Here is a 142,619-nt window from a genome sequence, read left to right as displayed (position 1 = left end):
GTGCCAGCCCCTGCCATTGCCGGCATGGCCCAGGCCGGTGACCTCACGGGGCGCGGGCGCCCAGGCCCTGGCCTCCGCCAGATGGCACTGCTCCGGCGGTCCTTGGCGCCGCCCGGCGGGCGCGGCTCTCGGGGCGGGGCCGGGACACCCGGCGGCCCGCAGGCAAGCGCTCGGGCTCCCGCTGGGTTTGGCTTGGGCGGCGGGTCCGGGCCTGTCCCGGCAGCCGGCAGCCTCGGGGCTCCGGCCGCTGCCTGGAGGGCTCTGACCCCTCCACCACGCCGTTGCCCAGGGCGTGGGCGCTTTTGCGCACTCCAGGGGTACGCGGGTCAGAAACCTGGGCACCATTCTGGAGAGCGATGCCATCCTCGCACCCGCACCAGGCAGCCACGGGGTCTGGTCGGCCGTTCTGCCCTGCCCAGAACCCTTCCCGGAACCCTGCCCTCTCTCAGATCCGCCAGCTTAAGTAAAGGAATAGACTTGGAAATCTACAGCTAGCTCTGACCTTGAGGAACAATCTTCCCTTGCTCCAGTTTACCTTCAGATTAGATAGAAATGGTAATGCCACCTCAAAAGATTGTTGGGAGGACTAAATGAATCATCTTTTTAATCATTAAGCAAGTAGCCAATACATACCAGGTATTTGAACCATTCTCTTTGTGTTGCTGGAATATAATCACTGACCCAGACTTTTCTTTTCTTTTAAGATTTATTTGTTTATGATAGACACAGAGAGAGGCAGAGACACAGGCAGAGGGAGAAGCAGGCTCCATGCAGGAACCGGACGCGGGACTTGATCCCAGGACTCCAGGATCACCCTCTGGGCCAAAGGCAGGCGCTAAACCACTGAGCTACCCAGGGATCCCCTGACCCAGACTTTTCAATGGCTTCTGACTGCTCTCAAGATCCAGTCCAAACCTTTAGCTTAGGCTACAAGGAACTTTCAGTCTCATTTCCTGTCATCTGCCATCTCTTCCTCCCCCACAGCTTTGGCGGTTTTATCATAGACTTCTTTGTGTCTTGACCTGAATACCTTTTCCCATTTTCTCCCCTCACATTTGAGTCCCATCTCAAAAGCCCACCTGTCATAATCCCCAATAATCCCAAAGTTTTAAGATGCCCAGAACTGGCATTATAAGAGACAAAATGGAAAGACTAAGAAACAATGTGTCACAATTATGAATATGTTTGAGCACTCTGTGCTAAGGAGATAATTGAGCTGGGATATTAAGAGAAGAGGATCAGGGAGGGAGGGAGGAACAAAGAAAAAGAGTTTCCTCCACCCTCTAGCCCAACAGGTGTCCAGGCCCTGAAGAGACACCCTCACCCCTATCCCCAGAAACCAGGGTCACGTCTCTGGACAGAACCGGTTTATAGGTTCTTGGAAGCTATTGTTGCACACCTATTTAAGTAGCTTTTCCAGATGTGGGAAAGGATGCCACATGAGTCACCTGCCCATTGGCATCTGACCCCCTGAAAACAGGAGGCAAGCACATGTGAGACCAGATCTGGGACCATGTGCGCTGATAGAGGTCTGAATTGACAGTCTCTGTGGGTAATCTGGACCCTAGCAGATCCATGTAAACAACCTGATATGCCCATGCTTATGCCGTGTCCTTCAGCACTTCTCACCAATCAGGTCATCCCAAGCATCCAGTGAACTGAGGTAAGGGACACAGAGTATTAAACTCCTCCCCAACCATCCGAGTCTTTCCTCAGTACTTACAAGTAGATGTTCCAGACATTGGGCTGGGCAATGCCCAGTAGATGGGACAGACAGAATGATGTCATTCTTGGCCCAGAATGATGTCATCATTCTCACAGTCTAATGACAGAGATGAGTCAACCATCAGGACAAGATGTGACCTGTGGTGTGAGAGGATGACATGAACTAGGGACAATGTAGTGCAGTGCTTAGAGGCCTACACTGGCCTCAGATGATACTGTGAAAGTGCTTAGTGCTAAACATGACACATGAGTAATAAAAAAATAGGTACTTAAGAGGCTGTGTTGAAGATGCAGAAGTTTAGTGTCTAGCTTATCCTCTCAGCCTTCTGCAGGCTTCTGAACAAATATGAACTACCCCTGTTAAATCTCTGTAGTCATTCACAGCATGCCTGAGTAGAGATGAGCATCCTCCTCTCCTCCTTATAGCTTGGGCTCATCACCTGAACAGAGGACAATAGAAGGTGGCAGACAATGGGAGAAAGGTCGATGAAGGGGCTACACCTCTAGAGGAGGTAGCTCAGACCTTTTGGGTGCCAGGGAACACCAAAGGGCCCACTGGATGGAAGGCTGCTCCTTGGAGGCTTGTTTTGGAAGTCCATTTGCATAAGAACGAGAAAGCATCGATTATCTGAATCAAAAATAGAGAAGTGCCCTCCTTGGTACTGCCTGGTGATGTCCCCAACTCTCCAGATCATCAAACACACAACTGCTGATGCCAAAGAGTAACAAAAAAGGGACTATATTAGTGCTTGGGTCTTCTTTCTTGCCTTTCTTTTGACCCAAACTTTTAGATCTGCTGAGGTTTCTTTTTTTTTTTTTTTAAGATTTTATTTATTTATTCATGACAGACACAGAGAGAGAGAGAGAGAGAGAGAGGCAGAGACACAAGCAGAGGAAGAAGCAGGCTTCATGCAGGGAGTCCCACGTGGGACTCGATCCCCAGGTCTCCAGGATCATGCCCTGGGCCAAAGGCGGCGCTAAACTGCTGAGCCATTCGGGCTGCCCTCTGCTGAGGTTTCTTATTCTGGAGTTCACTGGACCACAAGAAGACAGGAATCCATCCAGGGGCTAAATATAAAGCCAGTCCATCAGCTCCCATCCCTACCCAAGTTTTGCCAAACTCAGGCTTTACTTTCTCATTACAGGATAAATATATGCTCTTTTGCAAATAAATTAGAAACCACAGATAAGCAACAAACAGAGCTACTTCATATAAATTTTATCATTTTCCTCAAAAATATGAAAAGTTAAACAAAACATACTCTGAAAGTTTGTTCCTATCACTAAAACCTTCTCCTGCTGCACAATTTGTAATTGCTATAGACTGTGGTGTTGGAGAGATATGTGTATGTGTGTGTGTGTGGCCAATTACCCATCATCAGGCACAGAGCTTGTTTCTGCTCATAAATAACACTGAGAGGACCATCCTTATAACAAAATCCTTGTGAGGCTCCTTAGTTATTTCAAGGTACATTTCTTGGTGTGGATTTGCTGGGTCAAAGGGAGCCCCCTCCCCTTTTTTTTACTATATTGCCAAAATACAGATGGGCCTATTTAGTGTCAGACTTTAGGGGTCAAGTTAGGAGATAAAGCTGCTGGGAAGTAGAGAGAGGTGGACAGCCTGGGTTTGTAGCTATTCCTAGGGAGTCCTGGGATGTGAAGCTAGAAAATAATAATGGAACCAGTTAGCTCTCATACTCCAGCTGCCCTATATGCTATTCCAGTTCCCCCCAGCCAGGGCCTCCCAAGGGATCTATAGGAGGGGAGGGAAATCTATCCCTGGGGAGTGAGGGATTAGGGCCAGTGGTGCTAAATTAAACCGCTGCGCCACCCAGGGATCCCGTGGTGCTAAATTAATAACCTAAACCTTTCTGCTTTTCCTTGGGATTCAATTTTAGGCATTGTGCTAGATGATTTACAGACATTATATGATTCAATTCTCACCAAAGCCTGAGGAGATAGGTATTATCTTTATTTCCAGTGTGTGGATAAGGACCCTGAGGCACAGAGGAGTCGAGTGGTTTGATTAAGGCCATAGAGCTAGCAGGCGGTAGAGCAAGAGTGCTGAAGACAAGAAGCTTCCCCGACCCTCAGCCCTGTTGGTGGGCCTCCTGGAATGGACCGAAATTTGGCCACCCTGGGAAGGAGGAACTTGCTGAAAGAGGACTTGAAGCTTTGGCCTAGGCCACCTCTCAACCTTCTCTAGGAGCTGATCCTGCAATGAGGGAGTCTTACACATAGCCCCATCTGGCACTGGCTACCTTTGACCTCTAGGTGGATTGGCTAGCTCCAGAAAGGATGGAAGGGTAGCTCAATTGGAAGGGATTGAGGAATTAATCCCTTTGTGTCCTAGGAGGGTCTTGAATAATTGGAGAGACAATGATTGATGATGGGGGTATTAAAAATCCTAGTGCGTGGACCAGAGGTGAGAACGGGGCCTGGGAAAAACTCCTGATACAAGGAGGTCACGGGAAGATGAACTACCAGCAGGAGGGGAAGATGGACAGGTTTGGAAGTGACAGCTAGCTTGGAGGTAGAGAGCACTGGTTTCAGAGTCCCAGCTTGGGCTTTCAGTGCCATCTTTGGTTGCCTTGTCACTTTGAGCAGTTAAGGACTCTAAGCCTTCTCTTTCTTGTCTGTAAGAGTATCTTCTGCCCAAGACAGTTGTGAGGGGTTTGGTGCCTAAAAAGTACTCAATAAATGCTAGGCATTTTTATTACCAAATGTTGAAGATCTGATACTGTGTGTGGTAAGGAGCCATAGTTATGCAGTACTTGGCCACCTCTGAAGGCCCAGCTTAGAGACTCCCTGGGGTAGAGAATCAAAGGAGGCCTGAGGATCCTTAATGTGAAATCCCCTTAGGAGGCTCCAAGCTCCTGTATCCTAGCCAGGAAGACCTTTATGATGATTATTAAATCCTAGACAGAGGCCCAATTCCAAACTTACTGTCTCCTTCTCTGGAAAGGGTCAATAGTCTCCCTGGGGCCTTCACAGGGGAAATTTTATATTTGGGTAGAAATTTTAGATCTGGGTAGAAATAGGAGAGAAAACCACACTCTGAAGCTGAGCCAGGTGAGAATCCCCCCTCCAGCCCTCTACCTCTGGAGGCCAGCAGAGAGCACCTGGGTCTCCAGAAGTAGGTGCAGGGCCAAGAAAGAGTGACCAGTGCCCCTACTTCCATTCCCTATGCTGCTTTCTCTCCCCCACAGTTTGATAGACTGTGCCTGGAACCAGTGGAAAAAGCAAAAGTTACAGATGCCTTAAAAATGCATCCCCTAAAAAAAAAAAAAAGAATGCCCTGACTGCAGAACTCAAGTGAGTAAGCAGAACAGGTTGTAGAAACCACTGAAATTAGACTGCAAAAGGGACTTTGTTTCCCTCCCAGCATCCATGTTAAGTTAGAGGAGGGTGTGGTTCACCAAGGGGACCCCATGCACATGCACACATGCCTAACTTCCTGTCTGGCTTTAGTGTCAGCAGCAGGCCACACTGATCTTGCTCTAGCCATCCTATGAGTGTGACAAGCCTTAGCTCAGCCACCCATTCCCAGGAGCCTGGCAATATTTGAAGGGACCTGGCACTCCAAAGGGCAATCTGGTTGCAGACTGCCATTTACAAGATGATGAAAAGGTCTTTGGGGGAAGACAGGAAGAGCTAGCACAGAACAGATGCTTGCTTTTGAACCATGAAAGCTAGTGCTGCAGAAGTAGAGGCCACAGCTATTTCTCCCTGACTCCCAGGCCTTTGTGTAGGCTTTCTCTCCACCTGGAAAAGGCAGCCTCTCTTAACCCAGGCCAGGTTACCTCCTACCTGTAATGTAGGTTTCAAATGAGATGTCTTCCCTTCGAAGACTCTTCTGAAACCCACAAACTGGATTAGGACCCCTCCGTTGTGCTGCATAGGTCCCCTGTGCCTATCCCTATCAAAGTCTTCATTTCTTCATCTGGAAACTGTTAACTCATCTGTAAAATAAAAGTAGTGTTTACTTCAAAGGGTAGTTGGGAGGATTTAAAGGACACAAAGCTTAGAGTCAGGTGCAGTAAAAAAAAATTACTGGTTTTGCTGTTGCTCTAGAGTTTACCCAAAGGATTATAATCTCTTATGTACTTGTCTCAGGATTATAGTTTTCTATATATCACGGTCCCACTTAACCACAAGCATCTTACGTAAGTCTGGTTCATTGTATCCCAAGATCCAGGCACAATGCTTGCAACACATTCATAGAACAAGTATTTATTGACCCATCACCTCATATGTTCCAGGCTTAGCTCAGGGTTCTTCTTTTTTTTTTTTTTAATCTCTCTCTCTCTCTTTTTTTATTGGAGTTCAAGTTGCCAACATATAGCATAACACCCAGTGCTCATCCCATCAAGTGCCCCCCTCAGTGCCCGTTACCCAATCACCCCATTCCCCCGCCCACCTCCCTTTCCATCACCCCTTGTTTGTTTCCCAAAGTTAGGAGTCTCTCATGTTCTGTCTCCCTCTCTGATATTTCCCACTCATTTTTTATGCTCAGGGGTTCTTAAATGCTCAGAAACTATTTGTTGAAAGAATGACAGAACACTGAGATACCCTTGAAAAAAATTATACTCCATTTCAGTGGGGTGGCAGGATTTGGAATCTCCACTCTACTTCTTTAAAGGGGGGGGCGGGGACAGGGGCTCCAGGGGCCCCACCCTGCCAAGCTTCAGCCTTCAGACTGATGGTGGTGACTATTGGATAATCCACTTCCATCATTAAGGCCTGAAAGAAGGGATGCCTCCCAGGTTTTACCTTTTCCCCCTCAAAGTGAAAATTTCTTTCATATGTTTTTATTATGAAAGTCACATGTTATAGTAAATGAGTCAATTGATACAGAAACCTATGAGCTGAAAATTAAAGCTCGCTTCCCCAATTCTACCTTCTCAGGAATAACCACTATAACAAATGGTATGTCTCTGTCTAAACACATTTTTAAGAGTTATTTATTTATTTGAGGATTGGGGGACTAAAAGAGGCAGATGGAGAGAGAGTCTCAAGCAGCCTCCCTGCTGAGTGTGTCTGTCCAAACTTTTTACAATAACTATTGGATGGCTAAATATACATACGGCATGACATAGTGGTTAAGAATACAGGCTGACTTTGACAATCAACCCTTAATATGAACCTTAGTTTTCTCAAATACAAGATGAAGATAGTAATAAATAATAATTGTTACTTAAAATGTTTTTACATAAGGAGTGCCTGGGTGGCTCAGTGGGTTAGGTATCTGCCTTCAACTCAGGTGACCATCCCAGAGTCCTGGGATTGAGCCCCACGTGGGGCTCCCTGCACAGCTGGGAGTCTGCTTCTCCTTCTGTCCCCCCACCTCTCATTGCTTGTGCTATCTCTCTCTCTCTCTCTCTTTCTCTCTAGCCCTGGTTTCTGTCAAATGAATAAATAAAATAATTTTTAAAATGTTTGTATGTAAGTGGACTCATACTACACATAAGGTTCTATACGTTCACTGTTTTATTTTTTTTTAAAGATTTTATTTATTTATTCATAGAGATGCAGGGAGAGAGAGAGAGAGAGGCAGAGACACAAGCAGGCTCCATGCAGAGAGCCCGACGTGGGACTCGATCCCGGGTCTCCAGATCATGCCCTGGGCTGCAGGCGGCGCTAAACCGCTGCGCCACCAGGGCTGCCCTCGTTCACTGTTTTAAACTTTATTTTTGAAATACTTGTAGAGTCACAGGAAGTAGCAGAAATGGTATAGAAAGTTCCAATGTGCCCTTCTAGTACAATATCAAAACCAGGAAATTGACGCGGCTATAATGTTAATGTCATTTTATTCTTTGTGCAGATTCCTTTTTTTAAAAAAAAAAAATTTAATTGGAGTTCAATTTGCCAACATATAGCATAACACCCAGTGCTCATCCCACCAAGTGCCCCCCTCAGTGCACATCACCCAGTCACCCCAACCATCTGCCCACTTCCCCTTCCACTACCCCTTGTTCATTTCTCAGAGTTAGGTGTCTCTCATGTTTTGTCACCCTCACTGATATTTTCACTCATTTTCTCTCCTTTCCCTTTATTCCCTTTCACTAATTGTTTTTCCTTTCACTAATTTTTATATTTGTGCAGATTCCTGCAACTACCTTTGCAATCAAGATACAGAGCTATTCCACTACAACAGAGATCTTCTTCATGGCACCTCTTCATAGTCATATCCACCACCCTCCACCCCAATATCTCTAACCCCTGGGGATCCCTGGGTGGCTCCGTGGTTTAGTGCCTGCCTTCGGCCCAGGGTGTGGTCTGGAGTCCTGGGATGGAGTCCCACATCGGGCTCCCTGCATGGAACCTGCTTCTCCCTCTGCCTAGCTCTCTGTATCTCTCATGAATAAATAAATAAAATCTTTTTAAAAATCAAAATAAAAACGTTATATAAATGGAATCATATAGTATGTGACCTCTAAGATTGGCTTTTCTCACTCAGCATAATGTCCTTGAGATCCATCTAACTTGTTTGTATCAACATTTGTTCCTTTTTATTTCTGTGTCGTAGTCCATTCTATAACATACTTAATTTTTCTTTTTCTCGAATATCAACATTTTGCAATCTCTAATTGATTGAGACATAGATCATAGATGGATGCTAACTTTTTAGAAAGAGGCAACCAAACACTATGTGCTTTCTGTTAGAAGTACACCACACCAGGGCAGCCCCGGTGGCGCAGCAGTTTAGCGCCGCCTGCAGCCTGGGGTGTGATCCTGGAGACCTGGGATCAAGTCCCATGTCAGGCTCCTTGCATGGAGCCTGCTTCTCCCTCTGCCTGTGTCTCTGCCTCTCTCTCTCTCTGTGTATTTCTCATGAATGAATAAATAAATACATGAATCTTTAAAAAAAAAAGTACACCACACCAATTATGAAGTAGTCTTTTTTTTTAAGATTTTATTTTTAAGTAATCTCTGCACCCAACGTGGGGCTCAAACTCACAACCACAAGATCAAGAGTTGCATGCTCTACCAACTGAGCCAGCCAGGCACCCCAATCTTGCCATCAAAGCTCTACATTCAATTATAAAGTAACAGGGAGTAGAAAGGAAAACATGTCAAAACTATCCCTTGTGAAGGCAACCAGGAAAATCCAGGTTTTTTTAAATTTTTTTTATTTTAATTTATTTATTTATGATAGTCACAGAGAGAGAGAGAGAGAGAGAGAGAGAGAGGCAGAGACATAGGCAGAGGGAGAAGCAGGCTCCCTGCACCGGGAACCCGATATGGGATTCGATCCCGGGTCTCCAGGATCACGTCCTGAGCCAAAGGCAGGCGCCAAACCGCTGCGCCACCCAGGGATCCCCAGATTTTTTTTTTTTAAGATTTTATTTATTTATGCATGAGGGATCCCTGGGTGGCGCAGCGGTTTGGCGCCTGCCTTTGGCCCAGGGCGCGATCCTGGAGACTCGGGATCGAATCCCACGTCGGGCTCCCAGTGCATGGAGCCTGTTTCTCCCTCTGCCTATGTCTCTGCCTCTCTCTCCCTCTCTCTGTGTGACTATCATAAATAAATAAAAATAAAATAAAATAAAATAAAAGATTTTATTTATTTATGCATGAGAGACACAGAGAGAGGCAGAGACATAGGCAGAGGGAGAAGCAGGCTCCCCTCGAGGACCCCGATGCGGGACTTGATCCCAGTATGCCAGGATCATGCCCTGAGCCGAAGGCAGACACTACCACTAAGCCACTTAGGTATCCCAGGAAAATCCAGATTGTGAGAAACTTCATGACAAACATCACAGTTTCTTCAGCAAATAAATTGCAAGTAAACACATTCTCTCTCTCTCACACACACACACACACACACATAAATACGTAGATGGAGGAAACTTATAAATCAATGTATTTTTAAGAATCCATACAAAAAAGGGATGCCTGGGTGACAAAATTGAAAATTTGAACACTGACTAGATATTTGAGGTTATTAAAGATTTATTTATTACTATTTTTTAATATTGGGGTGATTTTTTTTTAAATTTTTATTTATTTATGATAGTCACAGAGAGAGAGAGAGAGAGAGAGAGGCGCAGAGACATAGGCAGAGGGAGAAGCAGGCTCCATGTACCGGGAGCCCGATGTGGGACTCGATCCCGGGTCTCCAGAATCGCGCCCTGGGCCAAAGGCAGGCGCCAAACCGCTGCGCCACCCAGGGATCCCCAGATTTTTTTTTTAAGATTTTATTTATTTATGCATGAGAGACACAGAGAGAGGCAGAGACATAGGCAGAGGGAGAAGCAGGCTCCCCTCGAGGACCCCGATGCGGGACTTGATCCCAGTATGCCAGGATCATGCCCTGAGCCGAAGGCAGACACTACCACTAAGCCACTTAGGTATCCCAGGAAAATCCAGATTGTGAGAAACTTCATGACAAACATCACAGTTTCTTCAGCAAATAAATTGCAAGTAAACACATTCTCTCTCTCACACACACACACACACACACATAAATACGTAGATGGAGGAAACTTATAAATCAATGTATTTTTAAGAATCCATACAAAAAAGGGATGCCTGGGTGACAAAACTGAAAATTTGAACACTGACTAGATATTTGAGGTTATTAAAGATTTATTTATTACTATTTTTTAATATTGGGGTGATTTTTTTAAAGTCTTTTTATTTATTTGACAGAGAGAGAGAGAAAGAGAACAAGCAGGGGGAGTGGCAGGCAGAGGGAAAGGAAGAAGAAGGCTCCTTGCTCAATGCGGGACTCCATCCCAGCACCCTGAGATCATGACCTGAGCTGAAGGCAAACACTTAACCAACCGAGCCAGACAGTGCCTGTGTGGTGATTTTTTTTTTTATTAGAGTTTTTCTTTCAGAGATACATACTGAAATACTTACAGATGAAATGATGTCTTGGGGGCAGCCCCGGTGGCGCAGCGTTTTAGCGCCGCCTGCAGCCCGGGGTGTGATCCTGGAGACCCCGGTATCGAGTCCCACATCGGGCTCCTTGAATGGAGCCTGCTTCTCCCTCTGCCTGTGTCTCTGCCTCTCTCTCTGTGTGGTGTGGTGTGTGTGGTGTGTGTGTGTGTGTTCTCATGAATAAATAAATAAATCTTAAAAAAAAAGAAATGATGTCATGGATTTGCTTCAAAATAATACAAGAAATAAGTGAGAGTACAAATGAAACAAGACTTCATATGCCATAGTAATTGTTGAAGCTGGGTAATGAATGCATGAGGGCTCATTATAACCTGTTTTCTACCTCTGTGTTGAAAATTTTCCATAACAATAAAAACATATATCAATAAACATATTCCCATATCAATACATGAAGACCTACATCATGCTCTTTAAGAGCTGCATAGTCTTCCATATTTATTTAATCAATTATCTGTTAGAGAATATTTGAATTGTCTCCAGATATTCAAGATACTAAACAATATCTCAGGAAATATCCTTGTACAGAAGTCTCTGCCCAAGTAACTGACTATTTCCTTAGAATAAATTCCTAGAAGTAAAAGTGGTAGGTCGAAGGATGTGCATGTTTTAGATTTTTGTATATACGGAGAGATTGTTCTCTAGAAAAAACCTTGAGGTTACCTATTTCTTGACACTTCCAATAATATGTTGGCAATTACCAATTCTTTTTTTCTTCTTTTTTTTTTAAATTTACTGTAATATACCTTATACATCATCAAATTCACTCATTTCATGGGTACAATTCAATGATTTTTAGTAAGTTTATAGAATTTGCATACATCCCAAAAACTAATTTTAGAATTCTTTTTTTTTTAAAGATTTTTTTTAAAGATTTTATTTATTCATTCATGAGAGACACAGAAAGAGAAAGGCAGAGGGAGAAGCAGGATCCATGCAGGGAGCCCAATGCGGGACTCCATCCTGGGACTCCAGGATCATGTCCTGAGCTGAAGGCAGACACTCTACTGAGCCACCCAGACATCCCTTTTTTATTTTTTTTTATTTTTATTTTTTTGTAGGAAAAAATGTTTTTTTTACATGGGAAGAAACAATATAAATTCAAAACTTAAAGATAAGGATTAGCTCTATCACTCATCTCTTTAAAAAGTTTATATGAATATCCAGTCAAAACCAACAGGGCATCTCCCTTGAAATGTTATCTATACGAATTTCCAAGTAGACCACAGGACTGCATACTGTCTTGGAATCAGACATCCCTTTTTTAAAAAGATTTTATTTATTCATGAAAGACATAGAGAGAGGGGCAGAGACACAAAAAGAGAGAGAAGTAGGCTCCATGCAAGGAGCCCGATGTGGACTCGATCCCAGGACTTGGGGATCACGCCCTGAGCCAAAGGCAGACGCTCAACCACTGAGCCACTCAGGCATCCCACAGAATGCATTTATGATCCCATCCCCTAGTCACTCCTTAATCACACTCCAGCCCTCCGTAACAATGAATCTTCCTGTCTCTGTAGATTTCCCTTTTCTAGATATGTCACATGGATGGAATAATGTGTTCTTTAGTGTCTGGTTTCTTTGGCTGAACATAATGTTTTTGAAGTTCATTCATGTTGTAGCGTGTATCAGTATTTTGTTCCTTTTTATTGCTACATAGTATTCCATTGTATAGATACACCACATTTTGTTTATGCATTCATCAGTCAATTGATAAACAACACAAAGTTTCCACTTTTTGGCTCTGGTGAATAACACTGCTATGAACATTCACAGGTCAAGCCTGTGTGGACTTACAGTTTCATTTCTCCTGGGTAGATTGCTGGAGGTAGAATTGCTATGTCCTGTGAAAATTCTGTTTAACATTTTGAGAAACTAACCAACTGTTTCCCAGAGCAATTGTACCATTTTAAATTCCTACCAGCAGTGTACGACGATTCTAGTTTCTCCACATTGTCACCAATCCTTATTATTGTTATGTTAATATTATTATCATCATCATCATTATTATTATTAGAGGGATGCCTGGCTGGCTCAGCTGGTAGAGTATGCTACTTTTAATTGGGGTCATAAGTTCAAGCCTCACAGTGGGCATGGAGCCCTCTTAAACAAAGAGGGTGCCTGGGTGGCTCAGTCACTTAAGTGTCTGCCTTCGGCTCAGGTTATGATCCCAGGGTCTAGGAATGAACCCTGTGTCAGCAATCTGCTCAGCAGGAAGCCTGCTTCTCCCTTTCCCTCTCCTTGCCTTTCCCCCTCCTTGTGCTCTCTCTGTCAAATAAATAAAATATTAAATATAGGGATCCCTGGGTGGCGCAGCAGTTTGGCGCCTGCCTTTGGCCCGGGGCGCAATCCTGGAGACCCGGAATCAAATCCCACGTCAGGCTCCCAGTGCATGGAGCCTGCTTCTCCCTCTGCCTGTGTCTCTGCCTCTCTCTCTCTCTCTGTGTGTGTGTGACTATCATAAATTAAAAAAAAATAAAATAAAATATTAAATATATATATATATAAAATCATTATTATTATTATAGTCATCCTAGTAGGTGGTATCTCATTGTGGTCTTGATTTACATTTCCCTGATGGTTAATAATGTTCAACATCTTTTCATGTGCTCATTGGCTATTTGTATTATCTTCTTTGGAAAAAATATTCAAGTCTTTCATTCATTTAAAAAATTGTATTATTTATCTTTAATCCTTTTATTCTTTGCCAGTGTGTGAGGTGAAAAATTGTTTCCATTTACATTTATTTAATCACCATTGAATTTGACAACTTTTCACATATTTATTGGTCAACTGTATTTTTTTATTTGTGAATTTTCAGTGCTTATAAGAGCTCCTTTTACATGAAAAAAGATTAATTCTTTTTTATACATGTTAAAAAGTTTCCCAGATTTTTATCTGGCTACAGCAACTGTGTGTGCCATCTTCATATGAATAACCCAAATGGCTCAGGGTAATTAGGTAATAGACAGTCACTTGATCCTGCCAAAGAATACCTAGAATTTGATCCTAAAGCTCAGCTGATCTCCTCATGATGTTCACCATCCTCTATCCTCTAGCCATGCTGAAGCAACCTCACCGAAGCCACTGTCCCTTAATCATGGTATCTAATCCTGCTCCTGAATGATCCTGTGCCAAGAGACACAAAGATAATCAAACTTTTTTTTTAAATTTTTTTTTATTTATTTATGATAGTCACAGAGAGAGAGAGAGAGAGAGAGAGAGAGAGAGGTGCAGAAACATAGGCAGAGGGAGAAGCAGGCTCCATGCACCGGGAGCCCGACGTGGGATTCGATCCCGGGTCTCCAGGATCATGCCCTGAGCCAAAGGCAGGCGCCAAACCGCTGTGCCACCCAGGGATCCCGATAATCAAACTTTTACTCCTGACTCACCCTCCTTCTCTTCTAACATCAAGAACCTGAATAATCTCATTTATTGAATACTTACCAAGTATGCCAGACACTTTGCTTTGGCACCTCATGCAGATCATTATCTCTGTATTGTTACTTTCCTCAGGTAACAGATGAGGAAATGAAGCTGAGAGAGTCTTAGTAACACACCAAGGCCACAGAGCTAGAGTTGTGTGGCTGGATTGGACCCGGTCCATCTGACTCCAGAAACTGCTTTTGCCCACTGAGTTACGTTTCTGCAGTTTTTTGTGTGTGTGTTTTTAAGTTTTTGTTGTTGTTTTTAAGATTTTATTTATTCATGAGAGACACACAGGGAGAGAGAGGGAGAGACACAGCCAGAGGGAGAAGCAGGCTCCATGCGGGGAGCCCGATGTAGGCCTCCATCCTGGATTCTGGGATCACTGCCCAAGGCAGACGCAGACGCTCAACCGCTGAACCACCCAAGTGTCCTCCCCGCCTTTTCTGATGTTCATCTCTTTGGCTATTCAAATTCCTTGGAGGCCAGCGATCCATCTAAATCCACGTGGTTCTGGAATTGCAGGGGGACTGGTTGCAGGGGGAGGATGCTGTTTGCGTGGGTCGCAGGCCCCACCCCTCCGGAGAGCGACCCTGGGACAAGACCCAGCCAAACGCTGCAGGGAGGGGCCCTGCTGCTTTCTCCTGCGCCGCCGCGGGCGCTTCTCAAACCCAGCCTCGCCTATCAGGGCCCCCCTGCCTGACTGTCCAATGGTTTACTTTTCCTGGAACGAGGATCTTTCCAAAGGAATGCTTCTAGGGCGTCGGTAACAATAGACATTTCAAATGTGATAACGTTCACGCGGAGCTTCCACTGCTAAATCCCAGTTCTTTCCCCAGAGGAGTGCTAATGTTGCAAGGTTGTGAGACCATGGCATTGAAGTTTTGTCTGCTTTCTTGTTTAAACAAGATGGAAAAAAATAAATAAAAATAAATAAAAATAAATAAAAAATAAACAAGATGGATTTCGGGCCGCCCAGGTGGCTCAGCGGTTTAGCGCCCCCTTCAGCCGGGGGCGTGATCTGGAGACCCGGGATCAAGTCCCACATTGTGTTCCCTGCATGGAGCCTGCTTCTCCCTCTGCCTGTGTCTCTGCCTCTCTCTCTCTCTCATAAATAAATAAATAAAAATCTTAAAAAAAAATAAACAAGATGGATTTCAACCAAAAAGTGCAATTTCCTTAGTGTAAACTGGAGGGCCATCTGCAACACCATCATCTGGACTGGGCACCACTGGCTGGAAGCCTCTGTTCTTTACCCACTGAGCCGGAAAGGAGGCAGCACCCATGGGGTGGTTTAGGAAACCCCATGGAAGACAATTTTTTTCTATTTTTGCTGTTGTTAATAATAAGATCATGCTTATTTTAAAATGTAAATAATGTATGAGTCTGTAAAGCAAAAATCAAAGAATCTTCCCTCACTTTACCCATGCAATTACCCAGGGATAACTAAATTAGCACTGTTAAAAATTCGGTCTTCATCTGTCTAGATCTTTTTCCTAAAGTTTACTTATCTAAGTAATCTCTACACCCAACATGTGGCTCAAACTCACAACCAGCAGTCAGATTTTTAAATTGTTTAATCTTTCTCTTCGAATAATACCAAATAATAAGAAGTAAGAAAGGGATACCTGGGTGGCTCAGTAAGTTAAGTGTCTGCCTTCAGCTCAGGTCATGATCTCAGGATCCTGGGATGAGCCCCAGGTTGGGCTCCCTGTGGAGCCTGCTTCTGTCCCTGCCCCTCTTCCCTGCTCCTGCACTCTCTCTCTCTCTTGCTCTCTCTCTCTCCTCTCTTGCTCTCTGTCTCAAATCAGTAAACAAAATCTTCTAAAAAATAAATAATAAGTAAGAATTGGTGGACATGTATATGCATAGCCTTCCATTCAAGGGTTCTTTATCTTTCCACCTTCCCTCCAGGATTCAGAGGGAGTTTAGGGGACTGTCTGTAGACTGAATGATCAGGCTGTTTGTTATTCAGGTTGAAAGCCCCCAAGATTGCTGCCTATTAAATGTGAGTTGACCCTGCAGGAAGCCATTCACCATTTGTTGATGCACTTTCATCCCCGCCACAGGATCCACAGGAAAGAGCAGTGATTGAGGGTTCTGGGAACCCAAAACAGGCCACCAATCCCAGCTTCCCAGGGACTGAACTGGTAGATTTCTCTCAAGGGAAGAAGATTGACTGAGGCCAGTCTTCTATGATACTGCTTTTCCCAGGAAAATTATCATATCATCATCATAGGTAACATTTGACAAACACTTCCTTCAGGCCAGGAGCTTTATATATACCTTTTAATCTCATAATCCCATGAAGATGCTAATATTTACCCCATTTTACTGACAAGAAAAAAAACAAGTTTCAAGAGTTCAAGTAACTTGTGTAAACTCACGCTATAAATAAATAGCAGAATAGAGCTTGAATCCACTGATGGCAAAGCCCTAGTTCTAAATCACCACCTCACTGTAGCACACTACCTCTCAGTACCACTGATCTCAGAAAAGGAAGAAGCACAAGAGTGCACAACCAACTCCTTTTTTCAGACTATTTCACCAGGAGGAAGTCCTCATTTGCATAATGGTATTTTCCTCCATGGACAGAGTAGGGACAGTATTTCTCATTCCTACTGAGATTTTGAACCCCTCTACACCTGGTTTAGACTGTAGTTCTGTGACATAAAGTCTTGGAATACCATTGAGTGTTTTTGTTTCTTGTTTATTTAAGGGAGTTACTGTCTTACTCAATAACTTGTGAGGTTTCCTTGAGCTAATCATTTTTTAAAAATTTTTATTTATTTATGATAGTCACAGAGAGAGAGAGAGAGAGAGAGAGAGACAGGCAGAGGGAGAAGAAGGCTCCATGCACCAGGAGTCCGATGTGGGATTCGATCCCAGGTCTCCAGGATCGCGCCCTGGGCCAAAGGCAGGCGCTAAACCGCTGTGCCACCCAGGGATCCCATGAGCTGCTCATTAATCAGCCAGTTATTCATGAATTCATTCAACAAGTGTCTTGGATATGCCAAGCACTGGGGATAAAAAGAGGAACAGGGACGCCTGAGTGGCTCAGTGGTTTGGCACCTGCCTTTGGCTCAGGGCGTGATCCTGGATTCTAGATTCTCGGGTTCAAGTCCCACATTGGGCTCCTTGCATGGAGCCTGCTTCTCCCTCTGCCTGTGTCTCTGCCTCTCTCTCTCTCTCATATGAATAAAAAATAAATAAAAAAATAAAAAATCTTTAACCAACTAACTAAATAAATAAAGAACAAAAAAGACAATATTTTTACTCTCCAAAACTGACAGCCTGTCGAAGGAGACAGTTGTCCAACAATTACAATAAAGTGTGATGAATCTCTGATGGTAGAACTCTATAATCTAACGACACATAACCTAGTCTGGAGTGACTGGTCAGGAAAGCTTCCTGAAAGATGACTTTTGGGCTAAAACTAGGCTGCCAACAAACATAAGAAAGTGTTATGGGAGGCAGGGCAAAGCTAGTGTTGTTTCTTTAGTTAGCAAAACCTATGAAGTAGGGCATAGATATGGGGCCAGATCTCAACAACAAGATAAACCCTGGTAGCAGAAAACATCCTAAAACATACGTAACAAGAGAGAGTGGCCTTATGAAAAGAGTGTAAAATTGAATACAGCTGCTATGGTAGGCCACTGTTTTGATTTTTGACCTTTAGGAAATGGGCTACTTGAAACACACAAAGCCTAGCTTTCCAAGGAAATGGATTTGCCTCTAACAGATACCTCTAACAGCCTTGAATGGTGGTATTTATCTCAAAAAGTTTGGAATGTTTGGGAAATGTTATGTTTTAAAACTACACCTTAGGGATCCCTGGGTGGCGCAGCGGTTTGGCGCCTGCCTTTGGCCCGGGGCGCGATCCTGGAGACCCGGGATCGAATCCCACGTCGGGCTCCCGGTGCATGGAGCCTGCTTCTCCCTCTGCCTGTGTCTCTGCCTCTCTCTCTCTCTGTGACTATCATGAATAAAAAAAATAAATAAATAAAATTCTTTAAAAAAAATAAAAAATAAAACTACACCTTAGAAAACATCACAAGGGACACCCGGGTGGTTCAGTGGTTGAGCGTCTACCTTTGGCTCAGGGCATGATCCTGGAGTTCTGGGATTGAGTTCCACATTGGGCTCCCTGGGTGGAGCCTGCTTCTCCCTCTGCCTATGTCTCTGCCTCTCTCTGTGTCTCTCATGAATAAGTAAATAAAATCTTAAAGAAAAAGAAAGAAAGAGAGAGAAAATATCACAAAAAGGGATCATACTGATGTAGCTATCAAATCAATTCCTGTTTACCTAGTACTACTTCCCTATTCTATTTTTTTTAAAGGTCTTATTTATTTATTCATAGACACACACACACACACACACACACACACACACAGGCAAAGACACAGGCAGAGGGAGAAGCGGGCTCCATACAGGGAGCCTGACATGGACTAGATCCAGGGTCTCCAGGATCACACCCTGGGCTGAAGGCGGCGCTAAACCGCTGCACCACTGGGGCTGCCCTTCCCCAGTCATTCTAATAAGACACAAGAAACTCACCTATAAGGGCTGATATATAAAAATAAGGAGTTGCCAAATTGTTTGGGCTGTACTCTTTACTCAGCACATAACAATCAGCCTCTCTGGGAACCTTTTGCCAGGGGAAAGCTTTAAATACTATAATGTTCATACTATTGGGTAAACAGCCAAGAGGTGAGATCAAACGCACTGTGCTCACAATTTTAGTAGGATAATGGAGGGTAAACTGAAGGCTCTAAGATCAACGTGGGGTGAGTTGGAGGAAAAAGGAAAAATCATCCCAAGAATAAATCTATTCTATACAAAGATCTAGAAATTCTGCAAACTCTTTTAAAAAAAATTCAATATTGGGATGCTTGGGTGGTGGCTCAGGGGTTGAACATCTGCCGGAGTTCTGGGATCGAGTCCCCCATTGGGCTCCTTGCATGGAGCCTGCTTCTCCCTCTGCCTATGTCTCTGCCTCTCTGTGTCTCTCATAAATAAATAAATAAATAAAATATTTAAAAATAAAATAAAATATTCAATATTGTTTTATAATATACATAACGTGTGTATATATACAAATACATAAAATTTACATATAATGAAATGCACAGATCTTTAATGTTCAGGTCCAGAGGTTCCAGAGGTTCTGACAATTGTGTGTATACACCTGCGTAACCTCACCCAAAACAATACATAGAACATTTCCATTATCCCAGAACATTTCCTTGATTTCTTTCTTGACAAATCACTTCCCTAATGGCAACCACTTTCTTTACTTCAAACACTAAAAATTAGTTTTTTCTGTTTCTGGACTTCATATAAATAAAATTGTACAGTTCATACTCTTTTGCATCTTCTTTTGCTTAACAATTGTTTTGAGATTCTTTCATATTGTTGAGTGTATCAGTAGTTCATCTTTTTTGTTGTAGAATTTTGTTGTATGAATGTCATAAATTGTTATCCCGTTCTCCTATTGATGGACATTTAGACTGTCTCCACCTTTGGACTATGTATAAATGAGGCTATTATGAACATTTGTGTACAAGGCTTTTTTTGGACATATGATTTCATTTTTCTTGGGCATATACGTAAGAGTAGAATTGCTGGATCATATGATAGACGTATGTTTTATAAGAAATTACCAGACAGTTCTCAAAAACTGTATAATTTATAATCTTACCTGTAATATATGAGAGTTCCAACTGTTGTACTTCCTTGCCACCACTTACTATCATCAATGTTCTTGGATTTAGCCATTCCAGTGAGTATGGAATGGTATCTCATTATGATTTGAATTTGCATTTCCCTGATGACTAGTAAATTTCAAGGTTTTTGAAAATAACCCCTGGTCAAAGGGGAAATCAGAAACTATTTTAAAGTGGCACATGGGTGGCTCAGTCGATTAGCATCTGCCTTTGGCTGGGGTTGTGATCTCGGGGTCTGGGATCAAGTCCAGAGTAGAGTTCCCTGCAGGGAGCCTGCTTCTCCCTCTGCGTATGTCTCTGAGTCTCTCTCTGAGTCTTTCATGAATAAATGAATAAAATCTTTTAAAAAAAAGAAGCTAGAAGAACAAATTATATTAAAAATACTTAGAAGAAAAAAATAAAAATAAGAGCAAAAAACAATATAATAGAAAATAGAAAAAACACAAGGTCAAAGGTAATTCTTTGGAAGGATTAATAAAACTGATAACTTCCCAGCAAGATTTATCAAGAAAAAAGGGAAAACACAAATCACCAACATTAGGCATACAAAAAGGGACATCTTTGTAGATGCTACAGATAGTAAGATGAACAATAAGATACTATGAGTATCTTTAATTTATTCTAATAAATTGCACAACATAAGTGAAATGGACAAATCCCTTGAATTTGGGGTCTGTAAAAAGAAAAGGGGTTGTCGAGATCCCTGGGTGGTGCAGCGGTTTGGCGCCTGCCTTTGGCCCAGGGCGTGATCCTGGAGACCCGGGATCAAATCCCATGTCAGGCTCCCGGTGCATGGAGCCTGCTTCTCCCTCTGCCTGTGTCTCTGCCTCTCTCTCTCTGTATGACTATCATAAATAAATAAAAAATTTTTTAAAAAAAGAAAAGGGGTTGTCTGTAAAAAGAAAACTGAGGGCAACCCGGGTGGCTCAATGGTTTAGCGCCGCCTTCAGTACAGGGCATGATCCTGGAGACTTGGGATCAAGTCCCACGTCTGGCTCCCTGCATGGAACCTGCTGTGTCTCTTCCTCTCTCTCTGTGTCTCTCAAGAATAAATAAATAAAATCTTAAAAAAAAAAGTGAAAAAAGTCCTCCCAAATCCTTTAAAAAAAAAAAGACAAAACTGAAACTAGGAAATTCAAGTATCACAATGGACACAAGAAAAAAAATCTAAATAGCCCATACTTTTTTAAAAAATGAATTTATTATCAAACCCTTTTTGTGAAAAAAACTCCAGGGCCAGATGGCTTCACAAGTGAATACTTCCAAATATTTATCTAAGGAAGAAGAAAATAACAATCCTACAAAGTCTTTCAAAACAAGAGGGAACACTCCCCAGTTTATTTCATGAGGCCAGAAAAACTTTGATATGAAAACATGTTAAAGATACTACAAAGTCAACAAAACTAAAAGACAATCTACAGAATGGGAGAAGATATTTGCAAATGACATATCAGATAAAGGGCTAGTTTCCAAGATCTATAAAGAACTTATTAAACTCAACAGCAAAGAAACAAACAATCCAATCATAAAATGGACAAAAGACATGAACAGAAATTTCACCAAAGAAGACACATAGCCAACAAGCACATGAGAAAATGCTCCACATCACTGGCAATCAGGGAAATATAAATCAAAACTACAATGAGATACCACCTCACGCCAGTGAGAATGGTGAAAATTAACAAGACAGGAAAAAACAAATATTGGAGAGGATGTGGAGAAAGGGGAACCCTCTTGCACTGTTGGTAGGAATGTGAACTGGTACAGATACTCTGGAAAACTGGAGGTTCCTCAAAGAGTTAAAAATAGAACTACCCATGGGCAGCCCCGCTGGCCCAGCGGTTTAGTGCCGCCTTCGGCCCAGGGCGTGCTTGATCCTGGAGACCCAGATCTAGTCCCACAGGGAGCCTGCTTTTCCCTCTGCCTGTGTCTCTGCCTCTCTGTGACTCTCATGAGTAAATAAATAAAATCTAAAAAAAAAAAAAAAAAAATAGAGCTACCCTACGACCCAGCAATTGCACTGCTGGGGATTTACCCTAAAGATACAAATGCAGTGAAAGACCGACCAAAAGGAATATTACTCAGCCATCAGAAATGACAAATACCCACCATTTGCTTCGACGTGGATGGAACTGGAGGGTATTATGCTGAGTGAAGTAAGTCAATTGGAGAAGGACACACATTATATGGTCTCATTCATTTGGGGAATATAAAAAATAGTGAAAGGGAATAAAGGGGAAAGGAGAGAAAATGAGTGAAAACATCATTGAGGGAGACAGAACATGAGAGACCCCTAACTCTGGGAAACGAACAAAGGGTAGTGGAAAGGGAGGTGGGCGGGGGGTTGGGGTGACTGGGTGATGGACACTGCGGGGGGCACTTGACGGGCTGAGCACTGGGTGTTATCATATATATTGGCAAATCAAACTCTAATAAAAAAATATACAAAAAAGATACTACAGAAAAGAAAATTATAAACTGATATTCCTTATGAACATACATGCAAAAATCTCTGAAGAAGCACTCTTAGAATTGTACAAAAGATTAACTACAGAACATCCATTATAGTAATATTTTTAATGGTAAAAAGTGGAAATAACTCTGGAAACAGTAATGTTCCCCGAAACATGACCAGTTAAATAAATATGGTCCGTTTACATGATAGAATATGTGACCATTAAAATATAGTAGAAATGTGTATTGACACAGGAAATTTTACTATATATTGTTTATTTTAAAAGTAGATTTTCAAGGGGCACCTGGATGGCTCAGTGTGTTAAGCATTTGACTCTTGGTTTCTGCTCAGGTCATAATCTCATAGTTGTGGGATCAAGGCCTGTGTTGGGCTCTGCACTCAGCAGGGAATCTGCTGGAAATCATCTCTCCCTCTCTCTATGCCCCTCTGCTCCTCCCCACTACTCACTCACTTATGCTCTCTCTCTCTCTCTAAAATAAATTTTTTTCTTTCTTTCTCTTTCTTTCTTTCTTTCTTTCTTTCTTTCTTTCTTTCTTTTCTTTTCTTTCTTTTTTCTTCTTTCTTTCTTCCTTTCCTTTCCTTTCCTTTCCTTTCCTTTCCTTTCCTTTCCTTCCTTCCTTTTCTTTTCTTTCTTGACCCTATTTTTTTTTAAAGATTTGTTTATTCATTCATAAGACACAGAGAGAGAGAGAGGCAGAGACACAGGCAGAGGGAGAAGCAGGCTCCACTCAGGGAGCCCAATGCGGGACTCGATCCCAAGACCCCAGGATCACGCCCTGGGCCGAAGGCAGACACTTAAACTGCTGAGCCACCCAGGGATCCCTCCCCCCAATTATATGCTTTTAAAAAAATAATGTGTATATTTTAAATTAACTATTTTTCAATAAAAATGTAATTGAAAAGAACAAAAATAAAATCTACAAAAGTAATTATCAAAGATTTCAGATGTTCTCACCAAAAAAAAAAAAGCAAGGCAATGGATATGTTTATTATTTTGACTGTAATAATAATTTCACTATATTTATATATTTTGTTTTTTAATATTTTTAATTTTTTAAAAGATTTATTTTAGAGAGAGAGAGAGAGCATGTACATGCACACAAGCAGGGGGAGGGGCAGAGGGAGAGGAGAGAAAGAATCACTCACATGGAGCCCAACACAGGGCTCGATTCCACGACTCTGAGATCATGACCAGAGCTGAAATCAAGAGTTGGACACCTAACTGACAGAGCCACTCAAGCGGCACTAATATTTTATTTTATTTTTTTAAAAGATTTATTTATTTATTTATGATAGACATAGGGAGAGAGAAAGAGAGAGAGAGAGAGAGAGAGAGAGAGAGAGAGAGGCAGAGACACAGGAGGAGGGAGAAGCAGGCTCCATGCGGGAGCCCGATGTGGGACTCGATCCTGGGACTCGATCCTGGGACTCCAGGATCGCGCCCTGGGCCAAAGGCAGGTGCTAAACCACTGAGCCACCCAGGGATCCCCCCTAATTTTTTATTTTAAAGTAATCTCTATACCCAACACAGGGCTCAAAGTTATAACCCCAGGACTAAGAGTTGCATACTCCCCAAGCCAACCAGGTGCCTCCATATTTGTTTCAAACCATCATGTTGTAGATCTTAAATATATGCAATTTTTTTTAAAAAAGTATATTACCAAATAGTATTACGGCATGATTTTTTTTTAGATTTATTTGAGTGAGAGAGAGCGAGTGCGCACCAGCACAAGGGGGGGGGGGCAGAGGAAGAGGGAGAAGCAGTCTCCCCACTAAGCAGGGAGCCTGATGTGGGACCCGATCCCAGAACCCTGGGATCATGACCTGAGCTGAAGGCAGACCCCCAACCAACTGAGCCACCAAGGTGCCCCTGATTCTACTTTTTTTCAAAGAAAAATAGGTATTTATTTATAAGGAAAAAAGACTTAGGCATAAACCATGTCAAAAGTGGTTAAGCATTAAATGATGAGAGTATGGTTGACTTTTATTTCCTTCATTTTGCTTATCTGTATTTCTTGTAACAAATATTGTTTTTCTAACACACACACAAAAAATGAACTGTTGAAGAAAAGATTTTAAAAATAGGATCAATGGGCATTTTTGTACTTCTTCCATCACAGTTCTTAGGAAGAAAAGATTTGGGAATGTGGAATGTTCCTCCTCACTTCCAAGCTCAAATATACCCACCCTGGACGACTAGATGCAGCTTTTCCCTCCTTTGACTTGCTGTGCCCATGTTAGCCCTCCCTACTGGTCCAACCTTTACTCCCTAAGAGAGGCAGTGTACGTTTTGCCCCTGATCTACTGTGTAACATTTGGCAGGATCCTTCCCTTAGGAGCTCCAGTTTCTCCTCTCGAAATTCAGGTTAGAAATCAATGATCTCCAAGATCCCTTCCAGACATAGGAAAGAATAGTTTTAGAATCAGATAAGCCTTGGGATGAAGTTGAGAATGTGAGCATCACTCACCAGGAAAATAATCCTTAACTATTATTCTCCATTGTCTCCAGCCAGGCTAAGTACCTCCCAGCCTAGGCTTGAACCTATATCTCACTGGTCGTGGTGTAGGGCTCTACACACACTAGTTACTCGGGGAATTCACATTTGTCTCATCCTCCTAAAAAGCAGGCTAGCTCCTGACGGCGATCTGAACCACATGGTTAGTTTTAACTCCTGGAGCACACAGTACACCGTTTTTTTCTGAGGTTAATTGGTGCAGTGCTTGTTTGTAACAATTCACCAAGCAAAGCAAGGCCTACCTAAGAGATCTTGCAGTTGTCATGCTGCTGGGTGGGGCTTTGGCTAGAAAGGCCAAGGGCGGGCAGCCCAGGTGGCGCAGCGGTTCAGCGCCGCCTTCAGCCCAGGGCGTGATCCTGGAGACCCAGGATGAGTCCCGCGTCTAGCTCCCCGCATGGAGCCTGCTTCTCCCTCCGCCTGTGTCTCTGCCTCTTGTCTCTCATGAATAAATAAATAAAAATTTTAAAAAGAAAGAAAGGCCAGAGGCGGGCTGAAAAAAAAAAAAAAAAAGACACATCCCCAACAGGTGCCCAGGCTGTTACCACGAGGCTTTGAAGTCCCGGCTTTGCCTCTGTAGAGCTGTGTGACCTTGGACAAGTCCCTTCCTCCTACAGGAACGTTGTAGTGGGCCTGTACCCCCCTCCCGGGTCAGTCTGTGCTATGGCGCTGACCAAGTGGATCCGGAAAACATTCGCCTTTTTAAACGTTTATGAACACGCGCGTAGGGCACCGGAGGCAAGGGACTCAAGGTTGCCGTCGCGCGAGCATCTACCACCCGCTCCATAAATCTCGCGAGACTGCTCCCCTGCGCTTCGCGGCGTCATCCTCTCGGCGGCCGTGGCGGCGAAGGCGACCGCGCGTAAGCCACTAACAGGGGCGGCCCGTATCCTTCCGCCGCCGGCGCGGTCCGGCCCTCCCTCCCCTCGCCCGCCAATCCCCGGGCCTCCCGACCTGCCCCTCGGCCTGGACCCACCCCGCGCTCCGGCGGCCCCACCCCGGCGGCGCCGCCCGCCCGCCCGTCCGCCCGCGAGTCCCTCCGTCCACCTGCAGCAGGCAGTCCCTCCTCTGGCTGTTCCACTGAGCGGCGCCGGCCGAGCCCGAGGCTTGGGCTCTTGCTCCCCGGCGGAGGGATCCACGGCGGCTGAGGAGGCGGCGCTGAGAATAGGTGGAAGAGGCAGCTACGGCGGCGGCGGCAGCGGCGGCGGCGGCGGCGGCGGCTCGGGCGGCAGCGCATAAAGGGGCCGCCGCCGGGTGATGCGGTGACCGCTGCGGCAGGCTCAGGAGCCAAGTGGGCCTCGGCCCGCAGTCGGTCCTGCCAGACTCGCGCTCCCGAACTCCCCATCTTCTCCGGCCGACCCGCGGTCACTGAGGCGGCCTCGCGCCCCCTCGCCCCTTCCCCGTCCCTCCCCTGTCCCCGTCCCCGCCCCGGGGGCCACCGCCACCCGTCTCCCACGATGGCTTTGAAGAGAATCCACAAGGTAAGCGGCCGGAGGTCGGCTGAGGGTTCCGGCCGCTGGGCGGGCTCGCTGAGCAGGCTGCGGCCTGCACTTCCCGCCGTCGCCTCCGCCTGGCTCGCGGCCTCTTCGGACCCGGCTGCCGGCGGCGATGGTCCTGCCGGGCGCCCTTCACACCCCACTCCCAGTGATGGCGCCGGTAGAGGCCCCGGTACGCAGCCCGCGCTCAGGCCGGAGGTTCGCCAGCCGGCTCAGCGTGCCTCCCTGGCCTCCTTTCTAGGCCCCGCGTGGTATGGAGTCCCAGGGCCTCTGCCCGGCTTGGGACTGCTGCGCTAGAGGGCCATTGTCCGGCCATGCCGGGAGGGGGAGCTGGGCTGGGGCGCTGAGCTGTCCCATTGACAGAGGTCGAAAGGGCTCCTCGCCCCACGTCTGCCCGTGTCCCCCGACTCCCGCCTCCCGCCCACCTGCCCTGGTTCCCTCCTCGGAGCCGCCTGAGCTTGGAGCCCACGTCTCAGGCACACGGAGGAAGCCTTTTTGTCCGATCCACAAGTATTCCTTGAGTTTACTTACCTCTTGGCGGCCGCGCACTTCGGTCCACTCCACTCGTCCAGAAACTTAAAAGAGTAGGAAGTTCAGAAGGAAAACAAAACAAAACAAACATGACTCTTGAGGGAGGAGGGAAGTAGAAAAAGGTTTTGTTCTTTGAGGTTGCCAAGGGTAGTCTGAAATTAAACTTTTATAGGAATGCATCTAATAGAAAAACTTAAATTTGCAAGGATAGAAGTAGAAACCTGAACATTGAAAACCACTGAAGGAATTATACAAAGTTTCCCTTTACTGTCTCTTTATACGGTGGATTTTAACGTGTAAATTACGTGATATGTTCAGGGAGACCCTTTGAATTTGGAAGGAATTTTGCTCAATTTTTTCTATTCGAAAGGGTATCTTTGCCCTTTAAGATGAAAGGTTAGTTATTTGTATGAAGGTTTTCCGTATACTGATTCTACCTTATGGGCCTGGCTTTAAATTTAGAGTACCCCCAATATTGTAACACTCCTGGAGCCTCTTACTATCCTGTCTTTTTCTTAAAAGTGAGAAGTACTAATGATGATTTTTGTTTGGTGTTTTACTTAGCTCCTTGGAGAAGCTCTGTTAAACCTTTAACCACTTATAAATAGATCCCGGGATTATCCATCGGGAGGAATGGGATGGAGATGTACCGGGAAGAGAACAAATATTCATCTTGCCCTAAACTCAGGGCAAATGCAGACTGTTGGACAATTAAAACACCTCAGTTTGCAGTGGATTTTCACTTCATTCATGCTCAAAGACCTTTAACGTGGAATTAATCCTAATGGTTACCGTAAATTAGGTTAGATCCTTACTAGCTTGTTTGGATTTCTTTGATTTCTAACAAATGAAGAAAGACAGAGTTCAGAGTAAATCCTGCATTAAAATGAAGCAGGTTATTTGTTAAAAGGAGCTTGCAATTTAACCAAAGATTTCTTAAAGAACTATTTAAGGGACAGGAGCATACTGAGGAATCATCATCCAAATAAAAATGTATATACATTTTTAAGGCTTTTTTTTTTTTTTAAGATTTATTTATTTATTTGTGAGAGACACAGACTGAGAGAGAGAGGCAGAGACACAGGCAGAGGGAGAAGAGGCTCCTCACAGGGAGCCTGATGCGGGTCTCTATCCGGGATCCTGGGATCACTACCTGAGCCGAAAAAAGGCACCCAACTGCAGAGCCACCCAGGCGTCCGTGTATTTTTAAGGCTTTTAGTAGTTTTTATAGGGTCTCAATGGGTTATCAATTTGAGATTGTAACTGTAGAAGACTGCTCTTTTTTTTTTTTTAAACTCCTCTCTCCATGTTCTTACTCTAAAACCTGAAGAGGAGTATGTATGATAATTTGCAGATCAATAAATATACCTTTTAATCTCTATGTTAATTGATATGTATTCTATTTTTTCAGAGAAAGGAACTCAAAACATGTACTTTAATCTCATATACTTGCCCCAGTAATTAGTTTCTTTTGAGTTGCTACATATTCTCTAGATTTTCTCTAAAATATCTTATAAAAATTTCAATAAGATCAAGTTTAGGCAATGATACTTTGAACTTTTAAAACTCAGTAATTAGCCTTTTTTCCTCCTGTTTTATAACTTAGGGCCCTCCTCAAAGTATGGCTCAACTTCTGAGACTGCCGGGGAATAGAAAAATAAAATTTATTTTGGTATGCTAGTCAGTAAGATTGTGAAAACAAAATGGAGATTTTTTCCCCCCAATTTTTTGTATAATAGCAATTTTAAGTTGAAGTCAGACTTACTTAGGTATGGGTAAGACTAGTTCTTACTATCTTCTTGGCCCTAGTAATGTATCTACAGTGGAATCCCCAAAAAAACTTACTTGGCTTATGTAATTGATCTTGAACCTTTTCAACTATCATCCTCTGAAAATATAGTTCTACTTAAAAATACTCTGTTAATGTTAGGTATAATGAGCTGCTGCATCTGGGTTCTAATAAACTTTTGCTGAGAACAAATGCATTTGACAATGTGGCATCTTTAGAACTCAGTGTCTTGAGGGAAAGAGTGTTCTGTGAATTTGACAGTCCTTTAAATGCATTGTCTTTTTGGCAGAAGCTTTTGATGGACTTTATTTTGATAACACACTTTAAGGTCTCCTGACTTAACAGAGTGTTCCAAAGAAGGTCATTATGAACATCCAGTATAGTTCTGTGCAGGGATTAGGACCCTCTGGGCTTGTTTATATCTACACCACATGGTCCTAGCCTGCTGTGTTTTGAGGTTTTCTGCTGACTTTATAGGTCTTTAGCTTTGATTTTGATGCTTTGAGTGTCTGCCTCTTGCAGCACCACCCCCAGCCCTTTTCCAGTTGGCTGCATCTCATCTGTTGTGGGCTGGGAAACTAGATCACGGAGCTTATTAAAATTATGTCTAAAATAAGATCCAGTAGGCTCTGAGTGATGACTTCATGTGTTCTGTGAACTGTGTGGTCTCTGACTGATCAGAGACCTTTTTTATTTCCTGTTTTTCTTTTGTTATACAGATGCCGGAGGCTTTGAGGTACTCTTAAAGTGCCATAATATTGAAGTACAGGGTTAATTTCTTTATTCTTTGGAAGGATAAAAGATTGACTGTCTTGATTCTTTGAGGAGTTGAAGACAAATCAAAGTTAGTATACTAAAACCTGTTTTCTTAACAGTAATATTTTAGCGGTATCCTGATATTTATAGTTAACATTTGGTATACATGGTTTTAATGCCAAGATCCTCACTTGATTTATTGGTTCTATTATAAAGATTTTTATAGCTAGCTTCTTCCAAGACCCTTCAAAAGATACCCACTTTCCACCAAAGGAAAAAAAAAAACCACCTCTGTAAGATAAAGATTTCAAACTCCAATAGCTCTAAAAGTGAGCAAAGAGTTGGGGGGAACTAGACATTACATACGCTATCAGAAGAGGGCAGCTGCTACCCTGCTCTCTCCAAATGTTACTATTACCAGGATCTGTGGGCCCAGTGTTGCCAGATCTTCCCTTTTATTCCCCTTTAAAAGGAAAGCCGCAAATCCAGATTTTTGGCAACCAATTCAAATTAAAAACAATAACACATTTCTGGTAGGTTGGTAGGCACTAGTTTAATTTGTGAATTAAAAAGTTGAGGTTCAGTAAGCAATCAGGAGTATAAGGATTAAATCATTTAAACCATATATGCTATCTTATTTTAAAGTTTCAAATATTAAAAAAAAAGTTTCAAATATTTTTTGCTTTATGTAGGTGGTCAAGATTAAGTAGTTTTTTTGTAAATGTTAATTAACTTCCTTGCTAAGGTTTTACATAGTTGTGTGTGAGGCATAGGGAAAGCCAATTTAGTAGATGGATTGATCCCACAGAAGTTTGTGTCTTACTGTTCATTACATTCTTTTTCATGTTGTGAATCATCTATCTGTAGACTATATACTTTCAAAATGTTTTAAGATTGGGAGATTACAAAAGGATGATTCTTACCTTTGTAACACTATAATAGTACTAAATTTAAAAAATAATTATTTTAGGAGTGCCTTGGTGGCTCAGTCAGTTAAGCATCTGACTTCAGCTCAGATCATGATCCCTGGGTCCTGGGATCCAGGTCAGTGGGGAGTCTCCTTGGCCCTCACCCCACCCATGTACTCTCTCTCAAATAAAGTCTTTTAAAAAATAATTATTTTAAAATACTGTACTGTGTGATACCATATACTAGTGTTACCCTGTCAGAATGGCAAAATATTATCAAATTGTTCTGTGGAGTACTGTGAACTTTAATAAATGGTTGACTGAAAATGGCTGTTTGGATTAGATCTATCTCAGAAAGCACATATACCTTCTTACTCCAAAAGATAAGGCTCTTGAAATCTCTAGGAAGATTTTTTTTTTTAATTTATCATTAGGAAATGTTTTTTGCTTTACATAGTTTCATTGGATTGAGAAACTTTCTTTGGATCTTCCAGATTGCTATTTATTGATTTAAAGAACCATCACTGAAGGATAATTAATCTAGGTTTGATTAAATTAATTGAAAGGATAGTTAATCTAGGTTTGCTTTAAACTCTGTGTGTATTACTGTACTGCTGAATGACAAAGAGGAAGTTTTGACAAAGTCCAATTCTGGATATTTTAGTCCAGAGAGAGGACTGCTAAAATATCCTAGGCAGTTCCCAGGATAGGAATACCTGACTCATGCCTGATGGTGCCAGGAACCTCTGCATGCTTCATCCCAGAAATGCAGGAGCACACTTGTTTTTTCTGTAGAAACAGAGTTTTTGTGGTAAAGTTCCCAGGCTAACCTTCAAAATCATATTTAACTATGACAAAGGAAAATAAAGTACCATTAGTTTTTCTATCTACAGAATCAAGTGAGATTTCAATTAATAGAATCATAAAATGTTAGAACTGCAACACATCTCAGAGCTACTATCTAAAAAGGCCATTTGACTTTCTAGGGCTGGATTAAGAACCTGTTTTTTTTTTTTTTTTTCCATGTACCATTATACAGCTGTTAGGTATGTAAATCCAAAGGATGCGGTCTTTTTCTTTTGTTCAATTGGGTTATGCAGACTGTTACTGGGAACCAGAAGATCTTTTCCTCAACATCTCTTTTTATTGTTGAAGAGGTATGTATGAACTCCCTTAAAACTATATACAAAGTTGGGATGTTCTGTCCTCCATATATCTTTCATCAGAGTTAAATGAGTTATTTATTTATTATTATTATTTTTTAAGATTTTATTTATTCATGAGAGATAGAAGCAGAGACACAGGCAAGGGTGAAGCAGGCTCCATGCAGGGAGCCTGATGTGGGACTCAATCCCCGGACTCCAGGATCACGCCCTGGGCGGAAGGCAGACGCTAAACCGCTGAGCCACCCAGGGATCCCCAAATGGGTTTTTTTAATCTCTGGAAGATTAAGAATCATTGTCTTACATCCTATTTTAATGTCAGTTGGTGACCCAATTACCTGTTCTACAGAGAAAGTAGAATTCGTATACGTGAATTCTTTCAGATTTCCTTTGAGGCCTTTAAAACAAAAACAAAACTCTATAGCTACCATCTTTATAGTACTCATTCAATTTCAGGATTACTGAATCTTCTGAACAACCCTTTGAGAATTCTGTTCTCTCCAGCTAGATGGAAAAACAGACACTTGGAGAAGTAAACAAACTTACCTATGATTATATGGTATAGTAAGAAGAGCCAGGATTCAGATTCATGCAGTCTTGACTCTAGCCAGCCATTGCTCCAAAATTACCATAGTCATCACTCTTTTTCCTTCTTGTCTCTGCAGAAGCTGTACTTTTCCCTTTGTCAAGCTAACTTATGCTTTCCTATTCTTTCTGCCAGGTCATGGCTCTCTAGTAATTGTCTCTGCTCTCCTAGCTCCAGTTTCTTCTAAGTCCCCTCAGCATCCAAGCTTATCCAAGAGTTCCCCATCCTAAAAAAAAAAACAACAACAAAAGCACTTTTTAACTCTCCTAGTCTGCTACTGCTGATCCCTTCCTCTTCTTTATTCCTCCCATTTCTATCATTGCAGTGCCAAAATTCTTAAAAGAATAGTCTATTCACCATTCTGGGACTTAGTAAGGTCACTGGTGATTACTTAATTGCCAAATTCAATGGATACTTCCTCAGCTTTTATTTAATTTATATAAGTTATGTTATCACTCATTTTCCTTAGCTTCTTTTTTTTTTTTAAGATTATTATTTATTTATTCATGAGAGACACACAGAGAGAGGCAGAGACACAGGCAGAGGGAAAAGCAGGCTCCCTGCAGGGGCCCTGATGCGGGACTTGATCCTGGGACTCTGGGATTGCACCTGGAGTGGAAGGCAGGCACTCATCCCCTGAGTCACCCAGGTGTCCCTCCCTTAGCTTCTGATAAATTGATGTCTCTTCCTTTCTCATATCTAGTGTTTCCCAAATTTATTAGAATGCTTTTCAAACTAATACGGTTGATGGATACAAATAAGAGTTTGTGAAACAATGCACACTTGGGTTAAGATTGACAGCGCAAATGGTCCTGGGTGAATTAATTAAAGTATGTAATCAAAATGTAATACCAGAAGCACAAAATTAGGTAAATTATTTAAAAAACAAAATATATTAAGATGAAACATTTTGTTGTGAAGGAGCAAACTAAAAATGGTATTTTTCTTATGTAACAATAGAGACCTTCATCAAAGGTTTCACTAAATATGTTACTGTATGTTGTTTTCATTACAGTATAATATGAAAATTTGTTTCAAATAGGTACACTGTAGCAAAAGATTACAAACTACATATTTGGCATTATTCATGCAGTTAAGCTACTATCAACATTATTGTCACATCTATTTAGGTGACTTAAGAATCAAAGGACTTTGTTTTTCATTTAAAACTTTCTTATTTGGGATGCCTTGGCTCAGTGGTTGAGTGTCTGCCTTTGGCTCGGGGAGTGATTCCAGTCTGGGGATCAAGTCCCGCATTGGGCTCCCTGTGAGGAGCTTGCTTTTCCCTCTGCCTATGTTTCTGCCTCTCTCTGTGTGTCTCATGAAAAAGTAAATAAAATCTTTTAAAAAAATAAATAAGGCTTTCTATTTTAGGGGCACCTGAGTGGCACAGTCGATTAAGTATCAGACTCTTGGCTCAGGTCATGGTCAGTGTGTGAGTGGTGGAGTCTGTCCTGCTTTGGACTCTGTGCTCAGAGCAGAGTCTGCTTAAGTATTTTTCTCTTTCCCCCTCTCTCCCTCCCCCAATGTGTTCTCCCCTCTCTCTCTCTGGAATAAATAAAATCTTTAAAAAATTTTGGGGGTTCCTGGGTGGCTCAGTTGCTTAAGCTGTCTGCCCATGATCCCAGAGTCCCAGGATCAAGCCCTGCACCAGGCTCCCTGCTCAGTGGAGAGTCTGCTTATCCCTCTGACCACCTCCCTCATGCTTGCTTGCTCTCTCAAATCTTTAGGGGGGGAAAAAAAACCCTTTCATGTTCTAGTTATAACTCATGAAGAATGGGTTAGTATAGTCAGAATAGTAAGCTTTGATTAAATCTCAAATACAGGGGTGCCTGGATGGCTTATTCGGTTAAGTGTCTGCCTTCGGTCCAGGTCATGATCTCAGGGTTCTGGGATCGAGCCTCACGTGGGGCTCCCTGCTCAGTGGGCAGCTTGCTTCTTCCTTTCCCTCTGCCCCTCCCTACTCCTGGCATGTGCTTGCTCTCTCAAGTAAATAAAATCTTTTTTAAAAATCTCAAATATAGAGGGACACCTGGGTGGCTTAGCGGTTTAGCACCTGCCTTCAGCCCAGGGCATGATCCTGGAGTCCTGGGATCGAGTCCCACATTGGGCTCCCTGCATGGAGCCTCCTTCTCCCTCTGCCTGTGTCTCTGCCTCTCCCTCTTTGTGTCTCTCATGAATAAATAAATAAAATATTTTTAAAAATAAAAATCTCAAATATAAATTGAATTATGACAAGAAACTGGATAGATCAGTGGAGTTAAATTGATAATACCCATGATTAAATCCTGTTTGTACATCAGGATTGATGTACAACACACCTGTTTGTTTTGTGTTCCAGTTTCTTGAGGCAAATTATTGCTTTAAATCTGTAGAAATATGTAGTATTTCTTAAAAACATGTATTAAAAGTTAGGTAAAATTTAGGACAAAAAATATTGCCACCTTTATTCGTATAATACGTATTAGGTTTCATGAAAAATGCTACTGTAATTCAAGGAGTTCTAATTGGTCCTTCTTAGAATCATTTTCCTTTAGTCTTTGTGCTTTTCCTCTTACAGGGAATGTCCTCTCACCCCACCCCCTCCTCCTGAATTCTTTGTTCATCCTTAGAGACCCAACAGAAATGGCCTTTCTGTGTAGCATGCCCCAGGCATGCAGGCAGTAGGGTTCCACTATAGAACTATTTCTTAGTATGTAGACATGATTGATTATTCTCCTCCTCTGGACTGAGCTCTCCAAGGCAAAGTCCTTGTCATTTACTCCTATTTCTAGTATCTGATGCATAGTAGACATTCAGTTTTTGTCAATAACATTCAGTGCTGACAGCAAGTGATATGATGAAAAAAATAGGATTTTGGAGTAACATACTTATTGAGTCATGCGATAGCCCTGTAGCCTTGAGCAAGTCTCTTCCGTAGTTTCCTTTACTTCAGCTTCCTTGTCTGTAGAATGAGGATGGTGTCATTTACCCTGCAAACACGTGGAGGGTGAGTAGAAAGGAAATAAGGACTACATAAAAGGTAGTTTTTTAAAAAAATTTTTATTTATTTATGATAGTCACAGAGAGAGAGAGAGAGAGGCAGAGACACAGGCAGAGGGAGAAGCAGGCTCCATGCACCGGGAGCCTGACGTGGGATTCGATCCCGGGTCTCCAGGATCGCGCCCTGGGCCAAAGGCAGGCGCCAAACCTGGGGACCCCAAAAGGTAGTTTTTAATATCATCACTGTGACTTAACTGCCACAGTTGCAAAGTTGCAAGTACAATACCTAGATTATTTTTCTTTTTCTTTTTTTTTTAAGATTTTATTTATTCACGAGAGACACAGAAAGAGGCAGAGACACAGGCAGAGAGAGAAGCAGGCTCCTTGCAGGGAGCCCGATGTGAGATTTGATCCCAGGACTCCAGGATCACACCCTGACCCGAAGGCAGATGTGTTTAACCACTGAGCCACCCAGGTGCCCCTAGAATATTTTTTTCCTTTTTTTTTTTTTTAAAGATCTTATTTATTCATTCATGAGAGACACACAGAGCGAGAGAGGCAGAGACACAGGCAGAGGGAGAAGCAGGCTCCATGCAGGGAGCTCGACGTGGGACTCGATCCTGGGTCTATAGGATCACACGCTGGGCCGAAGGCAGCGCTAAACTGCTGAGCCACCGAGGCTGTCCTAGAATATTTTTTTCTTTAACCATTTCAGAGTAAGTTATTAACATGTCTCATCAACCCTAAATACTTTAATGTGTATTTCTTGGAAACAAGGACATTTCTGCCACATAATCACAGTACAACCTTCAAAATTAGTAATTTTTTTTTTAAGATTTATTTATTTCTTCAAGAGAGACAGAGAGAGAGGCAGAGACACAGGTAGAGGGAGAAGCAGGCCTCCCTCCCGCAGGAAGCCTGATGTGGGACTTGATCCTGGGACTCTGGGATCACACCCTGAGCCCAAGGCAGAGGCTCAAGAAGGCAGAGGCTGAACCGCCGAGCCCCTCAGATGTCCCAAAATTAGCATATTTCCATTGAGCTCTTACTGCCATATAATCCTCAAACCCCATTCAGGTTTTGCCAGTTGTTCCAGTAACATACTTTATAGCAAAGAACCCAGTCCAGAGTTACTTGCTGCATTTTGTTATTTATCTATGGTCTCTTTTATTTTTATTTTTTTTAATTTATTTATTTTATGATAGTCACAGAGAGAGAGAGAGAGAGAGAGAGAGGCAGAGAGAGAAGCAGGCTCCATGCACCGGGAGCCCGACGTGGGATTCGATCCGGGGTCTCCAGAATCGTGCCCTGGGCCAAAGGCAGGCGCCAAACCGCTGTGCCACCCATGGATCCCTATGGTCTCTTTTAATTCCTTAGTCTTTTCTTGACTTTATGACCTTAACACTTAAAACGTTAGAGTCCAGTTGCTTTGCAGAGTGTCCCTCATTTTGGATCTGTTTCCTTATGATCAGATTTACGTCGTGGGTCTTTGGCAGGAATGTCAATGAAGTAATGCTGTGTTGCCCTCTTTGCAGACTATCAAGTGGTATGTGATTTTGGTTGGATTCTTTTCATTGCGTCCTGTTGAATGGTATGCAATTTAAATTTGACCCGTTACTGAGAATTTTCATTTCCGCTTGATTAAGATAATGTCTACCAGGGTTCCCTACTATAGAGTTAATTTTTTTTTGTCTTTGTAATGAATAAGTAATTTATTGGTAGATACTTTGAGAATATATACTTAATCCTGTTTGTATAATTTATATATTGCTACAGAAGAAAGTACCCCAAAACTTAGCTACTTAAACATTTATTATGATATAGTTTCTGATGATCAGAAATCTGAAAATGGCTTACAGCTAGGTGATTCTGGCTTGGGGTCATTTTTGAGGTTGCAGCCACACTATTGCCAGAAGTTAAGTTTTCTGTAGGCTAGAGGATCCCATTCCAAGCTCACTACCATGGTTGTTGGCAGATCTTAGTTCCTTGTGAATTATTGGACTAAAGGATTCATTTCCTACCCACATGGGTCTCTCCATAGAGTTGCTTGAGTATGCTTAAGATATGGTTTCCTTGGGCAGCCCGGTGGCACAGCAGTTTAGCACTGCCTGCGGCCCAGGGCGTGATCCTGGAGACCCTGGATCGAGTCCCATGTCAGGCTCTCTGCATGGCGCCTGCTTCTCCCTCTGCCTGTGTCTCTGCCTGCCTCTCTCTCTCTCTCTCTCTCTCTCTCTCTCTCTCTCTCTCCCTCCCTCCCTCTCCCTCTCCCTCTCCCTCTCCCTCTCCCTCTCCCTCTCCCCCTCCCTCCCTCTCTGTGTCTCTATGAATAAATAAATAAAATCTTTAAAAAAAAAAAAAAGATGGTTTCCTTAGAGTGCCCTGAGAGAGAGAGAGCAAGAGAGAACACACACACACAACCACAATATCTTTTATAACCTAATCTCAGAAGTTGCATGCTATTGCTTTTGTCATATTCTGTTGGTTTCACAGACCACTCTTGGTACAAAGTGGAAGAGAGGACTAAGGAGTATGAATATTAGAAGTCAAGAATCATTGGGAGCTATTTTGGAGTCTAGGTTCCACACCCTTATGCAAATTTTTAAGTTACTCGTTTTTAAATGTAAATTTATATGGACTTATGATTTCCTATTTTATTCAGGTGGATTATAACAATTTATTATCATTTATTTTAATACTCAAGGTTTTCTTCTTTTTTTCTCATCGTTCTTCGAGTACTTTGTTTTGGCACCCCAAGGTATCTCTGGCTTTTTCTTTTTTACCCTGCTCTGGCCCTGTAATCACCTATTTTTCCAAGGATTCCTAGTTCTGTTTACTGGAAAATGGTATTTAGAAATCAAGATCTGGAGGCTAGATGTGCTCGTTGCTCTTGGAGTCTCACTGCTTCCAGAGTTTCTCAGTGTGATCAGTGAATGTAGGTAGGGAATATGTGTGTGTGTGTATAGACAGACACACATATATAATACATCTTCATGTGTATGTGACATTCCTGCCAAAGATGCATGACCTAAATTTGATTCTGGGACTCTAGATCGTGACCTGAGCTGACGGCAGACAGCTTCACTGACTGAGCTGCCTAGGCACCCCTGTAGATACCATTCATGCTCTCTTTTTTCCCTTGGGGATGCCCTTAATTGTCCTGACTTGGACATCCTGCACTGGGTCATACCCATCCCCTTATAGATGTTCTCAGAATTAAAAATAAATAAAATAAAGGGCTTCTTATTTGGCAGAAATATTTAGAGAAGAACTAAAGTAATAGTGCCAGTCATGTAGAACATAAAATAGATACAGGATGTTCAGCCTAGTAATTGTAACCGCTTAGCACTTTTTCCAGCTAGGGAATATGGCCCTTCTTTTTGCTTCGGTTTTTTTTTTTTTTTTTTTTTGCTTCAGTTTTATACCATTATTTGATAAGCAGCCATTAGTTCTCATCCACATAAACTGTAGATTTTTGAAAGTGGTGACAGGTACACAGGTAACTAGTGTATAGAACTTGTTTGGCAAATCTTCATCCTCCTGATGTTTTTGCACAACTGCACACAGATACTGTACGGAACATTTTTTATTCCTTTGGCCCAGATGGCATTGTTGAACTTGGTGTCAGTATGCACCTCTGGAGTTCCCATCTTCTTCATGGGAAGTTTCTGGATCTCCTTGCATGCCCAAGGGACTCACTTTGAAATCCATTCCATGGATGCGCTCGTGAATGTTGATGGTATATTCTTAGGTCACTACCTTGTTGGTGGCAGAATGGTCTTCTTGCCACCCTTCTTTACAGGAGCCATCTGCCAGGCCCTAGTTGGAAAGGGAGAGCACAAGGTATTGTGGAGAATATGGTCTTTTCTACAGCTATCTTGGAGTAAACCAAGACCATAATTTTAATTTAGTGTTGTTGTTTTTTTAAGATTTTATTTATTCATTTGAGAGAGAGCAAGCATGAGTGGGGAGAGCGGGAGAGGGAGTAGCAGACTCCCTGCTGAGCAGGGATCCCAACTCAAGGCTTGATCCCATGACGTGAGATCATGACCTGAGCCTAAGGCAGACATTTAACAGACTAAGCCACCCACCCAGGTGCCCCAATTTAATGTTTTCTAAAATAATTTTGATAACTCTGGTATCCTGTATAAATACACTAGTTTCCAGTCTTAGAAATATTTGGAAACAACCATAAATAAATAAATAAAATAAAACTTACCTTTTTTATGTAATGTTTTATACAAAAGTATAAAAGATTTTAGACACTGATATCAACACCTATGTACTTAATATCCAATTTAACATTCAGAAGAACTACCGAATTTAGCAATAGTGTTAAAGTTTATTTAGCAATAGCTTCTTTCTTTTTTAAAATATTTTTTTAGGGGATCCCTGGGTGGCGCAGCGGTTTGGCGCCTGCCTTTGGCTCAGGGCGCGATCCTGGAGACCCGGGATCGAATCCCACGTCAGGCTCCCGGCATGGAGCCTGCTTCTCCCTTTGCCTGTGTCTCTGCCTCTCTCTCTCTCTCTCTCTCTCTCTCTCTCTCTCTCTCTCTCTGTATGACTATCATAAATAAATAAAAATTAAAAAAATAAAATAAAATATTTTTTTAATTAAGTAAACTCTATCCAGCATGGGGCTTACACTCACAATCCTGAAATCAAGGGCAGCCCCGGGGGCTCAGCGGTTTAGCGCCACCTTCAACCCAGGGTGTGATCCTGGAAACCCGGGATTGAGTCCCGTGTCGGGCTCCCTGCACGGAGCCTGCTTCTCCCTCTGCCTGTGTCTCTGCCTGCCTCTCTCTCTCTCTCTCTCTCTCTCTCTCTCTCTCTCTCTCTTTCTCTGTGTGTCTCTCATGAATAAGTAAGTAAAATCTTTAAAAAAAAAAAAAATCCTGAAATCAAGAGTTGCACGCTCTATGAACTGAGACAGCCAGGTGCCCCCAAAAGCTTCTCTTTTTAATTTATGAGCTTAGCATTTTTGCATATTGAGAAGTATTGTTTATGTTTTCATAAGGGTGCATTGTTGGTGGTGGTGGGGAATTGCTTGTGGAACCACTCCAATTTCACTTATTTCAATAAGGCAATATCATCAATGAGCTTAGTAGTAGGCCAGTTTAGATTATTTGTATCTTTAAGTATTGTGCTTCACTTTTATTGACTAGAAATAGTAAAATCCACTTTGAAATTATTGAGCTTACCAGCAATATCATAGATATTTGTGAGCTCTTTTTAAAAGTGCATTGCATGATATTTAGTGTATTTATTTCAAGGTTGGTTTGAAACCATTTTCCAAATGTTTAAAATACTGATTAAATTGGTTTAAAACAAAAATTTGAATTCTTTCTCAAAACAAATAGTTATACCCTTTATTTTCATCAACACAGGACAAATCTTGAATAAATAAAATCTGTTTAACATGTACTGGCAATCCCAAAACATGCTTATGCAGTAATTTATTTTTCAGTATACATGTCTTACTTTAGTTCCTCTGTTATTGAACCTATAACTTAATGTGGAAAATAAATTGAATGAGGTCACATGCAACATTAACATAAAGAAATTGTTTCGCTTTGGAACAACTTGAAACTGTGTTTTTTGGCATTTGGGAAGGAGCTATTAGTTTCTCAGCCTAGACTGTGGACATGATTTGATCTGTAATCCTAGAGCCCGGGATAGGGCCACGACTGTGACACTCTTTTTACTTTAATTTATTTTTAAGAAGATTTTATTCATCTATTTGACAGAGAGGAGCACAAGTAAGGGGGAGTGAGAGAGGGAGAAGCAGGCTCCCCGCTGAGCAGGGAGCCCGATAAAGCTCAATCCTAGGACCCTGGGATAATGACCTGAGCTGAAGGCAGTTGCCCAATTGACCGAGCCACGCAGGGTGCCCCCTTTTTTACTTTTATAGTCCGTATTTTCATTGTCTTATAGTTTCCAGTATTGCTGTTAAGTCTAAAACTATTCTGACTCCTGATCCTGCATATTTGGCTAGTTTCCTTTCTGAAAATTTACAGATTTCAATGTTTGTGTTTTCATTCTTAGATATATACCTAGGAGTGAAATTGCAGGGTGATGTGGTAATTCTGTGTTTAACTTTTTTTTTAGGATTAGTTATTTGAGAGAGTGTGTGTGTGCACAAGCATGAGTGAGCAGAGGGAAGAGCAGAGGTGAGGGAGAGGGAGAGAGAAAATCCTCAAGCCGACTCTTATTCTGAGGACAGAGCCCTTCGCGGGTCTCGATCCCAGGACCTTAGCTGAAACCAAGAGTCAGAAGCTCAACCCATTGAACCACCCAGATACCCCCGTGTTTAACTTTTGAGGAATCACCAGGCTGTTTTCTAAACCAAACTGTACTATTTTACATTCCCATCATCAATGTATGAAGGTTCTAATTTCTATACATCATCATCAACACTTGTTACTTTATTTATTTTTTAAGATTTTATTTATTTATTCATGAGAGACATGGGGGAGGGGGGGCAGAGGGAGCCGCAGGCTCCACGTAGGGAGCCTTATGTGGGACTTGATCCCCAGACCCCAGGATCACATCCTGGGCCGAAGGCAGGTGCTAAAGCACTGATCCACCCAGGATCCCCCACTTGTTACTTTATTATTATTATTTAAGGTTATATTAATCTATTGGACAGAAAGAACACAAGTTGGGGGAGTGGCAGGCAGAGGGAGAGGGAGAAGCAAGCCCCCACACACACAGAGTAGGGAGCCTGATATGGGACTTGATCCCATGACCCTGGGATTATGACCTGATCTGAAGGCAGACACTTAACTGACTGAGCCACCCAGGCGCCTGTTACTTTATTATTTTGATTATAGCTTTCCTGATAGGTGTCAGGTGATATATCATTGTGGTTATGATTTGCATTTCTCTTAATTACTGACTAATACTAAGCATTTTTTCACATGCTCATTGGACATATATATATTCTCTTTGGAGAAAAGTGCATTGTTTATACATTTTTAAATTGGCTTGTCTTTATTGTTGACCTATAAGAATTCTTTGTTTATTTTATATATTAAACCATTATCAGTTACGGGATCCCTGGGTGGCGCAGCGGTTTGGCGCTTGCCTTTGGCCCAGGGCGCGATCCTGGAGACCCGGGATCGAATCCCACGTCGGGCTCCCGGTGCATGGAACCTGCTTCTCCCTCTGCCTGTGTCTCTGCCTCTCTCTCTCTCTCACTGTGTGACTATCATAAATAAAAAAAAAAAAAAAAATTTAAACCATTATCAGTTAAATGATTTGCAGGATTTTTCTCCCATTTTGTGGGTTGCCTTTTCACTTTATTCATGGATGTACAGAAGTTTTAAATGATGGAAGTCCAGTTTATCTAATTTTTCTTTTGTTGCTTGTGTTCTTAGTATCATAGCCAGGTAATTGTATCCAAGGATACAGAGATTTGCATTTATGTTTCCTTTAAGAGTTTTATAGTTATAGCTATTACATTTAAATTTTTGCTGTCTTTCAATTTTTTTATCATAAAATTCATATATAAAACTTACCATCTTGGCCGTTCCCCCCACCCCACCCCCCCAGAGAGGGAGAAACCCAAGAGGCTTCATGCCCAGCACAGAGCCTGACATGGGGCTTGGTCTCACAACTCTGAGATAATGACCTGAGCCAAAATCAGGGGTCAGACACTTAACGAACTGAGCCATCAAGGTGCCCCTTAGCCCTTTTTTAAAAATATTTTAAAAATAAAAAAAATAAAAAATAAATAAAAATAAATAAAAGATTTTTTTAAGTAATCTCAACACCTAGTGTGGGACTCGAACTCATGACCTGAAGATCAAGAGTTGTGTGTTCTTCCCACTGACCCAACCAGGTGCCCCACTCCCCACAGCCATTCTCAAATAGACATTTCAGTGGTATTAAGTACGTTGTATTGTTGTACGACCATTACCACCATCCATCTCTGGAACTCTTCACCTTTCAAAACTGAAACTATACCCATTAAACAGTAACTCCCTATCCTTGTTCTCTGTGGCCCCTGGCAACCATCATTCCACTTTTTGCCTTTATGGTTTTTTACTAGGTTCCTCATATAATTGGAATCAGATAGTATTTTTCTTTGTGTGACTTCTTTCTCTTTAGTGCAGTATTGAAGTTCATCCATGTCAGAATATCCTTCCTTTTACGCCTAAATAAAATTCCACATTTTGCTTATCTACTTGTCAGGTGATGGACACTTGGATTGTTTACATGTTTTAACTATTCTGAATAATGCTGTTATGAACATGGATATGCAACTATCTCTTCAAGACTCTGCTTCCAGTTATGTAGGGTTTATACCTAGAACTGGAATTGCCAGATCATATGGTAATTCTATTTTTAATTTTTGGAGAAACTGCCATACTGTTTTCCAAAGTGACTGTACCATTTTATACTCTCACCAACATGAATCCAACCATTCTGTTTCTGTTTTTTGTTTGGGTTTTTTTTTTCTAGTAACCTTCCTGATAGGTATGAGATTGTGGCGTGTGGTCCATTTTTAGTTAATTTTTGTGAAATGGGGTCTAGGTTCATCTTTCACATGTGAATATCCAGTTATAGTGCTATTTGTTGGAAATACTCTTTCCCCCAAGTGAGTTGTTTCTGACAACTGTAAAAAACTAGTTGGTCATAAATCTATGGGTTTATTTCCGAACTTTCTGTTCCATTGATCTATATATATTTCTCTTTTTATGCTGGTATCATACAGTCTTGAATACTGTGGCTTTGTATTAAGTTGTAAAATCCTTAAGTGTGAGGATCCATCTAAATTTATTATCTAAATCCTTCTAAATTTATTATTTTCCATGGTGGTTTTGATTCTTTGGGTGCCCTGCATTATTGTATGAATTTGAGAATTACTTTGTCATTTCTATAAAAAAAAGGGGGGAGACATTTGGAATGTTTATAGAGATTGCATGGAATCTGTAGATCAATTTGGGGGAGTATTTGGATTAGTCCTCTTATATTTTCTTTTTTCCTTCTTTGTTTTTTTATTTCATAGAAGACTTTCTCATTCTCATTAGGTTTAAGGATTTTGCTCTTGTTTCATAGAAGCAATAGCTTCTCTTACCTTTAGGATATTCACGATAGTTTTTCTTTTGTTTTGGCTTTTTCTCCTTGTATGGTCTTTGTTTTCTTTTTTTTTTTTTTTTTTTTGGTCTTTGTTTTCCTTTGCTTTTTTCTATACATTGTTTTGGTGCTTATCTTTCATATTGAAGATGAATGATCAAATGGTTGAATTCTTCATTGTCATTTATATTTATTAGGAGTCGAGTACTAAAAACCTGGTGCAAAGTTCTGAGCTTATAGGGGTGAGGTTTCTCAACTGTGGAATCAGTTTACAGTTTGCTGATTGGGCTATTTCTCTGGATAAACCATTAATATCAGTAAATTGTAAAGCTCTTTATCTTGTTCTGCTGACTTTTTTCCTAGGAATCTTTATAATCTCCTGCCCAGACAGTACATGCCTGGCTTCCAGTTTTCTCAGAACCACTGGGAACAAAGTTTGTGTGTAAATGTTCACTTAGCCTTCCTGTTTTCTGTACATCATCCATCCCCTTGACTGTCCTTATATAATCTCTCAGTCCTGAGTCCTTGTTTTATCTTTTCCAGAGAACAAACGTCTGGCTTGTGGCTTGAGTTGGAGAGGCATTCACTAGAGGAGTTCAGAGTCCAGAAAATGATCTAGACATCACTTTTAATAGTTTTAAGTTTTATTTTATTTTTAATTTTTTTATTTAAGATTTTATTTATTTATTCATGAGGGACACAGAGAGAGAGGCAGAGACATAGGCAGAGGGAGAAGCAGGTTCCCTGCAGGGAGCCAGATGCAGGACTTGTTCCCCAGACCCGGAATCACTTCCTGAATGAAGGTAGACACTCTACCGCTGAGCCACCCAGGCATCCCAGGAAATGTATATATTTTAAATGATGTGCATTTTCAGTGAATACAGATAAACCAACTATATTTTTTAAAAATTTATTCTGCTATGATAGACATTGTTTCCAAGTTTTTGCTGCTACAGACACTGAAGCATCAACAGTGCCATACATGTCTCTTGGTGCTCATAGGTGAAGGTTTCTTTTTATAGTCAGCAGAGTTGTCTGGTTAGAGATTGTGAGCCTTTTCATTTTTGTAAGATATTGCCAAATTGTTTTCCAACGTTTTAATTTTTCTTATTTTTTAAGGATTTATTTATTTGAGAAAGTGAATGAGAGAGAACACAAGCAAGGGGAGCAACAGAGGCAGGGAGAAGCAGGCTCCCCACTAAACAGGGAGCCTGATGCAGGGCTCAATCCCAGGACCCTGGGATAATTGAGCCAAGCCAAAGGCAGTTGCCCAACCAGCTGAGCCACCCAAGTGCCTAGACACCCAACTAACAAGATACAAAGGTTTCTTTCTTTCTTTCTTTCTTTCTTTCTTTCTTTCTTTCTTTCTTTCTTTCTTTCTTTCTTTCTTTCTTTTCTTCTTTCTTCTTTCAGATTTTATTTATTTATTCATGAGAGACACACAGAGAAAGAGGCAGAGACACAGGCAAAGGAAGAAGCAGGCTCCCTGCAGGGAGCCTGATGTGGGACTGGATCCCGGGACTCTAGGATCATGCCCTGGGCAGAAGGCAGGCGCTAAACTGCTGAGCCACTCAGGGATCCCCGATACAAGAGTTTCTAATTAACTTACTTTCTTTTAAAATTTACTTTATGAATGTAACACATTATAGAGAAATGGACAAAACAGATGTCTGACAAATTTCCAAGTACTCCATCACCCATCATTTTATGTTATTTCTCAATACGTCTTCCATCTTCACTTGATTTTTTTTTAATTTTTTTTTAAATTTTTATTTATTTATGATAGTCACAGAGAGAGAGAGAGGCAGAGACACAGGCAGAGGGAGAAGCAGGCTCCATGCACCGGAAGCCCGACGTGGAACTCGATCCCGGGTCTCCAGGATCGCGCCCTGGGCCAAAGGCAGGCGCCAAACCACTGCGCCACCCAGGGATCCCTCACTTGATTATTTTGAAGCCAATCCTAAATATCCCATCATTATATCTAAATAATTCAGGTAAATTACTAAGAGATAAGGCAATGGTTTTCAACTCTGGGCAGTTTTGCCCACTAAGTAACATTTGGCATTGTTTGTAAACATTTTTGGTTGTCACAACTGAGAGACTACTGGGGGCTACTGGCATCTAGGAGGTAGAGAGGCTAGGGAGCTGATAAACCTTCTACAGTGCATAGGATAGTTCTCAACAACAAAGAATTATCCAGCCCCAAATGTCAACATTTCCAGATTGAAAAACCCTGAGATAAGAACTTTTTAAAATCATGTGTATGATACAGTTATCACATCTCTTTCTCTCTCTTTTTTTTTTTAATTTATTTATGATAGTCACAGAGAGAGAGAGAGAGAGAGGCAGAGACATAGGCAGAGGGAGAAGCAGGCTCCATGCACCGGGAGCCCGACGTGGGATCGATCCCGGGTCTCCAGGATCACGCCCTGGGCCAAAGGCAGGTGCCAAACCGCTGTGCCACCCAGGGATCCCTCTCTTTTTTTAAGATTTTAGGTTCTCTCTACATTCAACATGGGGCTCTAATTTACAACCCTGAGATCAAGAGTCTTATTCTCCACTGACAGCCAACCAACTGTTCCTATTTTTTTTTAATATTTTCTTTATTTATTCATGAGAGACACACACAGAGAGGTAGAGACACAGGCAGAGGGAGAAGCAGGCTCCTCTCAGGGAACTGGACTCTGGGATCTCGCCATGAGCCAAAGACAGATGTTCAACCCTGACCCACCCAGGTGTCCCCCAAGCACTCCTATTGTTATCACATCTAAAATATGAACAGTAATTTCATGAGATCACGTGTCCAGTTTAAAATTTTTCTTTTTTAAATGAAGTGGTTTTTATTTTGTTTTCTTAAATATTTTATATATTTGAGAGAGGGACAGAAAGAGCCATGAACACGAGGAAGACAGAGGGAGAAGGAGAGGGAAAAGCTGACTCCTTACTGAGTGGGGAGCCTGGTGCAGAATATGATCCCAGGATCATGACCTAAGCTAAAGTCAGATACTTAACTGACCCAGCCAGCCAGCTACCCTCAAATGAGGTTTTAATTATTTTTTACATTTGATTTGTTTGAATTATTACATAAAGTCAACTAATTAAATTTGGTTGGTGTCTTTTAAATCTTTAGGTATCCCCTCTTTTTTCTTACATTTATTTGTTGAATACAATAGATCCCTTGTTTTATATACTGTTCCATATTCTCTAGGTATTGCTGATTGTATCCTCCTCTTCCTAAACAGACTTGCAGACAGTCCTGTTTTTAGCTCTACTTCCAGGAGTTGCTTGTACTATCAACTTCTGAGCCTTTGTAAATTTGATTCCTTGGGTTTTTCTTGTAGATTATAATTACAACCTTGGGACTGCCAAGTCACTAAAACTCATCGCTCTTCTCTTTTACTTTCCCAAAATTTTGTTGCTATTGCCTCTTTTTTTTTTAATTTTTATTTATTTATGATAGTCACAGAGAGAGAGAGAGAGGCAGAGACACAGGCAGAGGGAGAAGCAGGCTCCACGCACCGGGAGCCCGACGTGGGATTCGATCCCGGGTCTCCAGGATCGCGCCCTGGGCCAAAGGCAGGCACCAAACCGCTGCGCCACCCAGGGATCCCGTTGTTGCCTCTTCTCCCATTCTTTGTACTAGTGGGTTTAAGCCTTTAAAAAAAAAAAAAAAAAAAAAAAAAAGTTCTTAACTGTAGAGAACAAATAGATTGTGACCAGAGGGATGATGGGTCAGGGAAGGGGTGAAATAGGTGAAGGGGATTAAGAGTATACTTATCTTTTTTTTTTTTTATTAATATGAGTATACTTATCTTTATGAGCACTGAGGAATGTATGGAATTGTTGAATCTATATTATACACCTGAAATGAATATAACACTGTATGGTAACTACCCTGGAATTAACATTAAAAAAAAAATCTGTTGACTCTTATTTTAGTAGGATTTTGGAGAGAGTGAAAGTTGCATGTTCAATCTGTCATTTCGTGTGAAATTTTGAGATGCAGTCAGTGATTCTTACTATATATTTTTCTAAAAACATGCTGTATTGCTAGACCAAAAATCTATATTTCTAGGAATTGTAACTTAAAAGAAACAGGTACTTCAAAAGTCATAAAGTACAGAACTCCTGTAGATCTAATTATTTTTATGTAGCAGATAAAAGTATTGGATATTTGCAGTATTCTGAAAATATCTCGTGATTTTCTTCTAATTGATCTAATATATAACATAAAAGCGGTTGTCTTCTATATTTAGCTAAGATGCCTCACCTATTATTTACCTCATTTGAGGTTTTATTTTATTTTATTTTTTTTTTAAATTTTTATTTATTTATGATAGTCACAGAGAGAGAGAGAGAGGCAGAGACACAGGCAGAGGGAGAAGCAGGCTCCATGTACCGGGAGCCCGACGTGGGATTCGATCCTGGGTCTCCAGGATCGCGCCCTGGGCAAAAGGCAGGCGCCAAACCGCTGCGCCACCCAGGGATCCCTCATTTGAGGTTTTAGATGAGTATATCTATGAAGATTATTGTTTGGTGTTTTAAGGGAACCTGGACAATATATTGGGATGTCAGATCTGGAGGGGAGTGGGATAACTTGAAATAAACTACTTTAATCATAACTTTCTAACCTTAACAATATTTTAAAATACTAAAGATTCTTCTTCTTCTTCTTTTTTTTTTTTTTTTTAAGATTTTATTTACTCATGAGAGACACAGAGAGAAGACATAGGCAGAGGGAGAAGCAGGCTCCCTGTAGGGAGCCCGATGTGGGACTTGATGCTGGAACTCCAGGATCATGCTCTGAGCCAAAGGCGGACACTCAACCGCTGAGCCACCCAGACATGCCCTAAAAATTTTTCTTTTGAGGCAGTAGGTTTTGGTAACAAGGCAGTTGTGGGTTGTTGGGTTATTTCTTTATTTTTGTTTTGTTTTAGTATTTAGCTGAATTAGAAATTTGTGATTATTTTTGCTGGGAAACTACTATGGTAATAATTGTTGGAAGGATCTATTATTCAGAGTCCTATTTTCTCTCTCTTTTTAAGGTTTATTTATTTGAGAGGGAAAGAAAAAGAGAATCACAAGCAGACTCCCTGCTGAGCATGGAGCCCAATGCAGGGCTTGATTTCATGAGCCCAAGATCATGATCTGAGTCAAAATCAGGAGTTTGGACACTTAATCTTAACCTTCTGAGCCACCCAGGTGCCCCAAAGTTAGATTATTTGTGTCCTTCTCTGTCTCCCCTCCCTCATCCCCCTCACCTCCACCATCTTCCTGGTTTCCTAATCTCCGGTTCTGACCCTACCACCCCACCTCAATCCAAACAAGATAGCAAGGAGGAATCCACCTCTTCTTTGTCCTTTATCCTCATGCCTTGCTCATTTGCAATTTATGCTCAGATCTATTTTCTTACCTTCCTCTACTTTGCTCTTCCTACAAAAGGCAAGCTACCTTTCTCAGGCTCCCTTGCCAAGCAGCTCCCAGTCAGGCTAGGGCGGTGGGGATAACAAGACCAAAGGAGAGGTCATTTCTTCCCTCTTGTTACTGACTGCATGTCTTTCATGGTCCAGCTCCCTTTAGGCGGCTACAGCTCCTGGGCTCTGGGGACATGACCTGCCTCTCTGGTCTCTCCAGTTTTAGAGATGGTAGTAGTCCTCCTCTTCCTAATCTCAGGATCTCCATTTTCTATTAGCCCTTTCATTTTTCTAACACTTTCAAAAATAGTTCCCTGTGTTAAATTTCTTCTATGAAACTCACTGGCATGGATTCCACTTTCCTGATTAGAGCTTGACTGACGGAGTCCTCTATATCCAGTTAGTGACCATGCCTTGCCAGTTTTTGTTTCTGTTGCTCTTTATCCCTTTCTCACTGCCCTAATTCAGGCCATCATCTTTCACCTGGACTAATCTAATGTCCCCATTTCTAGTCTTTTGATTTTCAGTCTAGTTCCCTGTGAAGACCTTTTCCACATGCTGCCAAAGCAAGCAGTCACCTTACTGTGACCTTGTTACTAACCTTCTTAAAAACCTCTTTAGTGGCTCTGTATCTCATACAAGAGCTCTGAGCTCCTTGGAATGATGGACAAAGCTTTTCTTACACTCTTTACCCCTACCAGCTGCATCTCCAGCTTCTCTATTCTAATAACACCAAATTGCTTATAACATTGGCTCACACATTCACACATATGTATGCACACAACTCCTCAAACACAAACACCCTGCTTTTTCACCTCCCGTGTTTCTCATTAGTTTTTCCTTCCTACCTGTGTGGCTAACTCTCCTTCAAAACTCAGCTGAAAGATTTCTCTTCCAGAAAACTTCGTGATGATCCAGCCTGGGCTTCTCTGAGCTTGAGCAACATTTTGTGAATACTTTTATAAGTGCAGTTACCATATTTTATTAACATACTCTGCTTATACATCTCTTTTACCCAGATGGAGTGTCTCAAAGGCCTTGACCATGCCTTCTTCATTCGTCAGAGTCCTCTTCTCTGTAGAGACTATATAGGGGTATTTGTCACTTAGCTTTGCTGTGTGTTAAACAGTTCCAAAGTGTAATGCCTTAAAAGAACAACTTATTATTTCTCAGGATTCTGTGGATTGACCAGGCAGTTTTTGTTACATGTATTGTCTGCTAGGATCATTTCTGTGATTGTATTCAGCTGTCACCAGAGTTAGAAAGTTCAAGGCTTCCCCCACATTGTCTGGGAACTTGATACTTACTGTTGGCTTTTGAAATGTACATCCCTGGGGATGCCTAGGTGGCTTAGCCGTTGAGCGTCTGCCTTAGGCTCAGGTTGTGATCCCGGGATCCGGGATCAGGTCCCACATCGGCTCCTTGCGAGGAGCCTGCTTCTCCCTCTGCCTGTGTCTCTGCCTCTCTCTCTCAGTCTGTGTCTCTCATGAATAAATAAATAAATAAATCTTTTTTTAAAAAATGAAATATACATCCCCAGCCCTCAAAGGGTCTTTCCAGCTAGATGGCCTGGACTTCCTATGTAGTGGCTCATAACAAAAGAAGAAAAGCTGTCAGGCCTCTTAAATACTAGATGTAAAACTGACAGTGTCATAAATTGCTCTACTTTTTTGGTCATCCAAGATGTATGGCCAGCCTGCATTCTAGGGGAAGGGAAATGGACACTTTTTTTCTTTCTTTTTAGAGTGAAGGGGAGAATCTCCAGCAGACTTTCTGCTGAGCATGGCACTGGACACAGGGGTGGATCTCAAAACCCTGAGATCATGACCTGAGTAGAAATCAACAGTTGGTCACTTATCCAGCTGAGCCACTTAGGCACCCCCTGATGATTCATTGATAGGAGGAATAGTATGTTCTTATAGGGAAGGAGAAGTTGTTGATAGCCACCTCTGGAGATTATTTACTGCAGGGGAAATTGTAGTAAATGTTGTCTTAATAATGTATTTACTTCTTGGATATGGTCATGTGTTATAGATTTAGTAGAATTTTCTTTTTTGAGATGCGTGGGTGGCTTAGCAGTTAAGCACCTGCCTTCAGCCCAGGGTGTGGTTCTGGGATCAAGTCCCACATTGGGCTCCCTGCATGGAACCTGCTTGTCCCTCTGCCTCAGGATCACTTTTTTTTTTCTTTTTACCAGTTTTATCAAGATGTAATTGACATTAACATTGTATAAGTTTAAAGTATACAGTATTAATTAGATAACACTTACGTATTTAAAAAGATTCCTGCAGTAGTGTTGGCTAACCACCTTCACATTGTCATATAATTACCATTTATTTTTTGTGGTAAAAAGATTTAATGTGGGATCCCTGGGTGGCTCAGCAGTTTAGCACCTGCCTTTGGCCCAGGGCATGATCCTGGAGTCCCGAGATCGAATCCTGTGTCGGGCTCCCTGCGTGGAGCCTGCTCCCTCTGCCTGTGTCTCTGCTTCTCTCTCTCTCTGTATCTCTCATGAATAAGTAAATAAAATCTTTAAAAAAAATTTAACGTATACTCTCTTAGGAAATTTTAAGTATGTAATACAGTACTACTAACTATAATCACCTTGCTGCACATTAGATCTTGTTTATCTTATAATGGGAAGTAGTCTAACCAACATCTTCCCATTTCCTCCATCCTCCCCTCTCCCCCAAGTTTCTTTGTGTAACCTAGTGCTGGGAGACTAAGAAAAGGCATTAAAAAGATAAGAGATAACTAGTATTGATGTACTGGAATCAAACTGTTTCTAGTAGCATTAAAATAATAATTACTGGGCTCTTTTGTGTTTTTTCCACTTTGTGTTAAGTTTTTTCTGTAAGACTTTAAAAGCCTAAAGATCAAGGAGGTGGCTCTCTTCTTGATTGCCTGTCTGTTCTGGAAATTGTTGGATAAAATTTGAATTACAGGAAGAGGGAATTTCATACTGCCAGATTTGTTCCTACCAAAACTCTCACTTAGCTCATGCTCTTGATATCACGTGTATATTAAGAAACTTGAGGCTGCACCTGATATTAATATTACACTGTATATTAACTAGTATTTTTTAAGTATTTATTTATTTATTTTAGAGAGAGAGAGTGGAAGGAGTGGGAGAGAGATCTCCAGCTGACTCCCTGCTGAGTGCAAAGCCCAAAAGGGACTTGCTTGCTTCTTTCTTTCTTTTTTTTTTTTAAGATTTAATTTATTCATGAAAAACAGAGAGAGGCAGAGACATAGACAGAGGGAGAAGCAGGCTCCCTGCAGGAGGCCCTATGTGGGACTCGATCCTTGAACCAGGATCACGCCCTGAGCCAAAGGCAGATGCTCAACTGCTGAGCCACCCAGGGGTCCCAAGGGACTTGATTTAATGACCCTAAGATTATGACCTGAGCTAGAGTGAAGAGTCCCAGGCCCAACTGACTGAGCCACATGGATGTCCTAACTAACTAGAATTTTTTTTTTAGATTTTATTTATTTATTCATGAGAGACAGAGAGAGAAGCAGAGACATAGCAGAGGGAGAAGCATGCTCCCTGCAGAGAACCTGATGTGGAACTCTGGGATCACAACCTGAGCCAAAGGTAGAAGCTCAGGGATCCTTGGGTGGCTCAGCGGTTTAGCGCCTGCCTTCGGCCCAGGGCTTGATCCCAGAGGTCCAGGATTGAGTCCCACTTCGGACTCCCTGTGGGGAGCCTGCTTCTCCCTCTGCCTATGTCTCTGCCTCTTTCTCTTTCTCTCTCTCTCTCTCTCACATGTATAAATAAATAAAATCTTAAAAAAAAAAAAAAAAAAAGGAGAAGCGCAACCCCTGAGCTACCCAGGTGACCCTAACTAGAATTTAAATAAAAACTTTGAAGAAAAAAAACCAACAAGTTAAAGTTGACTAGGCTGTCCTTTTTCTTTTTTCTTTTTTTTTTACTTAATTCATAATGTTTTCATACTTTTCCTATTGTCCAATCAAAGAACTACTGCTTTCCTTGCTACCTCCTCTTAATCTCAAAAATGCTCTCAGAATCCTCAAGTAGCACCACCGTAATGATTATATAGGTTAAACATTCCCTGCAGGTTAATTGGTCAGATTTGCCATATTAAAAACTGCCTATGAGACTTAATGATTTGTCCTTAATATCAGGAAGTATAAAATGTTTTTAAAACAGGTAATACTCATTGGACCCAGACCTTTCCCCAGCCTAACTATAGACTTGAATTTTGTCTGGCCTTTTCCCAACTCATGCTGCTGATGAAGTAGAAATTCTTTTAGAGTGTGAATTTCATCATAGAAAAACAAACTATTCATTTTTTTCTTCCCCCCAAGACACTAATAAATGCCTCTATTACTGTGTAAGAAGATATTTGATTTAGACGGCACCTCAAGTGATTTCAGTGTGGACAAAGAGCTCCTATCTCTAAGCTTACATAAAATGTAATTTTGAAAAGACATTTCTTCAGATATACCTATTCACACTTTTGTTAATACTGTCTGGTGTCTAGTTTTGAAGGTTGGACCATTCCAGAGAGACACAAAAATCTTTTTCTGTTGGTATTTTGAATCATTGTTTTTTTTTTGTTTTTTTTTTGTTTTTTTTTTTTTTTTTTTTTTTTAATCATTGTTCTAAAATACAATCCCAGGCTTGAGATTTGGTTTGGGCATTATTTGTTGTTGTTGTTGTTTTTAGTGAACTGTATTTTCTGTGCCTTGATGATTATATGAGATAGCTTTGCAAATACGTAGCCAGTCTTCTAGCATAGTAAAATTTAATAGTTTAGTTGACTTTGGTCACCTATTTTATGTCAGAGAATGTCAGTCTATACAAAGACTGATTTAACTGGACAAATTCACCATTGAACTCCCTGGATTAGTATTGGAGAACTTGTGAAAGGGAAAAAAACTGTGCTTTGGGATTGAAGAGTAAAGTCTATGAGAAGTGTTACTTTTTTTTATTTTTTAAGATTTTATTTATTAAAAAAAAAAGATTTTATTTATTTCTTCATGAGGGACAGAGAGAGAAAGAGGCAGAGACTCAATACAGGCAGGGGGAGAAGCAGGCTCTCCAGAGGAGCCTGATGTGGGACTCAATCCCGGGCCGCGGGATCATGCCCCGAGTCAAAGGCTGGAGCTCAACCACTGAGCCACCCAGGCATCCTGAGAAGAGTTACTTTTAAATTTCAAGGATTTATTGTTCTAAGTTAACAGTTTATATATATTTCAAAACATCAGAAAACCAAAACTTAACCATATGCTACTTATTAAAAATAATACCTGCAGGTTTTTTAGAGGGTGGAACATAGTTTTACAGGATAGAATTGGACATAAGATGTCATTTTTACCTCTTCTTGAAGTTCCCATTGTCCTGCAACTGAAATTAACACAGAAATATACCAAGATAATTATATTAATATCCATTCATTTCCCTATTTTCTGTAGCATGGGACTTTGGTACATGATTATTTTTATGCAAGAGTGTGGTGGTGACCTTAGACAAAATAAGTTCTTTAAGTTTCTAGTTTGCTACATAGTTGCCAGTTGAGGTGGAATCAGCTAGAGGGTTGTACAAGATTCTGGTTACCTGAATGCTAGGAAAGGAGCTTTTCCTGACATTTCAGTATTTTCTTGGAAGCTTAGTGAGTGGTGGAATCTTTTGGCATAGGTGCTCCACCAGCTGTCTAGCTCATACACTCTTACCATCCACCTGGCTATGTGCCACCCTCATTTTGGAGATAGAGTATTGAAGAGCATGACCACTGCTTCAATAATTGAAAGGAGAGGGAATTTCAAACCCTGATAGGTACCCCGTATAGAGTCTAACCTGCCCTGACAACCTAGCTACCACTGCTTCTCAGCTCTAGGAGTTATTAACAAGGAATAGCTGTTTGCCTGTTTTGCTTTTGGTACCATATGTGCCTACTTGATATTTTTGTCTCCTCTACCTATTACCTAAGTAGTCTTCTAGAACAGTTGTGCTTATATATATTTTTTTTAAAGTATCTTCAACAGACACTTTGTGGGCGCTTCCCATAGACCAGGCATTGTGGAGAGCTGGAGGCCAAATCCTTATTTTTCATTTAATGTTGAGGGGTATTAAATAATCACACAGATGAATATGAACTAGGATGCAAGTGCAATCCCAAAGCATAGTCAGTTTCTGTTTCACAAGTTCTCCAACACTAACCCAGAGAGTTCAAAATGGTGAATTTGTCCAGGTAAATCAGTCTTTCTATAGACTGACAATGTAGTAGAATGTTTCTAGGATCTTGGACTGGTTGAAATTTTTTTTTCAAGTTTTGAAATGAGTAAATGGTAGTTTATAGAGGTAAAATAAAGTCTGGGAAAAGTTCTTGATCTTCAGTAATGAACAAAGAATATTCAATTATAACAATATTTCTAAGTAGTTGCTGCTGAAGAGCTCAAAGAAACTGCTTGTTCTTTGGTATCGTCCAGTCTCACCCAAAAATCCCTGTTCTAGGGATGCCTGGTTGGCTCAGTTGGTTAATTGTCAGCTCAGGTCACAATCTCAGGGTCCTGGGAAAGAGCCTGGTGCCTGACTCCCTGCTCAGCGGGGAGTCTACTTCTTTCTCTCCCTCTGTTTCCCTTCATGTGCACACGTGTGTGCTCTTCCTCTCTCTCAAATAAATAAAATCTTGTAAAAAACACCCAAACTTCTTCTATTCAAGTTCAGTAATTAAATTAATATATTTTATATGTATCACTGTGGACTATCTCCTGACATTATCAGTGACTAAGCCAAATAGACTTTCTCTAGGAAGTTTATGTGCTTTTGTTTATCTTCCCATTGACAGGTGATTGATTCTGCTTGTACTGTGTTAGGCATTCATCCATTCATTCAGGCATTTGAGTGCCTCTTATATTCCAGTCTCTGGGAAATGGAGTAAAGAATATATCTTGTCTCTCACTCAAAGAATTTATAATTAAGGATTAAAGTGGGGACCCCTGGGTGGCTCAGCAGTTGAGCATCTGTCTTTGGCTTGGGACGTGATCTCGGGATCCGGGATCGAGTCCCACATCGGGCTCCCCACGAGGAGCCTGCTTCTCCCTCTGCCTGTGTCTTTGCCTCTCTGTCTCTGTCCCTCATGAATAAATAAAATCTTTATTTAAAAAAAAGGAGTAAAGGTGAGGGTATATGGAAGTTAACTTTTGATAGTTACAGATGAAAAATTGAACATGAGGGCTCAGTAGTTGAGCATCTGCCTTCGGCTCAGGGCATGATCCTGGAGTCCTGGGATCAAGTCCCACATCAGGCTCTCCGTGGGGAACCTGCTTCTCCCTCTGCCTGTGTCTGCCTCTCTATCTGTGTATCTCATGAATAAATAAATAAAATCTTTTAAAAAATGGTCTTTATAGTAGAAGGCAGCATCAGTAACATTTTACAGTGCCAAGAGAATTAAGTCTATCAGATCAGATAATTTGAGATTTTATAATTTGATATTGTCAGAAATTACATATTTCTCTTTTAAACTCATCTAACTATGAGTTGATATCTCCCAATTTTTTAAGATTTATTTATTTATTTATTTATTTATTTATTTATTTTAGATTTTATTTATTTATTTATTTATTTATTTATTTATTTATTTATTCATGAGAGACACACACACAGAGACAGGCAGAGGGAGAAACAGGCTCCACACAGGGAGCACGACGTGGGACTCAATCCTGGGTCTTCAGGATCACGCCCTAGGCTGTAGGCGGCGCTAAACTGCTGAGCCACCAGGGCTGCCCAGATTTATTTATTTATTTATTTATTTATTTATTTATTTATTTATTTATTTATTGAATTTAATTTATTTATGATAGTCACAGAGAGAGAGAGAGAGGCGCAGAGACATAGGCAGAGGGAGAAGCAGGCTCTATGCACCGGGAGCCCGATGTGGGATTTGATCCCGGGTCTCCAGGATGGCGCCCTGGCCCAAAGGCAGGCGCCAAACTGCTGCGCCACCCAGGGATCCCAAGATTTATTTATTTAATAGAGACTGTGCAGGGCTCCATCCCATGACCCTGAACTGAAATCAAGAGTTTTGTGCTTGGGGTGCCTGGGTGGCTCAGTCAGTTGAGTGTCTACCTTCACCTCAGGTCATGATCCTGGGGCCCTGGGATGGAGCCCCATGTCTGGCTTCCTGCCCAGCAGGGAGTCTGCTTCCTCTCTCTTCTCTCTTCCTCTGCCCCTTCCCCAACTCAAGCATGCTCAGTGTCTATCCAATAAACAAATTAAAAAAAAAAAGTGTGCTTAACAGACTGAGCCTCCCAGGTGCCTCAATAATATCTTCAAAGCTTTAAAACTCTGTAATTTAAAAAACTTTTAAGGTGATTGGCTAGCTTAATCTGTACACGTGACTTTTTTTTTTTTAAGATTTATTTGAGAGAGAACAAGAACACATGCATGTTAGTTGTTTCTAATTATTTTGAAATATTAGTTTCAACTGGGCGCCTGGGTGGCTTATTCAGTTAAGTGTCTGCCTTTGGCTCAAGTCATGATCCCAGAGTCCTGGGATCGAGTCCCATATCAAACTTGCTGCTCCTCCGGCAGCCAGAGCCTGCTTCTTTCTCCCTTTCCCTCTGCCTGCCACTTCCCCGGCTTGTGTTCTTTCTCTCTCTGTCAAATAAATAAATAAAGTATTTTTAAAAAAATTAGCTTCAAAAAAAAATTAGCTTCAACCATTATGCTGGACGTAAAAGTAGGTACTAAAAGTTAAATTAACATTTCTGTTGGAACTCTGCTGGTAAGACAAGAGTTGGGTAGGGAGAAGGCAGTGCTATAGTGATGACGGCTTCCCTTCAATGTGTTTTAAAAATGGAACACACCTTGTCTTTCTAAGTCTCAAATCCCTTTCTTGATTCTTCATTTTGTGCTATCATTTTGCACGTTACCTCTCCTTCCCATCTTGTTGTTACTGAGTTTTCTAGCATTGCTCTTTTGTCTCTTTGCTTAATTCATCAAACATAAAGGTAATCAAGATTTAGTGTGCATCATAATTTTGTGGCGGGGAGGGGGGGCTTGTTAAAACACACATTATAGAATATATTCCAGAATTTCTGATTCAGTGGGTCTGGTTGGGTAGCCAAGTTTCTTGTGATGCTCCTGCTGTGCCAAGACCTCATTTTTGAGAACTGGTCTAGGTGTTCTTTCTTTGCATTGCAATCATCTTAAAGGAGCTTCAGGTTAATTTCCTGGGCAGCACAGAAATTCTCAGACATTTTAACTTACACATTTCAAATATTTTAGATCCAGACTAAAGAAGCATGGTATTATAGAACATCACTTCCTTACTCTCCTAATTACTAATATATTTTTCTTGGGTTAGATACTCTCTGTCTTGTTTTCTTATAAAATTGGGAATTGGTCTGGGTGATCTCTTCTGACTTTGAAATTACAATTTTTTGAATCATAATCTGTGCTTAAACCTTCTCTTATCCTTTAAAAATACATATATTTTTTAAAGATTTTATTTATTTATTCATAGACACAGAGAGAGAGAGGCAGAGACACAGGCAGAGGGAGAAGCGGGCTCCATGCAGGGAGCCTGGCGTGGGACTCGATCCCAGGTCTCCAGGATCACAGCCCAGGCTGCAGGTGGCGCCAAAGCGCTGCGCCACCGGGGCTGCCCCCCAAAATATATATTTTATTTATTCGTTTGAGACAGCATGAGCAGCAGGGGGAGGCAGAGAGGAGGGAGAAGCAGATTCCCCCCTGAGCCAGGAGCCTACCTGAGCCAAAGATGCTTAACCAAGTGAGCCACCCAGACGCCCTTCTATGGCTTTTTTTTTTCCTTTTTTTTTTTTTTTGCTTTTTTATTTTTTTTAAAGATTTATTTATTCATTCAGAGAGAGAGACAGGCAGAAAAACAGGCAGAGGGAGAAGAAGCAGGCTCTGTGCAGGGAGCCCGATGTGGGACTCGATCCTTAGTCTCCAGGATCACACCCTGGGTTTCAGGCAGCGCCAAACCGCTGCACCACCGGGGCTGCCCCCTTCTATGGATTTTTAACTACATTTCCTACTACTATCTTTTTTTTGTTTTAGGAATATGATTTCCAATGAAGAGATATGCAGGGATAACAACAGTGCCTTACATTATTCCTGAAGAATATCTATTTTCCAGAGGATTTAAAATGAATCACTATTAAATAAAACAGAACAGTAAAACCTCTGAAAGCCTCAGGTATTTCTGCATTACAGTACTAGAGCAAAAAGGAACCTTCTTAACTCTTTGAGGGGATGGGGTCTTGGAAGGGAGATGTAGATTTTCTTTTCACTTGCAAGTAATCAAGTTAGACTTAGTTGGTTAAAGTTAATATTTCTGTTAGTTATTTTTAAACAACCTTTTCCCAAATCTTAACACTTTTATGAAGCAAAATACAGATGGCATGGAACAGAGATTTGTTTCACCATTTTGGTCTTTACTCTGTGGCATAAGGTGAAAGGAACAAGATGGGAAAATGAAAGGTTACAGTTAATTTCTTAGAAAAATGGCTCCAAAGTCAAGTTTTAAGAATTCTAAATATACTGCTATACAAATCAAAGATCTTTGCTGGTGATAATTAGGATAAAAGAAGATTTATGGCTCAGATGGTTAAGCGTCTGCCTTCCGCTCAAATCATGATTTCTTGGTCCTGGGATTGGGTCCTATGTCAAGATCCCCAGCTCAGCCGGGAATCTACTTCTCTCTCTCCCTCTGCCTTCTCCTCCTGGTCGTGTGTGCATGTGTTCTCTTCTCTGTCTCTCAGATAAATAAATAACAAAAGTCTTTTTAAAAATGCATACAGGGGTACTTGGGTGGCTCTGTTGGTAAAGCATCTACCTTCGGCTCAGGTCATAATCCCAAGGTCCTGGAATCGAGATCAGCATCCAGCTCCCTGCTCAGCGGGGAGTTTGCTTCTCCCTCTCCCTCTGCAGCTCCCTCTGCTTGTGCTCTGTCAAAGAAATAGGTTAAATCTTTTTTTTTTTTAAGATTTTATTTATTTATTCATGAGAGACACAGAGAGAGGCAGAGATACAGGCAGAGGGAGAAGCAGGCTCCATGCAGGGAGCCTGACTTGGGACTCCATCCTGGGTCTCCAGGATCACCCCTAGGCTGAAGGTGGCGCCAAACCACCGAGCCACCTGGGCTGCCCGGTTAAATCTTAAATCATAGAGAATTAAACCTTAAAATAATTAAATTAACTGGTATTAGCTTATGGGGCTGTTTGAACTAAGATGAAAAATAGGAAAGTAACAGAGAAAATTATTTATAACCTTTGATCTTTAAAAATATTAGTTCTGCTATATAACTAGAAATAAGGGGAGTATATAGCATCAAATAATTTTTTAAATTGAGTACTCCAGTAAAATCTGTAGTTTGCTCCTATAATAAGACCTTCATTTTAATATTTTTTAGATTTCAGGGGGTACCTGGGTGGCAGTCAGTTAACTGACTCTTGGTTTCTGCTTAGGTCATGGGGTCGAGCCCCAACTTGGGCTCTGTGCTCTATGTGGAGTCTGCTTAGACTGACTCTATCTTCCTCTCCCCCTGCCTCTTCCCACTTCTCTAAAATAAAGAAATTCTTTACTATTTTTTAGATTTCAAGGAAAGTTAGAATATAAAATCTTTTTGGAAATGAAGTATTATTGGGGTGTGTGGCTGGCGCAGTCACTGGAGCAAGCGACTCTTAATCTCAGGATCATGAGTTCAGGCCTCCAGTTGGGCATGGAGCCTACTTAAAAATCTAAAAAAAGAAAAAAATTGTGTATTTTCTACCTGAACTGTCAAAGTTTCCTCCTCCCACTTTTTCCTAAATTTCTAAACATGCTTCATTTTTCTATTGCTCTTTCTGCAGAAAAGAAGGTTTTCAGTAAACAAATTCCTTGATTTTTGGTTTTGTCTTATCCCTAGTCTCATTCCCAGTAATGTATAATTTTGCTGTATTATATATAAGATGAATTTGTATATTGTTTCTTTTAGAATAAAAAGTCGAAGAAATTAAAGATAGAAACCCAAATGTTAAACAAAAAACTGCCTGATACACGGTACCTGGGTGGCTCAGTTGGTTAAGTGTCTACCTTTGGCTTGGGTCATGATCCTGGTGTCCTGGGATTGAGCCCCGTGTCAGGTTCTTCCCTGCTCAGGGGGGAGCCTGCTTCTCCTTCTCCCTTTGCCCCCCACCTCTGTCCCTGCCTGTGCATGTGCTCGCTCTTTCTCAAGTAAAAATAAAAATCTTAAAAAAAAAAAAAACTACTTGATAGGTTATTTCTTCTGCCAAAAGTAAGTGATCTGTCTAGATCAGTGCCTTTATTAAAATTTAAGATTGAAGGGCAGCCCCGGTAGCCCAGCGGTTTAGTACCCCCTTCAGCCTGGGGTGTGATCCTGGAGACCCGGGATCAAGTCCCACGTCAGGCTCCCTGCATGGAGCCTGCTTCTCCCTCTGCCTGTGTCTCTGCCTCTCTGTCTCTGTCTCTCTCTGTGTGTCATGAATAAATGAATAAAATCTTTAAAAAAAAATTTAAGATTGAATTTCAGTTTCATCCTAATACAAAAATATCAAATTGTGTAACTTCTATATTTATTCAGTCTAACGGGTTTTCACTATTTGATTACCCTCTAGGTGGTTACAACTTTTAATAGCTGTTTTATTTTAATCCAAATTTATCAGATCATGTGATATTTCAATTAATTTTTCAAGAACCTCTAAACTATTTTTCTTAGTGGCTGCATCAATTTATATTATTACCAGCAGTGCACAAGGATTCCCTTTTCTCTGCATCCTCACTAGCACTTGTATGTCTTGTGTTTTTGATAGTAGCCATTCTGACAGATGCGAGGTGATAGCTCATTGTGGTTTTGATTTGCTTTTCCATCATAAGTGATGTTGAGCATCTTATGTGCCTATTGGCCATTTATATATCTTTGTTGGGAAAATATCTGTTCAGGTTCTCTGCCCATTTTTTAATCACACTGTGAGGGGATTGGTGTTGAGTTGTATGAATTCTTTATATATTTTGGATATTAACCCCATATCAGATCAGTCATTTGCAGATATCTTCTTCTATTCAGTAGGTTGCCCTTTTTGTTGTTGATGGTTTCCTTCACTTTTTAGTTTGATATAGTCCCAATTGTTTATTTTTGCTTTTGTTGTCCTTGCCTGAGGATACAGATCCCAAAAAATATTGCTATGACAGATGTCCAGGAATATACTGCCTCTCTTTTCTTTTAGGAGTTTTATGGTTTCAGATCTTATATTTTTAAGTCTCTAATCCATTTTGAGTTTCTTTTTGTGTATGGTGTAAGAAAGGGATCCAGTTTAATTCTTTTGCATGTAGCTGCCAAGTTTTCCATTTATTGAGGAGACTGTCTTTTCTTCATTGTATATCCTTGCCTTCTTTGTTGTAGATTAATTAACCATATAAGCATGAGTTTATTTCTGGGCTTTGAATAGTGTTTTGTTGTTATTTTTAGAGGGCTAGAGGGGGCAGGGAGAAGCAGAGGGAGAATCTTTTTTTTTTTTTTTTTTGCAGAGGGAGAATCTTAAGCAGGCTCCATGCCCAGCACAGAGCCCAATGCAGGAGCTCGATGTTACAGCTCTGAGATCGTGACCTGAGCCAAAATTGAGTGTCAGATGCTTAACTCACTGAGCCACCTAGGCACCCCATGGGCTGTGAATACTTTTTATTGTACTTTTAAAATACCAGATTTTACTGCTATTTAAAGATAGAATCTGAGGTACCTGGCTGGCTAGTTGTTAGAGTACACTACTCTTGATCTCAGGCTCATGAGATTGAGCCCCACATTGGATGTGGAGATTACTTAAAAAAAACTTTTTTAATTAAAAACATAATCTGAAACTGCCCTTTTTTCCCCCCAAATATTTTATTTATTTATTTATTCATGGGAGAGAGAGAGAGAGAGAGAGGGGCAGAGACACAAGCAGAGGGAGAAGCAGGCTCCATGTAGGGAACCCAATATGGGACTTGATCCCGGGTCTCCAGGATCACGCCCTGGGTGGAAGGCAGGCACTAAACTGCTGAACCACCCAGGGATCCCTCTAAAACTACCCTTGTTTTAAATCTCCAATACCAAGCCAAGAGGAAAAGGAATAGGATATGATTTGCTGCCTTGTGGTTTCTTCAGGAATTCCCACCCAATAACAAATCTCAAGTTTGTGGGCTCTTAATGTTAAAGTGACTAAGAAGCTGGCATCTGGTTGTAGAGCATTACTACAGGTAGATCTGTCTCTGATTACAAAATTTTATGGTGGACTTTATTACCTCAGCCTTTTTATTTTTTATTTTTAAGATTTTATTTATTCATGAGAGACACAGAGAGGCAGAGACATAGGCAGGGGAAGAGACACAGGCTCCATGCAGGGAGCCCGATGTAGGATTCGATCCTGGAACTCTAGGATCACGCCTGAGCCAAAGGCAGATGCTTAACTACTGAACCACCCAGGTGTCCCTACTTCAGCCTTTTTAATATATCCAGCCTTTTTTTTTTTTTTAATTTTAGTAGGATTCTTTCCTTTTCTTTCTTTCTTTTTTTATTTTTAAGATTTTATTTATTTATTTATGAGAGACAGAGAGAGGCAGAGACACAGGCAGAGGGAGAAGCAGGCTCCATGCAAGGAGCCCAGCGCTGGACTCCAGGATCACGCCCCAGGCCAAAGGCAGGCGCTAAGCCACTGAGCCACCCAGGGATCCCCCCAGCCTTTTCAATCTATCCTTTTTTAATTTTTTTCAACTACCTTTGGAACCCTGATAGTCCATATCACCTGAAAACATATCAAAATATTGTCAGATGGTCTCATATATTTGAAATATTGATGACTTCCACAACTAACCTAATAGTTTAATGGTATAAAAATTGGCCTTTGGGCAGCCCCGGGGTGGCTGAGTGGTTTAGCGCTGCCTTCAGCCCGGGGTGTGACCCTGGAGACCCAGGATCGAGTCCCGTGTCAGGTTCCCTGTGTGGAGCCTGCTTCTCCTTCTGCCTGTGTCTCTACCTCTTGTGTGTGTGTGTGTGTGTGTGTGTGTGTGTGTGTGTGATGAATAAATAAATAAAATCTTTTTAAAAAATTAAAAAAATAAAAATTGGCCTTGAAGGTCAACTTCTTTTTTTAAAGATTGATTGATTGATTGATTGATTGATTTATGATAGACATAGGGGGAGAGAGAGAGAGAGAGAGGCAGAGACACAGGAGGAGGGAGAAGCAGGCTCCATGCAGGGAGCCCGACGTGGGACTTGATCCCAGGACTCCAGGATCGCGCCCTGGGCCGAAGGCAGGCGCTAAACCTCTGAGCCACCCAGGGATCCCCTGAAAGTCAACTTTTTTGAAAACTAATATGAAAACTAATAAATTTTTTACTTTAAAACCATTTTTGTAGCTCTTTAGTATATAATACATGTTTACTTTCCTTATAGTTATCTACTAAACTCTAAACAAAGCAAAAATGATCCACTTTTTAAACATACATTTGCATTAAAGAATCCAAAATATTGGGTCACCTGGGTGGCTCAGTCATTTAAGCATCTGATTCTTGGTTTCAGTTCAGGAATACATTTTTTTTTTTAATTAAATTTTTCTTTCCTTTTTTTTTTTTTTTTTAAGTTTTACTTGAAGAAATCTCTCCCTCTCTGACTTTGAAACAGTGTTCCTTAAAACAGTGTTCCTTAAAAAGCTTTACTAATGGGTTAGACAATATTGGTATGAGTGAAAATTTTATTAATTGGTAAAAGTTACATTTATGTTGAATATATTTCCTTTATTTCTGTTTTCTTAAGGAATTGAATGACCTGGCACGGGACCCCCCAGCTCAGTGTTCAGCAGGTCCTGTTGGAGATGATAGTAAGTATTTAAAAGGAATGATGGAGTAAAACTGCATAACCATCTGCGTCTGGGAAACTCTAGGACTGATGAACATTTCTCTCTTAAGATTATTTTTTGCATGAAAAGACAATTATGCTGTAGGGAAAATGCAGTGTTTACCCTTACTTTTCCATAAAAGATACAGTTCTGTATGTATCCCATTTATAGTATTCATTTAGAACCTTTGAACCTTTTCTACCACATATTGTCTGTGTAGTTTTTCCAGCCCCTTCCTAAGTATCCTTCAACCCTTCTGGGTATTTTACTGGGGTAAAATATTTGAGGTTTTACTTACAAGTAGCTACTGTCTTTTAAGTAAAATAATACTCAGTATGATAGGGGATAATAGGGAGAGATTTTTGTGTGTGTGTGTCCTTCCAGTGGTTTATATTTATTATTAGTTTATTTAGTATTAGTTTATGTTTGTGAAGACAGGTAGTTTATTTCTTCTCTCTCTCTTATTTTTTAGGTAAGTTTATTTCTAATGTCCAATTTATCTGCTTAATCCTCTATAAAATAATTTACTAGGCCTTATCACACATGTTGGATAATAATGTGTTTTTGTTTCACTTTGTCTCAACAGTTTTTCCTCCTTATACCATCTTCTAGCTTCTTTTAAAAGAAGGATTTTTGGGGCAGCCTGGGTGGCTCAGCGGTTTAGCGCCGCCATCAGCCCAGGGCCTGATCCTGGAGACCCGGGATCGAGTCCCACATCAGGCTCCCTGCATGGAGCCTGCTTCTCCCTCTGCCTGTGTCTCTGTCTCTCTCTCTCTGTGTGTATGTCTCATGAATAAATAAATAAAGTCTTTTTTAAAAATAAATAAAAGAAGGATTTTTTGAACTAGACTGTGCTTTATGACACAAAACTAATTCACACAAAAATGTGTAATAATTAGCAAATAGGAAAAAAACATGCTTGGAAACAATTTTGTAAGAAAAGTATATACGTTAAGACAATAAATAAGAGGTTATACTTGTGTTTAACATTTTTTCCTGATTGTGCTTAAGAATGTTGGTTTTGGTTTGCCAAACTTAAGAATAAAGCAAGGGGAAAAAGAAGGAAAAATAAGATTAAAACAGGGAGGCTAACCATAAGAGACTCTTAACTCTATAGGAAACATACAGAGTTGTTGGTGGGAAGGGGTAGTAATTGGATGATGGGCATTAAGGAGGGCACTTGATGTAATGAGCACTGAGTGTTATATGCAACTGATGAATAATCCGTAAATTCTACCCCTGACTAACAACACACTGTATTTAACTAAATCAAATTTATTTATTTATTTATTTATTCATGAGAGACAGAGAGAGGCAAAGACATAGACAGAGGGAGAAGCAGGCTTCATGCAGGGAGCCGGATGTGTGTGACTTGATCCCGGAACTCCAGGATCATGCCCTGAGTGGAAGACAGACGCCCAACCAGTGAGTCACCCAGGCATCCCACTAAATTGAATTTAAATTTTTTTTTTTTTAAATTTATGATAGTCACACAGAGAGAGAGGCAGAGACACAGGCAGAGGGAGAAGCAGGCTCCATGCACTGGGAGCCCGACGTGGGACTCGATCCCGGGTCTCCAGGATCGCGCCCTGGGCCAAGGCAGGCGCCAAACCACTGATCCCCTAAATAAAAAATATTTTTAAAAAGAATCAAAGCAAGGTCCTTTTGCAGGGATTCCTTTACATATAAAACAGATGGTATAAATTATGAAACTAAGTACATGTGATGAAAAGTGCCATTATCCAGATTTGTCCAGTATGAGTAGCTATAGTATTTGATATCAAACAGGATAGGCCAATTAAATGCACATTGTCTCATTTAAGCCTCACAATAGTTCTTTTAGGCGAGTAGAGTAGAAATTGTAAACTATTTTAGAGAAGAATCTAGTGAGGGACTCGTGGTGGTTTCCAAAGTTGGCTGATGCTCAAGCCTTTTTTTTTTTTTAAGATGTTATTTATTCATTAGAGAATGAATGCATAAGCGGGAACGGTACAGGCAGAGAAGAAGGAGAAGCAGACTCCCCACTGAGCAGAGGACCCCCCCTTCCCCAACTTGGGGCTCAATCTCAGGATCCTGAGATCATGACCTGAATGGAAGGCAGATGCTTAACTGAGCCCCAGGTGCCCCTCACTGTCAAGTTTTCTGATTTTAGTTTTGTCATTTATGGTATCATACAGTCCACCTGCATCATTGCAGTCTTTTAATTGAAAAAGTGGTTTTATTTTAACAAATTATTATTTTTTTAATTTTTATTTATTTATGAGAGAGAGAGGCAGAGACATAGGCAGAGGGAGAAGCAGGCTCCATGCACCGGTAGCCTGACGTAGGATTCGATCCGGGTCTCCAGGATCGTGCCCTGGGCCCAAAGGCAGGCGCTAAACCACTGCACCACCCAGGGATCCCAAAAGTGGTTTTATTTTAGTTAAATTCCTCGAAGTTGAGAGTGGCTGATCTTTCATTAAAAGTGGTTGAAGTTAAAAAAAAAAAAAAAAGTGGTTGAAGTTTGGGGAATAGACCATTTCTGAAGTTCTCTTCCGTGTACTGAAGTAATTTGCCTTTGCTTCACATAGTTGGTATTATCACATTCCTTTCTCAGAAAAGTTGTTATCCTTGAGAGTTAAGTAAAACTCCCCCCAAAGCATAAGCAATACAAAAAAAAAAAATTGGTTTTACATTTTAATGAAGTTTGATTTAGGTATTTAGGTGCTGTAAATGAGATCATCAAGAAAGTGAGGAGACAACAAAAGGAGAAAATTGTGGAGGTCAGCTCTTGGATAAGGAAATTTATTCAAAACATTTTAAAAACTATAATTCAACAATATAAAGATAAATAACCCATTTTTGTTTTTAATAAAGGATCTGCTAAAGAAGATGTACAGTTGGCCAGTAAACACATGGAGAAGATGCTTGGTATCATTAGTCATCAAGAAAATGTAGATCATATCCATAATGAGATACCACTTTATGCCTTCTAGGATGACTGTAATAAAAAATCAAATAAGTGTTGATGAGGTTGTGGAGAAATTGGAATCTTGTACATTGCTGACAGTAATGTAAAATAGTACAACCAATTCAGAAAATTAGTAGTTTCTCAAAAAGTTAAACTTTGAGTTATCATATGACCCAGTGAGCTCACTTGTAGGTATATATCCAAGAAAAATGAAAATATGTCCATGTAAAAACTTCTGCATTAATGTTCATAGAAACAGCAACTGTAATAGCCAAGATGTGAAAACAATCCAAATGCCCACCATCTAATGAAGGGATAAATTGAATGTATGTGCCATACAATGGAATATTATATGTCAATAAAAAGGAGGTGAGTACTGATGTATACCACAGCATAGATGAGCCTTAAAAAGATGCTAAGTGGGCCGCGTAGATGGTTCAGTGGTTGAGGGTCTATGTTCAGCTCAGGGCGTGATCCCGGGTCCAGGGATGGAGTCCTACTTTGGGTTCCCTGCAAGGATTCTGCTTTTCCCTCTACCTATATCTCTGCCTCTCTCTCTCTATCTCTCAAGAATAAATAAATAAAATCTTTTAAAAAGAAAAAAAAAGATACCAAGTAAGAGAAGCCAGATATAAAAGGCCACATATTGTATGGTTCCATTTATATGAAATATCCAGAATAAATCCATAGAGACAGAGGTAGATAATGGTTACATAGAACTAGAGATCTGGGTGCAATGTGGAGTAACTGCATATGGATACGGGGTTTCTTTGGGGGGTGATGAAAATTTCTAAAATTGTGGTGATGGTTGCTCAACTCTGTCCTAAACATCACTGAATTGTACGTTTTCATTGTGACTTATATAGTATATGGATTATCTCTCTATAGCTGTTTTTTAGAAAAAAAAAAGACTTGTATACTCTACCAACTGAGCCAGCCAAGTACCCCTATATTATTTTAAATATATAATATTTAGCTACCCAATTACCCTCTGGTTTATACTTTATATTATCCATCAGGAAGCCTTGACCAAGACTTTTTGACAGTAATTTATCTCAACTGTTCTTAAACACTCCCTAAAGTTTTAAGTATAGTATCAGCAAAGACTATCTAGATGATCAAGTGTAAGGAAGTTAACTGTTCCTAAGGAGATTTTCCTTATTCCCTTAGAAGGTAGGTACTGTTGAAAGTTTAGTAGTAGGTGAGTCAAGATACTTAAATAGGAAGACTAGGAGATAAAGGAGAGTTAATATTTTTAAAACCTGAGCCGAAGACAGATGCTCAACCACTGAGCCACCCAGGCATCCCCAGTATGCAAGTCTTGATCTCGGGGTTGAGAGTTCAAGCCGCACAATGGGTATAGAGATTAATAAAAAGAAGAAGAGGGCACCTACGTGACTCAGTGGTTGAGCATCTGCCTTTGGCTCGGGTTGTGATCCTGGGGTCCTGGGATCAAGTCCCACATCAGGCTTCCCGCAGGGAGCCTGCTTCTCCCTCTGCTTATGTCTGCCTCTCTCTCCATGTCTCCCATGAATAGATAAATAAAATCTTTTAGGGCAGCCTGGATGGCTCAGTGGTTTAGCACCTGCCTTCAGCCCAGGGTGTAATCCTGGAGACCTGGGATCGAGTCTCACGTCGGGCTCCCTGCATGGAGCCTGCTTCTCCCTCTGCCTGTATCTCTGCCTCTCTCTCTCTCTCATGAATAAATAAATAAATAAAATAATTTTTAAAAGCATCTTTTAAATTAAGAAATAAAAAAGATAATATATATTTGATAATGAACTTAATAATACAGTGCTTTATTTTTTAATATCCAGATTTTAATGTGCCATTAAATTTTTTCCCATTTTTCTGCAAGGATCTGGTAAGCAGGAAGATGTATATAGATCCTGGAAGGAAATGTAAGCCAAAGATTTATTGGTCATATAACCTGCTTCATTTTCTTTTGTTTTGAAATCTTGGTGAATTGGACTCTCTGGAGTTCTGAACTTGAATTCATATGTAGGTCTCTTGAGATTCATTCTCAAACTATAACAAATATTATTATTTATTTATTTTTTTTTTATGATAGTCATAGAGAGAGAGAGAGAGAGGCAGAGACACAGGCAGAGGGAGAAGCAGGCTCCATGCACCGGGATGCCCGATGCATGCCCGATGTGGGATTCGATCCTGGGTCTCCAGGATTGCGCCCTGGGCCAAAGGCAGGCGCCAAACCGCTGCGCCACCCAGGGATCCCTCAAACTATAACAAATATTCTTGTTCTCTTTTAGCCTTAACGCTTCATCTTTGAGTATCCTAAAGAGTGATCATTGAGCTGTGAACTTTACATTTAAACTCTCATAAAAAAGGTTGTAGCTTTTAGTTTCTGTAATTCGGCTTTCAGTGTCAAACGAGGGTGGTAATGGGAGTTTTTGTTTGTTTTGTTGGTTTTGGAACTATCAGTACTTTTTCATTCATTACGACAAGTTTTTATTTTTAACAGCTTCTAAGATTGATTTTTTTTTTTTTTTAAGATTTATTTATTTAAGAAGGAGACAGTTGAGAGAGCACAAGCAGGAGGAGAGGCAGAAACAGACTCTCCACTGAGCAGGGATCCCACTGCAGGCTCAATCCCAGGCCCCTGAGATCATGACCTGAGCTTAGGTGGAAGCTTAACCAGCTGAGCCACCCAGGCACTCCTAAGATTGATTCTTAAATGAAAGGTTTTTGAAATATAGATGTTCATATAAAATACAACAATATTTTTTGCTTATGGCCAAATATTTTGCCCACTATTTCTAGAGAGTTCTTTCTTTCTTTCTTTCTTTCTTTCTTTCTTTCTTTCTTCTTTCTTTCTTTCTTTCTTTCTTTCTTTCTTTCTTTCTTTCTTCTTTCTTTCTTTTTCTTTTCTTTTTTTTCTTTCTTTCTCTCTCTCTCTTTTTCTTCTTTCTTTCTTTCTTTCTTTCTTTCTTTCTTTCTTTCTTTCTTTCTTTCTTTCTTTCTCTTTTCTTCTTTCTAGATTTTATTTACTTATTTGTGAGAGACACAGAGAGAGGCAGAGGCAGAGGCAGAGGGAGAAGCAGGCTCCCTGCAGGGAGCCCGATGTGGGATTCAGTCTCAGGACCCCGGGATCACCTCCTGTGCCAAAGGCAGATGCTCAACCACTGAGCCACCCAGGAACCCTGGAGAGTTCTTTCTACTTAGAACCTGTAGTGATTTTTTGTTTTTTTGAATGACTCTTCAACTGCTCTTCAACTGCTAACCAAACCATTATAATTTGAGTCAGGATTAGATATTCTCCCACTACCTTCTTCCCTTCTTTTTTATACTTCCACAAGGACATCTAGGAGTGTAGAAGAGTTCCAGAGGGAGACCTAAGTCAGTGATTCCAGTAGGTATTATATTTAACCAGTGTAGCAGAAATCCTCCATTAAGATTTTAATGGCAGGTCTTCACATGCTTTTGTTAATTAAATTCCATCTTAATGTGTTTTTAGTTTAGTTTGTCTTTCTCTGCCTTGTTGGTGTTGTAGATTCTAGATCTTTTTTTTAATTCATTCATTCATTCATTCATTCATTCATGAGAGACACAGAGAGAGGGGCAGAGACATAGGCAGAGGGAGAAACAGGCTCCCTGCAGGGAGCCTGATGTGGGACTGGATCCCAGGATCCCGGGATCATGCCCTGGGCCAAAGGCAGATGCTCAACAACTGAGCCACCCAGGTGCCCAACTCTAGATCATTTAAAAAAGAGACCTTGATCTTTTATCTGTTAGTGAGGGACTAGTAATTCTAAAGACTTATACATGAATGCTCTCAGAAATTTTTTCTTGCTGTAAAAACAAGTCTTTCCTAATTGGGATATTATCTACTTTGACTTTATAGCCCTGCTCTATACCAGTATTATAAAAGGAATATATTCTATGTTAATGTGTTGGGGAAATGATACAAGTTAAAGAGTTGAATCTTTTGTTCTTTTTTACCTTTTGAGGTAAGAAATGCCTGTTTAAAAGTGAAAACTTGGCCCTTGTCAAGAATTTTGTCTCCCTGATAGGAATTTTCAAAATATTTTAGTCCAAATACTTTCTCACAGTACCTTATCAGTGTTCAAGACCATACTAGTCATTTTCTTTTCTTTCTTCAGTCTCAGACTTGATTTAGATTCCTCATCCTGCCCAGGACTTACCATACTGCCATACCCAGTTATAAATGAACTGGGGTTAGGGATTGATATGTCATTATGTTGTAGATACAATGGAAATATTGCTTCATGGTTATTTTTTTCTTCTTTTTCAGTGTTCCATTGGCAGGCTACAATAATGGGGCCAGTAAGTATTCAGATTGATTTCAGAGTAAGTGTTTATGTAATTCACTCATTTTAATCCCACTTTTCTTGTTATCAACAGAATGACAGTCCCTATCAGGGTGGAGTATTTTTCTTGACAATTCATTTCCCAACAGATTACCCCTTCAAGCCACCTAAGGTAATTGAGATATGGCATTTGTTTTTATGTGCTTTCTATGACATTAATAAATCAGTTTACAAAAAGTTTTCCTATTCCCTATAGGTTGCGTTTACAACAAGAATTTATCATCCAAATATTAACAGTAATGGCAGCATTTGTCTTGATATTCTCCGGTCACAGTGGTCTCCAGCACTAACTATTTCAAAAGGTAATAGAATGGGTATCTGATATTAAGATAAAGCAGCAGTGTTTTTGTCTTATATTTTTTACTTGTTTATTTTTAAAGATGTATATATTTGAGAGAGGGAGCATGCACATGCAAGCAAGGGGAAAAGCAGAGGGGGGAGAGAGGGAATCTCAAGCAGATTCTGCACTGAGCATGGAGCCCAACATGTAGGGCTCCATCTCACAACCCTGAGATCATGACCTGAGGCAAAATCAACAGTCTGATAATCAACCAACTGAGCCACCCAGGTGTCCCTGGTTTTTGTTTTTTTGTTTTGTTGTCTATTTCTTATTTTTTGAAATGATTATTCATATTCCTTTCAAGAAGAGGTAGTAAGTTCCCGTTATTTTTTAGTACACCTTGAGACCATTGGAGGAAATTGGATTTTCAGGCATAGGTGTTCTTTGATGCCTTGACAGCTCTGTCCGTTATGCTGTTCAAGCGTAAGTTGGAAATGGCCACTTGGTATGAATTTCTTCTAGAGCAAAGTTAAAGTAGAGGAAATTAATGTCTCTTCCAACCTTGAGATCTGGGAATGGAAAGGATAAATACTGTTCCAGAAGAGGACATAGCAGTTCTTTTGAAGGAATGCTTGTGGTATAAATACAGACTTTAGTTTAGGTCCTTGAAGAACAAACTATAGGTGAATTCATATTCAAACTCTTTAAGGTTTTACCAGCTCTTGTCTTGAGGTTTCTATCAGAAACAGATTCATTCTCTAAGATGACCAGTTTAATAAAAATTCTATTTGATGATCTTAATCTTTTCAGTATATAGTCCTGTGTGTGTTTGAAAATGTGTATTAAAAATTAGTTACTGGGGGCAGCCCTGGTGGCTCAGCGGTTTAGCGCCGCCTTCAGCCCAGGGCGTGATCCTGGAGACCCAGGATCAAGTCCCACGTCAGGCTCCTGCATGGGGCCTGCTTCTCCCTCTACTTGTGTGTCTGCCCCTCTCTCTCCCTCTGTGTCTCTCATGAATAAATACATAAAATCTTTTTAAAAAATAAAAATTAGTTACTAATTATGCAATGAAATTCCAGTAATTCTAAATAAAGCCTAATTACATGAGTCGGTTGGGGATTTTTTTTTTTTATCCATGTACTAAGTAGCTAACATTTTCTTTTCTTTTTTTTTTTTTAAGATTTTTTTTATTCATTTACTAGAGGGAGAGAGCGTATAAGCAGGGGGCAGAGGCACTGAGCCAGCCAGACACTCCAACAAACAATATGTTGATTTGAAATTGTACTGCCCCTCAACATAATATCCAAATGAAATCACAAGTGGATTAAGAGCTGTCCAAGTAAAAATATAATAATGAAAAAAAGGCTGTACAAATACAAATAAAGAACAAGAAAGAGGCTGCAAATGAGATAACGGGCTAATATGTTTGAAATAGGAAGAACATATATAAAAATCAGTAAGAGAAAAGATCCCAACAGATGAATAGACAGAAAGGAGCAAAATAATGAAGGAAATGAAAATTAAGTTCCCTTCTTTCACCTTTTTAATTTAACAAAAACCTTAGAAAAAGAAAGCCAGGGCAGCCCCAGTGGCGCAGCAGTTTAGTGCAGCCTGCAGCCCAGGGCGTGATCCTGGAGACCCTGGATCGAGTCCCACGTCAGGCTCCCTGCTTGGAGCCTGCTTCTCCCTCTGCCTGTGTCTCTGCTTCTCTCTGTGTGTCTCTATGAATAAATAAATAAAATCTTAAAAAAAAAGAGAAATAAAAAGAAAGCCAAATGCTGGTGAATGAAGTATATTGAAATGGGTACTTATGTATTACAGATAAAGTATAGATCTGTATAGCCCAGTCTGTCAGTATGTATTAAAAGATGAGGTTGGGCAGCCCTGTTGACTCAGGGGTTTAGCACCGCCTCCAACCCCGGGGCGTGATCCGGAAGACCCAGGATCGAGTCCCACGTCGGGCTCCCTGCATGGAGCCTGCTTCTCCCTCTGCCTGTGTCTCTGCTTCTCTCTCTGTGTCTCTATGAATAAATAAATAAAATGTTTGAAAAAAAAAAGATAAGAGATTTAATCATTACTTTCCTTTGACCCAGTAATCCTAGTTTCATTTGTTTATACTAAAAAGACAGCCTCAAATGCTGAAAAAAAGGTTTATGCTGAAATATATTTGTGACAGTATTGTTTTTGAAAATTAGAAATTACAGGAATAGCGTGTATGTGCGTTGAGGAGTGAGAAGGTCTAGTAGCTAAAATTGTTACCATAACTTTTTTTTTCCTTCCCCCTTTTCTGTGCCTAGTGTTGATTTTTTAGTTACTCTAAATCATAAGGGCTATTAGTTTGACTTATGCACCCTCTACCTTAAAAATAATTGCAGTTCCATTTTGTTGAATTTGATTATATCAGTGTATCTAAGTTTAATGTTTTAATGATTCCCTTTTATAAATTGAATGTGTGGGCAAGCAGTTCTGTGAAAGGCCTGAATCCTATATGTGATAATAATTATTCCTTTTTCGAGGGCAGTAGCTTTGACCTGAAATTCTTTCCACTTTGAATGTTTATGTTAGGGATCTAAATATACAGAAAGCTTAAAGGAAGCAATTAAGTGTGCCATAAAGCCACTTGATTACATGTTTTTAGAATTAGAAGTGACAGTGGGTTATGACACTAATGAAAATGAGTGTATAGTGATGAAAAATGTATATGAAGGTAAAAATTTAATCACTTCAGTGAAGAATCTCTCTAGGTTATAGAAATAGGAGTAATTCTCTTTGTATAGAAGGAAGGTATAGTACATTAATAAGCCAAAATAAGTTTTTTAAGAATTAAATTCCCCCAGTAGCACAATAAAATCTTTTTACCAGGTCCAGATACCACCCCACCTTTCTTTCCTGGAAAGAAAGAATAGTTATTTCTTTAAGAAAAAAAAAATTTAAGGTTTTCTTATTGGAATAATTAGAATAGTAAGTAAGAGAATTTGTAATGCAAATTTGTACCAAATTTGCTAATTTGGTAGCATGTCTAATTTTAGGTGAAGATTCAGTTGAACTCTTGCCAATTTGATGGACTGGACAAGTTTCTTTCTATAGTCAATAATTTCATGAACATTCAAAAATCTGTAACTTCCTGTTGTCATTTCCAGGAAATACATGAAATCTTTCCTTATTGCTGTTAGAATGTTCTGTGCTTGAAGAGGGCATCAGGTGATACACCTGACAATGGGAAGAGAAGATGTTTTGGGAATGCCATCTGCCAGAATTGTGGGCAACAGGAATGAAGAGTCAGAAAGCATCTTTCCTGGTGTTTTTTATTTTCCATATACTCTTAAGGCAAGGAAAATAGCTTTTTTGTTAACAAACTGAATGATAAAGGGCATATGAACTTTTACTTCACCCACAGAAGCAAGCCCTTGATCTCTATAGAATAGGTTTGATAGGAAAATGAATAAATTCTTTTCCTGGTGAACTTGATGTTTTGGAGGTAAAGTGGGCTCAGACTCATTGCCTCCTGCTGCAGAATATTAGAAATAAGATAGCTAAGTTCTGTTACATCGTAATAGAAGAATTGGAATTTATTTCAGTATGTCAGAGGCCCCGGATTTAATGTAATGATGAGTGGCCTTGGCCTTCTCTTTGCATTCAATAAGGAATATATAAGTTTATAACAAATGTGAACAGAGGCAATTATACTATTGAGATTTGTCTGCTGTGTTCCAGGTTGTCCCTGAGGAAATGGCTTAGTTGAGATTCTAAAGTGTCACAGAAAAGAATTTGAGACCTTGGTTTGTTGTATCCTGCATAATAAGTGTGGCCAGCCTCAAATGAGGGCAAATACTGGCCTTTATATTCTTAGACTGAATTGTTTTCAACTAAAAATGAAATAAATATATTGTATCTGAATGTAATACCTGTCATTAAGAAAACATTGTTGGATTTCATGGTTGTCATTTTTAGGAGCATTCAGTAGTGTGGTTGTGTTTGGGAATTTGAAAACCATTTATCTCTAAACATGGGTTTCTAAAAACTGAATTTTATGGTCTATGAAAAAAATGTTAGTCTAGGATTTAAAAGACCTGAATTCTTAATTCCACTCTAATTACTCACTAACCAGGGAACATTGGGCAAGTCACTTCATCAGCCTGGGTGAGTGTTCTTAGGGGTTCAAGAGAAATTTTAAATGAATTTTTGTTTATCCTAATTATAAATTTAGGTAGCACTCATAAACCTACTAGGCACTACAATATGAATAAATTCTTAGAATTTTCCCGTGTATTGGCATCTCATGTTTCTTTCAACCCTTTGCTTATAACCTTTACTAATTTATACCTTTTTTTTTTTTTCCCATTACAGTACTCTTGTCCATCTGTTCTCTGTTGTGTGATCCCAATCCAGATGATCCTTTAGTGCCTGAGATTGCTCGGATCTACAAAACAGATAGAGAAAAGTAAGTATGGCCAGAAAGGTACCTGTGGTGATACGGAGATGTTTTTGTGTCTCAAGTTTTAACTCAGGGGTGGGGTGAGTGTGGGTCAGATATTTAAAATGAAGTTGTAACACGCTCAGCTGGGGACAGAAAGAAAGAAGAGTGTTTACATCGAGTATCATTATAAGTTGAGGATGCTGATCTTTTTTTTTTTTTTAAGATTTTATTTATTCATTCATGAGAGACACAGAGAGAGAGAGAGAGAGAGACGCAGAGACACAGGCAGAGGGAGAAGCAGGCTCCGTGCAGGGAGCCCGATGCGGGACTTGATCCCGGGACTCCAGAATCATACCCTGGGCCGAAGGCAGGTGCTAAACCACTGAGCAACCCAGAGATCCCCTGATCTTATTTCTAATTGTTTCAAATGACTCCCACTGTTGAGAAAAACTTCTCTATAGTGTATTTTCTAAGTTGTCTTCAGCTTGGCATTTGACATTATTAAAGCATTTTGCATCAAGAGTCCATCCGTCTTTGGTAGGTATTTGTAAATTAATGAGAAAAGGGAATTGATTTTCTATCATTTGGCATAATCTAAAAAGAAAGGGAGTAAATACAACAAGATATGAAAGCCCCAAATTTCCTTTAAAAATAAATCTTAATGTAGAATCTATATACTTTAGAGTTGTACTATGAATTATTTTTTTTAAAGAATTTATTTATCCATGAGAGACACAGAGAGAGATAGGCAGACATAGGCAGACGGAGAAGCAGCCTCCCCTCAGGGAGCCTGATGTGGGACTTGATCCCTGAACCCCAGGATCACACCCCGAGCCGAAAGCAGAGCTCAACTGCTGAGCCATTCAGGTGTCCCTATACTATGAATTATTGAAGAGTGGTCAGGATATCAAAAAAAAAAAATAACTGAAAGTGTTCTGATTTTTTTATTTTGTGTTTTATTCAGTAAAACTATAGGAGGAAATAGGTGGGAGAAAGTAGATAATTTTCTAAAGTTAAAATATAAACGACTAAGAATTATTTGAATTCTGTTGGAGAGGCTTATAGATAGTATATTTTTATTTTTTATTATTTTTACTTTTTTTTATTTTTTTATTTTTTTTATTTACGATAGTCATACAGAGAGAGAGAGGCAGAGACACAGGCAGAGGGAGAAGCAGGCTCCATGCACCGGGAGCCCGACGTGGGATTCGATCCCGGGTCTCCAGGATCGCCCCCTGGGCCAAAGGCAGGCGCCAAACCGCTGCGCCACCCAGGGATCCCTTATTTTTACTTTTTTAAGTTCTTATTTTTGTAAGTAATTTCTACACCCAACATAGGGCTTGAACTCACAACCCTGATATCAAGAGTCACCTGCTCTGCCAACTGAGTCAGCCGGATGCCCTACACTAGTAAATTTTTTGATGAGAGAACCATTTTGTCCAATATCTAGGTGAGCATGAATGCCTCCCTAAAGGCATTTCCCAGTCATTATAGTGGTAACGTTCACTAAAATTTTCGGCATCCCTTATTTTTATTTTATTTTTTTTAAGGTTTTTTTTTTTTTAAGATTTTATTTATTTATTCACTAGAGACACACAGAGAGAGAGGCAGAGACATAAGCAGAGGGAGAAGCAGACTCCCTGCAGGGAGCCCAATGTGGGACTCAGTCCCAGAACTCCGGGAACACACCCTGAGCCAAAGGCAGATTCTCAACCTCTGAGCCACCCAGGCATCCCTCTGCATCCCTTTTTAAACAGAGAATTATAAAATCTTTTGCTCTGCTTATTTTATTACTAGAATGTTATTCTGAAACAATAAACCCATTCATTAAGCAACTAAATTGTTAAGTTCTGCCAGGACTAATTTTATTGATACAAAGGAAAGTATTATATCATTTTAATCAAGAACCACATAATGTAGAATTATATAGTTTTAAGAACTCCAAAGAGATGAATCAGTGACTGAAGATCTTTCTTAGAAATAGGTCAATCAAATATAGAATAAATGCTAAGATTTCATCCGAATCCTCCACTAGGTAGTATTTATGGGACATTGTTTCAGGTTTTACAGCCTTTTCCCACCATCACTGAATAAATGCTCTTTAGAAGTTTAGAATATGTGCTACTGAAGCGAGCATGTCATTAGAAATTTAGAAAGAGGAGTGCCTGGGTGGCCCAGTAGTTAAGCGTCTCACTCTTGATTTTGGCTCGGGTCATGGTTTCAGGGTTGTGTGATCAAGCCCTGCTTCAGACTCCACCCTCAATGCAAAGTCTGCTTGTCCCTCTCCCTCTGCTCCTTCCCCTGAGAATGTTCTCTCTCTCTCTCAAATAAGTAAATGAATGAATAAACAAAAAGGATTTGCTAGAATAGTACTAGTTATTTCCCTCAAGTTACTAGATTGGATAATGAATGAAATCTGTTGCTGTCTGTCTGACTGACTCCTCACCTGTGTTAAGCCAAGCTTCTCTTTGTGTGTACAGGTACAACAGAATAGCTCGGGAATGGACTCAGAAGTATGCGATGTAATTAAAGAAATTATTGGATAACCTCTACAAATAAAGATAGGGGAACTCTGAAAGAGAAAGTCCTTTTGATTTCCATTTGACTGCTTTCTATGAGCCCACGCCTCATCTTCCCCTGTGCACATGTTTACCTGATACAGCAGTGCTGCGTGTTGTACATACTGGGAACAACAAACTAGAAATACTGTACTTCTGTACCAACATTGCCTCCTAGCAGAGAAGTGTGTGTGTGACAAGCCAGTTCTCCAAGCATAACCTAGGTGTGAGACTAAAAGTTTTCCTTATTGACTTAAATTTGGATAATGGCAAGGTGAGGGGTGGTAGGTATGTTGTATGCTTGGATGGGGAAGAAAAGCTCCACTGACCTGTAGGAGATTGTTTTTAAGTGGAATTCTTTTTAACTCAGAACAGTTATGAAAAGCAAGGTGAAGAACATGAAGCTGTTTCTGTATTCATTTTATTCCGAAGAACCTACGTCTTAGGTGAAAGTTATGACCAACCAGATTAAACTCTACCCACATCCTGTATTTTAAGGTCTAAGTTTAACTGGTCAACATTTAAAATGGATTGGAGCTATTAGTACATAAAGTGTGATGGGCTTTGGTCCCACATCTTTTGCATCTACCCACCCTTCAACCTTTGTCCTTCAGCCCCCTTCTCTCTTCCACATTCTTTGGTTTGTATGTGGTTTCTCAGTTAATATATAGCTAATAGCTCTTATTTTTCTTATGTTTTTAACTGCTTAGGTCTATCTGGATGTAAGGGTGAAAATTCATTTGATGGAAATACTTGTGTATATTTAAAGACCCAATTGCTCCTCTGGAGCTTGTACGTTCAAGAATGATTAATCTGTGTAATAAACTGATTACTACAGTCATTACATATAATTTCGTGTGAATAGGCTTTTTTGATTTTTAGAACTTTGTTTAGCAGAGATTAGTGGTGGGTTTTCCCCACCCCTAATGTTTTAATGAAAATATTTTCATTTTTCCTGGTTGCATTTCAAAATCATGAAACAATTCCAGTTTACATAGTCAAAAGGATATCTTGAAAGTAATTTTACTGAACAAGATAAGGGCATAAGCTGAAAAGCAGTTCCATGAAACTTACGTGTGTAGTATTCCAGGAACATGACTGTTAAACTAAATAAGAAATCTGCTTTATTAATGAAACTAAGCTGCATTTCACCAAAACCTTGTGACATTCCCTTGGTACATAGGACATAAAACAAAGGCATTGCTATTTGGTAAGTTAAGCTTCTGTGATTGTGATTGTAAAAGAGCACCATTGACCGAACCTGGGAAACAGCACAATCTTGTATTGGAGAGTCTACATAATTACTTTGCACTGACATTGAAGGATGTTCATCCAATTTTACATTGTACTGTATGTGGCTTTTTGAAGTCTTCCCTCGACTCTAGTAAATTGTAGTTTGAAACTTGTAAACAACTGTGTTTGCCAGAAACATCGTTCGTGTGAACTAGGCAAGTTACCTTTTCCCCCTCATTCTCCTAATCTAATTGTAAACCAGGCCACCCTGAAGGCCATGGCTGATGCTCTCTAGCCATCAGGTTCTTTCAAATGCATCTTTACACTCTTGCACAAAAATTGAGGAATAAATGTCCACTGCTTTTGGTTTTAAAACTTGTTTAACTTGTCTTATCTCTCAGTGTCATTATCCCTCCATCTCGGAACTAAAGTGTGCAATAATCTGAAACCTCTTAAACTGCTGATTCCCTGTTGGCTACTTGCTGGCATTTCTGGCATTCTTGACCTTGCAAAGAAGGTTTGACTGTTAACAGGTGTGGGGAAAGGAGTTAGAATTGAGCTCTAACCTAAAATTGTTTGACCTATATTCTCAGTGTCATGGGCAGGTAGGAATTCATCAGTTTTAGACTTGCCATTAACTAGACTGGGGACTATAGGTCATAGTTGCACAGATCCTGAAAGCCCATTCTTTGTCATCTTAGAGAGCAGCCAGCTCATTACCATTGACTAGGTCATAATGTAGATACTTACACAGGAGTGCTCTTAAGTATTTATAAGTGCTAAATAAAAGCCATCATACTGGCTTGTAGGTGCCAAATGAAAGTGTTTGAATGGTCATGAACATTAGGCCCTTGAATGCAGTTTGGTTTTGCTTATTTGGATAGAGAGCTTATTTGGTCCCGTCTGCATGCGTATAGCCTTGCCCAGAACAAAGCCTCAGTGAGGGAAGCCACATTCCCCACTCATGAAGAAAAGTGTGTTAGCCCAGGGTGGTTCTCATCTGGGGTCACATTGCTTTTTACAGGAATGTCTGGCTTTATCACATGTGAAAGCTTATTTACAGTAACCTTGATTGATGACCTTGATGAGGCAGCGGTTACTAGATGTATCAATATTGGAATATCAAGTGTATGAATTCCCTTTGCTTCTTAATTCTTATCATGGAGTGCTTGAACAAGTTAGAGTTGCAGCATCACTTTCGGTTACATGATTTCAGATACTTGCATGCTCTGTTATTGGCCAGTGGTCAAAGGTATCATTGTCCTGCTGGTTTCTACACTTTGGATAGCACAGAGACTCAGAAGGAGGGTTCTTGGGTTAGGGAATGACAGGAAGGTCTATAGAGAGAAGGACATGGTGTGGTCAGAGTGAGGGTCCATGTTCTCTGCACCAACCTAGAAATAGAGGCATTCCTTTCCCACTTCCATTGTCTATAATACTTCACTTTTTGAGTCATTCCTCTTTGCCTCAACAGGTTATTTTGAACCCTAGGTAGAAAAATGAATTATTTTCAAATTCAGTTGGAATGCCTATAATCTGTCCCTTGTCTGCAATTAAGGTGAAACTGGCTTTTGTCTCAGATGGCTATATGATACCCCCAATACCCAGTGGTTGTAACAGAATAACTTTAGTTGCTGGGTCTTCTGAATCATGACCATATCTTTCCTTCCTTCTCAGGAATAAGCATCTTTATTACCCCACAGAAAATTGTCAAGTATTAAGGACCCATATCCTTTTAATTCTCTTTGTGAGACACTTTATTTCAAGTGATGGGCTATTTTGATGGGTGTGAGGTTATACAAGGGAAAGCAGATTTTTAATAGAAAATAACTAACTGAAAGGGGACACCTGGGTGATTTAGCAGTTGAGCATCTGCCTTCAGCTTAGGGTGTGATCCCCCAGTCCTGAGATTGAGTCCCACATTGGGCTCCCTGCATGGAGCCTGCTTCTCCCTCTGCCTCTGTCTCTGCCTGCTTCTCTCTCTGTGTCTCTCATGAATAAATCTTAAAAAAAAATAAATAAATAACTGAAGGTAGCAAACTTCCCAAATATACATTCATATATGTCCAAGAAGAGAAAAATAAATTTCCTTTGAGGTGCTTCTGGAGCCCTTTCCTATTTAATTTTTCCTTATGTTGTGTACGTACTTAGGTGAAAGTGGCTTTGAGTTCTCTCTACCCCACAAAACCTGCCTTAAAAGCCCCAGCTGCTAAATAGTTGGTGTTCAGGCTCCTCTGAATGTTTCTAGGCGAATTCCTGGGATGGGCTAGTTCCTGGGACTGGCTGTGCTATTGCTTTGTCATGTTTAATATTCATGAAACAAATACATTCCTCCATTGTTGCCATATTTTACCTTAGTTGATATGACTGGAAAACTCAAAGGTTGGGCTGTCTAAAGCCATTAAGTCCTTGGGCTTCAGTGGCTTTATATATAACATGATCACCAACCAGCATTTGGCCTTTCTTAGTGACTGCTCCTGGGCTGGTTGAATCAGGTAGACAGTTTTTAGTGACAAGTAGTCACTTTGCATCTTTTGAGTTATTTGTGGAGTTGCATCTGATCAGAGACCAAGTATAATCTGCCTCTTAACACATGTAGAACTGTATGAATATCTTAGCACAAAGACAGCCATTTTATAGTTTTTAATTGAGTGGAATTTATTTGTTTTTATCCTCCTGTGTAAGTTGTTATTGGTAGAATGGCCTTTTCCAGGGCTGGGGCTCCTAAGTGCCCAGACTAAGCTGCCAGTTACTGCTGTCCAGGGAAGAGTAGCGCCAGCCTTGATGAATATGCTCTGCTCCTTCTCGGGCTTCTAAGGATATTAGGGAAAATAGCTACCGTTTTCTCAGGCATCTCTCCCCTTGCTTTGAGCTACTTGTTCTCCTATTTGAATGTCTTTCTAAGTACTTAGAAATCTTGACGCTTAAAAGATATTCCCCTGACCTAAATTGTGGGGCCCCTAGTGAAAGAGTGACTAGGGAGGGTTTAGTTTTCCTAACCATACTACCTACGATCAACTACTCCCCCAAATTGTGCTTTCTCAGCTTTTAAGTTTTCCATAGGAAGGGAGATTAACTTTGGAAGCTCCAAAGCTCCTTCTTGGGCCCCCTCACTTGGAGGTTTCCAGAAACAGCTCACAAATACAATCTGAAGTTTGGGCTTCCAAATTAGCACCATCTCATGGGTTCGAAAGATGTGTCACGCTTGCGGTAGTTAGCAAAAGCTAGGCTACCTACTTGACTGCAGGAGTATCTGGAGCTTCCCCCAGCTAATTAAGGAGCAATACTGGTTAAGTCCTTCTGGGCAGTGTCCTCAGTCAGCATTGCTGCCATCTTTGAAAGGTGTGGGCTGCTTGTAGGATGTTGGAGTAAGTTACGGGGACCTGGCCTTGTTTCAGAGGGCAGCCAGGATTTCCAGTCACCTGTTGCACTATGACAGAGGGGACCAAGGCTTCCTCAGACCGGCCAGAGAAATGGGGCTTTTCTATGCTAAGAGGACCAGACCATCTCATCCTGGTTCTCTTTTAGAAGAAACAAGAGGGCTTAAGAGAAGGGGGGTGAAGAGAGGTTCTGGCGCATTATAACAGGTTATGGGGCAGGTACTTTTTCCATAAGTGTGGGTTCAACCTCTAAGTGGGATATAAAGGGCACTTCCTTTTGAAGGTTAGGGTGTAAATTTTGTGGAGGTAGGGGTAGGGGGAAGGATTCCTTTGTGATTTCTCCTCTGACACACTGTCCCTGCTTATCCTGCCCCCTGCCACCCTCTAACTGTAGGTGACAGATGGGTTTAAGTTTCTGTACCCACAGATGGAGGAGGTGTCTAAAGTGCATTTGCTTGGGTAGGGAGTGAGCTGGTCTCTGAGTGGATGCTAGTGCCTGAGTGGCCAGCAGAGGGCAGTGGTGACCCATGGCTGTAACAACCGAGAGGTGGGTGGTCAGTAAATCTGTTTGGACAGAACCTGAGAGGGGCTTTTGTTGGGGTGGGAAGGCCTCTCTGGGCTTGGCTTTGTTCACACTTTATGCAGAACTGGATGGGCCAGTGCCTAGCTCAGTCAGGCTCATGAGAGCCTTATCACAGGGAGCAGGGCCCAAGGCCTGCCAGAAGTATTGAGCACCCCTCTATCCTTCCCATTGGTACAATAGCCATATCCCTGGCTTGTGGACAGGTTAGTAGGGTACACGCCATGGCCTTTGCCCACCTGGCTATAGGTTGCAGGGAAGCAAAGGCGTGTCCATCACTTCATATGAATAAGGAGATCTGATATTTTTTGGCAGATCTGATATTTTTTGGCAGTTTTCTTCCTGGTGCTTGCTGCTGCCTTTCCCCAGAGGCAGGCAGTCCCTGTCACCCCGGCCAACCAGCCCAGTCTCATTTCCCTGCCCACCTACTCTGGGCAACTGGGACATTTTCTTTTCATAGCCCAAGGAATAGAGGCCTGGAGACAGAAGGAACAGAGCTGGGGGCTGGTGATAGGGCTCTTGTCTTCCCTTGTCCTCTTTATCCTTTTTAATCTCTCTTGTGTTTGGGGGCTCCAGGCTCCCCAGCCTTCCATCCCAACAGCTGTGAGCCTCCAGGGCCACTACCCAGAAGCCAGCTGCCTCTTCTTGGGGAATTCTTTGAAATTCCAGTCTTGGCCATCTGGATATGCAAATATCTCCAGAATTGCTGAACCTCCAAGTGGCTACACCCCAGGCAGAGTTGTGAGAATTGACCACCACTATCCCCAGATGGGGGAAATTGCCTAGGGGTTGTTGGTGTCTGGAACCCAGGTTTTCACCTACTGAGAGACCCACTGTAAGAGTACGGAAGAGAGGAGTCTTGAGGGCTCCCCAGGTCCTGGTCTAGTTCCTAACTAGATTTTGTAAGGGATTTTGCATTAAGAAGAGGAGTTGGGAGACCCCTGGGGGCCCTTTCTGAAAAGTGAGGCTCTGGGCCTGAGAATGTCCCCAGAATAAGGACTAAAGCCTTGGGTCTAGCCTGGCCAGAGGTGTGGGGGCTACCTGCAGGGAAAGCTCCTGATATCCTACCAGGCCAGACCAAGGCAATAGGCAACCCAGAGTAGGGCCAGCAGCCTGGCCCCCAGAATGCCTCGCTGTCCCTCAGGCCTCCCCCTGGGGCTGGTTATCTGGCTGCAGCAGGAGGAATGTGTGCTTTGAGTGGGGAAGGCGGGGGCTCAGGGTCAGGGCGGAAACCTGGGAATGTGGACTCCCTGCCTGCCCCTGTCCCTGTTGGAGGGAGGGAGCCAATGGAGAATGTGGCTGACAGGCCCCAGGCGTGGGAGAGTGTAGGTCTGCGTGTGTGTGTGTGTGTGTGTGTGTGTGTGTGTGTGTGTGTGTGTGTGAGAGAGAGAGAGAGAGAGAGTATGTGCAGGAGGGGGCTGCCTGTGTGTGTATAAACTGAGAGAATTGTGAGCGTGGACATTCCTTAGTGTTTATACATATGGGTGCGAACCTAAGCTGTGTTTGAATCACAGGCCATGACTTTTAAGTTGTATATTCTTGGGCAACTAATTTTTCTCTCCTTTGCTTGGTTTTCTCTTCTAAAAAAATGGGTATTTGGCCTCCAGCCTTAGGCAGTGCTTGGTCAATAATGGCCTTATCAGGTTGAAGGCTGTGGGTTTTGAGTACTTATGGGTTCTCAAGGAGGTATGCATGGACAGTGGAACATATATCCTGGATTCCTATACAAGCCAGAAGTCTTTCCCTCTTTGAGCAAGACCTGCTTCTGGGACACCCAGGGACTTGGGGCGGGCTGTGTGGGTCCCTTTGGGGCCCGATGCTCACACACCACTTAGCAAGGACTACAAAAGTGTACTAGTAAACAGAATGGGTAGACATTTATATGGACATGCCTGGCTAGCCTGTGTCTCTGCCCAGGGTTTGTCCCTCTACTTCTCTTGGGAAATGAAAAGGGACTCCAGCTACCCCTTCTGGTGAATAAAAGCCTAGAGAGGTGGGGGGAAGAGTTGACTCCAACCACCTGGGAATGGGAGGTTCCATGGAAAGAGACCAGATCTCTGCCAGGTGTTTCCCAGCCCTTGCCTGAAGGATGAGGGTAAGAGAGTGATTGTAGCATTGTACACAGCCCAGGATCCCTGCTTCCTCCCCCATCCTAGGTCAGAGGCTACATAATAGTCCTGCAATTCTCTCCCTGAAGAGTGTGCATTGCACATACACACACAAGTGCATATATACATGTATATATGCTTGTACACAGGTTTTGGGGTCAGGGGGTTGTTGGAGTCTGCAGACAGAACTTGATGAGATCCTAGCACAGAGAGGTTGGGAAATTAGCCAAGGTCACACAGATGGCAAAACTAGGGAATGTTGGGAGTCTTTCTGGGTAGAACCTTTAGGGGGAGCTCCCTGGCTGCAAGGGATTCATTCTTGAAAGCCCCTGGGAGGGCCCAGACTTTCACTGGAGGAAGTGAGGGCTATAGCCCAGCTGGCCCTATACTGGAACCACAGGAGTGGCCTGTAAGGGCGTGTTGAAGGAATGACAGATCTTGGCCGTGCTCCCACACACATGCACTGCTGGGAATGGGGGTTGAAATTGCTGAGATCAGTGGCCAGCCCAGTTTCCTGCTTTGGATTTGGAATAGGGCTTTTCAGAGGGCTCTGGAACTGATGTCTCAGTTTCTGTATGGGGAAATGGAGGAATGGAGAAAGGGATTGATTAGGGATGATCCTCAAGGAGCTTCTGTAAGAGGTCTGGAACCCTAAGTAACTGAGTAGATAGATCCCTGCTTGGTGGGAGGTTCCTTGTGTTCTACAACTTTGTGAGTGTGACAGGAAATGGGGCCAGTAGCTAGGCACTAGTTGAGTTGCACCTGGGGAGAGATTGGGAGTGGTTTTTCCACCAAAGCCCTAGAGTATATGGCAGGCATGGGCTCTGCAGTAGGGGAAGTGGTAATGTGTGGCCAGTTGTGACTGAGTGTAACAGTGTTAGATGCATTTGTGACACTTGCGTGGTATTTCCCAGGTGTGTAAAATGGTAGAACTAGTTTGGCTGCTGGGGTGAATCGGGTTCCTGGAGAGGAATGGACCTATCAGGAGAGAGTGATACTATTAAGTAGTTACAGTCACTCTTTTTTTTTTTTTTTTTTTTTTTATTTATGATAGTCACACAGAGAGAGAGAGAGAGAGACAGAGGCAGAGACATAGGCAGAGGGAGAAGCAGGCTCCATGCACCGGAGCCTGACGTGGGATTCGATCCCGGGACTCCAGGATTGCGCCCTGGGCCAAAGGCAGGCGCCAAACCGCTGCGCCACCCAGGGATCCCCTACAGTCACTCTTTTGATAGGACTTAATAGTAACTATTAATGATCCTAAGACCCTCTCTGTTTTGAGTGCTCACCCTGTGCCTGGACCTGTGCTATGTGCTCACCTGGCAGTAGCTCATGTAGCTCTGTCTGTCAGAACTCTGTGAGTTAATGCTGTTTTGCCTGTGCCACTATATTTGTTTATTGTGCCACATTATATTCACATTTGGGGATGTGGTAGAGCTGCATCTGTCTTATTTGCTGAGGTGCCACTTGTGATGTTATATGGCCTTGGCATGTACTTGGGCTCTTGATCCCATTGTGTTGTGAATATGGGGCACAACTCTGTTATTGCATACGATGACACCCAATTTGACAATGTTCTTTGAGGTGGTGGTGAAGCCATATTATTAGGCTGTGTGACTTTTTTGCTTTGTTATGTGACTTTGTTGTGCAGCCAGAATATGTAACTCCCTAGTGTTGGGTGGTTTGAGACCAGCAAGTGGAATGTATGACTCATTTTGTGTCCTAGTGATATTGTGGGTGTCTAGTGTAGGGGCATAGGTTGTGATGGTGGGAGGGCCCATTGAGGCAGGATGAACTGGTGGTACCATGATATGATGGACTCTACTGCTGTTATGTGTCTGTGGCACTCTTGTGGGTGTCTGTGCAAACCATTTATTTGACCCCGTTGTGTCGAGACCTGTGGCACACAAACTGTTGTGTGGTGTGACTCCCTTGTAGTGAGTGTGCCTCTTCTTGGTGGCAGTGGCCCTAGTGATGTTTCGCTGTGTGGATCGTGTGTCCGTGTGACCCCTCTGCGCCGCCGCCCCCCTTGGCAGGTCTGTGTGCTGTCTGACCTCCACGCGGACGCCCCCACCTCCGCCGGCCCCGCCGCCCCTCCCCCATGCCGTCCGCCAGCGCTGCTCGGCGATCGATCGCCATTGATTGTCCCTGACGAGCTGCTCCACTTTCCAGCCAATGTCAGGAGGGGGGATCTCCGCCGCCCTGGCGGTGTCATTTCCACACACTCCCTGGGCTGCAGCCAGCGCGGGCGCCGCCAAGAGCCGGCCTGGATCGCCTGGAGCGTGGACCGGACCGCCGCGCCTCGCCAAGACCCAGACGGGGCGGCCCGACGCCCCCCGCCCCTGAGCCTGCGGCCCTGCGCCGGGGTCTCCCATTCCCCAGGTGGGCACATGTTGTCACTGCGGGAGTTTGAGTTGAGCCTGAGGAAAAGGAGGGGGGCACAATTGGTGCATCGGATGGGGGCGCGGCTGTTTCCTTCGGGGCGGAGGTGCCAGTGGCCAACTTTGCCGGGGCCCAAACAGATGCTAATGATTTTCCGGGAGGCGCGGGTTATCTCTGGCCGCAGCCAGTCAGCCAGCCAGCGCTGCCCGGGCACATACACTCTCCACCCTCAGTCTCACCCCCAAGAGACCCGCCAAATGACTGCCTGGCCCTCAGTGGACGCTGGGGTTCCCAGCCTTGCTGAGGGGCCCCCAGAACTCTGGCTGTGGGGTAATGTTTGCTCCCTGTCCACCCAGGATGTTACTGTATCTTATTCTGAATGCTTTCCCAAAGCCCCTTTTTAAGCAGAGAAAATGAGGCTTGGGAGAAACCCTGCCCAAGGTCACACGGACCCAGCAGCTGTTCAGTTGAGTGGGTTACCCTCTCTTAGAGCCACCCCGTTGGGGACTCAACAGTCCCTCATTGCCCAGGGGCTGAGCTAGTTTCCAGGCTCCCCGGTGGAAGTGCTGACGTGGCTCTGGGCAGCTGTCTGGGGCCGGGAAGCAGGGCAGATGTCACAGAGCCCAGGGGAGGAGGCAGCTCCATGGGGAGGGCCAAGGGGGGGAGGGCAGGCCGGGCCTCTAGCCTGGCCAGACACGCCTCCTACCGCCTCCTCCCCCTAGGCCTGGCTGTCTGTCTGGGGCTGGGACACAGCCATGGGCCTGGCTGACCCGCCTCCTAGTCTAGCTCCAGGTCCTCTGTGTGGCTGCTGACAAGTGCTGCAACATCTCTGGGCCTCTTCCTTTCCTGCCAGAGCATAATAGCACTTGCTTTCCATGGATGTGAACCTCATATGAAAGCAAAGGTGTACAAAGCCTCCAATCCAGTGCTGGGCACATTGTTGCTGCTCAATAAAAGCCAGCTATTATTATTGTTGTTGTCTTTGCAAGTCGGAATTCAGTGTGTCCAAAGGTAAAACTGAGTCCTAAGGGTGCTGGCTGGCATTTAGCCAGACTCCTGCCTTGCTGCCCCTGGCCCTCTGCGTTTGTCTTTTTTTTTTTTTTAAGATTTTATTTTATTTATTCATGAGAGGGAGCCAGACTTGGGGACTCGATCCCAGGTCTCCAGGACCACACCCTGGGCTGAAGGCAGTGCTAAACTGCTGAGCCATCCGGGCTGCCCAGCCCTCTGTATCTCTCATGCTTTGTTCCTTCTTACTGAAGTGTCAGCCCCCCTCAGCTCTGCCTGCTGCCAAGCTGCCCCCACTCCCTCTTGTTGGTGTGGTTCCCTCCTATCTGGCCGCCACATTGGGTCCCTTGAACAGCACAGCCCCCTGGGAACAGCAATCGATGGGGCGGAACAGCCTCCCTGACAGATGGACCCACGGAGGCTGAGCTGCTTTAGCAGAGCTCCCTAGGAAACCAGAGATAGGAGCTGAGCCACCATGGCTGCCTCCTAAATAGAAATGGAAGGGAGTGGGGAGGTGAGGAGAAGGAGGAGGCCAGAGCTTCCAACCAGCTCCAGACTGGGCCAGCCCTCTGGTAACGGGCTTTGAGGGGCAGGGAAAGCCCTATGCTTTGTCACAGGCCAGAATCCTCTCAGGGAGAGGGCTCTGTAGAGCTTACCTGGTAGGTGAGATATGTCTGAGTCCCCCTTGATGAGCAAGTGAAGAGTTTTTCCGGGCTCCCTATCATTGGCACTTTTTCTAACAAACACAAAGGGTGGTGGATAGATAGGTGGACAGGCAGGAGGCTTACCACCATTCTTCAGGCCACAAAGGGCATTTAAAGCCAGAACGGCAGGACACCTGGGTGGCTCAGCAGTTAAGCGTCTGCCTTCAGCCCAGGGCATAATCATGGAGTCCCCCATCGAGCTCCCTTCATGGAGCCTGCTTCTCTCTCTATGTCTCTGCCTCTATCTCTGTGTATCTCCCATGAATAAATAAATAAAATCTTAAAAAATAAATAAATAAAGCCAGAATGACAGAAGTACCTTCTCTGCCTGTGGGGGCAGGAGGTGATAAGCCTTTGGCTCAGGGAGAGGTTGGGGTGTGTGTGTATGTGTGCAGAATGACTCCTGCCTCTTGCCAGGCTCCCAGATTAGGTGGAAAGGTCTTTCCAGGGTTTCTCAGCTCAGCACTATTGCCATTTGGGGCCATTTAATTCTTTGTCCCATACATTGTCGGATGTTTAACAGCATCCCTGTTCTCTACCCAGTAGATGCTAGTAGCAGCAGTCGTGATAACCAGAACTGTCTCTGGGACATTGTCCTATGTCCCTGGGAGGCAGAATCAACCCTAGTGGAGAACCACTAATCTAACCTCCGGACCAGCCCCCTAGGTTGGAAGGGGTGGCCAAGACAAGACCCACAGGGATGCCAAAGATTCTCTGCAATAGTGGAACGGGAGGTTTCCAAAATGACTTTGTCCCCAGCTGTCTCAGGCCTAGGAGGGTGGGAGACTACCCCCAACCCATGGCCCTAACTGCCAGGTTGGAGGGAACCATGCTTGCCTGAGATGGCAGGGCTGTTGGCGTCACTGCTCAGCTGCGCCAGGCTTCATGCCAACACCTCACTGCTGAGACTACAAGCGTGGGGGTGGGGGAGCAGCAGCGGTCATGGGGGTACTCCCGCTGCCTGAGCTGCCTTCTGTCCAGTTTGAGATGAGGGGAGCCAATATGGATGATCAGCCTCCTCCCCTTCCCTTGATATCCTGGTAATGTTTCTGCTGCCTCCCTCTCAGCTGCTGTTGGGCTGGGTGTGGGGCTGGCAGGCCTCCGGGGCAGTGGGGGCTACTGCTTGGCATAGGAGGATTGTGGACACAAGTCCAGTGGGCCCAGCCAGCTGACAGCTGGTCCACCTGAGTGCCGAGCTGGCCCCTCCAGGAAAGGGAGGGAGGAAGGCTCTGTGGACTGGCTAAATGGTGCCGGAGTCTCCCAATTCACGGGCCCTAGAGCCAGACAACTGGGGAGGGGGCTCCCTCTGGAGCTATCTTCTTCCTGCACAAGCAGGCAGGCAGGTTGGCAGACAGACAGGCATTGAGGTGAGGGAAAGTTCTCTGGTGCAGTCTCACTGCTACGAAGTTCCTACTTCTGTCTAACTTCCTTTCCTTCTATAGCACCTGCCCTATCCTGGACTGCATACTCTGGCCCCAGCAGAATGAGAGCCCAGCATTTCGGGTTCTCTCACCAGAGTGTGCCCTTATTCCTGGGGAAGAGAACCCTTATCTGTGCAGGACATTTTAGTCAGAATACAAGTCAGTGGATCGTTGTGTGAGTAGATGAGGGTGCCTAAGTGGGCAGGGCAGAGAAGATGGAGAGAGCCATTGGTGCCAGTTGAGAAACCAAGGCCCACAGAAAGGAAGGTTTCCCCAAGGCACATTGAACCCAACAGCAGCCTAGAGGGTCCCAGAGTGGGGAGGGAGGAAGTGGCTGGGAGGTGGGCAGTGCCTTTGTAACCAGAGATGAGCTGGGCTGGCTGAGGTGGCAGCTTGGGGCTGGGGTTTAAAATAGCGCCTTGGCCTGGCCAGGATCGGGTTCGGGTCACACACGAGGCAGTGTGGCCACCATCATCCAGCTCGGGTTTCTTGCCATTCTTGATGATTTGATGGAGATCAGGATTATATAGGTATATGGGCCTAAGTAAAGGGGTCCAGGCACTGCCACTACAATCCTGTCCAGTCTGTGGCCTGTCTCCTTCCTCTTCCACATCCAGCCCTATGGCACAGATCGTCCCAGCTGGATTCGGATGCCCTCCCTCTTCTTAAATAAATGGGAGGCCTGGGTGCCTGGGTGGCTCAGGCAGTTAAGTGCCTGCCTTCAGCTCAGGTCCTAGAGTCCTAGGATCGAGTCCCACGTCAGGCTCTCTGCTCAGCAAGGAGTCTGCTTCTCCCTCTCTCTCCCTCTTAGTAAATAAAATATTTAAAACAAACACCAACTGGGGACCAGGCCCTTGACAACAGCATGGAGATGAATAAAGCCTGACCCTGGGCCCCTGGAGTCCTGGCCCCCTGGGAATGCACAGAATTGGGGGGGGGGGTCAATTCAGTAGAGATCCTCCATGTTTCACTGATGTCGTAGCCTCACCCTGAAAGTCCCAGGATAAGGAAAGCAAGGGGCAGAAAGATCCCCACAGGCTATAAGGGAGGAGGGTTAGACTTCGGATAAGCCTTCTACAGGAGAAATAGATGGATACAATGGGGAGGAGAAACCATCCTCTCAAAAGCTAATGATTATCCTTGAAAACCCCCAATGCCCCAGCATTCCCCACAGAGAGGGACCAAACAGAATGCCTTGTCCCCTCCCTCAAGGCAGAGCTCTCTGACACTGGTCTGAGAGGGCATTCTGGTCCAAGCAGGGTATCTACTTCTTCAGGCTAACCTAAGAAATATGAAAGGGATCAGGAGATAGGAAGGGGGAGTCCCCTTTTTTAGTTTTTCAAAAGAAGGAGGTAATCTAGCCTGGCCACTCCACATAATGCTATTGGGAGCGGGGAAAGCTACTTCAAACGGTGAAAAGTACTATCCAACCAGAATCCTTTCTGCTCCACACTCTCCCTTGTGGGTCCCTGGGGGCTCTGGCAACCTCTGGGCAGTGGCCCCTGAAGCCTGGCAGGTAGAGTTTCTTCCCACTTGCCCTTCCTTCTGCAGATGTGGGTTCGAGTGGGAGGAAGTGACACAGGAGGCCAAGTTAGCTCAGGGCCCAATCCCCTCTAACTGGAGCAGTGGCCAGCCCTCCTAATGGAGTTCACATATGTCTAAAAAAGTCTTGTATATCTTAATGATTTCTCAACAGCCCCTGATTGAAGCATGCCCAATTTAGCCATGCCGTAAGTAACTTTTTATATTTCCTTGGGGAATCATTTCACTTATGAATCTTTTCTGAATCTGCAATCTCGATTAAAAGTTGATTTTATTTATTTATTTATTTTTGGCTCCATCTCCTAGGCTTCTGAGATGCCTCCCTCTCCCTCTCCAAAAGGGTGGTAGCACCATCAATCCTCCCTCATTAGCTTGTCTGAGGCAGGAGAATTCTTGGATGGTGGGGAGTGGGGGGTAAAAACAAACAGCCAAGTCTCCCCTGTGGTAGTACTTGGGAAGGAGGGGTATGTACTCTGATGGGCAGCTATAGGAGGGGCTCACAAACAGGTGATGGAGGACATTGCTGTCTCCTGCCCACAGACACTCCCCTACCTGCCCAAATCAGCACACACACACACACACATCCCTGTTGTTTCACTGGGGAGGACTGTCCAGCCCACTCTGCTATAAGATTGTCTCTTCAAGGATCCCTGGGTGGCGCAGCAGTTTAGCGCCTGCCTTTGGCCCAGGGCGCGATCCTGGAGACCTGGATCGAATCCCACATCGGGCTCCCGGTGCATGGAGCCTGCTTCTCCCTCTGCTTATGTCTCTGCCTCTCTCTCTCTCTCTCTCTCTCTCTGACTATCATAAATTAAAAAAAAAAAAAAAAAGATTGTCTCTTCACCTGTAGCTTAGGAGTTTGAGACAGAGAACCCTTCAAGGGTTCAGCTTGAGAGCACGGAGGTAGTTCTAATCCTGGCCCAAATTCTAGTACTGCTGCCGCAGCTTGGGTAAGTCACCTCTCAGACCCTCAGTTTCCTTATTTGCAAAATAGGAATGTGATTACTAAACAGATAACCAAGCACAATGCCTCCTGAAAGGTAGCCTTTACTATTTCCCTTGGGCGACCCCAGCTCCAGGAAGCAGGGTTGGCACAATGCTGAGGGTCCCATCCCAGGTCTGAACAATATCTAGTTCTTTTCCTCAGCCCATTCATTATCTAGTCCTGGGGACACTCCTTGAGGTGGAGTGGATGGGACTAGCTAGCATAATTACCTCCCTGAGGAGAATAAGGGTCTGGTGGGGTTGGGACTTGCCCAGGGGTTGCCCCTAAAGGCCTACCCAGAGCTTCTGACTCTCTTCCCTAAGAGGCAAAGGTCAGGGCTGCAGCAGGAAGGCTGGAGGGCAAACAATGGTGAGAAACTCTGAACTCTGAGAGAAGGGCCTCCTTGTAGACACCCTCCTTGACAACCCCGGACACCTCCAGCCTGACAGTTGGGGGAGGGACCTCCCCAGGTGCTGGGACCTCTGGCTCTGACCTCTAACCTCTGACTTCTGGCCTGGGGTAGGCGATCAAGAGCCAGAGTCACTACTGGGTGTGGGGCTGAGAGGACTGGCCGCAGTGGCTGTGGCTCTAGGAGTTAACGATTTACAAGGGGCCCCTTCCTGAGGCCTCCCTCCTCCCAGGCACGGCAGGCAACCCGTGACTGTCCAGGCGGCTAGACACAGAACCAGTCCCGCCAGTTCAAAGAGGAGTTCATCCCAGGCCCACCCCCAGGCACTGCCTGAGCACCCCATTCTATGGAGTCTGAAGGCAACAACAGAGTAGAAGTTTGGTGGGTGGGGTCCTCTGCTCTGAGGCTAGGTCCTGTTTTCAAAAGTCCCAGTGTAAGGGGCATTTTATGATCTTGCTCTGCTTTTAGGGCCAGGTCTGGGAGCCCCACCCCTTCACCTCTAGCAGGGCTTCCCCATACTACCCCACTCTAGCCTGCAAGTCTTGGGTAGAGCATTTTCAGGCCAGGCTGGCTTCTGGATGCGAAGGCCACCCCTTCCTTTGGACTCAGTATAGGGCCTCCAGGTTTGGGACTCAGTGCTTTCCCCCTCCAACAAGGCCCCATTCAGTTACCTTCTGGCCCTACCCTTGTCCTGATGGGGTGGGGAGGGTGTGCGGAGCCATAGCTTTGGTCTCTGAGAGCTCACAGTCACACTCCCATGGTAGAGACAGTTGAACCACGACTGTGCCTAGAAAAGTCAAAGGCTACTCTCAGAGGGCCGATGTTCCCCCACACTGTTCCCATTCCCTTTCTTCTCTCCACACACAGGCTGAGCTCCCCATGCCTGGCAGAGAATGGGCCTGTGTCAGGTTGTCTGGCATGTGCATAGCATGTCTGCAAGTCTGTGGCAAGGGAAAATACAGAGTGTTAGTGTGTGTGTTGGCCTGGTCTCAGCTCCCTACCAGCTTCATCCCAGAGTCATTTTGCTTTGTGACTGGAGTCATCCCCCCAGCTCCTCCCCTTCTTGTGTTTATACAGTTTAGGTCCCAGCTGGGGTCACCAAACTGACCTCTCAGGGATAAGCAGGCCTCGGCCTCCTAACAGACCCGGCTTTTCTAAAGTTTTTTAGTTTCACACCTCTCTTGTTCCTCCAAAGGATGTGGTAGAAGAACCAGAGGGCCAGTAGTCAGTAGATGAGGACCAAGACCCCAGAGGCCTGGGCCTATGTCAAAGCAGTTAAGCTTCTCTCTTCCCCTGCCCATGTCTGCACCCTCAGGACTGCCCTGGGATTTTGGTTAAGGTCAAAATCCAGTGTGACCCCACTGAAGATTACCCTGTACCCTGCCCTGAGATAGGGCTCCAAACACCCTTGCTCCCATCTTCTTTGATACAAGTGAAGGCAGCTGGGCTCAAAGAGGGATAGATATTCAACCAGGCTCCAGATTGGCCATCTTTACCAGAGACCCTAACTCCAACACCCGTCCCTGTACAGCCACTTCCCAGTCATCAGATGTTTAATCAATGACCATCATTAGTTGATAAATGACAGTCCTAGAAAAGGCAGATCCTTCAGACAAGGCATGGGTTTATTTTATTTTTATTTTTTTTAAGATTTATTTATTTATGATAGACATAGAGAGAGAGAGAGAGAGGCAAAGACACAGGAGGAGGGAGAAGCAGGCCCATGCCGGGAGCCTGACGTGGGACTCGATCCCGGGACTCCAGGATTGCACCCTGGGCCAAAGGCAGACCATAAACCGCTGAGCCACCCAGGGATCCCCAAGGCATGGGTTTAAATCTAAGTTTTGCTACTTTGTAACCCCAAGCAAAGGGGTTACTGAGGATTAAGTAAGCATATGCTAGGAAAGCAATGGGACACATAGGAAGCACTCTGAAAGATGTGGGTTACAACTGTTATTACTGGTACCTACTTAGGGCCAGGCTTTTTAGGCACAAGGCAATAGGACATTCCCCCTTTCACTCAGAGTCTTCATGGGTGGTGGTAGTGAGAGGACAAGGGGACAGATGAGCAAATAAGAACTGTTTATTTTTTGTTTTTTGTTTTTTAAGATTTTATTTATTTATTCATGAGAGACAGAGAGAGAGAGGCAGAGACACAGGCAGAGGGAGAAGCAGGCCCCATGCAGGGAGCCCGATGTAGGACTCAATCCCAGGTCTCCAGGATCACACCCGCGGCTGAAGGTGGTGCTAAACCACTGAGCCACCCGGGCTGCCCTAAGAACTGTTTCTGTGCAGTGTGGTCACTGTGTCCATAGGAGGGGACAGTGAGGGGCTCCAAAGCCAGGCCACAGAGTACAGCTATTCTGCACATGCACTGCAGGAAAGGACCTGGCAGAGCTAGGTCTCTGAAGCACAGTCCACGACCTGCTACTAATGGGTGTACCTAATATGGGGCACCTCGCCGGTTGGGTCAAAAGAGCATGCTACTCTTGATTGCCAAGTTGTGAGTTCCAGCCCCGTGCTGGGTGTAGAGATCATGAAAAAAAAAAAAAAAAAAACCAAAAAAGGCTAGTGGTAGCCCTGTCAATACAGGCCAAACTGAGGCTGGGAATGGAAGTCAAAGAAGTAGAAGGTAACACGTGCTCTTGGTCTTCAGTGAGGAGTTCTACCGTTGCTGGGTGGTGTTGGTCAGCAGGGCCCAGGGTTTGCAGGCAGGAATAGGGCTGATTAGGGAAGTCAGGCTGGGATGGGGAAAGGGCTGGAGCAGAGCCTTATGGGTTCTGAGGATTCACTACTGGGAATGAATGATGCAGGTAATTCCCAGGGCAGATTAATATGTGAGAAGCTTTACTAGGAGGGCAAATCTCCTCAGGGGTTAGGAGAACAACTTCGGTGCCAGTCTCCTGTAAATTTCCTCATCTGACAAGTGGGGATGGTACTACTGCTGAGGCTGAGGTTAAGGATGAAATGACCTAATCTACGTTAGCTGTTTAGCCTGATGCCCCGCTCAGGGTAGGGCTTCATAAACACTAGGTATAGATATTATAACCAGGATCCAGGGGAGCAGAATCCAGGGTCCTGGACTGACACACTTCTACCCAGAATATAGGGAAGGTGGGTGCAGGGCGCCCCTCTCCCTGCCAAGGTGCTGGAGATTTAAGAAATCTCATAGCCGAATCTAAGCTGATTGGTCAAGTAATACTGTGAAACTTAGATATTCCTTTTTGGAGGCAATGAGAGGAAAGAATAGTGAACCAGAGTGGCTTTAGTTCTTGTGGAAAGGGTCTGGGGTGAGGACGATCTCCCCCAAAGCCAGACCTACCAGCAATCTTTCCTGGATGTCCCCACTTGTCTCATTTGTTATGGAGAGAGTTCTATGTGGATGGCTCGCACTGTGGTGTTTCCTATTCATGTTGTATTTGCCGTATGGACAATTCTGCCCCTCTCCTTTCTGGTTCCTACCTGGGTTGAACAGGTGAGGGTTTCTCTGTAGTTAATTTCCAGGAGAAGGGGAAGGCTCCAAGATCCAACCTCTAAACTGGGCCTAGCATATGCCTTGCCCAAGGTCACCATTGGGATCATTTGGTTCATCTCCATTGCAGCCTGCAGCCCCTTTCCCTCCTGGCTTGGGAGGTGGTGGTGGGGCGGGGGGGATAGGGGGCTGCAGATGTCTAAAAAAAAATCACCAAAAAGGGAGATAATTGATAGTAATTCCCTTTGGCAGAGCTACTACCCACTCTCCCCCATGAATCTCAGCATAAAGCTTTTTGGGGGGTGTGTAAAACCTGATTCTGCACTGACCCTACACTCTAGAAGCCCTGCAGGATTGAGTTTCATTTCTTTGCTCCTTCTCCTCTGAGGCCTGCTGCTAACTCCTGGGGAATACGTCTCCCCTCACAATTAGTGCTCAGCTTCCCCAGAAAGGTAGTAGAGGTGAGCTAAGTACTTGGAAACCCTGGAGCCTCTAGACCTGGGACCCTGCCTTCTGTTTCCTTATATGGTCAATGCCCAGTACAGTACCTGACACTCAGCATGGGGCCCAGAATGTCTTTCTTTAAGCAGTTTATGGGTGATAATCTGGAGGTGTTCAGTTGTCTTAAAACTGGGTTCCTATAGCAAGTACCTTGGTTTTACTCACATGGTATGTTTATTTGGGGTGGCTTTGAGGAAGGATGCTGGAGAAAAAAGGGGAGAGGAGTGGAGAGGAGAAGACAGGAGGGGTTAAATACCTCCCTTTGGAGCCATTCTTGGCATTTAGTTAAGGGAGGACACTTCTCAGCATTTGTGGAAGCGAGGTGGTGTCCATGATGCCTGCAGAGAGGCCACTGCCTGTGGCTTGGAGGTCAGGATGAGTAGAGAAGCAACACATTTCAGATGAACTCTGCCCTTTGACACCTCCCTAACTCCCCTATGCCTGGCTAGTTCAAGGTCCCAAGACCACATTACATTAGAAGGCTTGGAGAATGGGCACCAGAGGCTGCTCCCAGAAGACCCAGGCCCCAAAGGCCCTCTCCAGCCTTTGAGACAGGCTGGCCACACAGAGGAAGAGAGGAAACAGTGAGGTGGGAGCTGGTTTCAGTTCTCCCACCAAGGCCGTGCCTGTGGCTGGAGGCACCCAGTAGAGGCAGTTAACTCCCTGTTATCTGGGCCAGAATCAATTTGGGACTGTACATTTAACCCTAGACAGACTTCCCCAGCCGCCCTGCTCCTCCCCCATTAGGGTCTCCAGTCTGTTTCTTCTGCCTGGAGGAAACATAAACCCACCCTACCGATTCCACAGAATCAGAGAAACTTCCCACTTTGGGATTATCTGCAGTTTGGGATTATATGAGCCCGGGGCTTGCTCTGTGGGTCCCTGAGGTGACGAGAAAACATCTGCAGCTTTAGGATTAGCCCAAACTGGGCAGATGGAGGGGATAGTGAGTGAGGGCAAGGACATCCGGGCGCAAATCTGTACCCACTGGGCTTTTGTTCTCTTTCAATCAGTTTCTACTGAGTGCTGCTCTGTGCCAGGCACTGTTTCAGGCTCCGAGCCGAGTCTCTAGGCCACGGTCTCACGGAACTACAGTGTAGTTGCCTTAGCCCCAAGAGTCAGGGCTTGGGCTGGTGCGGGCGTAGGAGACAAAATGTCCCGTCTCAGATCGGTTTTCTCATTTGTAAAATGGGGGCAGGTATCTCTGCCCCTTCTCTCCTGGAGCACTAGAGCCCACTGAGTCCCGGAAAGCGTTCGGGAAGGGTGGGGTCTTTGAACCGAGCGTCGCTCCAAGTGCCCAAGGCTAGGAGTTGCAGGTCCCTCGCGCACCTGAGCTGAGGGGCGCGGCCAAACCCTCCCTCCCGGTCCCTGTCGCTTCCGGCCCGCGGAAGGGAAGGGGCAGAGAGACGGCGGGTTTCGCCGTAAGGTAGGCTGCCAAGCCCACGCATCCCTCACAAAATGGGGAAGGTCCTCTTATTTTTTGTAAAGTTGCGGAAAAAAGAGATGAAGACGGGGCGCGCTGGGGGAGCTGAGCCCGGGCCGACCTGGTCGGAGCGCGGGGAGCTCGAGGCGCAGTGGCTGCGGCTCCGGCCTCAGAGCCTGCGGCGTCCAAGTGGCCAGAGCAGCGCTGGGAGGGAGGCGGAGGGAGGAGGGAGGGGAGGCGAGGTGGGGGGGGGAGGAGGGAGCGCGGAGTCCGGTCCGGGTTTTGCCGGCAGCCCCCGGGCAGCGTTCAGAGCTCCTGCCCGGGCGGGCGCGCGGCGGCGGCGGCGGCGGCGGCGGCAGAGGCGGCGGAGCCTGAGCGGCGATGTAGAGGCGGCGGCAGTGGCGGCGGCAGAGGCGGTGGCGGCGAGAGCAGGCGCCCGAGCCGAGCGAGTGGAGCGGCCGAACCTTGCCCCCCGAAGCCGGGCCCCGCGTCCCAGCCCTGCCCAGCCCGCGCCCGGCCATGCGCGCCGCCTGCTGAGTCCGGACGCCTCACGCTGCGCTCTCCGCCCGCCGCGCCGCGCTTCGCTCGGGGGTGATTAGTTGCTTTTTGTTGTTTTTTAATTTGGGCCGCGGGGAGGGGGAGGAGGGGCAGGTGCTGCGGGCTCCCCCCCCTCCCCGCCTCGGGCCAGCCGCGGCGGCGTGACTCCGGCTCCGGACCCGGGCAAGGCAGGCGGCGCGGCTGGAGCGGAGCGCACCGCGGCGGTGGTGCCCAGAGCGGAGCGCAGCTCCCCGCCCCACCCCTCCCCCTCGGCCTCGCGGCGGCGGCGGCGGCGGCCGTGGCGGCTTGGAGGACTCCTGAGAGCCGGTAGGTGTCGGGCCACGGCCCTCCCCCGACCCCCCCGAGGCCGGCCCCCTCCCCTTCCCCGCCTACCTCCCTCTCCTCCCCCGGGGCCCGGTGCGCGGCCGGGGCCGGAGTTCGCTGCAAGTCGGCGGAAAGTTTGGCGGCGCGGGCTCCCCCGAAGTTCAGGTGCGGAGAGCCAGGGACCGGGAAGGAGGGGTCCGTGTCTGGGAGGGGCGGGGGGCGCCCGCAGCCGGAGCCACGGAGCCCTGGACCCTGGGAGCCCCAGCGCCGGTGACGGCTTGGTGGCCGCTGCTGTGCCCGAGCCTCCCCAAGCCGCAGTCGGCTCGGTCGCAGATCACTGAGTACAGACAAAAAGAGGGGTTTTAGGGTCGGGGACTGCGGGTTGGGCGCCGTGCGTTGGGGCCGAGGCTCTCCCTGCGGGGTACCGTCCCCTCCCCGAGCACTCGAGCTTGAGGGCGCTGGGGCGGCGGGAGCCCGGGTCCTCACCTCTTGGTGCCGGGCGGGCGCTCCGCCCGCGGGGGCGGCTGATTGGAGATCTGCGGCGCACACTCCCCCGGCAGACCCCTCGCAGCCCGGTGTTTTGGGGGCTACGGTAGCTGCTGCCCTGGCCCACGCGTGTCTGAGTCCTCCCCCACGCGCACACTTGGAGGGGGCGGCGGCCACTTCTACATTTCCCCTCCGGTTCCTCGCCTCCGCTGCCCGCGGGGTGCCTGGCGGGCTGATCAAGTTTGACCTTTTTTTTTTTTTTTTTTTTCCGTCAAAGTCTCACCCCCACCACCACCTCCGCTCCCCGCGGCCTCCCTTTCCCGTCCTCCCCAGCCTCGGGGAGTCTTTCGGGCTGTCCTCCGAGCCCCGCGTGGCCGAGAGGCGTGCAAAGCCGAGGAGGGAGATGGGGGTGTTCCTCTAGCTGCCAAGTGTGGGAGGCGGGTGTCCCAGGCGCCTGCCTCGACGCTCTCTGGCCCCAAATTCACCCACGAAGTTCGGCCCCAAGCCTCCCTCCCCTTTGCTTCCCTAGAGCGAGGGGCTGACCCGCCGCGAGAAGAATGTGTTAATTTTCTTGCTGGGGGAAGTTGTCCTCTCCCGGAACGGGCTGCTTTCCGGCGGGGAGCGCGGGGTGCGCCTGGCTTTGTTTATTTGTAGGATCGGCAGAAAGTGAGTGACCCCAGCTTTTAAATGGGGGGGGGTGCCTCTGGGACCTGTCAGAAGAGCTGAAGCGACCAATGAGGGAGCAAGATAGCTCTTCTTTTTTCTTTTTTCCCGCTCGGAAGGGGTGCGCGGAGTTGGGCTGGTGCCATGGGCTGCAAGGAGGCAGCAGCAGATTTGGGGCGGGGGTGCTCTGTAGAGACTCCTCGGAAAGACCCACGCCTTCCTTTTTCTCCTGAGACGGGGGTCTGAAGGGCTGGCAGCCGCGCCTTCCGTTGCCCCCTGGATCCTGGGTGGTCTTCGAGTCGCATCTTCGTGCTGGGGGGAGAGCGGCACCGGGATCCCACTGGCCAGCCTCTTGACCGCCGCCTTTCCCCGAGCAGCGGGCGCCGCTCGGAGTCCGGGGTTTGTGGTGGGCCCAGCCCCCCCCCCCCCCCGACGCGTTTGCTCAGGAAACGCTGGGGAGGGGGGCTCGTGTGACCGTTCGGCCCTCTCCCCCGCCGGAGCCGCCCCGGGCGGCTGGCAAACAGAGTCCCTTTCAAGTTTTCCGCTGGGGCCGCCTGGCGGGGGCTGCGCGCGCGGGCGCTGCGGACTTGTTTGGAGCGCTGTTTGAACGCCCGGCGCCACCTCAGCTGCCCCGGCCCGGCCCGGCCCGCGGGGGCGGGGGTGTTCTTCCTTCAGCTAAGAGCATTTGAATTAGACGTTTTTTACGGGTCGTAGTGGCCTAAGCGTGACGTGACCCTCCCGAAAGACCCCGAGTTCTGGGCCCCAACAGCCGCAGGCAACCTAGGAACTGGTACCCGAAGCCTCCTCCCAAGCCCCTTTTTGAGAGCGATGAGGGGAGCTGAAGTCGGTGCTACCTACTACTGCGTAGTGTTGATTTAGCAGTTTCCCTGGATGAGACTCAAGCAAGAGCTGGGGGGGGGGGGGCGGGTAGTGGCCCGCTCTGCAGCTGTCACCCCCCTCCCAGAACGGAAATCGTTCTCTCCTTGGGAAGGAGGGGGGGGTGATTTTTGTCCTGGGAAGGAGTGGGAACAGCTGAGGAAAGGTTGGCCTCTTGAGTTCTGGGTCAGCCCTGGGGAGGTTGGTAGGAGCACCCCCACCTCATCTTGGCCTGAGTTGGGGCTCTCCCAGGGAAGCCCCTAGCCAGCCTTGTGGCTCCTGGTCCCAAGCCACCTCCCTTTTCAAGGTGGGGGCAGAAGAAAAAAAAAAAGGTGGGGGCAGAGGTTCCTCTGCTGAAGACAGACCCTTGTCTGGCTGTCCGTTGGTGCCTTATTTATGTGTGTATTTGGGCCGGCTGTTTTCCCGGCTCAGCAGGTGACCCTGGCCTGGGCCTCCTATCTCTCCTCCGACAGAGCCTGTTGACTTACCCGTGGGCCAGCGGCCTCGTCTTTATCACGTGAGGCCTGGAATGTCCACCCGGCTGGGCTGGGCAGGCTGGGGGAAGGGAGAAGGAGGGGAGGATTCTGCATCCAGGGCCCTGGCCAGCCCAGGCCTCTGTTCCATGGGATCCCACTGTGAGCCCCAAGTCTTAATGCCTTTCCCCTTTTTCCCTGCCTTCTACCCATTTGGCAAATGTGAATCTGAGGCTGATAGGAGTGTGGCCGGCAGGGTTGTATCTGGTTAAAGAACCAAGTCTCTGGGAATTAAATACCCCACCTTCTTTAGGGCCCCACCTGATTATTTATGGAAGAGTAGAATGGAAATGGGGGTCTCTTTAGGGGGTAGGGATGTGGCTGGGCTGAGGTCAGCTGATTTAGGATGCAAGATAGGGTGGAGGAATGAGAGGGTGTACTGGATGAGCCAGACTCAGGCCTGCCCCCTGTTTGGTGGGGTGACCATTAAGGCAGAGCTAACTCCCCAAGTCATGGTGCATGGCCTTACTGGTCAGCGATGGGGCAGGGCTCACTTATTGTTACTACTCTTATTATTACTGTCTGTTCTTTGTATGTAAATAACTTTATTTATTTATCTATTTTTTTTAAGATTTTATTTATTCATGAGAGAGAGAGAGAGAGAGAGGCAGAGACACGGGCAGAGGGAGAAGCACGCTCCATGCAGGGAGCCTGATGTGGGACTCAATCCCGGGACTCCAGGATCATGCCCCGAACCGCTGAGCCACCCAGGGGTTCCCCCCCCTTTTTTTAAAGATTTATTTATTTATTTATTCATGAGAGACACACACAGAGAGAGAGGCAAAGACATAGGCAGAGGGAGAAGCAGGCTCCATACAGGGAGCCCGATATGGGACTTGATCCTAGAACTCCGGGATCACGCCCCGAGCCAAAGGCAGCTGCTTAACCACTGAGCCACCCAGGCATCCCGTATGTAAATAACTTATTCATTCATTGCCCCAGTATGTATTTTTGAGCACCTACTGTGTGTCTAGTGCCACCTTTCTGGAGCTGCTGAAATGAATCACTGACTCTGCCCCTACTCTGGAGGCAGGCCCAGAGCAGAAGCTCCTCCCTCTTTCCTCACCCCCTGGGACCCGAATTGGGGCTTCCCCCCCTTTATTCTGGTGCTCTCCCGCCCTGATCCCCACCACCTGGTGCTGTCTTAGCCTGTATATGTGTGCCTGTGTGTGTGAAGTGTCCTTGATTAAGTGTATTAATAGTTAAACTCTCACTCATAGCTGGAACTCACCAGACCACAAAAAGCCTCCCCAGTTACTCACGCGCTACTGCCCAACAAGAATATCCCACTCAAGTTTTTTTTTTTTTTCCTTTCTCTTACTTTCCCCTTCATTCCCCCCAACTCTGAGCCCACCTCCCAGGCTACAGGCAATGAGAAAGGGCTGGCCCCCTCAAAGACCCAGGAATCCCCCAACCAGTCCACCTGCCCACCAAAGCCCAAGGCAGTGTCAGCTGCTAGATGAGGCTATATGGGTCTAGTCTGTTGGTCTGGGATGTGGGAAGCTAGGTGGTGTGTGTGCTTATGACTCAGGGCATGTGGTATCTATGAATCTGTGTGTTGAATATGTGTCTGTTTGTCTGTCTGTCTTGAGGGGGCGGGGTGGGAGTCTGCATGTGTGTATATTTGTGCATCAAGGCTTGTATATCTGTGGATCTAGGAGTTGTGTGATCTGCATTGCATCTGTACTTGTGTGTGAATCTGAGTATATATCTGAAAGTTGGATTTATCCTTGTGAATCTGGGAATGTGCATATTCTGAGTTGTGTATGCTAGAATTTTGGAACGTGTGCGTGTGATTTGTGTATATGTGTGTTATTTGTACATTCTTGTAAATCTGGGAGAGTCTGACTCCCTGAGTAGTGTGTCTGAATTGGGAAAGTGGTGTGCGAATCTGGGAGTGGGCATATCTGAGCTGTGTGGGCAGTGAGTGGTCTGTGACCGTTCCTTTCTCTTTATCTGTCTGCCCGGCTGTCTTTCTGAGTCTCTCCCTCTCTGGTTGAGGCCCTAAGAGAGAGAGAGAGAGAGAGTGTGTGTGTGTGTGTATAGCATTGAACCTCTCCCACCCCGTCCTTCCCCTCCTCTGCCCTCCCTGGCAGTAACTGGGCAGCCTCCCCGTCTGCCTGCCTGCTGGGAGTTTTGGAAGCTGTGGAGGGAGACAGGCTGGGGCCGGGGTGACAGCGCGTATCCACGGCGATGGCAGCCTGTGATTATGGGAATAAAAGGATTTTAAGGTCATGGGTGTATTTTTTTTCTTCTGTTTTGTTTTCCCCCCCTTTGGTGGAGCTGGTGGCAGCAAAGGGCCAGAGCTGTGTGTCTGCAGGTTGGGAGTCTGTCCCCATACAAGTAAGCATGGGTATGTGGCGCTTTCCCGGGAGCATGAACATGTGTGTACACACGTGAGCAGAGCCTGTGAGTGTGTATGTTCTACGTGTGTTCTGTCTGCCTCCCTGCATGAGAGTCCGCAGGGCTGTTCCCTGGGGGAGAATCCCAGGAAAACTTCTTGCTTCTGGGTGTGACATGGAGCTGGAACCATTACAGTCCTCTATGTCCCAAAGAGCCGTTTGGCTCCAATCCGTGCTTATCTGACCTTCCCTTCACGGTAGGGTGTCTTTTGCCAGAGACTGGCTAGGCCCAGTTACCTGGGCCAGGCCACATCTTGGGGTGTCAGTGCCCCTGGCCCTGCTCCAGCCCCTGTAATTGCATTCTGCCGCCTAATCCCCCGCCAGCTCAATTAGATCGCAAATTCTTCTTCATTTCCTGCCTCTGATGCTGGCCTCCCTCTGGGCTCACAGGGCCTGGGAGAGAGGGAGGGGATCCTGCCCCCCTTCCGCCAGCACTGGGGGCTCTTACAGGGGTGTGATTAGTTGCTGGCACTCCGGCCTTGGGGTGTTGGTTGGAACCCTGGGAGCCAACAGGGCAGACTTCTGGTGGCTCCCAGTGGACTAGCCTCAGTATCTTCATGCTGGGGGAGGGGCTTGTGTTGTTTGGTACTTGGGCTCTGGGTAGACCAGGGATCCCTCTATGCCAGGCCCCCAGGCAGTGTCCTCACCCGGGGTCCCCACAGGCTCTGCGTATGCCCTATTTCCAGAGAAGTTGGTGGCCACCCCCCGGCACAGCAATTGTAACCTTGTTTTTGAACTTTTAATGGCGTATGTTCTGGGGGTCAGTAGGGCCACTGAGCTCTTCTCTACCGTATCGTCTTAACTGCCTCTCTTGACCTTACCTAGACAAGCGTGTTAGAGCACTGGCTCTGGAGCCAGACCTGGCTCCAAATCCTGACCATGCCACTGTCTAGCTGCATATATGATTTTTGGGTGAATTGTCTCTCTGACCCTCAGTTTCCTTATCCCTGAGATGGGATAATAAGAGTGCTTGCCTCACAAAGGCCATTTTCGGGTGGACACAGGGATGGTTTTTTAGTGTGTGTGCAGCACCAGTGGCTGACCCACAGCATGTACTAGAAGTTGGCTTTTGTGGTGACTAGGACTTCATGTCCCCCTCAAGGAAAGGAAGAAAAGAAGATGTGACTCACACTTGGCATCTCTGTCTCCATTCTGCTCATTACCAGGTGTGTGGTGTTGGGCACATCACTTTGCCTCTCTGGGTTTCTCTTCCCCATCTGTAAAATGGGACTGATAATAGGCCTGACTTTACAGGACCCACGGGAGGGTTACCCACATGCAGACGCTTGGCCCCAGCTGCCCGCCCTAGTGGGTTTTCAACATACTTCTTGCCCTCTTTTTCCTTTCCTCACACCAAGCCTAGGCTGGTGTGAGGGCTGGCAAAGACAGAGGCTCAGGGATAAGGGGACTGGCCAAGGTCATGAGGCCAGTAATGGGGCCTGGGTGGGGTGGAAGGGCTAGGGGATGACCTGCTGCCTGGCTGGCTTGCTGGTTTACTCGCTGGCTCAGCTGAGCTGTGAGGCATGGATTTCCCTCCCCGCTGGTCTCTGTGGAAAGTGGTGGCTTGGCTGATTTTTTTCTGTAAAGGGGAAGCTGGATGTCTACCCCCTCCTTCCCCAGGAGGCACCCGTGGCAGAGGCTGTGCTGACAGGCCTCCTGGCCTTCTTGCTAGGGTAGCTGGCAGCTCAGGAAGGCCAACGGCACACAGATCAGCCAGGAAGAGGGACCCATAGAAGTCCCATGCCATCGCTAATCCTATGGCCCCTCCCACCCTCAACCTGTTCCCTTTGGAGGGTAAGACGGAAAGGAGCTACACCAGGAGAGTTGGGGAGAGGGCTCTGCTGGAGGTGGTGGAGAGGGATGAGGTGGGGGTGGGGAGTGAGGAGCCCTCTGCTGCAGGGTCTCGGTAGTTCCCTGGCCAGTCTCCTTATTTCTGTGACCTCTGTCACTCAGTGGTCTAGGCTTTTTAATATTTCACGGGCCATCAAGCCAGCCCCCTGTCCTCACCCCCTTTGTCTGTCTGCTGCCCCCCTTGGGCCATCCCTGTCGCTGAATTGCTGAATTACTGACCCCAAGAGGCTGAGGGCCCTAACACCTTCTCAGTAACCTCCTGACCTGTCTCCCCCGCCCCTCTGCTTGTCCCACCTTCCATCTCTCCTACGCCTTCTCTCCCCTTTTCTGGCATCTCTGACCATCTTCTTGCCCTTTCCTCCATTTTCCTCCTTTGTTGGCCTGCTCCTCCTCAGCGGAACAGAAACCGTGGCAACTGGTCCGCCTGCCTGCTACCCTATCCACCTCTTCCTGCCCCCTCCCCCTGGCTGTGCTGGGCGTGAGAGCTGGTTTTATTTATTTTTCTGTTTGTTTGGGAAGAAGGCAGTGGCAGTTCTTAGTCCCGGCCGCTGTGCTCCAGGCACAGGGGCGGGCGGGCGGCCTCCCAGGAATGTGGCTGGGACGCCCCGCGCTATATTTACTCCCGCCCGGCTGCCGGCCCCAGCAGGGCAGAGCCAGGCCTGCCTGGTGGCCCCGGGGGAGCCCTATACCCACCATCCCCACTCTGTCCAGCCCACCCCATGGAGCCCTCGAGCCCACGACGCCCTCCCTTCCTGTGGCCTCTCCTGACCTCCTTGGACTTGCCTGGCCTGCTGGCGGGAACAGCAGTGTGCCATGCTGTTAGGGGCGCAGGCTGCAGATGCAAGGGTCTGATTCCCGTGGGGCAGCACCTGGCAGCCCCAGACCCCCACCCAGAGGCCTAGCCCAGGCCTGTAATCTGGTGGCCAGAACTATGCAAAGCATCTATCTGGAGCTCTCCCCGCCAGGCCTGGTCCCTGTTCTTGCCAAAGTCCCCTCAGCTCGGAGCTCAGCTCTGCTGGCAGGGACAGGGTGAATTGGGGGCCAGGGGCAGCTTTGTGCAGCTGCGTTTCCTGCACCAGTCACCCCCTTCCATGTAATTGCCATCTGCTGGACCCCCAGGTTCCTCACACCAACATAGGTGTGCACATATACATGCTTATACAAACATGTGCCACACACGTGAACGCATGCTGGGTTGTACCGTCCATGGTACATGGCCATGCCTCCTGTCATTGATTTCCTCATTCATCAGATGCATATAGGGTTTTGTGAGCCCACTCCTTGCCAGCCTTGCGATGGGATGTGGCAATGATTCCTTCCTGTACCCCAATGTCTGGCACCAACTGAGTGTTTGAAGAGCTTTAGCCGCTGCTCTAATCAATTGCTATTCTCCAATTATTGCCATAATAATAATAATATGTTGTCAAAATGATGATGGCAATGGCTAACATCCTAAGCCCCTACTCTGGGGCAAGCCCTATGTTAGTGGCTTTCTAGCCTTTACTTTCCTTCATCCCCCTAGTTAGCCCAGTGGTTGGATGCTATTAGCATCCCCGAATATAGATGAGGAAACTGAGGCTGGAGAGTCTGTGACTTGCCCCAGGACTTGCCATGTGGGATTGGGCCCTGGTAGAGCCCTTGACTGGCTGTGAGCACCATGAGAACAGCCAAGGGTGGCACTCCCCTGTGTTTGCCGACTAGAAGCCTTGCTCTCTCCTCCTTGAGGCCCTCATGTCCCTGGCAAGAGGCCAGGCATGTGGTAGGTGGGGTGGGCTGATTGACCAGTCGGATGAATGAAAGAATGAATTAATGAATGACCAGAAGATTCTGTGGGAATGAGTGCTCTCCAGGGACAGTGGGTAGATGTACTTGTGCAGGTGGTCAGACTGGTAAGTGGGGATGCATTGTGCCTGTAGAGGGTTCCCTTAAGTGAGGTGGGGGTGGGGCTGAGAGATGTGGCCAGAGGCTAATAGGCTGCTCAGGCCTAGCCCTTAAGCAGGTCCTGTCTTCTCCCAGGGCCTCAGTTTTTCCATCTCTCAAATGGGCTTGGGAGCCTTTGTCCTGGCTGGCTGTCAGCTGGCCTGCCGTGGGTTGGCCAGGGAGCCGGAGAGGTAAGGAGCTGTGGTGGGAAAGAGGAAGCAGTGGGTGGTGAAGGCAAGAAGATGAAGCGTGGAGCTTGGCTTGGAACCTGAGAAGCAGGGAGACCAGCCCTGACCTGACGCCCATCCTCCCTCTGAGCTGCAGGGTGGAGGTGTAGGGTCACAAACCCCTAGCGACCTGCTCTTGTTCTGGCAAGAGCTGGTCTTCCTGACATGGGCAGCATCCAGTGGCTGTGTGTGCCACGAAGAGGTGGTCTGCCCTCCAGAACTAGACCAGCTCTACTGCCAGGCCCATAGGCTCCCCCCAACCTCATTATCTAGTTCCTGTTGACCCTGATGGGAGAGACCCAGGCAGGCCCTCCTCCTACCTGACCCACCTTCTCCAAAGCTAGATGGGGAATTGGTTTAGTTTGGCCCATAGCTCCAGGTGAGAGTGGGCTTTGGCCCCCTTCCTTCCTGGGAATGTTAAGATCTTGGTGGCCTAGAATTTTTAGTCACAGGAATTTAGAATCAGAATGCTTGGAACTGAGAGATTCTTTTCAGGATTCTTGTCGTGTTGGGATTCTAGAATCACAGAACCATGAGTTTTACTGTAAAGGAAGCGTGAATGGTCATGTTTCAATCTTGTTTGACGCTAGGGGACATTGAGGATCTGAGAGGAGGGACTTCCCTGTGGTGCCCTCAAGTGACATGAGTATGTATCTGAGACAGAAATGCAGTTCTGTCTCTGGTCTACCCTGCTTTGGAGATCTGGCTGTCATGGGGAATGGGCTCTGTGGGCCCAGTCAGGGAGCAAGGGGATGTAACTGGCCTGTAAGCACAGAAGGGGTCCTCACGGCAGTGCCCACCCACCCGCTGCCCACCCGCCTGCTGCCCACGCTTCCCGAGGCACCAGTGTGAGGAGGAAATGCCGGCTGTTGCTTCCAGCGACAGCCGGCAGGGCCGGGCGGCTTCCCAGCTCCCCCTCTGATTCATGGCCGCCTGCAGCTCCCCCCTCCCCTGGGGGCCTCAGCAGCCCCATCTGTGCAATGGGGAGAGGAGGCTCTACCCCAAAACCTAGTGTCACAGAGACGATATATTTGGGGTTCTTTGCAGACTCACTGTGAGGCTTTGAGAATGTTGGGAGACTGGTCTGGGGATAGCCAGCTGGGCATTTGGACCCAAAGCACTGAGCAATTCTGCTGGGAGTTACCCTAATGCCTCCAGCACTCTGGGGGTGCTGAACTGGTTCCTGGGGCAGAAAGCATGGTGGTAGTAAAAGGAAGAGCAGCACCTAGGTCACTGGGCTCTCTCTTGACCTCAATATACCCATCTGCAAAATGGAGAGTGTTCTTCCTTGAGGTCTCTTACAGTTTTGATTCTGCCTGGATATGTGCTGGCTGATGGAGGTACTAGGGATGCCCAGGAAAGAGCAGAGCAGTGGGGCAGGAAAGGGGTCTCGGTGGCTGCAGACAAGGGTGGAACTGTGATTTGGCTTAAGGGGCGGCTCTGGGAGAAGGGATGAGGTGGAGAGAGATAAGGAGCCTGCCAGCAAGGCAATGTCCAGCGGAAAATCCCAGCCATTCTTAGGAAGTGTTTCCTCCACTGGTCTCCTGGGAGGGAGGCAAGGCAAGCAGGAAGGAGCATAGTCGAGGGCAAACAAAGTCCCCCGGCCAGTCCAAGTGGAGATGTCCCAGGCCTGGCAGCTGGGCGGGTGTGCCCCTCACACTGCGGGAGGGCTGGAACGCACCCCCCACCACGCTCTAAGGCTGGGCCTGTGGTGGGAGGCCAGGGCTGCCAGGAGGGGCCGGGCCAGAGTCCAGATTTCAAAGCCTTCCCCAGGGGCCTCATGGTGCCCTCCGCCCTGTCCTGAGCTCCGCCGCGGGGGTGGCAGATGCTGTTTTATCGGCTGAGGCGAGTGGGAGGCCTCCGGAAGGTCCTCCTGGGAGGTTCCGGGGGGCAGTGGGGTGTTGGCAGCTGCCGCCCAGCCAGAGCTGGCTCACAGTGGCCTCCTAGGTCCCTCAGTACCACAGGCTTGGGGCCCGGGGGTGGTGGTGCTTGAGGCAGGTCCCTCCTGCCTTTGCTCATACACACACACACACACACACACACACACACACTGCCCACCAAGCTTCTTGGCTCTGGCCCCCTCCCATCCCTGGCTGCGTCTGCAGAGCCCCCCGGGGAAGGCAGGGGAGGAGGCGCAGCGGGCTCAGAACAGCGGGTGCCCGTGCAGCCAAGTATTTGCGCGAGCTGTCAGAGACAGACAGGCATGTGGGGAATTTGGTGCGTGTGGGGCTGGGGGAAGCAGCCGGGTGGGCAGGCAAGCAGGAGGAGGGAAGGTGGGGCTGTCTCCCTCGCCTGTTGAACCCTGCGGAGACCACCATTCTCCCCAACCCAAACCAGAAGGTACAGCTGGTGCTGTCTCCCTGCCTGTGCCAGTACAGTGAGCCTGTGACCCTTGCTGGGGTCTGATATGGTGCTGATACTGGCGGAGGGGGTGCCGTGTCAAGGGCTGGAGCCGGGGAGAGGCTGTCTGGGGGAGTGTGGAGCCAGGCAGGAATCCGGGTTGTGCCCGACTATGGCCTCCAGGAAATAGCAGCTGTCATGCTTCTGTGTCATCCCCTCCTCCCACGGCCCAAGCCTGGCACAACTTGTTTCCTGGCCAGGGTCCGGCTGGGGCAGATTGGAGGAGCCTGGTATTGCCCAGGCTGGACAAGGAATGGGCTGGGTGGAGGGGGCCATGTTTATAAGCCCACAGGTACTTGGAGTGCTGGGGGGGGGGCTCCCCCAACCTTTTGCTGAAGCAGGTTGAAGTCACTTGGAGGAGGGGACCTTGCCCCTTGTGTCCCTGGACAGAGACCCTGACTTAGTCACCTTTGTGCGTGCTCTCCAGCAGTACCTGTTGGGCATGTTAGGGCCTAGAGCTGAGTAACACTTGTGTTTCATATCTGAGAGCCCAGAGAGGAGGGACACTGTCCCAAAATCACACAGCGGGCTCCCCAGCCTTCTCCCTATGCTCATGGGTGGGGCCAGTGGGAAGAGGTGAACTTTGGGGGTTTGCTGGGGTGGAGGGGGCTATATTTAGTCAGTCCTGCAGAGCCAGGGGGCCCCTGGGAGCAGCTGTTAGTGGGGGGGCAGACAGAGGCCTGAAGCTGCATTTAGTCTGGACAGAAATATCCTCTCCGCTCCCCCCCCCCCCCACACACACACCCACTGACTGGGCGGCCAGGCTGCGGGCTTGTCCCCTGAGGGGCAGCTTGCCTGGGCCTGGCGGCCGGCGGGACAGGCAAGATGACCCGATAGGCTTTTCCCAGCTCAGGTTTCGATGAAACAGGAACCAGAGCCGCAGCCTGGGCTGTGGGGGCCAGGGCTGCCTCCTCCTGCTCCCCCCTTCTCCCCGAGTTGCATACTCCAGTTCTCCCAGGCCTGGGGAAGCAGCAGGTTATTTATCAAGCCAACCTCCCCACTGGGTCTGTCTGCACCCACCCCATCGCGCCCCCCTTGCTGGCGGCCCTGAGCAGAGTGAGCTCAGGAGAGTGAGTCACCCCATCCTAGCAGCCCCGCGAGGCCCTGCGGCCTCGCAGGCAGCGTGCACTCACGCACTCCCCACATGGCACACACTTGGGACAGCCACATTCACTCAGCGCACGTACTTCCACACGATCCAGCACACACGACTGACACACGCAGTGCGGCCCTGGTCACATAAGCTGCGGACACTCCAGCAGCACACTCATTCTCACACCCACCCCAGCCTCAGCACACATGCATGCTGCCACATAGGCAGATGGGCGTACATAGTCACAGGCAGGCGTGCCGAACTCCCGGGAGGACCCCAGATACTGCACCCAAAAAGCAGTTGTATGTCTGCTCTATCCTCAGGCCATAGCCCACAACCACCCAGCTCCGTAGAATTGGGCCAGGAGCCCTGACACAACAGCCCAGTGTATGTGCCCACACGTGGGTACACAGGCAAATGCAAGCACATGTACACATGCACATGAACAGCACGGCTGGGGCTCCGCTACCTAAATCCCCCTTTAGGGTCACACAAAAGAGGCCCGACCCTTGGCCATGTAGAGTCAGCTGAGTTCTGCAAGGTAGGTGTGGGGAGGAAACTGTTTGCTGCCATCCCTCAGGCTGGCTTGGCCTTCTTTTGGGGAGGAGGCCCAGGTAGCCCAGGTATCAGGTTTGGAAGTGTTAAAACCACCCTGCCCTCCAGGATGGGGAACTCTGACCTGGACAGAGTGGGTTGGGGGTAAACTGGGGAGAGGTGCAGAGGAGCCGGGAAGAGGAAAGGCCTGGACAAGAAAAGCCATGGAAAATCGATTTTCCTGGGAGTGCCAAATAGCCAGCTGTTGCCACTACTCGGCAGTGGGGGTGGGGTGGGGTGGGGTGTTGGGGGTGCAGTTCCTTGGGAGATGGGGGGGCGTGCCAGAAATTAGGGAAGAAACTCCCTTGATCTAGTGGGCTGTGCCCCAGGAGCCTGCCTGCTCACCCTGGCACCTGCTTTCCTCAGTTCCCTTGGCTCCCAGGTTTCTCATTAATCCCCGCCCCGCTCCCCGCAACCAGTACCCTGAGACTTAGGATTCAGACATATTTCCTGGTTCTTGGTCTACTGGTCTGCAAAATGGGTACAGAGCTGACTTGAATACAAGGAGGGGTGGGCTGCGGGGTTGGAGGGATGCCCTCAGGGAGCCTGTAAGCTGCAGTGTGCGTTGGGTCTAGGGCTGCCTTCCCTGAACTGGGCAGAATTGGGGACATACCTTATTTTTCATACGCTGGAAAAATACCAGTTTTCAGATGAGAGAATTGAGTCTGGTGGGTCTGACTTCCTGGTCATAAGGGCTTTAGACACAGCCAACCAACAACCAGACCCCAGATCATTCTGGGTCTACAGGATTGAGAGAGCCCAGGGAGGTTCAAGGGCAGGTGACTTTAAGGACTCAGGCCCAGGCTATCTCCCACCTCTTGGACACATATATCTGCCTCCTAAAGGCCTAGACAGACCATAGTCGAGGAGGGGAGAGGGGCCCAGGCATCCTGAAGTAAACAAATAATAGCTATGGTCAGTCAGGAGGCCTGGATATCCCCTGAGCCTTGGACTCTGGGGTTGGACAGGCCTAGGCTCCAAACTTGGCTCAGTCACTGTCAGCTTTGCAATTCTGAGCCACTCTGACCTCGCTTTTGCCACCTATAAAATGGGTCTGAGCCTTGTCTCAAAGCTGTGGGACCTGAAGTAGGTGGTGGGGTATGGTTCTCACTGTGTCACACCTGGATCTCCAGGTGAGTCCTGACCTCTTCCTGACCTGACTGTTCCACCAAAGCTTGCATTTCCCTGGGAGTGGTACCCCACAATAAGGACTCCTTCATTAGACTGTCTTGTATTGTCAGCCTTCTTAGGGCTGTTCTCCGAGGGGAATGCTGAGGTGGGGGAGTGAAGAGGCTGACCTTGGGGCCACATGGTTGGATCCAGGCAGAGGAATGTGGAGTCCTTGGGTGTTTGGACATCCCTGGGGGCTTCGTAATATGGGAGGAAAAGGAGCCAACCTTGGATCTAAGACATTCTCGGTTCCTTGGCCCCTCAGTACACAGCAAGGCCACAAGTTAGACTCAGTAGGAACTTATGGGTGGCAAATGAGTTCTTTGTAGTGTGGTGAGGGGCTTGGCACACACCTGTGTGAAAGCACGGTTGGGACCATTGTAGATGGAAGAAGTGCTGACACAGAGCAGGCCCTGTAGGGGCCCAGGAAAGTCTTGGCAGGAAGTATAGGTAGGTTCTTCCTGTCACCAGAAAAGGCAGTGCAAGCCTGGACAGCTGAGCGCTGCCCTCTTTGCAGACATCAGACCTCTACCATACACACATCTCCCTATGTTCCTGCAGGTAAGAGGGCAGGGGAGGAATGCTCTCCATGGGCCTGGAGAAACTGAAGCCCAAGGGATTGGCTCAGGCTCCAAGGCAAACAGTGACAGAACTGGGGCCACAGTCTAGGTTACCCGGCACTCCTGGCTTGAACTGCCCTTGCCACTCCTGCTAGCTGACGATGGCAGTAAAAATAATACAGCTATCATTTCTTGAGCACCTTCCGTATGCCACCCTGCACTGAGAACTTACATGGTCTGCAGGACCCTGATGAGGGTGGGACTGTCCTCGTGTGCATTTCACAGACCATGGAATGGGCTTAGCAAAGTCAAGCAACTTCTCTGAGGTCACCTAGGCTGGGGGCTGCAGAGGAACCCTGATTCCAAAGCCCACTTGGACACTTTCATGACCCAAACCTGTACTTCAGGGCAGGGGGTCTCCTATCCCCCCTCCATAATCGCATGATGAATTATGTTCCCCGTTGGGCCAGCCTCCTCCCCACCTCTGCCCAGCCCCTGACCATCCTAGGGACCTCTGCTAGCTCAGGGCTCTCCCCAGGTTTGGACCCGAGGCCCTTGGGACTGCCAACTCCTTAGGCCTGGGAAGGGGTGAGCCCTGTTGGCCTTGGCTTCTGCAGAGGGAGTGATTCACTGGGAATGGGATAGGAAGTCAGGGGATGCAACAGGGAGCATATTGATATCCCTTGGGGTATCTCCTTGCAGATAAGTTCTGGGAAACTCAGTTGCTAGGCTTATGAAAGCCACTTGGGGGTCTGGTCAGGGTCATATACCTCCCTTATCCCCCAACCACCCACCTTCCTGGGGGCTCCTTTCCCCTCTAGGGAGCCCTGCACAGAGTAATTGAGAAAGTGCCCTTGAGCTGGAAATATCTTCTATACACAGGTGCAGGCACGGTGTGGCCCTAGGTCAGGGCTCAAGAGGCACAGAGTCAGGTTTATGTTCTGGGGGTTGGTGCTGGCCTCAAATGGAGGGGCAAAGTCTCTAGGCTTAGGGTCCTGGGCTGTGTGGCAAGTCATTTTCCCTTCCTGGTCTCAGTTTCTGCATCTGTGAAAGGACCCAGAGTCTGCCATGCATGTTCTCTGGGGCAGGGGCGAATTAGACACACATCCACATGCCTTCACCTGGTGTTCCCAGGTCCCCTGTGCACAGGATTCCTGCAGCCCTCACATTGGTCCACGGGATCCAGGGGGAGCAGGGCAGGCTGTAGAGTTGGACCAGCCTGGATTGTAGTCTCACATTCACCATCCACGCTTAACTGCCCCACTCAGCTCTGAGCCTCAGTGTCCTCATCTGTGAAGTGGGTGGACTATGGTGGTTACCTCTTGGGGCTACCATAGGGATAAAACAAGATAGTGTGGCCAGAGCACCGGGCACAGACTGTGATGGTGGTGACAGTGGGTCACCCCACATAAACCCCGAGCTGTCCTCTTGGTTGCTCTTCCCCCAACCTTGGTCCTCAGGGATTCTGGGAAGGAGACAGCGCCAGTCTGCTGGCTCAGCCAGCTTGGCCACTGACCTTCAGAGCACCCAGGCTGTCAAGGCCGCTTGCCCACCTGCCCGCCTGCCTCCCTGCCTGCCTGCCCGGGCAGGGAGGAACACCAGCCAGTTCTTCACCTAATGCTACCCGCCCCTGCTCCCATTCTCCTCTCCCTCTCTGCGCCTGTGTGTGAGCTAATTAATCTCAGCCCCTTTGGGAAATTAGAACGCCGCAGCCTCAGCCTTCTCAGCCTTGCAGTGCCTGTGCTGCTACTGGGCCCTGCCAAGACCCACCGTGGTTTGGGGGCACAGGGTGGGGTGATGGGGGCAGCAGGATGAGTTGGGCAGGCGTGAGTCTTCCTGAGCCCCTCCACCTCCTGACTCAGGGCTGGGGGAGGGGGAGTGGTGCCCTCTAGCTTCTCAGCTCCCTCCTCTTCCAGACAGCATCCATAAGGACAGCAGGCAATTGCTTTGCTGGGGTGAATCCTGACTCCCAGGACCTCCCTGCTGTGGTCCTGAGGCTGGTGTTGTCATCCCTCACCCCACATTCAGTCTTATTGTGGGGTCCTCTTGCCTGCCCAGTTCGGGTTGATGGAGATAGATGTAATTATGGAATTTTGCTTGGGAAATTAATTTGAAAAAGTTAATTAATTGGTGGTTCCGGAGGTGGCAGTCTCCACGCCCAGCTAGTCCTAAGGACATCAGTGCTGACCCTCCTGAGATAGCTTCCTGGGCAGGCTGGGGAGAGGGACCTCAGCAACCTGGTTGGGCAGTCCTGGTGCAAGCAGAAGCACAGTGAGGAGGAAGAGGCAGACTTAGGATCCTGCCTCAGAGGAGGCACCTGGAATATGTTTGACTAGACCTTCTGGATGGACTTGGGCATCCTGAGAACTGAGCCACTTGTTAGCATGTTCAACAAGCCGTTGTCAAGCTTCTGTATACCAACTCCAGTGGGTCAAGTGCCCACAGCCAGCATAGACAGCTGAATGTTTTGTCCACTTCTTACAAATCCTTTTCTCAAAACCTTAAATTTATACCCAAAGGGTTCAAGGGACATTATGGATAATGTCCATTGTGCAGATGAAGCAACTGAGGCCCAGAGAAGATATTGACTTGCCTAACTCTTCAGCTTTGTCCCCCAGCAGGATAGTATAGGGGGTGTATAAGGTTTAGGCTTCTTCCTAGGGGAGGAATGCTCCCACAGGCAGCCCCGTCCCAAGTGTGGGTGATAGGGACCTTAAAGTTGACTCTGTTCCCTAAAGAGAGGGCCAGAGAACATGGCCAGCGGCCCACCCCTGGCACCATTGTGCCTTCTCCCCCAATCTCACCATCAGACATTTGTGTTGCCCTGTATTCACGGAGGGGCTTCCTCCATCACCCTACCCAATCCTCAAGAATACCCAATTGGCTGAGGCAGGATGCCCCATGGACCAGGGCTCCCTTGGGTACAGAGGGGACCCCATTCCTAAGACCTCCTGGCAGGGCTCCTGACCACAACAGCCTGACCAAGTTCTTGTGTCTAGAGGAGTGTGGGCTCTGTACAGGCTTTGTCCACACTGAGGAAGGGTCAGGGCTGGAGCAAGAGGTGGCCATCTATAAAATAGGAGGCTGGAAGCCCCATGATCCCATAGGACAGGTTGGGGATGCTGACCTGCAGGAGGCCAGCAAAGTGAGGAACATGGACTTTCAAGAGGTTTGGACCCGGGTTCCTCCAAGCTGTGTGGCCTTGGAGAGGTTCCTTAGCTTTTGTGAGACATTTTCCTCATCTGGACAATGGGGATGATCACAAACCACTCGGAGGGCTGTGGTGAGGTACATGGAAGTGTAGTCACTTCAAGTGTCTGGCCTTCATAACCAGGCTGGGTGGGAGAATAGGGAGCAAATGGGACTGTGCTGGGACCAGGGCCTCCGAAGGCCAGTAAGCTTTTGTAGGGGAATCTGGTGCATGTGTTTGGGGGCAGGGGAGCTAGAGGACACCTGAGGAGGTGATACTTACGAGGCACCCAAGAGCCAACAGCTAGCGGCCCAGAGCCCTGGGGCCCTCTAGGGGGAGTCATTCCCAGCATTCACTCCCAGATTGGTTTAACACATTCCCTCAGGACGACCCCAGGGTCCAAGTGGAGCCCTGCAGTTAATTGTGTAGGCCTAGCCTCTATAGATTTTAGAATAAAAGTTACAATTGTGCTCAGGAGAAGCTGGGCACTTTGCATCCCACATCACTCTGATGTGGTCTGTAGTTCTGAATTTCCTCCAGGTCTGACTCTAGGCTAGGGTTTAAGCAGGCCATGCCCATTCCCTGAGCCTCCTGTGTAAGCTGGGTATAGGATCAGAAGGGAGAACCTTTTTCTGCCCACCTTCCCTGCAAGAAGCTCTGTGGTACTGCCCTCCAGCACATTAGGCCATTGGCTGACTACTCAGGGTTCTCTGCACAAACTGTTAAACCCTTCTGTGTGTGTCTGTCCATTTATCCTCTAGACTGGAAGCTCCCTGAGGGTGGGGTCCATGGCATCGGTGTTTCCCACCATGCCTATTACAGAGGTAGCACTAGAACAAGGGTCAGAGAGCTCCTATTTTCCTATTTTACAGATAGACCAGTTATGGGCCTTTGAGGATGTTCAGCCAAGGCCAACACAACCTTTTGAGGGGCAGGGCCCACCTGGCCCAGGTGGGTGTGGGGCTGCTGGTGCCTCCTGCCGTCTTTCTGCAGGCCTCAGTACGTTCTCTGACCTCCCTGGGGCCTGCATCTCCAGACCCACCCGGCAGGCAGTGGTCCCACTATCCAGCCTTGAGGCCTGTGCTCCTGCAAGTGGGGGTGAGGAGTGTCTGACATCTAGACTTTAATTTCTCCAAGCCTGTTTCTTCTTCTTCTGTAAAATGGGGGTCTTGGTACTTCTCCCTAGTGGTGCTTGGGGGTGAGAGAGTAGTTAAAAGAAGTAATGCTCAGGTTCTAAGCTCTATGCCTAGAACTTGGTAAGAACTCCTTAAGTGTTCTGCCATGGTTATTATTATTGTTGACACAGTTATTGTGTTATTATTACATTATTATTCATGCTTCCAGGTCCCCAGCAGCTGCAGTGGCTCTGGGCCTGGACACACAGCTTGGTCTGCAGAGGAGTTACAGTTTCTAATTAGTGCCCCAAGGAGAGGGCCTGGGTTTTTATTTTTGCTGGAGGATCCCACCTGCCCAAGGCTTCCCCGGCCCCTGTCATCCCCTCTGCAGCCTCAGGTAGGGGGCCTGCTCCAGGCAAAAGCCTCCCCAAATTTCCCCCGCCACTCCCCACCACCACCCCCACCACCCCGCCTGGCAGACCTCCGGGGCCATGAATCATTTATGAGGCAAAAATGAAACCAATTAAGGACAAACTTTGAAAGCCTCTAATTGCCGCGCCTGGTGGCACCGAGGCAGGAGGGGAGGCAGGCCCGCTCGGTGCGGACTCTCCTTGGCCCGGTCCTCCCCGGGCCGCCTGTCCCACAGCAGCCAAGGGCGCCGCGTCCTCCCGGCTCCGCGCCGCCTCGCGCCTCGCCGCCTCGCCTCGGCCGGTGGGCCCCGACGCGTCCACATGGCTCCGCTGCCGCCCCCCGCGCCCCCGCGCCCCCGCGCCCCCGCGCCCCCGCGCCGCCGCCGGTCCCAGGCCGACTAATTAGGCCCGGCTCCCTCCCCGCGCCGCCGCCGCGCCAGGCCCGAGGTGATGGCGGCTGCTCCTGCCGTTCTGGGGCCTGTGCCCCGGCGCTGGCCGCGTTTCTCGAGGCGGGAGCCAGCTCCGCTCGTCTGGCTTAACCCAGCCGAGCCCAGGACGCCCCGTCCCTGAACTGGGAGGCTGGGGCTCCCCGCGCCCCCCACAGTGGGGTGCCGCGGGGGTCGGCCCGGCGAGGTGTTAGGGCGCAGGGCTGGCTGGACAGTCCCGCCTGGCGTCAGAGAGAGAGAGGCGCTGCGAGGCGAGGCGAGGCGCTGCGCTGGTGGCAGCGGCGGGGAGGTCCGGGAGGTCCGGGAGGTGGGGGGTGGCAGCTGACGGGGAAGCGGTGGAGGGTGCTGAGCTCCCCAGGGGTTCTGCCGGCACAGCGCGGCCGGCTCCTCCTCAGCTTTGTCTCGGGCAGCGCCGTGACCCTTCTGCACAGTCCTTCGCCCTTAGTTTCCCTCTTTATAAACTGACCCGTTTTCTCCTGGATTGGGGGTTTGAGGAACTGGGCTCTCTCTGCCCCTGCCTCCCTCTCTTGTGAGCCCGGAGAGGGCGGAGGTCAGCATCTGGAGTATGGACCCAGCAGGGCCTGCCGGCCTGCCCCGAACTATGGGCACGAGTGACCTGCCTGCGCAGGAGCCGAGGGGCAGGCAGGCCTTGGGCACTCGGGCACGTTGTTTGCTGAAACCAAATTTCTGTGCTTGTGTTTTTCCATAATTATATTAGCAGGTGGGATTTTTCCTCGGGGAAGCAGTGGGAGGGGGAGCACCATGGCAGTGTCCCCGCCTGCTCTGAGCGCGAGTGAGCTCACACTCGACTCTGCCCGCCCGCCTGTAATGATTTTTTAATTATGCAGCCAGTGCTCGGAATTGTTAATCCGCCTCCAGCCCAGCATCCCCTCCTGCAGCTCACACCCGGCCCCTCACTGGTGTCCCCGGAGTCCTGGTGCTCAGCCTGGGGTCCACCACCAAGGCCTGGGACCACCACCACAGTAAAGGAGGGAGTAGACCAGGAAGGGCTGCAGGGGTATCCCTGCTCCGCCTGCACATGACAGAGCCTGATAGTGGGGGGGGGGCTGTGGCTCTCTTTGTCCTCCTTCCCTCTTTTGGCCCCAGCGTGGCTTGCACCCTCCAGGACAGCTGTGGCTCTGGAAGGGGGGGGGGCAGGGGAGTGATCAGTGCCCACCCCTGAGTGATGTGGCCACACCTACTCAGGGACATTAGCTGGACTCTCCAGCCTTGTGTGACCCTAAGGACACACACAAATATGATCTTTGTCTCTGTCACACAGCCACACTCTGCTTCCCGTCCCCACACACACTCAGGCTCACAGCTACACAGGCACAATAATAGCATGCTCTGTGTTTCTCCACACAGAACCATACCTGAGGGCCAGGGTGCCCTCAGGAGACCACATTGCTGCCTCCTGGGCCCTGCCCCCACTGCCTTGCTTCATACCCTCCCCCTACCCCCCCAACTGGGACGCACTCCCTTCTTCCACCTGGTGGGGTGGCTGCCTGTGGCTGGGGCCTGCCTGGACATCCATCGACCTGGCCTGGGGGAGGTGGCGGGGGTGGGGGGTGTTCTGCACTGTGGCGGCTCCTCTCCAGGCGCCCAGCTGTGGCATCTGTCAAGGTCAGATAGCGACTCCGGAACCAGCCGGCTAGGCCCCATGGCCCCTCTCGCCTCATTATTTTTGTGTTCCGGGGCTGCGGCGACACCTCCCTCCTTCCTCCTCAGCCTCCTGCCTCTTGCCTGCCTCCCCCACGCCTCTGCAGGGAGGGCCTGCGGTCTGGGGGCTTTTGTTTTCCAGTTTTTTCCATGCTCAGGCCAGGCAGGCGGGTAGACGCTGGTCAGAGTTGTTAGGTCTTGAGGTAGGCAGGGAAGGTGCCTCTCTCTGGCTGGGACCGGCTTTGGGCTAGTAGAGGCCTGGGTTGGTTTCTCAGGGGTACAAATTGAACATGGGTGGAGCCCAGCCCCCACCACAGCCCAAGCACACCTGTGGGCAGCTTCCTGTTTCCATAGGGGCCCCAGCACCTGGCATCAGTTCCTGTCTGCACCGTCCACATCCCAGTTGGTCTCTTCACTCACATCTCAGAAGCCCCGATACAGCTGACAGTGTGTGCACATGCACACACAGACACACACGCACACACTGGTATACACATGGTAATGATGTATCGACACTCACAGACCAGAAGAACCCACACACATCAGCCAGCCATCCTGTAAACTACTGTACTGTACACACAAGCACACTCAAGCATGGTGTGCTTGACACTCATGCTTACATCCAGGGGTACAGATAGCATACGCTCCATTTGTACACACAAGGAGGTCACACAGAGACCTTTACCTACACTAGTATATAAGCCCTGTGTATACACCAGCATTCAGACCCACAGGGTGACATCTGAGTCTGTGCACATACCCCTCGGCACACCCACAGCTCCGGCCCCAAGACACACACACACACACACACACACACACACACACACACACACCATGTCTGGTATCTGACACACCTTCTCGGTGGGCATAGGCAGATACACTGGTCTGTAGTGCTGCTCCTCGCTATATGCGCTCCAGCCAGAGCTCACTCCCTGGGGTCCAGTGTTCTTTGAGCACATTTATACCACCCAAGAGGCTTCTGTCCCTGAAATGCTGAAGTGAGCTTGAGGCCTCCCCCTGGATGTGTTCTGTGTGTCCAGGGAGCCCCTGGAGAGTGGGAAATGGTGCTTGACAGACAGACTGTCCCACCATCCTGGCCAGCCTCTTTATGAACGTCAACCTGGACCCAATAACAAGATGGAGTGAGATGGGGGGATTCCGGTACGTTGGGGTGGGACTTGTGGCTTCTGGCAGGGAGGGCAGGCTCAGGGGGGATGGCCTTCTCAGGTTCTCTCTGGGTCCTTGCCTACTGCCAGCCCCCCAGTTAGGGCATATAAACGTTGGGGGTATGAGACGTGGGCAGACTGCAGGCCCCCCAGAGTCTCTGGGGTAGCCCTGGCCGTCCACACACTTCCTTCACCAGCTGTGGACTGCTGTGACCACCCTCGAGAGGAGGAGGTAGCTGGAGGTTTAGCGGTGACAGGGCCCCCACCCCCCAGGAAACTCAAAACCCTGGGCCAGCCGCGGGTGGCGGGTTGGGGCAGGCACAAAGACGGCCTCTGTGCGGCCTGGCTGGGCTGCCCACAGGATTCTGGGGGAGGAGGCAGGAGCCGGTTTCCGTCCCATTCTGCTTCCTGCGGAGGCCGCCGGAATGCCCGGAGCTCTGGCCCAGCCTGGCCCGTCCGGCCCACCCGCAGCCCCTTCCCCTGTCTTTTCCTGGGCCTCAGGGTACAGCTGCAGAGTCCTCTGCAACAGCGCCTTCACGTGTTTTGCCCAGAGCCTGAGAGCTGCTCCCCCAGGATGCTTGGAAACTTAGAGGGCTCCCCTAGGCTGGGCTGGACTGGACCTCGTCCTGCTGCTATAATCCCTCCTTCCTTGGCCCTTGGAGCCCTTGGCCAGGGTTGGGAGAGCCAGGCTTTGGAGTCCCACAGACCTGTTTTCAAATCCTGGCTTTGTTGCTTATTGATCTTGTGACCTGAGGGAGGTGACTTGACTTCCCCGAGTCTCAGTGGCCTTACCTGTAAATGGTTGATAATACTAGTTAAATAATTACAGAAAAAACTCAATGAGAAAATGCATGTAAGATGTTTAGCACAATACCTGGGAGAGTGAGAAGGCGTTACTAGGGTCTGCTATTACCATGTCCTCTGGGGAGATAGGATTGGGAAGGAGCTAGATGCCCCTCTCCCCAGTAAGCTTCCCATGTGGGGTTTGGTCTCCACCTTCTCTCCAGACTTCAGTTTCTATCTTCGCAGATCACACCATGGGCAGATTCAGGTCCTCTGGGATTTGGAGGCTGGGAGGGAGTCACTATCTAGAGCCCTTTTTTTGTGTGTCTCTTGACCTTTTTCCTCACGGACCTCTCAGGGATCATGACTCTTAGAGTTTGGGGTGATGAGTAAGAACTATCTCCATTTTACAAATAAGAAACTGAGGCTCACTGTAGGGGAAAGGCGCAGTCAAATCAACAGGAAGAGACAGAATGGAGCCACAAACCTAGATTTTAGGATTCTAGTCCCCTGATGGTTCTGTTAACACCCTTGCTCCCCACTCACAAGCCCTAAAAGGACAGATGCCCCTCCTCTAACTTCTTGGCCCAGTTATCTCTAAGCTCACCTCTATCCATTGTCCACTGGGAGAGAGGTCCTAAGTAAGTGTGTAGGCTCTGATCCCAGGTTGATGTCAGCTCAGACGTTACTTTGGGAAACGTTAGTCTAAATCCAGAGGATCCCAAATGGAAAGGGCATCCGTTTTCTCTGGGTCAAACCTGCTTATCAAATTGTTTGTTCTAAATGGGCCAATAATCCTCTTCTTTCAGAAGGTGTGTAGGAAGAGGCAGTGAGACAAGGCATGTATGTAGCGTCTGGCGCACAGGACGTCCTCCATTTTTAACATAATTCTTATCCTCCTGGTTCCGTGTTACAGACAGAGAAACAGACTCAGAGGCCATATGCCAAGGTCACACAGAGAGGAAGGGCCCTCCTGATCCTTTGACTCTTCTTTGAAGGAGGACATCTGGCCTGAAGGAGGTGCTTGGCGAGGAAGCCTCTGTCTTTATAGAGGGGTCCCAGATCACTCCCCAGAGTCCCAGGTCAGGGCATACCTCCTGCTTGGGGCCTCAGTGTTCCCTTCCATGAAATGGGCTGATCCTGTCCTCCACCTGTTTTTTAAGTCTGAGGTCTGCAAGAGAGATAAAGCCTCATGGACTCCTGCGGTTTTCTTCAGCCTATTTCTTTTGTCGGGCTACGGGCTGTGCTTGCTGTAGGTGGAGGGGTCCAAGAGGAAAAAAGGTATGGAGTCAGGGAAACAGGACTCTAGTCCCCTCTTCTGTCTTTGGTAGTTGGTCTCGGGGTGTTAGTCTTGGGGAGGTTCTAGTGGTCCTAAGGGCCTTTCCGGCCCCAGGCATTCTGCTGGGTGCTAGCAGTAGTCACTGTGCTCATATGTGTGTCCATCTGTAGCTGGATGTGTGCTGTGTGCTGTGTGTGTGCTCGGGCCAGGGCTGCGTTTTTCCAGCTTCCAAGACCAGTGTCTCTATGTGCATTGCCTTGGGCTTGAGTAGAGCTTTTTTTCCTTCTGGAAACTCCCTAGGCTGAATCATGGAAATCAGAGACGATGCCCCCACCCCTGCCCCGTGTGCTCAGCCACAGCGCAGTTCAGCCACCACAGCCTGTGGTCTTCTCTCTTCGCCACCACTGGCTTGCCCACCATTACTCTTGTCTGTCCATGTTACCTCCCTTGGAGGCCAAGAGACCTGAAGAGGGTGGAGGAGCATAACAAGGCTGCCCCAGAGATGTCAAGAGTGCAAGTGGAAGTGTGGGAAAAGTGTGAAGAGGTCAAGAGTGTGCAAGTCCTGCCCAGATGATGGTGGAATGCTGGGCCCATGTCTCTGGGTCCTGAAGGCCCTGCTGGAATGCAGCCTCCTCCAGGAAGCCCTCCCTCAATAGGAAGGATGGCTGGAAGTTTGATCTAGCCAGCAAAAGAGCGAGAGAAGGATAGTGCCTTGGTCAGATTCAGCCGTTGGAAGTGGGGTGGCATGGCACAACTCTGTAAACTTACTAAAAATCATTGAATTGTACTCTTATAAATGGGTAAAGTTTATAATGTGTAAACTATGCCTCAGTAAAGCTGTTTTAAAAAATCCTACTCTTGGCCTCAGTGCCCTGCCCATTTGGGACCCTGCCAACCTCACAACCGCACCTCACACCCTCTTCCCCATTTTTTTTTAATTAAATTCTCCCCTTGGCGTGGGGCGCAAGCTGACGACCCTAAGATCAAGAGTCGCATGCTCCACCACGTGCTCTACTGACTGAGGCAGCCAGGCGCCCCTCTTCCCCTTTTCTTTAGGACTGTTTCAGGCTCATGGCCCCTTTGGTAACCTCGCCTCATCTCTCACTCACAGGCTAGCAGTTCCTTCTAGAAGGGCCCTCAGTGCCCCACTTGGTCGCCTTCCTGCTCTCGTTTCACATTGGCCCAGCTCCTGTGCACTCCCCCAGGGTGGCGCAGAGTCATCTCCCGCACAATCTCCCCAGTACCGCAAGGCAGGGGACTGTTGTTGGGTCAATGGTGGGGGACTGTGTGCAGCTAAACATCTAGAACACCTCACTGTGGGCCACCTGTGTGCATGTCTATGTGCAGACAGCACGATCCCTGCCCCTGGGCCCCTTCCTCCATTGCTGGCTAGCTGGAAGGGCTCAGGGTTGAGTGAGGGCATTACCATTACCTCTGATGACCTCATTGTCAGCTAGCATTATGATGTCATTGGCCTAGCATTCCAGGTTCCTGCCTGGGCATCTCCAAGCCCCCTGGGTGAAGACACTCCCTGGGGTCTGTGACAACTCGCCCCCCCCCATGCACGTAAAGGTGACAGGCACGGTAACAACCCCAGGGGGTGGGGGCAGCCTGGGGACAGCTGGGTCACCTTGCCCTGGACTACTTTGTCAGTTGCACAGGCAGAGCAAAAGTGTCACACAGCAAGATGACTAATATTTGGGCTCTGGGTTCAAATTCGAACCAGACCGGGCACCAGCCATATGACCTTGGCCTGACAGTCTGAACAGCCTCAATTTCCTCATCTCTGAAGCTGCTTACTAGGCTCTATTTCCCGGTAAAGCATGAGAGCACGGGGCCTGATACAGTAGGTGCTCAATAAATGCTAACTGATACGGTTAGGTAGTGCGGGGACTGAGTGTCACTTGATGCGGGGAGCTGGTTGGAGAGGGGTGGGTCTGTGTCTTCTGGGGCTGGCTAGAGCCTGGGAGGCAGGGCATGGTCCCAGTGTCAGGAGAGTGGTTCCAGCTTTGACTTCCTGACTTCCAGCTTAGCCAGTGAGCTAGAGCCCATAGGAGCTTGGGCCCCATAGCCAGGCCCTGAGGCCAAGAACCCGGTGACTCTCAGCCTCATCCCTATCAAGCTATGTTTCCCAGGCCGTAAGCCAGACTGGGCTGGGATCCACCCACCCCCTGCCTCCCTCTCAGAGCTGTGGGCATGTGCAGCTGCTTTCTCTTGGTCCCCAGGTCCCCAGGTCTTGGATTTTCCTCAGGGCTCTTTCCATGTCTGTCGGACCCTCAAGTCTAGGCTGGGCTGGGAGCCTCCGATCTCTCTGAGCCCGGTCCCTCGTTATTGGCTTCCCATAAGGCTCTCTTCTCAACCATGACCCCTTGCCCTGTCCTCTCTAAACCCCCCTTTCTCTGACCTGCCCCCAGGGTTCTGTGTCTCATAATCTTCTCTCTGCACCACCTGTCTCTGTTCTGCCCCCCTTGCCCCTCTCTGCCCCCCAGCTCCCCATGACCGGTTCCCCCCACACTCCCTCCCTCTGGGCTCTGTCCCCGCCCGTCAGCCCATGGTCCCAGCTCCCGGCCGCCCGGCTCCTGCATGGACAAAGGGGTCCTTTGTGGGCTGACCGCGGCTGGCGGGGCGGCGGGGCGCTGGCTCCGCATTGCTGATGAAACGGAGCCCTTTGTTGTCCCTCCTCAGGCGCAGTATTTCTTTTTGGGGGCTGGATGCGTTCCTGGCAGGGCCGATGATGGATGCGCCCGCCGCCGCCCGCCTGCCCGCCAGCTTTCCCTCCCGCTCATTCCCGCTCCGCTTCAACGCAGCCCCAGCTCCTCCCCTGCTGCCTGGGCACTGCCAGGCCTTTTTCTGGCCTGGGAGGGGGTTGCTGTGTGCCTTGCAGTGGAGGGCAGGGGCCTGGGAGAAGGTCTTATGTCTCCCCTACTATGAGGAGGGCAGACAAGTCCTGTGGTCAGTGGTCCTCTGGGACCAGGGCATCACCTTTTCTCAGGGTCTAAAGGAGATGAGCCAGGTTTAGGGGCAGATTTGGAATTGGCTTAGAGACTAGGCCTCACAGACTAACTAGATGTGAGTATCTGCACACTCTGGGGTCTGAGGAGTTACCTGGGTGCCAGTCCCCCCTTGTGTACTCCCCACCTTCAGTTTCTGTGGCTGACGAAATAGCGTTCTGCCTGCAGCACCTGTTTGATGACATATCACGTCTTCTGCTCCACGGCCCAGTATGTCCCAGGACCTGGGGGGTTGGGAGAGAGGGTAGTCCCTGAGGAAGAACAGAAAGATGAAAGATCAGAGAGATGCAAGGAAGGGGCCAGAGATGAACAGAGCATGAGTTTTAGTCCCTACCACGGGACTCAGGATGGAGACAAAAGCAGAGAGAGTCAGCCAGAGCACCAGCCCTGAACACAGGCCCGTGTTGGAGAGCGCTGACTTCTAATTGACCTGCCACCCTGCACACAGAGCCAGATCCTGGAGCTGGGTGGAGGGGGGGGCGGGGAGCAGGAGCAGCGTTAATGTAGCTATCGATTCCTGCCACCAGCCAGCAGGCCGCAGAGGCGGGGACACACGGGGGGCTAGGGTGCAAGCCGCTCCCCTCCCCACCTCTCCCCTGCCTCTGCAGCCCAAGGGCTCCTGCCTTCTCTTTTCTCCCCACACCATGTCCAGGCCTACCGGGCACTGTGTGCTCTGGGGTGGGGTAGTTGAGCTCAGATGGGCAGGGGCAGTTAACCTGGGGTGACGGTCTCTGGCCCTAGTCCTCAACACCGAGCCAGGGTCACTGATGCCTGGATACGCACTGATTTCTGAGGGAGGGCCTGAGAGCCACCCTGGGCTTAGCCCTTAGAGGTGGGACACAGCCCCGCCATCCTACCAGCTCCCCTTCCTCTTACAACTCTGACCTCTGTAGTACCCCCAGCCTGGCCCAGCCTAAACACCCTGCCAGGCGCTCCTGGGTTTGTCCTGCTAGAACCTGCCAGCTCTCCCAGCTCTTGCCACCCATCTACCTTCACTAAGCAGAGTGGACGTGGGCCGCTGCCCTCTGGGGAGAGGCAGGGAGCACCTGGCTGTCTGTGGATGCCTGCCATTTTTGCCTCTCTCAAGAGACAGGGCTTTTCCCTTTCCTACACTCGCTCTGCCTTGTGGCCACTCCTTAGCAGTCCTGGAACAGGGAGCCCTGCCGGCTCAGGGCCTCAATTCCCCCTATGTAAGTGCAGAAGGTTGGACTAGATGACCTCCTGGGACCAGGACCGGCAGAGTCCTGTGACTGGGGGATGGTGAGGTTGCCTGGGGACAAAGATGCATGTGTGCCGCCCCCAAGCCTGGGGCGGGACAGGCCTAGCCAGATGTGCACCTCCCCCTTGAGCCGCCAGCTGCTCAGGCTGGGCCCTCCCCTCCTATCCCTCTCCTGGGGGTTGCTGGGCTATGGCAAGCAGGCAGGCAGGGATGCGATGCTAGAGAGCCAGGGCTAATGAGACAGCCACTCCACTCCTTCGCACAATTCCTTCCAGAGATCCTGGCCAAGGAGCCTGGCTGCTCCTTAATCCTGGGGCCTGAGCAGAGCAGGCTCTTGTCCTAGGAAGAGGCACCTCAGAAACATGGATGTGGCCAAAGAAGAGTCTCTGGTCCTGGAGGGTCACACCCACGCTCAGTCCCAGCATGCCCTAGCCAAGGCCCCTCCTGCCCACAGCCTTCCCCAGCTCAAGGCTCTCCCTGGGACCTCATCCCAGACCCATCTGGGAGCCAGGCTGGAGCACAGCAGGGAGGCCTGAGTAGAGACAGGAGTGGGGTCTGAGGTAATGATGACTATGGTTTGAGAGTGAGGAGGAAGCGTGTGCTGATACGTTCACAGCGTGTCCCCCCACTCTTGCAGGAGAAGGCTTATCCTCTGGCACGTGCTGCTTGCCCTCTAGCAGGATACATGCGCCTTGAAATAAGGATTCTGTGCTCTATTTGGCAACCTCTGAAGTCAGTTTCCTTTCCCTGCAGGACTTGTCAGAGCCTTGAGATAATCCATATGTATTATGAATTGCCAAATGAGAGTCTGGGAGCAGCTTCCCAGACTTTTTTTTTTTTTTTTTAAGATTTATTTATTTAGAGAGAGCATGCACACCGGAGCACAAGCAGAGGGATAGAAACTCGAGCAGACTCCCTGCTGAGTGACGAGCCCAACACAAGGCTGGATCCCATGATCTTGAGATCTTGACCTGAGCCAAAATTGAATTGGATGCCTCAACTGAGCCACCTGGGCACCCCAACTTCTCAGACTTCTGGTCTACACCTTCAAACTTTTCAGAGGCTGTTCCAAACCCTTTTGTAGATGGGTCAGAGAAAGAAGATTAGGAAGCAGAAGATGACTCTATAACCCTCTGAGGTTAATAAACAACTCCAGTGCTTTCTACTCCCAGCCCCGGAAGGACTGGCCAGAGACCTGAGCTGTACAGACCCAGGCTGAGCCTCTGCCATGACACTCAGTAGCTGTGGTCAATTCTTCTAAATCTTGAATTCCTCCTCTATAAAATGAGGATTATGAGCTACTACTTCAAAGGGTGCTTGTGCGTCTTAACTGAAATAGTACAAATAGGGGCTCAGTCGCTTAAGTATTCAACTCTTGATTTAGGCTCAGGTCATGATCTTGGGGTTGTGGGGTTGAGCCCCTGCATCAGGCTTGTGCTGAGTTGCAGAGTCTGCTTGTCCCTCTCTTTCTGCTCCCCTCCCCGCTTGCACTTGCTCTGTTCTCTGTCTCCCTCACTCTCTAAAATAAATAGAATGTTTTTTAAAAAGTATACACAGGGTGCCTGGGTAGCTCAGTCAGTTGAGCGGCTGCCTTCATTCAGCTCGGGTCACGATCCCAGGCATGTGACAAATTAGCCCTGTGTCAAGCTTCCAACTTAGTGGGGAGCCTGCTTCTCCCTCTCCCTCTGCCGCTCCCCTTGTGTATTCTCAATCTGTGAAATAAATAAATAAAATCTTAAAAAAAAAAAAAGTAGTACACCTAAAAAGTACTTGACCATGTTGGACCTGGCACTTAAAAAATGCCCCGCAGGGCTTGCGGCTGTAACAATGGTGATAGGGTTGTTGGGAGTGATGGTGAGGTCAGGAAAGGAGATGTTTCCACCGCCCTGACCCTCTACTCTCTTGTACCAACAGAGTGAAGACCCTTCCAGGTGGACACCTGACCATGTGCCTGCCCTGAGTAGCGGGGCCCACCAGGCATCTCTGTCGTGGGCAGCCGCGCAGTGCTCGTCTGTGGACCTCCCAGGAATTGGCAGCCCTCCCACCCCGCCCCCAGCAGTGGGCTCTGGGCCTTGGCCCCACCATGTCGAGCCTCGGCAGTAGCCCCCAGGACAGTGGTGGCAGTAGCAGCGGCAACACTGGTGGCAGCGGCCCCAAGGCAGGAGTAGCCGACAAGAGCACGGCAGTAGCCACTGCCGCGCCAGCCTCGGTGGCAGATGACGCGCCGCCCCCCGAGCGTCGGAACAAGAGCGGCATCATCAGCGAACCCCTCAACAAGAGCCTGCGCCGCTCCCGCCCCCTCTCCCACTACTCTTCCTTTGGGGGCAGCGGGGGCAGTGGTGGTGGCAGCATGATGGGTAGCGAGTCTGCTGAAAAGGCCGCCGCCGCTGCCGCCGCCGCCGCCTCCCTGTTGGCCAATGGGCACGACCTGGCGGCGGCCATGGCCGCGGACAAAAGCAACCCTACCTCAAAGCACAAAAGTGGTGCTGTGGCCAGCCTGCTGAGCAAGGCAGAGCGGGCCACGGAGCTGGCAGCCGAGGGACAGCTGACGCTGCAGCAGTTCGCGCAGTCCACGGAGATGCTGAAGCGCGTGGTGCAGGAGCACCTGCCGCTGATGAGCGAGGCGGGCGCTGGCCTGCCCGACATGGAGGCTGTGGCGGGTGCCGAGGCCCTCAACGGGCAGTCCGACTTCCCTTACCTGGGCGCCTTCCCCATCAACCCAGGCCTCTTCATCATGACCCCTGCGGGCGTGTTCCTGGCTGAGAGCGCGCTGCACATGGCCGGCCTGGCCGAGTACCCTATGCAGGGAGAGCTGGCCTCGGCCATCAGCTCGGGCAAGAAGAAGCGGAAACGCTGCGGCATGTGCGCGCCCTGCCGGCGGCGCATCAACTGCGAGCAGTGCAGCAGTTGTAGGAACCGAAAGACTGGCCATCAGATTTGCAAATTCAGAAAATGTGAGGAACTCAAAAAGAAGCCTTCCGCTGCTCTGGAGGTAACAACGCCTTAGAGGGAGGTGTGTGTGTGGGCTTTTGTGTCTGGCTGGCAGTCCAAACCCACTCCCACCCTGCCCGACCCTACTTTTCCTACTTGGGCCAGTGTCTGGGGGCTGCTCAGCTGATCCCGGGGCTCCATGGTTCCTGGTTACACACTAGTTCACCGCCCAGAGCCACCTCCTGAGATCTCATTAGGTTGTAGTTTGCAAGGCAAGCATGGAGTTCCAGGCAGGGGCTGAGCATATCCGACCAGGCCCAGGGATTCTAAACCCTTCCCTGGAGGTTTGGGCCACTAGTGGGGTTTCCAGATAGGTCCTAAGTTTCTGACTTTTAGACGTATCTTGTAGCTTCCAATCTATGCTCTAAGATTCTGGGGCTCTCCCATGTCCCGCTGGAGGAGTTCTGTCCTTTGAACCATGTGGCATTAAAGGGTAAGCCCCTTACTAAACTCGCCCCTTCAGAGTCCATCCTTTTCCCCTAAGGCCACCCCCAGTGCTCACTGTCCTTCCCTGAGGCCTGGAAGAGCCATGCATCTAGACATCTAATAACAGATTTGGGATTTCTTGGGGCTCCAAGGTCAATCTGGCCTCGTAGGTAATGGCCAGGAGTCGTATAGGCCTCAGGCGAGGAGGTGGCTGTGATCTTGGGGTATAGGCAAAGCCTGTCCACTCTGGGATGATTGGCTTTCTGGAAAAATCACCACATAGCCACATGGTCTAGGCCAAGGTGGCCTGAACAGGAAGGCTTACAGCAGACAGAAGGGTTCCCATACTGCTCTTTCTCCACCCTCATGGCAGAGCTTGTCCCTGTGCCCCCAGCCGTGGCAGCCTAGCTGTGGTGCCAGGCCTGGGTACAAAAGCATCTTTTCAGCCTGCTGTCCTGGCCCCATCCCCACCTCTCTGTGAGTGGGCTGGACGCAAATGTTCGAGTGGTTGGAAAATAATAATGACATCCCAGCCGTGGCTACTCCCCACCACAAGCCCCAAGCTTCCTGTATCTGCTCTCCTGCTCAGAGAACACACCTATGTGCACACAGAGGCACCCGCTCTCAGCTCATGTAGACACAGACACATACACGCAGCCCTCCCTGCCCAGTACCCAGGCTTACTCCAGACTGAGCCTCTTAACACAGCCAGTACCCTTCCTACACACACACACACACACACACACACACACACACACACACACACACGACATGCTGTGGCCTAGCCCAAGGCACACATCCATATATGCATCTAGTGCATGCGCTAACGTGTTCATTCAACAGAAACATGCACATGGCCCCCAGATGCACTGCAGCCACCTGGTGCTTGTGGCCTCTGGACCAGGGAAATGGGTCTTCCTGTTTGGAAGGAGGGTGCCTGGACACGGTGGCTCAGGGGGCCTTAGAGTGCTCCGGGCCCTCCAGCGGCCCAGCGGGTCAAAGCTTCTCTCTGGCCTGGTCAGGATGGCAGGAACTCCACGGGGTGGCTGCCTTGACTCCATGCTCATCCCTCTGCCACGAGGCCATACACGGGGGAGCATCTTTGCACCAGGCCCCGCCGGACCCTGACTGAATTCTCTCCTTGTTTTTGTCTCCTGCCCCCCCTCCCCCGCCAGAAGGTGATGCTTCCGACGGGAGCCGCCTTCCGGTGGTTTCAGTGACCGGCGGGACCCCAAAGCTGCCCTCTCCGTGCAATGTCACTGCTCGTGTGGTCTCCAGCAAGGGATTCGGGCGAAGACAAACGGATGCACCCGTCTTTAGAACCAAAAATATTCTCTCACAGATTTCATTCCTGTTTTTATATATATATTTTTTGTTGTCGTTTTAACATCTCCACGTCCCTAGTATAAAAAGAAAAAGAAAAAAATTTTAACTGCTTTTTCGGAAGAACAACAGCAAAAACAGAGGTAGAGACGAATCTATAAAGTACTGAGACTTCCTGGGCAAAGAATGGACAATCAGTTTCCTTCCTGTGTCGATGTCGATGTTGTCTGTGCAGGAGATGCAGTTTTTGTGTAGAGAATGTAAATTTTCTGTAACCTTTTGAAATCTAGTTACTAATAAGCACTACTGTAATTTAGCACAGTTTAACTCCACCCTCATTTAAACTTCCTTTGATTCTTTCCGACCATGAAATAGTGCATAGTTTGCCTGGAGAATCCACTCACATTTATAAAGAGAATGTTGATGGCTGCGTCGAAGCCCCTCTGTGTCCATCCACGCGTGCAGGGCCGCCGCCAGGAGCTCACAGGGGGAGGGAGCAGCCTGCCCCCCACCCCCACCCCGGCCGGTCCGGCCGCCTGCACTGCACTTGCGGTCCCCGGAACGGGATCCCCCACCCCGACAATGATGATTTTGCAAAAATGAAAATTCTGTTCCTTTATCCATTGAGATCTGGGGAGCCCGTGTCTCGATGTTTCCGATCCTGGCTACTTTCCTTAGAGAAAATAAGTCCTTTTTTTCTGGCCTTGCTGATGGCAACAGAAGAAAGGGCTTTTTTGCGTGGCCCCCGGCCAGTGGGTGTGGGTGCCCAGGGTGGGGGGGCCCCTGCGGCCTGGGCCCCCTTGCCCATGGCCAGCTTCCTGCTGATGAACATGCTGTTTGTATTGTTTTAGGAAACCAGGCTGTTTTGTGAATAAAACGAATGCATGTTTGTGTCACGAAGCACTGCTGGCTTCTTGCTCTCCTGTTTGGGGGCTGGCTTGGGGGCTATTGCTGGGCAGGGGATATGTGGAGCCGCCCTTGGGGAGGAAGAAGGACGGCCTGGGGACATTGAGAGCAGGGAGTCTCTTGGGGAGTGAGGCCAATGGCTCCTGAAGGGGGTCGTGCGGGAACAGCTAGTCTGGCTGACATGGTGGAAGTATCCTGTACTGGAACGTTCTTGCCTGCCTAAGTATACCCTTTGCCTCAGAACCCAGACCTCCAGGGACCTCTGCTCATCCGGGGCCACCTTCTCTGTTGAGCTACCTTGTCAGGGCCCGGCCAGTGCAGGGCAGCTGGCATCCTGAGGTAGAACCCGAGCTGCCTGTTCAGGTTCTTGCTCGCTTGGTCCCTTACTCCCCCACCACCGAGGTGATCCCCAGGGAGCAGGTCTAACCCAGATTTGTGGGGACCCGCCTGTGCCCAGAATGCACACAGAAATACCCCACATGCCCTGAGAGCTGCTAGACCGAAGCCAGAGGGTAGCTGTGGCTTTGGTTCTCGTGCAACCTTCCCTACCCCCAGAAGGTTGGTTGGTGCAAGCTCCTCTGCGACCTCAGAGGCCAGATGTCTGGGGAAATCACCACATAGCCACATGGTCTGGACCAAGGCGGCGTGAACAGGAAGGGGTGACAGCTGCTTGGCCCCACCCCTGCACATCACAGAGGCCAGCCTACAGGATGAGACCCATCATCTATTTGCCCGCCAGACTTTCTTCCCACCCAGCTGCTTTGAGCCTGGCTGCAATGGAGGCTAGACTTGAGGAAGGACTTCCTGACAGTGTTGGGGCCTTGCTTCAGGTGGGTGAGGGCTTTGGGGATGAGGGGCAGGGGCTGGGGGAAGATGGGCTGCCTCTGCCACTGTTCCTGGGGCAGAGAAAAAGCAACCCATATCAGGTGGGGGCTCTGACCCTCAGCCCCTTCCCGGTGTCACAAGCTCCCTTAGAGCACCAGGAGCTCAGCAGCCTGGCCTGACACAGCGGGGACAGGCGGGGGTGGTGGGAGGCAGCTTTCAACTCCAGCTCTGCCTGGGAAAAATTCCCTTTCATGTGGCTGCCTGTGATCTCTCCAGGCGGCTCTGCCGAAGGGGGGCGTCCAGTGGGGGGTAGGGGGAGGTGTTGCAGCCAGGGGCACCCTCAGCCCCTGCACAAGGCAGACTGCAGCCCCTCCAGATCCTTGAGTGGGCAGGGAGGGACCTCCTCGGGAGCATCAGGGTGGCAAGCCCGGCCGGCAGGGGGCACCCAGGCAGGAGGCCCCTGCCTGCCCCCACGCTGCTGCTGGCAGTACACAGGCTGCAGATGGCCTCGGCCAGCCCTCATTGGCATGCCTACAGGTGTGGGGTGGATGGCTCCAGTGCCAGCCCGGAGGGGGTTGCTGTGACTCAGCCAGCCTGTACCTTTTTAGTGTGCCAGCCCACAGCCCAGCTATGGCTCCTGGGCCTATCCCTCAACACAGAAGCCCTAAGCTTGAAGCCCCTCACCCCTTTCCATTTGGCCTCTGTACTCCGCTTGTGGAAATGGTAGGCCAGCCCCTCTGCCTGGAGGCGGTCTAGGTAGAGCAGGGGTGGAGATGGCTGTGGGCTGAACATGTGATGAGACCTCAGTTACCGCATCTGGGAAACGGGCACAATAATCATCTTCCATAAAGTTGCTGGAGGATGAAATGAGATCATTCTGGGGAGGGCCTGGTTCACCCTAAGCCTTTGGTCCAATGGCAAGCTGCTGTTACTATTTTAAAATTGTTCACCTAAATCTCCCCAAGATGTCCCGCACCTTCTCCCCATGATGTGGGTCCTCCCTAAAGCCCTGGCCACCTCACCTTTCCCTCCCTTCCCCCTACAGTGGGCTAGCCCCGAGCGGGCCCCAGCCCTGTCCAGGCCCTGCTCCAGCATGTCTATCTCTAACCATTTCTGTCTGGCTCCCTGGCTCTGAATCTCTCTCTTGATGTTTTCTATCGATCTCTGAGTCTCTCCTGTGTCTCTCTGTCCTGTCATGCTTCCACATCTCTGAGTCTCTGCATCTCTCGCATCTCTGTGTCTCTCCCTGTATTCTGCACCTCTGTTTCTTCTGTTGCCAGCTCACCCCTGCTGCTCCCCTGCTGCTCTCCTGCTGACAGAGAAGTACTTAGAGGCAGGCTCCCTGTAGAGTTGTATGCCCAATTCCCCTCCCTCCGGGCACCCTCCGTTCCCCTCTGCTACATTTGGGAGTCTGACCTCCTGGTGACCTGAGAGCTTCAGCCGAGGCTCTCCTTTCCCTCACCTGGATGGTAGGGGTGGTTAGGGGTACACACACAGGGCTGGAGACAAACCCAGCCTCCATGCAGCACTGTGTGTGTGTGTGTGTGTGTGTGTGTGTGTGTGTGATATGAGAGACAGACAGATTTCAAGGCCCTGACAACAATATGAGGCCTTGTGCAACAGTGTGGCTATGTGTGACAGGAAAATAGGTCTATGTGTGGTAGGCTACGTGAGAGACCTCCTATGGCCCTAGGTTAATGTATGATGTCGGTAGCCACACTTTGGGATATTCTGTGACCTTGCACGTGTAAACCTATGATGCTATGCAATCCTGTAGCAGACTCAGTGTGAGGCCAGGTTGTATAACTGAATGTGTCACATTGGGCAACTCTGTGTGACATTAGAGATGCCACACAGATGTTGTATGGCACACATGACCCCGTGAGAGACACTGGGTGCTTCTGTGTGGTTTGTGACATTGTGTCTATGTGACCATCATGAGTGTGGCCCTGAGACTGACACCAGGGATTCTGTGTGAGTGTATGAGGCCGGCTGGTGACCATTCTGTGACCCTGTGACACCCCTCGCACAACCCTGGGTATGTGCTGGTGACATTGTGTGTCAGCATAACCCTGCAATCATCTTGGTGATACTGACACTATGTGCCACGTGTGGCTCTGTGTGCAGCTTTTCCTAGATCTCTACCCTGACAGCATGCAACTCTAAGGACAGAGTGGGGTCCCTGGCAGACCCCCTTAACCGCAGCCTGGTCCCAAGGCCCGGTCTGGGTGTGGGAGCTGGCGTGGGGGCAGCAGGCTCAGTTCCCACGGCTGCCACGGCCCCTCTCCCAGCCCTACCACCAGCTTCAGCTCCACAAAATATCCTGGCAACCCCAGCCTCTTTGTTCTCTGTGGCCGCCAAAGGCCTCTCCCCACCCCAGCCTGCCCAGCGCCTGCCAGGCGCCCCCTCCCCTCCAGAGCAGCAGGGCTCAGCCTGACCTGGTCCCTTAGTGCCTGGACACCCCCACCCGCCCCAGGGCCCCTGTCTCCTGCCCTGAGCCTGACTCAGCGCTCCAGACGGGCCTTTGACCCTCTGCTCTGAGCTTGCTGTGGTCTTGTGGTATCAGAAGGAGGAAGCAGCACAGCTCTCGGAGTGTACCAGGTGTTTGTGGGCCAGGAGCGAGACTCTATGCATGGATACTTGCCTTTGGTCCAAGGCTAGCTGGAGGTTGCCTTCAGCCTGGAGTGACTTCAGGTTGTTGCGTAAGTTCACTTCTTTGATTTCAGAAAATCATCAGGTTCGGAATTATTACTATTTTACAGATGTAAAACTGAAGCCCAGAGGGAGTATGTGACATGCCCAAGTCACAGAGCAAGATGGTAGCAAGGGTCTGATTAGAAGCTCGGGCTTCTGGCCTCCACCCCTGGCACCAGGCTGCTTTGGGAGGACTGTCTGCTTCCATGAAAAGGAAAGGGGACCTGGGAGTCTGAACACATGGGTCCTCTTCACTTCTCGGTCACTGTGTGTGTGTGTGTGTGTGTGTGTGTGTGTGTGTGTGTGTGAGAGAGAGAGAGAGAGAGAGAAAGAGAGAGAGAGAGAGAGAGAGAGAGAGATGGATGACCTTGGCCAACCACCCTTGCCTCTCAGTTTCTAGGAAAGAAGGCCAACATGACCAGGGATGCCGAGGTAGAGTGGGGCATCTGGCAGGGTGCTTTGCAGAGCAACAAGTTTCCCTCCCAGTGCCAAGACACACACCATCTCCAACAGAGACCCAGGGCTGTTGGCCAGGGGCCAGGTTCTGACTTGGGGCCTTAACCTCCATTCCCAGGCTTGACTCAGCCCTGTACAAGGGAGGTGGTGATGACCACTTGGCCTGGCTGCAGTCAAGGGTGCCTAGGCCTGTCCTGATTGCAGCTGCAGCTCCCACTCCCTCCTAGATGCCAGAGATGGATGGATGGAGGTCATTGTGCAGCCCAGCCTGGCCCCCTACAGCCCATCCATGGCCCCATGCTGGCAGGCCATGCTGACAACAGCCAAGGTGGGGGAGGGACAGGCAGCCACCAGCACCTTAATAATATAGACCTTGGCCCCGGCACCCTGCAGGCAGCTAATGGGCACAGAGAGGCCCAGCTGCTCCCAAGGTCACACAGCCCTGCAGGGACTCCCATCCCCAGAGGTCTACCTCTTCCCTGAGGGCCCCTTAAGGGCTCTTCCTGCCACACAGCTTGGAGAATGGCTGGGGATGAAGGGGGGGGGGGCTTCAGGATTGTCCCCTCGAGGCCCTGACCCAGCTGCCAGAGCGGACACTTTCATCTCTCTTCCCCTATCGACCTGCCATCCCTCAGAGGCATTAAATTCCCCTCCTGCCAGAGAACAAGGCCTGCCTCAGATTCCAGGCAGCAGGGCGTGAAAATGGGGCGGGCCCAGGACAGGAGAGTGCAGGTCCTCCAGGGCTCCAGGCCTGGGTGCAAAGTGCCTAGGCTGCGGTGGGGATTGGGGGGGCTCTGGTGACCAGCTACCAGAGTCCTGATGTTCGATTGTTCGGATGCACGTCTGTTTCTTGTTGCCTTCTCCCTTCTGACTCCTCTTCAGGTACTACGTCCATGGCCTCTCCCACCCCAGCAGGCCAAGCTTCGTGTCCCTGCGCCACCCCCATCACTGCACTGATGGCTCTGGGTAGCTTCGCCTGGCTTCAGGGCTGTGGCCAGCTGTTCAGCAGGGCTGGCATCAGCACCAGAAAAACCTCCTGTGGGTTGCATAAACACATTATCTCCTTTTTCTGGGCATTTTTTTCCCCTCTCGTGCCTTTTCAACCCTAATTGGAGTGCTGTTCACGGGTGGGGGAGACTTACTAGGAAGAGTCCCCTGGAGCCTTCATACTCTTTATCTCTACCCTTGGTTAGAGGTGCTAATGACAACTCTAGCCTCTCAAGGCATAGAGCTTGTGGCTCATGTGCCAGGCCTTGAGCGAGTCTGTTGCGTTTAGCAGCTCACTTAACCCTCCTGATCATCCGTGAGGAGGGCACTGATTAGTTACCCCATTTTGCAAATGAGAAATTTGAGGTTCAGAGAGGCAGAAGGGGAGAGACACACAATGTCACACAGCTGGGTTCCTCCAGTTCCAGACACTGGCCCTTAAACACCTGGTTACACTTCAGGCCTTGGCTGGAAGGAGCCGCCCACCCCCACCCCACATGCTCCTGTGATCATGCCCAGATGTGGGATTAGGGTCAAGCATTGCTTCCTTAAACTTTTCTGCACTTTCTGACTCTTTGCTTTTTCACTCTTTTGTTGCAATAAATACATATTGCTTTTCAAATCAGAAAACCCAATCAAGTTCTTTAACCAAATGTTCTTAAGCCCAGAAATATCTGGAAACAGCCCTATGCAGAATGAGTGTGGGGGATGAGAGAGTAGCCCAGGATCACTGCCCCCTCCCCCAGAATGACAGGATTTGGGTATTGGGGGGCCTCTGCCTCCGTGGCGACTTCCCACCCGCCACGCTCCCAGCTCCTCACCCAGCTCTGAGGCCTGTCCAGGGCACCGGCCGTGCCTAAATTGTGGCTCTGCTGCGGATGATCCACAGGCAGCCCGGGGCGAGTGACTGCGGGGTGAGGGCCAGGGCAGTGCCCGCCGTTGATAAGGCGACAGAGCCCTCGGGAGCCAGGACGCAGTGAAGCCATGGAAACGTGGCTGAGGTGTGAGGCTGGCTCAGCGCTTCCCTCGGGTGGCCGCCTCCTGGGCCTGGCAGA

General features: G+C 47.0%; 2 protein-coding genes across 5 annotated transcripts; both read left to right on the top strand.

Annotated features, from left to right (window-relative positions):
- The first annotated feature begins 26,123 nt into the window (after positions 1–26,123).
- Positions 26,124–81,499, top strand: UBE2D2 (ubiquitin conjugating enzyme E2 D2). 3 transcript variants are annotated; one of them, XM_055331704.1, is made up of 8 exons: positions 26,127–26,254; positions 31,293–31,410; positions 65,256–65,319; positions 72,561–72,592; positions 72,671–72,748; positions 72,833–72,938; positions 77,264–77,357; positions 79,814–81,499. In XM_055331704.1, exons 2-8 carry the CDS (start codon positions 31,348–31,350, stop codon positions 79,857–79,859), a joined length of 483 nt encoding a protein of 160 aa, XP_055187679.1. In that variant the 5' UTR covers positions 26,127–26,254; positions 31,293–31,347; the 3' UTR covers positions 79,860–81,499. The 3 variants fall into 3 exon arrangements, with proteins under 3 accessions (XP_055187680.1, XP_055187679.1, XP_055187681.1); XM_055331706.1 differs by lacking the exon at positions 31,293–31,410 and adding an exon at positions 59,528–59,666 and having other exon boundaries at positions 26,134–26,254; XM_055331705.1 differs by lacking the exon at positions 31,293–31,410 and having other exon boundaries at positions 26,124–26,254.
- A 19,852-nt stretch (positions 81,500–101,351) lies between these two features.
- Positions 101,352–136,596, top strand: CXXC5 (CXXC finger protein 5). Of its 2 annotated transcripts, none has more exons than XM_055332813.1 (3): positions 101,352–101,903; positions 132,871–133,948; positions 135,549–136,596. In XM_055332813.1, the coding sequence occupies exons 2-3, from the start codon at positions 133,040–133,042 to the stop codon at positions 135,591–135,593; spliced, it is 954 nt and encodes a 317-aa protein (XP_055188788.1). In that variant the 5' UTR covers positions 101,352–101,903; positions 132,871–133,039; the 3' UTR covers positions 135,594–136,596. The 2 variants fall into 2 exon arrangements, with proteins under 2 accessions (XP_055188788.1, XP_055188789.1); XM_055332814.1 differs by lacking the exon at positions 101,352–101,903 and adding an exon at positions 101,988–102,065.
- Positions 136,597–142,619: the final 6,023 nt, after the last annotated feature.

This window comes from Nyctereutes procyonoides, unplaced genomic scaffold (genome assembly GCF_905146905.1).
Source record: "Nyctereutes procyonoides isolate TBG_1078 unplaced genomic scaffold, NYPRO_anot_genome, whole genome shotgun sequence".
NCBI lineage: Eukaryota > Metazoa > Chordata > Mammalia > Carnivora > Canidae > Nyctereutes > Nyctereutes procyonoides.
The sequence above is the reverse complement of the archived record's forward strand: the minus strand, read 5'-3'. Positions and strand labels throughout refer to the sequence as shown.

Excerpts from the sequence above, each read along its gene's own strand:
- UBE2D2 (XM_055331704.1), top strand. The coding sequence starts at position 31,348 with ATGCAGACTGTTACTGGGAACCAGAAGATCTTTTCCTCAACATCTCTT. Across the intron at positions 31,411-65,255 it reads CTCTTTTTATTGTTGAAGAG|GAATTGAATGACCTGGCACG; the intron begins GTATGTATGAAC and ends TGTTTTCTTAAG. Across the intron at positions 77,358-79,813 it reads TACAAAACAGATAGAGAAAA|GTACAACAGAATAGCTCGGG; the intron begins GTAAGTATGGCC and ends TTGTGTGTACAG.
- CXXC5 (XM_055332813.1), top strand. The coding sequence starts at position 133,040 with ATGTCGAGCCTCGGCAGTAGCCCCCAGGACAGTGGTGGCAGTAGCAGC. Across the intron at positions 133,949-135,548 it reads AGCCTTCCGCTGCTCTGGAG|AAGGTGATGCTTCCGACGGG; the intron begins GTAACAACGCCT and ends CTCCCCCGCCAG.